Source organism: Onychomys torridus, chromosome 7, assembly GCF_903995425.1.
Source record: "Onychomys torridus chromosome 7, mOncTor1.1, whole genome shotgun sequence".
Lineage (NCBI taxonomy): Eukaryota > Metazoa > Chordata > Mammalia > Rodentia > Cricetidae > Onychomys > Onychomys torridus.
The window spans coordinates 4,661,110-4,805,288 of record NC_050449.1 but is presented as its reverse complement, the minus strand read 5'-3'; the positions used below and the strand labels follow the sequence as shown (position 1 = coordinate 4,805,288).

The 144,179-nt window shown below is 39.7% G+C and overlaps 2 protein-coding genes across 5 annotated transcripts; one reads left to right on the top strand and one right to left on the bottom strand.

Annotated features, from left to right (window-relative positions):
• Positions 1-43,678: 43,678 nt before the first annotated feature.
• Positions 43,679-54,508, bottom strand: Angptl5 (angiopoietin like 5). The gene is given in 7 exon segments (XM_036192362.1): positions 43,679-43,909; positions 45,873-45,973; positions 49,211-49,304; positions 50,061-50,164; positions 52,599-52,615; positions 52,617-52,741; positions 54,413-54,508. Coding segments are annotated over 7 exon segments (768 nt in total).
• Positions 54,509-63,573: 9,065 nt separating this feature from the next.
• On the top strand, positions 63,574-122,298 carry Cep126 (centrosomal protein 126). 4 transcript variants are annotated; one of them, XM_036192926.1, is made up of 11 exons: positions 63,574-63,945; positions 67,748-67,867; positions 78,439-78,584; positions 83,829-83,925; positions 93,029-93,227; positions 94,519-96,634; positions 103,828-103,940; positions 106,485-106,569; positions 111,711-111,917; positions 119,787-119,851; positions 121,798-122,298. In XM_036192926.1, the coding sequence occupies exons 1-11, from the start codon at positions 63,833-63,835 to the stop codon at positions 121,855-121,857; spliced, it is 3,321 nt and encodes a 1,106-aa protein (XP_036048819.1). In that variant the 5' UTR covers positions 63,574-63,832; the 3' UTR covers positions 121,858-122,298. The 4 variants fall into 4 exon arrangements, with proteins under 4 accessions (XP_036048819.1, XP_036048820.1, XP_036048821.1 ...); XM_036192927.1 differs by having other exon boundaries at positions 121,712-121,861; XM_036192928.1 differs by lacking the exon at positions 111,711-111,917.
• Positions 122,299-144,179: the final 21,881 nt, after the last annotated feature.

Genomic DNA, 144,179 nt, shown 5'->3' with positions numbered 1-144,179 from the left:
GTGTAAATAATTCTTTAGGAAAGAAATTGCTATTTAAAATCTAAAAAACTGGGCTTGGGGATTTAGCTCAATGGTAGAGCATTTGCCTAACAAGCACAAGGCCCTGGGTTTGGTCCTCAGCTCGGGGGGGGGGGGGGGGGGGGGGGGAGCGGGGAATAAATAAATAAATCCAAACAAAACACTCCAAAGGGATGGGTAAAAGTGAGGAGCAAGGGAGTGGCCAGGATGGATGGATGGAGTCTACATGAATTGGGGAGTTCTTTATGGAATATCTGTCTGACTTTGTGATCAAATGATGTAATATACAAATTGTATAAAAGGGAAGAATTGTCTGATATTGATCTGTCAATATTGTCTGATATTGATCTGCCAGGACTGTGTTGATATCCAAGGTACTTGTGGACATCAAAGAGTGGGTGGGTTCCAGGGTCTGAACCCCCACCTAGAGCTGTGTTGATGTTTGAGGACCACCCTGCAGCTGGAGTGATGCTGATCTGAATGGCCTGCACTGCCACCCAGGGTCATAGAAGCAGCTGGACCTGGACTGCTTCTGAGGACCATAACTGGGTCCTACCACAGCCAGGTTCTGTGTTGATGTCCATGGCCTGTGTCACCACTGAAGGCCATATGGATGCCTGTGGCCATGTTGGTGACTGAAGGACATGCTGTGGCCAGGGCTATAAAGATCTGAGTGGGCTGTACTGCCACCTGGGGCCATGGTGGTATCTGGGCCCAGGCTGCAGCCAGGGTCTGAGCTGATATCCATGGCTCCTAATGCCATTGAGGGACATATGGATGCATGAAGTCTGGGCTGCCACTTGGGGCCACCTTGCTCTGGGGCAATCCTGATCTGAGAGTTCCAGGTAGTTACCAAAGGCCAGAGTGACATCAGGGCTGAGAGGAGGCTGAGGACCATATCCGAGTCCATGGTTCTACTGCAGCTGAGATTTATGTTGATGCCCATGGCCCACATTCCCACCAAAGCCCACAAGGATGTCCACCTTACAGGTTGCCACATATGACCATGATGAGATCTGAGAGGCACACAGCTGCTGGGGCCATGTCAACCTGATCAGCCTGCACTGATACCTGTTCCATAGTCAGCCAGGCCTAAGCTGCTGCCAAGAGCCATATCTGCCACACCTACTTATGACCTGCCCCTGGGGCAGGGCCAAGATGGGAGCCCTTAAGACCTGAAATCCGGATGTGCTGGGTCTCTTGGTTCCTTGTGAACCTGGATGCTGGATGGTAGACCGAGCAGAATTCTCCAGAGAACACCACTGGACTGTACTTCACCTCTCCTGGATCCTGTAATCAACCCCTTTCCTGGCTGTAAGTTACCCCAAAATAAACCTTGTTTTTAACTACATGGAGTTGCCTTAATAAGTCTCCCAATATCTGGCACTCATGTGAGAAAAACTCCAAAGATCTGGGTGGCCTCTGCCCTCAGCCTCCTCTGTGGCTGCTGTGGCACACTTTCCACACTTACCATGCTTCCCTATCTCTTTTAAAATTCGCCCCCTCCTGGAGACCAAGTGCTTACTGTTCAGTTCATAACCACCTGGTACTGCTATTTCCCTTCCTTTCCTTCCTCCTCCCCGGCTCTCAGGCACCCAACACAAGGGAGCAGCTGAGTCTGGGCCCTGGTTCCCCCAACAAGCTTAGTCCCCACACAGGCAAGAGCCACTGTGATTGAACCCCGTCCCCCACCGACTCCTGCACGCAAGGCTTCCACCATCTCACCATCTCTCTGAGAAGCTGCTCAGAGGCTGCCTGATGAAATAGATGCTGCTGCTGCCCCCTGGCCAGCTCCCCAAGGGTGCTGCTCCTGTGGCTGCATAGAGCTGTGACTGCTGGCCAGAGCTCTTCATGCCCTGAGCTCAGGCCACTCAACCCCACACACCAGCCTTTAGACAGAGGGAGGGTGCTGAAAGGCCAGGCAGGCCATAAAAGCCAAGCTGGGCCCTGAAGCTCCAGGGAGTCTGCCTACGTCACCTTGCTGCTGCCTCCCGCAGCTCCTCCACTTGTGCACACAGGGCACTCTATTCCTACCTGCAGCTGCCATCAGCCAAAGCCTTCAGCAGGACCTGCTTTAGTGCTACACTAGCGACACCTGCTGGCCAAAATGTTCTACTACACCCCAAAACCATCACAAGCACAGGAAGACAAGCAAGCCAGTGTTTTATTTCAGGCAAGAGAACTTGATACTTTTACACCTTGAAGCTGATGAACAAATTTTGAATATTTCTTAAAATATAGCTGAAAACATTACTTCACAAGAATGTAAAAACTTTTTTGCCTGTATGATGAATGACATTTTCCTGGAAATATACGACCTTCCTAAGGCTGATCTGCCTTGTACCATGTTGGCATTTACCGTAATTATTTACACAGCATACAAATACTGGTTTAATAATAATAACAAAGATGAGTCATTATTGGGACAGATACAGGCTTTAAAAGACAACAGTGAAGGCTTACATAAAAAGATTTTTTTCCTCTGGAATCTGCTAACCAGGATTTACAAGACAGTAATAAAGATTTACAAAACAGGCTTCTTAGTTTGGAATCTGGTAACTTAATACAAGAATTTCAATCCATTAATAATAAATGTATGCCCAAATTTGATTTTATTGATAATAAATATGAATACTAGTAAATATGAACAACTCTCCAGAGTGAAGTTGTCACTACTCAGACACTTTATAAGGAAGAAAGATTATTGTTGACTGATAAAATAAGGTCTATAGAATCATGTGTTTGAGAAGAACATAAAAAGTTGCATGATTCCACGAGAAATCTGGGATCTCTTGCAAGAGAGGAGGTTCACTCCCTAGAATAGACCCTAAGTGCTTGTTTACAAGCCCTGAAAGAAACTCTCAGTGAACATGGCAAGGGACCTAATAAGCAGAAGGTCAAGACCATACAGGTTGTAACATCTCCAGATGGCTGTCATATAATGGCTTATCCTGTCATCATCCATGGGAGGCCAGCAGATGATAGACATCCTGAGCCATATGTGAAATATACATTACAACAAATTTCAGTGAGATATTTCTAAAAATATGAAGGAAGTGATAGTCTTGTATGGCATACACTCAACATATGTAAGACAGATGTTAAATATGTGGTCTACCTCACATAGAATCATTCCAGATGACTGGAATCAGTTCATTTCAGCTGTTCTAGAATAGAGCCAGCAGTTACAATGGAAAAGCTGGTTGAGAGAAGAGGCAAGAAATTTAGAGCAACAAGGTAAACTCAGAAGTTTTGAGATCTCCCAAGATCAAATTCTTGGTGAGGGACATTTCACTGATAGGAATGTACAAGCCACTTATGATGAGCATACAATATTCCTATGCCATACAGCAGCTCTAAATGTTTGGAAAAATTCCAGAACCAGAAAACCAACTGAGGTATACACAAAGATATTTTAGGGACTGCAAGAACCTTTAACTGATTTTTTACAAAGGCTGACCACAGCTAAAACAAAAGCTATGTCAGATAAACAATTAAGACAACTATAAACTGAGTCCTTGGCATTCAACAATGCTAATACAGAATGGAAAAGAATATTTATACCATTAAAGGTCAGATCAGCTCCTTTGGAAGAAAGGATTCAGTATACTAATGGTGTTGGATCTATTAACTATAGTAATGAGGCTTGGATAGGAGAGGCAATTCCCAGAGGTGGAAGAAGGCCCTGTGGTACCAAATGTTTTAAATGTGGTACACCAGGTCATACAAGTAAAATCTGTACATGGGGTGCTCCTAGAAATAATACTTCTTCTAGATTATGTAGAAGATGTGGCAAAGGTCAACATTGGACCAATGAGTGTAGATTAATAATAGATATATGAGGCAATGCTTTACTGGTGGGAAATGCCTCAGAGGGCCTCTTGCAGGCCCCCAAATTGAACATGATCTAAATATTTCCAGCCACTGTGGAGGGCACTCCTCTCCAGGACAACTGAATAATCCAGTGCTTAATGTAAAGAACAATACTGCACTGGATGATAGAACAGCCCTGATAGGTGGGAAAAAAGCTCCAAAGAACACCATAAAATGAATATTTTGGCAGTCATTCATAAATGAAAAAAAAAGACCAAAGCTTAGAATTCCAATTAATGGCATTGTTCTGGAGGGCATGGTAGACATGGGTACAGATGTGACTATAATATAATTACACCAAAATCATGGTAACCAAATTGGCCTCTTCAAAAAGTAGATGTCCAATTTCTAGGGATTGTAACCCTATCTCAGATAAAACAGAGTTTGAGATGGGTTGAATGCATAGGACCAGAAGGACATAGAGGAAGGCTGAAGCCATATGTGGCTAATGTAGCATTAAATCTTTGGGGCCAAGGCCTCTTACAGCAGTGGAATACTCAGATTAAAATTCCTACACTCTCAGAAAAAGAATATAGACCAATGCATGTTTCTAGGAATAATATCATAACATGCTATAAAAAAACAGTCACCAACCATTCAGGCTGTACACAAACAGAGTACAACTGCTGTTGAACTCTTGGAAAAACCAACTGCCTTACCTTTAAAATGGCTAACTAATAAACCTGTCTGGGTTGGACAGTGGCCTTTGACAAAAGAGAAGCTACAAGCTTTAGAGCAGCTTGTTCAGGAGCAGTTAAATGCTCAACACATTGAAGAATCTACCAGCCCTTGGAATTCTCCTGTATTTGGTTGTTTGTTTGTTTGTTTGTTTAAGTCTGGTAACTGGAAAATGCTGATAGATCTGAGAGCTATTAATAAAGCAATTCACCCTAAGGGCTCCCTACAGAATGGGATGTCCTTGCCCTCTCTGCTACCCAAAGAATGGCCATTAGTAGTTATTGACTTAAAAGATGGTTTCTTTAACATACTGTTACTAGAAAATGATAGATAAAAATTTGCCTTCATAGTACCTAATTATAACAATTCCCAGCCAGTTAAGAGATATCAATTGAAGGCCCTCCCAAAGGGAATGTTAAACAGCCCTACCCTGTGCATATATTTTCTGCAAAAACCATTGGAGATAATTCGTGTGAAGTTTCCACAACCCATAATTTATCATTATATAGTTGATATCTTATTGGCCGATCCAAAGTTAGATACCTTAGAAAGCATGTTTGAAGAAGTAAAGAAAGTTTTGCCTCACTGGGGACTGCAAATTTCTCCTGAAAAAATACAAAGAGGAGATGCTATTAATTATTTAGGATATAAGATAGAGCTACAAAAAATTAGACCCCAAAGGTACAACTAAGGAGAGATCAATTGAAGACTCTTAATGATTTTCAAAAGTTGTTAGGACGCATTTCCAACTTACTGGGTACCATGGGAATACCCAAAGATGGACTACAAAATTTGGCTAATATTCTAGAAGGGGACAAAGAATTAAATAGTCCAAGAGAATTATCAGCCAAAGCTGAGAAGGAATTGGCTCTAGTAAAAAAGATAATTCGAGAAGCACATGTGGATTGTGTGAATCCAGAATACATTCTTGTCATATTCCCCTCCAGACATTCTCCCACAGGTATTTTGATGCAGAGGGAAGATATTATATTGGAATGGATATTTCTACCATGTAAATCAAATAAGAAATTAAAGACTTATGTAGAAAAGATCTCTGAATTGATTCAAAAAGGTAAATCAAGACTTTGCCAGTTGACAGGAATGGACCCAGCAGAAACAGTACCTTTTACTAATGAGGAAATTTCCTCACTATGGAAAGATAATGAATACTGGCAAAGAGCCTGCAGTAACTTTTTGGGGAAGATTAACAACACTTATCCCAAAAGCACGAGAATAGAATTCATAAAAATGATTGAATGGGTCCATCCTCACATTGTACAACAAAAGCCAATTTCTGGAGTCCTTACATTCTATACTGATGCAAATAAATCAGGAAAAGCAGGATACAAATCAGGAGACTTAAGTAAAGTGGTTCAAAGTCCATACAACTCTGTACAAAAAGTTAGAATTGTATGCCATTCTTACTGTACTGGTGGACTTCACAGTACCCCTCAATATAATCACTGACCCTCAATATGCAGAGAGAGTTGTTTTACATATTGAAACTGCTGAATTTATTCCTGATAATACAGAATAAACTTCATTATTCATACAATTGCAGGAAATCGTCAGAAATAGGTAACAGCTTATATATATAAAACACATATCAGATCCCATACAGGTCTTCCAGGACCTGTAGCACAAGCTAATGATGAGATTGATCAGTTACTAATAGGTAATGTGCTAGAAGACTCAGAGTTTCATAAGAAACATCATGTAAATGGCAAAGGTTTGAAGAAGGATTTCTCCATCATTTGGCAACAAGACAAAGATATTTTTTTAAATGTCCTACTTGTTCCTTCTATAACCAAACTCCATTACCTACAGGAAGCAATCCAAAAGGTATACAATGAAATGAAATTTGGCAGATGTATATGTTTCACTTTGCAGAATTTGGAAAAATAAAGTATGTATGCCATACCATTGACACGCATTCAGGATTTCAGTGGGCAACTCTTATAAGTTCTGAAAAGGCTGATTCTGTGAGTACACACCTATTAGAAGGTATAGCCATCATAGAAATACAGACAGAAAATGTCCCAGCATATGTCTCCAATAAAATGAGACAGTTTTTTGCTTATTACAATATAAAGTATGTTACAGGTGTACCACAATCCCACAGGCCAAGCACTCATAGAAAGATCCAATTGAACTTTAAAGGATATGCTAAATAAACAGCAAAAGATAACAATGACTCCTAGAAATAGATTGCATAATGCTTTACTAACCATAAATTTTCTCAATGCTAATGAGAAAGGAACAACAGCTGAAGAGAGACATTGGACAACAGACAAAACTTCTGAGCTATATCAATATATTTCAAAGATGCATTGACCTCAGAATGGAAACCAGGATATGTCCTGCATTGGGGAAGGATTTTTGCTTTTGTTTCTGCAGAAGAAAAGCTATGGATAGCAACAAAATCCATAAAAATTTGATTCAAATAGGAGAAACCCCTTGATGAGGAGAAGTAAACGCTCATCCATCAATGTGACATCGCTACAAGTTGAAAGAGAAATTTAACAAACAAACGTTGGGTTAGGGTTCTGTTTTTGTCTTTACAGGATAATAGAAATACCCATCTTCCAGAAATCATAAGACCTTTGGATATCCAGATGTCTACAGCAGAAAGAAAGAATTTATTGGTACCAGTCTGCACAGGCCTAGAGTATCTCACTGCCTACCATCTATATCTCTTTAATTCTAGAAAAGCTGTGGTTCTGATTCAATTATATATCAAGCTGGCTTTGGAGTTGGAATTTACTCACTCCTTCTCTAAACCCAAGCATATTGCTAAAAGGAAAGGTTGAGAGATTCTGTCTCATATCTGAAGGACCATTTGGTGTGGCACAGAAGAAAACCAATAAAAAAGGACCATTGTCTTCAAGATTCCCTACATGCTTATTCTTGATTTCTCAGAATCCTTTCGTATATGTCATGTCATGTCATCTTTAAATCCAAACTTTCCACTTTAATATTTATAATGTTCAAGTTTTTCACAGTTAAAAAATATTTTTTTCCAATAGCAATCTCTGAAGTCTCCAGAAGGAAGATGTGGCCCCACCACAACAACTCTACCCAGTCCAGAATGATGCCATGATATTCACAAACATTACTCAATGATCAATCTTGGACTGAAAACTCTCCAAGATAATTTTATTATAAGATGGTTCATCATACTACACATCTAGACAGAATCTCAGACAACCTTACCCATTACTTTGAGACTGGCTGCAGAATCTATAGTTAGTGGAACTGAGATTTAACTAACTGAGCCCCACAGAGATACCATTGCCCCCCTGAACAGCAGGAAGCAATTCTAAGAAAATTATACCCCTTTTTATCAAAGATTTTATGTTTCTCGGAGTTATGGGTAATGGTTATAGGGTTAGGAGTGGAAGAAAACATTGGACTCTGTATTGCCCTTAAGAAAAAAAAAGGGGGGGAGTGGATAGGTATAGGGTATTAAGGTAGATTACTGTATTCACTAGTAAACTAATTTAGTAAAATATCACCCTTAGATAAATTGCACTGTTGTGGATTCTTGTATATTGATATAAATGTAAACTATTTTCATATTCTTATTCCAGATAATTTGTATATTAATAAAAATACAGAACCATATTTGTTGTGATGTACATATAGTCCTACTATTATTTGAAATGTTTTGTATATTGATACAAATGTAAAATTATATTTGTCATACTGTATGTATGAGCTACCTCTGCTTAGGGTATTTGGTATATTGATACATACTTAGGATTATTGGCATATTGCATATTGTACTATACGTTCCTACCTCTGCTTTAGCAATTTTGTGTATTGTCACAATTTTGAAGTCATTGTCCTTTTACTGTAAATTTGCTTACAGACTGTTTGCCTTGTTTACATGAATTCCTTAGGTTATCCAGGTAGATAAGACTTACAGATATAGTCACCTATGCTTGTCATCTCTAAAGTTGTGTTAGTTAGGTTCTCCAGACTTACAGAACATATGTCAGATGGATAGGTAATCTTCAAACACTTTATACCCCTGGAGAATATGGCATTTAAATGTTTTGATAACTTGAAATTCTGTTGACTTAAGACATGATTGCTCCTGGCAGCACTGATCTGATACTGAAAGAATGTTGGGCTACTGAGATTTCCATTTGGAAATTTGTCTTCACCTTGGCACAAAATGGCCTACTGGGTCAAAGAACTGCCTTTGCCTCAACAGTAAAATGGTCTGACAGATACTCTAGGCCTGTAGCCAATTTGAATGCACTAGCAATGCTGAGAAACATTAGGTGACTATCCAGGCTGCCAGTTGTCTCTGTATATGCTCAAAAGACTCCTGAAATTCGTTTGCATCCTTCTCCCATTTCTCGGGTATTATTATATTCCTTCTTAGGTCTTTGATGGGATTGAACACTAACAGTTATAGTTACAACTTTCTTGTATCTTAGCTAGAACATATTTTGTATTAAATGTAGGTTCTTCAGGATAGAACACCTTTTCGAATGATCTCTGTAACTTGCCATTTACCCATGCCCAGACTTCTCTGGATTTTAGTATGTGTCTCTTGTTTGATATTGTTTGTGTTGGTTGTATCTAGGTCATTACCCCTTATCCTCCTGGACAATAATTGATGATCATTCCTATTGTATATAGTTTTGTACTAGGTTAGAACTTTCTTATTTAGACAAAAGGGGGAGATGTAGTGGGTAGTTGTCCTAGCTTAGACCTGGAAGTACTGCCCCAGTGAGGCTTCTGGTAACTGCCATGCCTACCTATGACCTGCCCCTGGGGTGGGACCAAGATCACATCTTAAGACTCAAAATCCAGATGTGCAGGCATCTCTTGGTTCTTGTGATCCTGAGTGCTGGATGGTAGACTGAGCAGAGTTCTCCAGAGAACATCACTGGACTGTACTCCACCTCTCTCGGATCCTGTAACCAAGCCCTTTACTGGCTGTAAGTTACCCCCAAATAAACCTCCTTTTTAATTATGTGGAGTTGCCTTAATAAATCCCCCAATAGGAAGGAAGGGCAGGCATTTCCAAGGAGAATGATTGTGGGACCAAATCTGAGTTTGGTGGTAGGTGTGTTTTCCTTGAGTGAGGTAGAGAAATATGAGATCCAATGGCTTTTGATCTCTGGCATCCCAGAGAATAAATGAGGATCAATTCAAATGGCGTAAATTCCTCAATGGTTCGTCAGAGAGTGGGAGCCAGGGCAAAGCCTGAGGGATATGTGGTCACCTTGTACCAGGACTTACAAAAAGGGCCAAAAGGCAAGAAAACATGGTTGAGACAAGAGGAGCCCTCACTCATGGGAAAAGGCCAGAAGGAGCGCTTACTGATTATGGAGGTATTGGATGGAGTATTGAAGGTTCCAGGGATCCTAGTATATCTCAGACTGCCAGCAGGCAGGAGAAAACACCAGGAGGGTCTCTGCAGAGTCACATAGCACCAATGTTGTAAAACAGCAATATGGCCTTGGTGGGTCTGAGCCAAGGTGAAAAGACAGCCACACTATGTAGATGTGGCAGCAGCATGGCATGGTGAAAGTCACACCACACAGATATGGCATCCATATGGAAAGTTTTATTATTAAAGGGTAAGGAGAGAGGGAAATGAGAGAGATAGGAAGAGAGAAAAAAGAGAAAGAGAAAAGCAGAGTGTGTGCAACCTCAGGAAAGGAGAGAGAGGGAGAGGGTAAGGAAGAAAGAAGGGTTCTCTCTTATGGGGACTTTATATAAGATGATGTCAGGATGCTGAGTGGGTACCCAAAGGATAGGCCAGAATGCTAACAAGGGGGATGGTCCCAGTGGCCCAGACTGACCAACTCAGCAGCCACCCAGGTACACATTCAGGGCTTTGAGCTGGCACACTTCACCATCTACCCCATCTATGGCATGCTAGAATGCATGAATAGACAGGTCCTAAGGAGCCATGGCCACATGATCTGCATGACTCAGGACTCCTGGGAGTTTCTATGAAGGTCTAGTGTTGATGGTGTACCAGAAACCAGAGGCTTTGAACCTGACCAACAACACATTACAAAATGATCATTCACAAGGAAAGCTGTTTGGACAGAAGGGTCTGCTGCATGATACACCACAGCTCCCAGTGCCACTAGGACCAATGAAGAGGCAATAGAAAGGTAAAGACAGAGGAGTGAAAAAATTTTGTTTTGTTTTTGGGGTTTTTGTTGCTATTATTGTTGTTTCATTTTGTGTTTGTTGCTTATTTCTTTGGTTTGTTTTCTTAATTGAAATTGGCATTCTTATTTGTATTTTAATTATTTATTTATTACTTTTTATTTTTTACTTCTTTTCTTTATCTTATTTTTATTATTTCTTTTTTAGTTTTCTTTTTTATTTTTATTATTATTCTTTTTTAAGTTTTCAGTTGGGGGAGACACTACAAGAGTGAGGGGTAGGGGCAGAGGGACTGGGAAATGGGTCGGGTCACGGTGCATAATGTGAAAATCCCAAGGAATAAATTTTAAAAAGTTAAAAAATAAATAAAATATTTAAAAAATTAAAACTTCAAGTCATTGAAGAAGATATCAGAAGACAGAAAGATCTTACATGCTCATGGATTGGTAGGATTAATATAGCAAAAATGGTGATCCTATCAAAAGCAATCTACAAATTCAATGCAATCCCCATCAAAATTCCAACACAATTCTTCATAGATCTTAAAAGCACAGTTTTCAGTTTCATATTTTAAAAACAAAACAGGATAGCTAAAACAATCCAGCATAATAAAAGAATTTCTGGAGGTATCACTATCCCAGATTTTAAGTTGAACTGCAGAGCTGTAGTAATAAAAATCACATGCTATTGGCACAGAAAACAGACTTGTTGACCAATGGAATCAAATTGAAGACCCAGACATAAATCCACACACCTGTGGACATCTGCTGTTTTTATAAAGAAAAAAGAGATACACACAAGAAAAAGCATCTTCATCAAATGGTGCTGGTCTGGATGGGCTGCATGTAGAAGAATCCAGATAGATCCTTGTTTATCACCCTGCACAAAACTCAACTCCAAATGGATCAAAGACCTCAACATTAAACCAGATGCACTGAACCTGATAGAAGAAAAAGTGCGGAATAGCCTTGAACTCATTAGCACAGGAAAAGACTTTCTGAACTGTTTCTGTTAGCACAGAAACTAAGATCAACAATTAATAAATGGAATCTCATGAAACTGAAAAGCTTCTGCATGGCAACAGACACAATCATTTGGACAAAGTGGCAGCCTACAGAATGGGAAAAGATTTTTACTAATTACACATCTGATAGAGGGCTAATATCAAAAATATATAAAGAACTCAAAAAACTGAACATCAAGAAAACAAATAATCTAATTTTAAAAAATATATAGATATAAACAGACAATTCTCAACAAAGGAGTCTCAAATGACTGAGAAATACTTAAAGAATGTCCAAACATCCTTAGTCATTAGGGTAATACAAATCAAAACTACTTTGAGATTTCATCTTACAAAATCAATAAAACAAATGACCTTCATGCTGGTGAGGATGGTGGGAATGTAAACTCATACAGCCACTATGGAAAATGGTGTGATGGCTCCTCAGGAAGGTGGGAACTAATCTACCTCTAGATCTAGCTATACCATTCTTGGACATATACCCTATGCCCACTTCATCCACAGAGACACTTGTTCAACCATGTTCATTGCTGCTCTACTAATAGTAGATAGAAATTGGAAACAACCTAGATGACCCTCAGCAGATGAATGGATAAAGTAAATGTGGTACATTTGCATTATAGAATATTATTCAGATGTTTAAAAGGAATGAAATTCACAGGTACATGAAGAGTACTAGAAAAAAATCATGCTGAGTGAGGAATCCCAGACCCAGAAAGACAAATATATATATGGTGATATATTATGTACCCTAATAAAATTTGCCTGAAGATCAGAGAACAGAACAAGCCACTAGATTAAACATAGATGTCAGGTAGTGGTAGCACACATCTTTAATCCTAGCACTCAGGAGACAGAGATCCAACTGGATTTCTGTGAGTTCAAAGCCACCCTGGACCATATGAGATTGACTCAGTCTAGGAGACAAAAACAGAGCCAAACAGTGGTGGCACACACCTTTAATCCCAAGGCTTGGTAGTCACACACCATTAATCCCAGCACTAGGAAGGAATTTGATGGCTGGGCAGAGAAAGCTACATAAGGCATGAGGAAACAGGAACTAGAAGCCTTTTTAGGTTGAGGAGTCCTAGGGGTAAGATGTGGCAGTGACTTGTTCCTTTGTCTCTCTGATCTTTCAGCATTTATCCCAATATCTGGCTCTGGGTTTTTTATTATAAGACTATTTAGCATCTGTTTGGTGTTCTATAGGCTTCTTGTATCTTCATAGGCATTTCCTTCTTTAAGTTGGGAAAGTTTTCTTCTATGATCTGGTTAAATATATTTTCTGTGCCTTTGAGTTGGTATTCTTCTCTTTCCTCTATCCCTATTACTCATAGGTTTGGTCTTTTCATGGTGTCCCAAATTTCTTGGACATTTTGGGTCATGACTTTGTTGGTTTTAGTGTTTTCTTTGACTGATGAATCTATTTCTTCTACCGTATCTTCAACACCAGAGATCCTCTCTTCCATTTCTTGCATTCTGTTGGTTATACTTGCATCTGAAGTTCCTATTTGTTTACTCAGATTTTCTATTTCCAGCATTCCTTCTGCTAGTGTCTTCTTCATTTTTTCTATTTCCCTCTTCAGGTCTTGGACTGTTTCCCTTGCTTTTTCATGATTTTCTTTCAGGGACTTATTGTTTTCTTCTGCTTTAATTGTCCTTTCCTCTAGTTTTTTATAGCGTTCTTCCCATTTTTTGTTTGTCTGTTCCTCTACTTTATTTTTGATTTCTTCTATATAAGGCTCTAGCCTCTTCATGATGTTACTTTATAAGGTTGTGTTCTTCTTCTTCTTCCATTCCTTGATGTTCAGGTCTAGCTGTTGGAGAAGGGCTAGGTTCTGATGATGCTGTATTGCTCTTTATTTTGTTGTATGCACTTCTGCCTTGGCGTATGCCCATCTCCTTGTGGGTTCGTTCTTGGTCTTATCAGTGTACTTGGTCCAGACAGAGCTGACAGATTTAGGGAGCCTCTCTCTGGTCCAGATGGAAGCTCTGGGCCAGATGGGAGCTCTGGCCGGATAGGAGCTGAGGGGCTGGACTCTGAGTCTCAGGAAGTCCCTGGGATCTCCTTATCTTGTCCAGATGGGAGCTCCTCTGGTCCAGATGGGAGTTCCAGGGCAGATGGGAGCTGGGGGCTCTCTGGTCCAGATGGGAGATCCGGGACAGGATGGAATACTGGACACTGGTCTCTAAGTCTCCGGAAGTGGCTGGGGTCTCCAGCAGATGGGTGTGGGGGCAAGGTGTTGAGGTTGTAGTATCCACCAGAGGGTCTCTCTGGTCTCTGGTCCAGATGGGAGTTCCGGGGTGGATGGGAGCTGGGGGCCGGTCTCTGAGTCTCAGGAAGTGGCTGTGGTCTCGGGCAAATGGGTGTGGGGGCAGGGTGTGGAGACTGCAGGGTTTGCCTGCAGTCTTGGAAAAGGGGAGCCTTCCCACAGGGCCCGCCAATTGGTTGGAAACTGGGGCCAAGTTGGGCAGGTCCTCCCAGGATGGTGCCCAGGGGTGGGACCCAGGGGCGGTTCCCTCTCTGACTATAACCCCAGGTACTCACCTCTGGTCCAGATGGGAGTTCTGGGGTGGATGGGAGCTGGGGGCTGGTCTCTGAGTCTCAGGAAGTGGATGTGGTCTCAGGCAAATAGGTGTGGGGCATGGTATGTGCTCACTCATAGGAGGATACTAGATGTAAAACAAAGATGACTAGACTGCTACACAACTCCAGGGAGGCTACCTAGAAAACAGGACCCTAGGAAAGACACAGGGATCACGCAATGACTGAGAAATGGATGAGATCTACATGAACAACCTGGACGAGAGTGGGAGAAATGAAGGGCAAGGTTTGAGGGAAGGGAGGCTTGGGGGAGCAGGAGATCCCAGCTGGATCAGGAACAGAAAGGGAGAACAAGAAATGGTAGGCCATGATGGATGAGGACCACATGAGAACAGGAGTGGGCAGAGTGCTGGAGAGGTCCCCTGAGGTCCACAGTGATGCATCCTCTGTAGACTGCTGGCAGTGGTTGAAAGAAAGCCTGATCTGACTTAGTCTGGTGATCAGATGGCCAAACACCCTGATGGTCGGGCTGGAACTCTCATCCAGTGACTGATGGAAGTGGATGCAGAGATCCTCAGCCAGGCCCCAGGTGGAGCTCCATGTGTCCAGTTGTTGAGAAGGAGGAGGGACTGTGGGAGCATGAATTGTTGAGCCCAGGATTGGAAAAAGCACGGGGATGAAAGGCCAGATGAATGGAAGCACATGAATTGTGAACCAAAGACTGTAGAGCCCCCAGCTGGATCAGGCCCTCTGGATAAGTGAGACAGTTGAGTGGCTTGGACTGTTTGGGAGGCATCCAGGCTGTGAGATCAGGACCTGTCCTTAGTGCATGAGCTGGCTGTTTGGAACCTGGGGCTTACACAGGGACACTTTGCTCAGCCTGGAAGGAGGGGACTGGACATGCCTGTACTGAGTCCACCAAGTTTAAATGAATCCCCAGGGGAGTCTTGGCCCTGGAAGAGATGGGAATGGAGGGGAGGGGATGGGAGGAAGGTGGGGGTGGGGGTGGGAGGGGGAGGACAGGGGAACCCATGGCTGATGTGTAAAATTAAAACACAAATATAATTTTTAAAAAAAGACTATTTAGCAATTCATGTTACATATATGTATTCGCTTATATGTGGGAATTAACTGTTAAGTCAATGACAACCCAACTACAATCCATAGATCCACAGAGGCTAGGTACAGAGTAAGGAACTTGGGTGTGGGGAAAACAGATAGATCTCCCTAGGAAAGGAAAAGAGAATGGATATCTATGGGTAGATGAGGGGACTGGAATGGGAAGATCAAGAAGGGACAGGAGAAAGGAGAGGGAAGAAAGGGAGGGAATACAGGGAGAGACAGAAAAAAATTAAGGACCATTTGAGGGGTATTATAGAAACCTAATAACAGTAGAAGCTTCCTAAAAACATATACATATATGAAGGTGATCTAATGCTATCACCAAATAATGGAGAAGACAGAGCCCTAACTGGGCATCTCGTCACCAAGTGAACCTTCCAGTACTGGGATTGAGTTATTGGCCAGTAGGGTCCCACGGGAACCCTCAAATATCCCTGCTGCTGCCAAGACAACAAGTTGCTCTCCACAAACTGTTGGCAAAGCTCCATTGTCAAAGACAACACCTGCACAATTAACTGAACATGGAAGTTAAAGCTGGTGCCAACATAGAGCTTTCACCCCTAGATTCTAGCATCCTTGGTACAGGACTACACTCTACAGGCTACAAGGAGAAACATAAACACCAACCCAGCCACAAACCTTTAGAAGCACACTGGGAGATGTTCAAACACTCGTTCTGGAAAGGAACACCCTGGGCAAAGAGCTTCTGAAGCAGCCCTGGTAACTCTAAGAGACAGTTAGGTGGATGAATCAGTGCTCTCTAAGAAATGTCTAGGCTTCTGATACCTGTTCTGTAAATGAAGATGAATTCCTTGACGGTCTGGACCTACAGAGTTAAAGCAAACCTGGTTGAAGAAATTGTTTCACTAATTTCACTTTGTATTTATGCTCTCACACTTTGTAAGTGTATCTTTTTTTTTTTTTTTTTTTTTTTGAAGCTGGGGATCGAACCCAGGGCCTTGCGCTTGCTAGGCAAGCACTCTACTACTGAGCTAAATCCTCAACCCGTACGTGTATCTTATAGGAGGAGGCAACAGAACATAAATAATTTAAAATTTTATCAATGATGGAAGCTCTTCTAGTTAAACAACTGTCCAGTACTAAAGCTAGCAGCTACTTGCCCAAGTCCCTTGGAAAGTTTTAATTGACTGAACAAGGCACAGTTTTAGGATTTTACTAGTAAGTAATGTTCTGACAATTAAAAGAGTATTTGAAGTTTACAAATCAGTAATACTTACGGATAGACCACATCTAAATTGTCACATAGAATAAGCATATACAGTTTAGTTCAATTGTATTAAGTTTTATTCTAGTAATATGACATATTTTTAAGTTATTATTTTAATTTTAGTATGGGAAAGTCATATTAATAATTTAATCTATAGAGTTAACCATTTCCAGCTGGTGTAAATTATTTTGTTTCGTATTACCAGCAATATTTAAGACTATGTTGCCATCTGCTGGTAGATCTTCTAAGACTCTCATATAATGTGGTGTTTATTTTAAATTAAACTTTTTGCTACTAAGTTCAGTGATGCATCTTTCACTTTTTGGTTGGTTGGTTGGTTGGTTGGTTGGTTGGTTGGTTGTTACTTGCTTGGATGGTTGGCTGGCTGGTTGGTTTTTTAAACAGAGCTTCACACAGCCTAAGGAGGCCTCAAGGTCACTAAATTGCTGAAGATGTTCTGAATTCCTGATTCACCTGCCTCTGTCTCCCCACTGCTGTGACTAGAGTGCTGCAAGCACAGGAAAACGTAATGGAATCCAGCTACTGTCACAAAAGCTACTACTCGGAAAAGTCAAGGACTTCTCCAAAGGTCAAGCCATGGCTTAAGGAGTCTTGGTGATATTTTAGCTTTTGTATATATATTAGCTGGTTCCTAAAATGATTTTCTTGTGTGCTTCCAAAGAACTCCTAACAATGTATTTATCTAAAATGCCTATCAAGCATCCATGGCTGAACGAAACTGCACCTGTCTCCTAGGTCAGGCAGATAGCTTTATTTCTTGTGCAATTTAGGGTGAGACCCTCCTTTCTTACATAACCTTACTAATAGACCCATAACTTCTTACCTAACCACTTCTAGGAATGTAGACTGAGCACACAGATCCCCTTTTCACATACTAACTGGTCATTAGCACTCAGCTGACCTCCTCTTTTACCACTCCCATTTTGGGTTGTAAAAGAAAGCCTGGTGGTCACTGCCTGAGGAAAATTCTTAACTACCTTTATGACCCTGTAGAATTCAAGCCTGGTGACTTTGCTAGGCCAGAGGATTGCTATTGCTTGGGTTTATAACTGGATTCCAGAGAGACTTAGGACAGAGAAAATAAGGAGACGAAGAGGAGAAAAGAGAATGGAAGAAATAGATGGGTAAGAACTTGAGAGCCAAACTGAGATGGGGAAAACTAGATTGAAGGGATAGAAGAGAGTGCTAGAGGAATGGGATGGAAGATGAAGAAGAGCCAGATGAGGAAGAACAAGAAGAGAAAGAATGAGATAGAAAGAAGGAGGTGGGAGAGGAGCTAAGATGGGAAAGAACTAGATGGGTGAGAACCTGGATGGGGCAGAACTCAGATGAGAGAATTAAGATAGATCTTAGAAAGGACAGCAGACTGATGTAGGGAGAAATCAAGCAAGAAAGGAGCTAGACATGAGAGCAGAACAGAAGCTTGTAGAGAGAGAACTGACACAGAATAATAAAGTGTATGGACTAAGGAGTTTCGTGTACATAGATTCATTCCTTTTCATCAAAGATTAATTATCAGCTGGTTGTGGATTCTTGCCAGACCCTGGGAGGGGACTATCGAGGAGCTGGATCCCCATAGTCCTTGATACCTAGTGCCCAAACAGCTCTCCTTAAAAAATGTCTTTTTCTCTCTCTTTCCTCTTTTTGGGTTGACTTTTAAGTTCTTGGTAATTTATAAAAATCCTGGCCAAGTACAAGAACTTCAGTTAACCCATTTCAAAAAAAAAAAAAAAAAACAGGTCCTGGTTAGGGGACTCCCTACCACAACCTGTATGGATTCATCAGACCCCGAAGATGTTTGGGGGTTGGAATCCTAAACATCTGCCTTCTTCCCTCTACATCAGCTGTCTGCTATCTGCGTCTCAGCTCTCTTCGGCCTGTGTCTCCACCCTTCTCCTCCCCTTGCCATTCCAATCTGGCTTGATACAGACTGGACAAATAGGCTACAGCTGCTAAAAAAAAAAAAAAAAAAAAAAAAAGTTCTCCTCCACTTTAGTTTGGATTTTTTACTATGCTTATTTCATGATACACCTTAAAGGATTTATTAAATTGTTATTCTCCTTGTATACTATATTTTTGAATAAGAGTTCCTGTTTCTATATTAAAATAACTTCAGTACAAACTTAATATTTTTAAAGCTAAACCTGACTGGTATAAAACCTAAGTTCTAAGTTTATAAAGATAACTAACTTATAAATTGTTAACAAGTTTGCCTTAATTAAAGATAATTAAGAAATAAAACTTACTTATTGATTGGCCAACCTGAACTGTAAACTGTTAAGGATAAGTTGTACTTAAGCTATAAGCAAGTAGAGATAATTATTAGGACACAAATTAAAACTTGATCATCTTATGAATGATCAAATTCTCTAATGTATATAAAATCATATTTATGTACATGCTAAGTATGCTAAATTTCATATAATCAATTCATTACTTAGCCCCATAGTATTTAAAATGTTTAAGCTTTGGACAAAACTGCCATACCCCTTATTGCCAGGGTTTTGTCCAAACTATGCTTTGACATCATTTAGATTATATTTCCATTTACCAGTCCTAAAGATAATTTGTCTTACTATCCAATATCAAGTAAAAGATAGCTCACCTAACATATTTCAAAATGACCTTTTACTGTTCCTTTATTAAAAGAAATTCACTTTACTTTGGCTGTTCTTAGTAACCAATCACTCATTTTTCCTGATGAATTTAATACATAGATGCTTTTGGATATAAAGTTTTTATAGGGATATAAAGGTTTAGATATAGAAAATGTTTAGAAAGGTTAAAAAAACAACTTATATGAATTGCCATTTTTTTGGAATAGAGAAATATATGAACATCTAGATATGCTGTAAATGATACATGAATCTCAGTAAATAACCTAGAGATACTGAGAATGTATGCTTAAGTTAGAACTATGGATAAAGTTTTTATTGAGGTCTGAGATAGATATATCAGCTTTAAGAATGAACTTATGTATGCCTTAATACAGGAGTCTATGGACCTCCCCTAGAAGGGACACTGGGACTAATAATAGACCATAGCTCCTCTGCTGTACAAGGTATAAAAACTGTCCCAGGAAAGGTTGATCCTGACTTTACTAAAGAAATTAAGATTATTGTTCAACCCATCACAAAAACAATTCAGATTCATACAGGGCAGCACCTTAGGGAGCTGCCATTTTGGATTCTAGGGATATGGATTTCTAGGTTCAGAAATTAAATATTCCAGACCAACTAAACACTTAAAATACAGGGAAAGAAAATAATTGGATTGCTAGACAAAAGCACAGACATTCCTTATACTTCAGGAAAAGAGTGGTCAAATAATTAAAACAACTATTATTCCTTCATCTCTTATAGGCCTAGGTCAACCTAATATTATTGCTAGCAGCTCAAAAATATTAAGATGGTCAGATAGATAAAATTATGGCATATTCTGCCCATATGTCATCCTCCATACCTAACAACACTATGGAGAAGAGACATGCTGTAACTAATGGATGTACCATTAATCTCTGCTATGAACTAATATCAGCTCAAAGGCATTAGATGGGTTTTAAACTTAAAAGAACTTGGGTAAACAAACCCAAGGTATAACTGAGCCCATTATTCCAGAAATTATAAATAACAGACATGGTCTAAAGTACCAAAATTTATCCTAGGGGCCACTGTCCACTGTTGACCCCATTACATGTAAATCTGGTGGTGCACCTATCTGTGTTAAGCAATGACCTTTAAATGCTGAGAGAATTGTAATTGCTACCTGTCTGGTGGAGGAAAAACTTAAATACTGGGCATATAAAGCTCCCCACCAGCCCTTAAATCATCCCAATATCTTTTTATTTAGGAAAATCAGGCTTATAGACTGTTACAAGACCTTAAGAAATTAAATGAAACTTATTAAAGCCAAGGGGAATCTCACAACCTGGCTTGCCGTCTCCCTCGGCCATCCCTAGGAATCAAGATAACAATTATTGTAAATTTACAAGATTGCTTCTTTACCATACCTCTTCACCCTAAAGACTGTCAGCATCTCACTTTTAGCTCTCATTTTATGTATACAGATTAACTATCAGAACTGTCAATTATAGCTTCCTCATAGTCCTCCAACCTAATAATAATAAATATATATATGTATATATATATATATATATATATATATATATATATATGTGTGTGTGTGTGTGTGTGTGTGTGTGTATGTATATCCTATACATTATTCTATCTTATAATACATTTATTGAACAGATAATATTATATTTTATCAAACTATGAAACTTATGAGTCTATAGATGGGCAGATAGCTTTACAGGATATACTGGCACTTTTCTCATGTCTGTCCAACAATTACTAATTCTCTCCCTATGGAAGCTCATCCACGAGGCTTACGTCCTTATGACTTATGGTTATGAAATAAGAAGTAATGCACCATGTATTTCACTGCTTTTCAATTTTAGGAATGCCTAGAGCTCATATATAGACAATGGCCTTACATATACTTCAAGAGCTCTTAAGTGCTGGTACTTAACTCTTCATATCTCCCACTACAGGCAGTCCTTATTACCCCAGGCAATCCCACAAAGTTACACCTAAGCCTCTAGGACCTTCTCACTGGTGTTTGAAAAGGTCCTGATGTTTTAATAATTTCAGGAAGAAGATATGCTTACATGTCTTCAAAGGATATTAACCTGTCTTTAGGAATCCTAAATTGCCTGGTCACACCATATGACTAGGCCACTGTAGGACAAAGGCACTCTAAAGCTGCCAGTCTGAATACAGGCTGTTATTTACCTCTAGATTCTTAAATATTGAGCTTTAATATGAATAAATTGATACAATTTAAGATCCTTTTGATGAACTGTCCATCAATTATATCAAACCTTATGGAAATATGGTTAGAAGTAATAATTCTGTTCTAAATGTATTTTATTAATTTTGGCCAAAAGATAAATGAGACTTGAGATATACATAAATGACACATTTCACATTTTATTCTCTATCTACCCTGATGTTTTGTTGAGGCTCCAAAGATTCATAATTTTGCTCTGACAAAATTTACCACTGTTATATTGCTAACATATCTAAGATTTTGTCTTTTAAGAAGGTTCTTATAAGCTCTAGGAGATCACAATTTGGCAACGCTCACAAGTCAAGAAGAACTGAGAGGAATGCAATCTGACTGTAGTTTATATTCCCACTTACAAATTTTATTTTTCTTCTCTGGGGGTGGGGAGCCTTCTTTTCCCTGGCCTGGTATCCCCTTCTCTCATCTGCTAACCATGCATTTAATATTCCATAGGTACACCTAAGAGAAAGAGTTCCCTCTTTAAAACTACTCAACTCCATGTTCTACCATTAATACATATATTCTTTCCAACAGAAATTCTAATCATTTGTTTATAATAAGTTTTGGTTTTACTCAATCACTGGGCAAGCTTCAGTGAAACATTTCACTATTAAGATAAGAATTTGTACTGTATCAAGCTGATAATAGAAAAAAAATAAAATAAAATTTTAAATCTGCTAGGTAAAAGACATCAATTACAACACCAGCCAAGGAAGCAGGTAAGCTAACTGCAGATCTTCAAAATCTGCTGAAAATCCAATCCCCAATTTTCATGGCCAACTCTGTAACAGAACAACCATTGTGACCACTTCTTACAATCTACTCCTGTCCCCAGGAGACAAGGAAGATCATGGTAGATCATGCTTTCACACCTCCAGTGTACTCTCTCAGGGTACTCTCCCCATTCCTAAGTGTCAGCTCAATACCTAGAAACACCTTTTACCCAGAACTCCCAGTGGACACACCTAGCAGTATCCCACAGGAATCCCCTGTAAGGCAACACACAGCCACTACACTCTCCTGAGGACCAGACAGGGCAACAGGAATCAAAGAACAAAACACTCATCCAACAAAGACAAGACCAAATATCAGCACCTAAAATTAAAATCTTTCTGAACCCAGAATCCTAGATACTAGTGTAAAAACACAATCAATAACAGCCAAGACAATATGTCTCCACTAGAGGCCAGCATCCCACCACAGTAGGATGACATGAAGCATGTGACAAAGACCTTAAAGTAGCCTTTATGAATATGTCAGAGGTCCTCTAGAAGAACATGAATGAATCTCATAAAGAATCCATGAGAGAAATTTGCAGGCAAATGGATAGATCTAGAAAATATCATCTTGAGTGAGGTAACCCAGACTCAGAAGGACAAACATAGTATGTACTCATAAGTGGATACTAAATGGGAGGGAAGGGATGGCCAGAATGCAACCCACAACTCCAGAGAAGCTAGCTAACAGGAAAAGATGATCCTGTGAAGGAGAAGTAGATGACTGGGTGGGGGATGGCAGAGGGTGAGGAGTGGGGGATGAGAACATAGGGAAATGGGAGGGTCAAGCTGGAACAGGGACAGAGTGGGAGGGCAGGGAAGAAGATACCATGATATGAGGACATCATGGGAATAGGAAGAGGCAGGGTGCTGGGGAGGCTCTCAGGAATCCACAAGATTGACCCTACCTAGGTCTGCTGGCAGTGGTCCAGAGGGTGCCTAGACCGGTCTACTCTGGTGACCAGCCAAGCAAATAACCTAGCTGTCATCATAGAGCCTTTGTCCAGTGACAGATGGAGGCAGATACAGAGATCCACAGCCAGGCACTAAGCTGACCTCTGGGAATCCAATTGATGAGAGAGAAGAGAGATACTGCAAGAGAGGGACGTCGAGATCATGCAGAGATGTCCGGCCACACTAGTGGAAGCCCATGAACTGTGGACTGGCAGCTGTGGAGCCACCATGGGACTGTACTAGGCTCTCTCGATACAGAAGACAGTTATTTGGCTTGAACCATTTGGGGGCACCCGGGCAAGGGGATCGTGATCTGTCCCTGGTCTATGGGCAGGCTTCTGGAATCTGGTGCCTGTGGTGTGACACCTTGCACAGCCTTGGTGCAGTGGGAAGGGGCTTGGACCTGTCTAGGCTCAGTGTGCTGGGCTCTGCTGACTCCCCATGGGAGACCTCAATTTGGGGGATGTGGGGATGTGGGGTGGCTTGGGAAAGAGGGCTGGAGGTGGGAGGAGGGAGGAGGGGATCTGTGAATAGTATGTGGAGTGAGTAGAAAATTTCTTAATAAAGAAAAAGGAAAAAGAAAACAAAACAAAACAAAACAAAAAATCCATGAGAACAGAATCAAACAGGGGAAAGAAATTAACAAAAAAAACTGTTCAAGACTTGAAAGTAGAAACAGAATCAATGAAGAAATCCCAAACTGAGGGAAATTTGGAAATGAAAAATTTAAAAATTCAAACAGGAATCTCAGAGGCAAGCTTCACCAACAGAATACAAGAGATGGAAGAGATATTAAAGACACAATAGAAGAAATGGATGCCTTGGTCAAGGAAAATGTTAAATCTAAAACATTCCCGACACAAACCATCCAGGAAATCTAGAACACTAAGCAAAGACCAATCCTAAGAATAACAGGAGTAGAGGAAGGGGAACCCAGCTCAAAGCCCAGAAAGTATTATGAACAAAATCATAGAAGAAAATCTTACTAACCTAAAGAAAGAAATGCTTATAAAAGTACAAGAAGCTTACAGAACAACAAGCAGACTGGACCAAAAATGAAAGTCCCCTTATCTCATGATATTCAAAACACTAAATTTACAGTACAACAACAAAAAGAATATCAAACTCTGTAAGAGAGAAAGACAAAGTAACATATAAAGGCAGACCTATTAGAATTACACCCACCTTCTCAATGGAGACTTTAAAATCCAGAAGGGCCTGGACAGATGTGCTACAGACTGTAAGAGACCATAGATGCCAGCCCAGAGTACTATACCCAGAAAAACTTTCAATAACAATAAATGGAGAAAATAAGATTTTTTTCATGTTTAAACCAAACTTAAGCAGTATCTATCTACTAACTCAGTCCTACAGAAGACACAGAAGGAAAACTCCAACCTAAATAGGAAAACACAGTGAAAAAGTCCTAAACCAAATCAAGAGGGGAAACACACACACACACACACACACACACACACACACACACACACACACACATAACAGGAATTAACAAACACTGCTCACTGCTACTCTCAACATCAATGGTCTCAATTCTCCAATAAAAAGACCTAAACTAACAGAATGCATGTGAAAACAAGATTCATCCTTCTGCTGCATCCAAGAAATATAACTTAACATTAAGAACAGACTTCACCTCAGGGCAAAACGATGGAAAAAGATATTCAAAGCAAATAGACCTAAAAAGCAAGCTATGTATCTATTTTAATGTGACAAAATAGACTTCAAACCAAAAATAAAACACTACATACCCAGAAAAAAAATCTACCAAAAGAATGTTGCAATTCTTAACATCTGTCCCCCAAACACCAAGGCACCTAAGTTCATAGAAGAAAACACTACTACAGCTTAAATCACATATTGACCCTCACACACTGATAGTAGGCGACTTCAATACCCTACTCTCAACATCAGACAGGTCATCTAGACAAAAACTAAACAGAAAAATATTGGAGCTAACAGATGTTATAAACCAAATGGATTTAACAAATATTTACAGAACATTTCACCATAACATTAAAGAGTATACCTTCTTCTTAGCACCTCAAGGAACTTTCTCCAAAATTGACCACATACTCAGACACAAAGCAAGTCTCAACAAATACACAAAAGTTTAAATAACACCCTGTGTCCTATGTGACCACCACAGATTAAAACAGAAACAACAGAAAGCTCACAAACTCATGGGAATGGAACAATTCTCTACTGAATGAAAAATGGGTCATGACAGAAATTAAAGACCTTCTAGAACTGAATAAAAATAAACACACAACATACCCAAACTTGTGAAACACAATATAGGTAGTTCAAAGAGGCAAGTTCATAGCACTAAATGCCTATTTTCAATAATGGAGAGATTTCTTACTAGTAACTTAAAAGCATAGCTAAAAGCTTTAGAACAAAAAGAAGAAATCCCAAAAGCAGTAGACTGTAAGAAATAATGAGACTCTCATATTAAGAGACTGACACACTGCCTACTGCACTAAGGAGGCAAGTGAGAACAGGAAGAAGCAAAATGCTAGAGAGGTCCCCAGAAATCCATAATGATACCTCCACTGTAGACTACTGGCAATGGTCGAGAAAAAGCCCGAACTGACCTAGTCTGGTGATCGGATGGCCAAACACCCTAACTGTCGTGCTAGAACTCTCATCCGATAACTGATGGAAGTGGATACCAAGAGCCTCTGCCAGTTCCCCAGGTAGAGCTCTAGGAGTCCAATTGGCGAGAAAGAGAAGGGATTGTATGAGCAAGAATTGTTGAGACCAAGATTGGAAAAAGCACAGGGACAAATAGCCAAACTGATGGAAACACGTGAATTATGAACCAAAAGCTGTGGAGCCCCCAACTGGATCAGGCCTTCTGGATAAGTGAGACAATTGAATAGCTTGAACTATTTGGGAGACACTCAGGCAGTGGGACAGGGACCTGTCCTTAGTGCATGAGCTGGCTGTTTGGAATCTGGGGCTTATGTGGGGACACTTTGCTCAGCCTGGAAGGAGGGGGTCTGGACTTGCCTTTACTGAATCTACCAGGTTGAGCTGAATCCCCAGGGGAGTCTTTGCCCTGGAGGAGATGGGAATGGGGGGAAGGGGCTGGGAAGAAGGTGGGGGCGGGAGGGGAGAGTACAGGGGAACCCATGGCTGATATGTAAAATTAAAACACAAATATATGTATAAAAAAATAAAATTTGAAATAAAATTTTTTTAAAAGAAAAAGAAAAAGAAGACATTTAGAGGATGTTACATGATGATACTTGAAATTAAAATAACTTGGTCACCTTCAAAATAAAATTAACCATAAAATCAAAAAAAAAAAAAAAACAAAGAAAGAAAGAAAGGAATAATGAGACTCAGGGTTAAAACCAATAAAGTAGAAACAAAAAAAAAAATACAAAGAATCAATGAAGCAAAGGCTCGGCTCTTTGAAAAAAATCAAAAAGACTGACAAACCCTTATCCAAACTGGAAAATTTAAAAATGAATAATAATTTTCTCAATATATACAATTTACCAAGGTTAAATCAAGATCAGATGAACAACTTAAACTGCCTATAACCCCTAGTGAAATAGAAGAAATAATAAGAAGTCTCCTAATTAGGCCCAGGGCCAGATGGCTTAGTGCACCGTTCTACTAGACTTTCAAAGAAGAGTTACTGCCAATACTCCTCAAATTATCAACAAAGTAGAAAGAGAAGGAACATTCCAAAATTCATTTTATGAGGCCACTGTTACTCTGATACCAAAACCACATAAAAACCCAACAAAGAAGGAAAGTTACAGACCAATTATGAACATAGGTGCAAAAATTCTTAATCAAGTACTACAGATTGAACCCAAGAATGCATCAAAAAGATCCTCCACCATGATCAAGTAGGCTTCATCCCAGAGATGCAAGGATCTCTCAATATACCTAAATTGATAAATGTAATTAAACACATAAACAAACTGAAAGACAAAAAGAACAAGATCATCTCATTTGATGCAGAAAAGATCTTTGACAAAATACAACAACTCTTCATGATAAAAGACCTAGAGACATTAGGGATACAAGGGACATACCTTAACATAATAAAGACATTTTATAGTTAGCCTATTCCAACATTAACTTAAGTGGAGAGAAACTCAAAGCAATTCCACTAAAATTAGGAATAAGACAAGGTTGTTCAATCTCTCAATATTTATTCAATATAGTACGTGAAGTCTTAGTTAGAACAATAAGACAACTGAAGGAGATAAAGAAGATACAAATAGGAAGGGAATAAGTAAAGTATCTTGATTTGCAGATATGATAGTATATGTAAGTAACCCTGAAAATTGCTCCAGGTAATTCCAACAGCTGATGAACACTTCAGCAAAGTAACTAGACACAAAACTAACTCACAAAAATCAGTAATCTTCTCATATACAAATGGCATACAGATTGAGATATGAATCAGGAAAATAACACCTTTCAAAATAGACTCAAATGATATAAAATATCTTGGGGTAACTCTAACGAAGTATGTGAAAGACTTGTATAATAAAAACTTCAAGTCATTGAAGAAAGAAGTTGAAGAAGATATCAGAAGACAGAAAGATCTTACATGCTCATGGATTGGTAGGATTAATATAGTAAAAATGGCGATCCTATCAAAAGCAATCTACAGATTCAATGCAATCCCCATCAAAATTCCAACACAATTCTTCATAGATCTTAAAAGCACAGTTTTCAGTTTCATATTTAAAAAAAAACAAACAGGATAGCTAAAACAATCCAGTATAATAAAAGAATTTCTGGAGGTATCACTATCCCAGATTAAAATTTAAGTTGAACTGCAGAGCTATAGTAATAAAAATCACATGCTATTGGCACAGAAAACAGACTTGTTGATCAATGGAATCAAATTGAAGACCCAGACATAAATCCACACACCTGTGGACATCTGCTGTTTTTATAAAGAAAAAAGATACACACAAGAAAAAGCATCTTCATCAAATGGTGCTGGTCTGGATGGGCTGCATGTAGAAGAATCCAGATAGATCCTTCTTTATCACCCTGCATAAAACTCAACTCCAAGTGGATCAAAGACCTCAATATTAAACCAGATTACTGAACAGAATTACTGACAGAAGAAAAAGTGGGGAATAGTCTTGCTGTGGATATCTGTATGCTGTGTATGCTCTGATTGGTTAATGAATAAAGTGCTGATTGGCCAGTAGCCAGGAAGGAAGTATAGGTGGGACAAAAAGAGAGGAGAATTAAGGGAACAGGAAGTCTGAGTCAGGAGACGCTGCCAGCTGCTGCCATGAAAAGCAAGATGTAAAGCAGCGGTAAGCCACAAGCCACATGGCAACTTATAGATTAATAGAAATGGGTTAATGTAAGATATAAAAACTAGATAGCAAGAAGCCTGAGCCATTAGGCCAAACAGTTTAGATAATATAAGCATCTGTGTGTTTATTTGTGTCTGAGTGGCTACGGGCCCAGGCAGGACTAGAGAAAACTCCAGCTACATAGCCTTGAACTCATTAGCACAGGAAAAGACTTTCTGAACAGAACACCATTAGCACAGAACTAAGACCAACAATTAATAAATGGAATCTCATGAAACTGAAAAGCTTCTGCATGGCAACAGACACAATCGTTTGGACAAAGTGGCAGCCTACAAAATGGGAAAAGATTTTTACCAATTACACATCTGATAGATGGCTAATATCAAAAATCTATAAAGAACTCAAAAAAACTGGATATCGAGAACAAATAACCCAATTTAAAAATGTATAGATCTAAACAGACAATTCTCAACAGAGGAGTCTCAAATGGCTTAGAAACAGTTAAAGAATGTCCAAACATCGTTAGTCGTTAAGGAAATACAAATCAAAACTATTTTGAGATTTCATCTTACACCTTACAAGATCAATAAAAACAAATGACCTTCATGCTGGTGAGGATGGTGGGAATGTAAACTCATACAGCCACTATGGAAAATGGTGTGATGGCTCCTCAGGAAGATGGGAATTAATCTACCACTAGATCCAGCCATACCATTCCTGGACATATACCCAATGCCCACTTCATCCACAGAGACACTTGCACAACCATGCTCAATGCTGCTCTACTAATAATAGCCAGAAATTTAAAACAACCTAAATGACACTCAACAGATACATGGATAAAGAATATGAGGTACATTATACAATGGAATATTACTCAGTCATTAAAAAAATTAAATCACGAAATTTTCACTTAAATGGATGAAACTAGAAAAAAATCATCTTGGGTGAGGTAACTCTGACCCAGAAAGACAATTATGATGTATTTGCTTATATTTGGACATTAGCTTTTAAGTCAATGATATCAAGCTATAATCCATAAAACCATAGAAGTTAGATATACAGTAAGGGACAGGTGTGGGGGAGTGCAGGGGAGAGAAGAGATCAACCTCCCTAGGAAAGGGAAATGGAGAAGATAGCTATGGATAAATGAAGGGACTGGGATGGGAGTATCAAGTGGGGATGGGGAGGAAAGAGGAAAACAAGGGAGGGAAGGCTTTGAGAGACATCTAAAATTAAGGGTCATGTGAGAAGTAGTATAGAAACCTAATACAGCAGAAGCTTCCTAAAATATATACACATAGGGAAATGATCTAAATGAAATTGCAACTAGTAGGGGAAGACAGAGCCCCAACCGGCCATCTCTTGTTACCAAATGAAGTTTCCATTTATGGGTTACATCTAATTAAATTGTTGGTCAATGCAGTCCTATGGGAACATCCAAACAACCCAGGCTATTGTCAAGAGTATTGGTTGCTCACCACAAACTGACAGCAAGACCCTTTTGCTAAAGACAACACCTACATGACTCATTGAACATGGAGAAGTTGAGCTGGTGCCTACATAGAGCCTTCACCCTAAATTCTAGCATCTTTGGTACCAGAAGATAATCTGCACACTACCAAAGGAGTATGTAGACGTAACCGTCTTGTTAAATAAGAAATACAGATCCAATTGCAGAGCTAAAAGCCAAGAGGTCAGAGCAATAGCTGAGAGCTGAAAACCTTACCCTTCACTGCTTCTGCTGTCTTTCCTCTCCACAAAAGAGCTACTTCTGTGTGTTTTTTCTTTTTTATAGACTTTCTGTTCTGCCTTCTCATTGGTTGTAAACTCAGCCACATGACCTCCTCATCACTGCCTGTCTGTACAGACCTCCAGGTCTTCTATGGTTGGTATTGAGATTAAAGGCATGTGTCACCATGCTGGCTGTATCCTTGAACACACAGAGATCTGCCTAGCTCTGCCTCCCCAGTTCTGGGATTAAAGGCATGCACCACCACCGCCCAGCTTCTGCTATGGCTTGCTCTGACCCCAAGGCAACTTTATTAACATACAAATAAAATCACATTTCAATACAAATAAAATATCACTATATTTCCCCTTTTCTATTTTAATAAAAAGAAAGAGGGAAAAAGTTATAACTAATATACGAAAAACTATATACCATATACACAAGCAATAAATACCTAAACAATGTCTAGTCCATTTGCATTTGACAAATTCAGAGAAAATAATTCCATTATCTATCCTGTTTTGGTAAGTCCAAAATGTACCTGATTCACTTTCTATCCTAACTAATATTACTAACAGTACTGTCTTATAACATCTTTCAAATGTGTACACTTACACCTATAGTGACTTCCTTTTCTGAAATTCTTAACAAGGAAAACTATAACTAACTGATCTTCAACTCCCTCAGAGACCCAAGAAGGAAAAAATACTACCTAATAAAAAATAAAAAACGGAAGTGCATGCAAGCAGCTTCCAAAAAAAAAAAAAAAAGTGTGAGTTGACAGAAACAGCCAGCTGCTTGGACAGTCACCTGAGGTTTCTCCTCAGTGCCAGGACATCATCTTCAGCCTATAGGCTTAGCATATCTGACAGACTCATTTGTGAACTAGGGTGTATACAAGGTCAACAGTTCAACCTCACATATGGTGAGAGCAGTCCATGTACCAGAAACACCTGAATTCCATTAGTGTCATGTCATGATTCAGGATTTTAAATTCTGGAAATTGTTGTGGTTTTTTTTAAATTCAGCTATCCATTTTTCTTGGCTGTGTATATGTGGCTTCATCTCGGCACCCTGTTCTTCTCTACATCCCTCTATTAAATGCCAGTTTACCAATGGGAGGGGTGAGCTTAGTTATTCTTCAAGAATAACTGTTTCATCTGCTGTTCCATTGCACATCAGAAGCCATCGGCCCACTCCCTGTTCAGCTGCCTTTGAAGAAAAGGGCACGGTACCTTTTCCAGATTGCAAAGGCCACTCACTTCAGGGATGGTGCCATATTGTCCCAGCTTCAGAAGATGCCTTTTGTTAAAGCCACAACCACACTTGTTTTGGCAAGAATTGGTAGTCCTTGGTTTAATGTCCTGTCTGTCCTGTTTGTCAGCAGTTGATTCGAGGATACTTTGTTGTCCAGTGGCTAACTTTTGCCACGATGAAAGTTAACTCCATATGCAGTTTCTTCAATGCCCATATTTCCTCTGAAGTAGATTGGTACTGCCAGGAGCCGACATGTCTCATAGTCATAGCAAAAAAGAAAAATTCCTAAGTTATTAAAACATTTTAAATGCCATATTCTGTAGATCTCTGAAGGATTTGAAGATGACCTGTCTATCTAAAATATATCTGTTCGATCTTGAAAACACACCTAATATGACTACAAGTTCAATTGTAATGTCTACCTACTAACTTTCATTTCTATATATCCTAATAGTTGGTAATAATAACATTCAAGGATTAGCAAATTGCATTACATTGTTAAATGAATGGTGTAAGTACAATATCTTGAGCAAGATTAGAAATCTGTGTATGGCATATTTTAACAATCTCAATATATATATATATATAATTTGTATACAATATGAAACAATCCAATCCAATGTTAAGTATTTAAAACTAGTAATTGTCTTTTTCTTTTTTCTCTCTTTTTTTTTAAACAAGCACCTTAAATCTAATCTCCTTTCCCTAGCCCTTGTCCTAACCCTTAACAACAACTTGTAACCAACCCTCCTAAACAATGAAAACTATCCCAGAACCAAAACCCATTAAAAGGCCAAAAAACCACCCGCCCCAAACCAACCCTTTGGGAATGTGGGTGTTGTATTCTTAAAATTGCTTCCTGCTGGGTATGGGCGAAGGTATCTTTATTCTGAAAAGAAAAATTTTGGGTTAATTGTCAAATTCTAGAAAAGGTAACTATATTCTTTGTTATCCATAATGCCAAAGTTCAGGGTTTATCTCAAGTCCATATTCAAGTAGTCTTTGAAACTGGATCATCTCAGCAAGCCATCTCATAATTACTCTGAGCACTTTGTAGTCCAAAGCTGATCTGTAGATGATGTTTGTCAGCTTAGTGATATTACTATTGTCCATGTGGAATTGTCATTGTGGGGCCCCATCTTCTTCATGGAGATTTCAGTTGATGTTAGGCCTGGCCATGATTTCCTGCAAAAAACTGATAAGAGACTCGAACACAAAGACATGTATAGGCAGCTCATTGAAGCCTTTTTTCTAGAATTAATTAGTACTCTATATGACCATTATTATCTTAACAAAGTTTAAAATATATATATATATATACTAAATTTTGATATAAAATTCATACTTTAAGAAAGGTTTAAAGAATCAGAATAGAATCAAAGAATTGAGATTAGTAATAGAATAGTCCCGTAATTAATTTGGTTTCTCTGGGTTAGGGAGTTAGCTCAGTGGTAGAGCGCTTGCCTAGCAAGCGCAAGGCCCTGGGTTTGGTCCTCAGCTCTGGGGAAAAAAATTTTTTTGGTTTTTCTCCTGTCCCATGTCAGAAGATGGATCTTTCTTCTGGTATGATACAGAGAGTTTGCATTTTCCTTTTAATAACATGCTTGAGTTTAAAGAAGGAGAGAGACATTCTCCAACTCCAAAGTCAGCTTTAAATTTTAATTGAACTGGAACTACAAGAAGACCAATAGTGTTAATTTTTTTACAGAAGAGCAGAAACAAACATTTAGGAAGATTTATGAAATTTTTAGTATATATATATTATACCAATAGACCATTTTACTCTTTTTCCTGGGACAGATGATTTGTCCTTTTTCTTCAGTTGCCTCATTTGTCCAGTGTTATTCAGATTCCTTAGCCTTCATTCTCCTAAAAGACAAAAACAAAAACCCTTCCCCAAGACTAATTTTGGGGAGGTTCCCTTTTGGCAAGTTACATCTGATTAAATGAAAAGGCATGTATTAATGGTATAAGTGAGTATAAACTGGATGGTCATGTTGGTTGATGAACTATCACCTCCTCTAATTAAGAGGTCTCTCTTGTTCAAATCGAACCTTTATCAATTTTGATGGTACCCACAGCTTATCTTCTCCTGCAGAAAGAAAAGCAAAACCTCATCCCCAACGTAACACATATCCTGGTTTCCATTCTGAGGTCAGCACATCCTTGAAGTATATAGGCTGATTTAATTCTGTAGACTTTTCTATTCAGTGTCTCTCTGCAGCTGTTGTTCCTTTCTCCTTAGCATTGAGAAAATTCAAAGTTAATAGAGCATTGTGCAGTCTATTTCTGGGGGGTTTTGTTACCCCTTTCTGTTTATTTATCTTCTCTTTTAGAGTTCTGTTGGATCTTTCTATAACTGCTTGGCCTGTAGGATTATGGAGTATACCTGTAATATGCTTTATATTATAATAAGCAAAAAAGCTGTTTCATTTTAATAGAGACATATGCTGGAGCATTGTCAGTTTTAATTTGTGCAGGTATACCCATAATGGCTTCAACTTCTAGGGAATGAGTGGTTACAGAATCAACTTTTTCAGAACTCAAAGCAGTCGCCCATTGAAATCCTGAATATGTATCAATGGTATGGTGTACATATTTCAATTTTCCAAATTCTGCAAAGTGAAACACATCCACCTGCCAGATTTCATTCCTCTGAGTACCCTTTGGGTTACATCCTGCTGGTAATGGCGTCTGATTGAAGAAGGAAGGAGTAGGACATTCTTTACAATTTCCTTGGCTTGTTGCCAGGTTATGGAAAAATCCTTTTATAAACCTTTACTATTGACATGGTGTTTTTTAAGAACTTCTGAGGCCTCCAGCACATTTCCTATCAATATTTATCAATCTAATCATTACCTTGTGCTAGAGGGCCTGGCAGACCAGTATGGGATCAGATATGAGTTATATATAAAGGATGTCTCCTTTCCCTGATTGTTTCTTGTAATTGAATAAATAGTAAAGTTATTTCTGAAGCATCAGGGATAAATTCTGCAGTCTCAATATGTAATACCACTCTTTCAGCATACTGAGAGTCTGTAATTATGTTGAAAGGTTCTGAAAAATCCATTAATACCAACAGAATAGCATACAATTCTGATTTTTGAACTGAAGTGACTTTGAACCACTTTACTTAAATTTTCTGATTTGTAATCTGCCTTTCCTTGTTTGTTGGCATCTGTATAAAATGTGCAAACTCCAGATATGGGTTTTCCCCATACAATTAGAGGCAAGATCCAATCAGCTCTCTTTATAAGATCAATTCTATTGCTTTTGGGATATTTGCTGTTAATTTCTCCCAAAAAAATTACTGCAAGTTCTTTGCCAAGGTTCACTTTATGTCCATAATTTTTCAATGTCCTCTTTAGTTAAAGGTAGAACAATTTTTGCTGGGTCTATTCCTGCTAATTGACGAAGTCTCAATTTTCCTTTCAAAATTAAGTCAGAGATTTTTTTCCACATAAGTTTTTAATTTTTTATTTGGTTTATTTGGTAAAAATATCCATTCCAATATAATATCTTCTCTCTGCATTAATATTCCTGTAGGAGAATGCCTAGAAGGTAAAATAACCAAAATGCAATCCAGCTTTGGATCAATACAATCCACGTATCCTTCATGTACTTTCTTTTCTACCAAGGCCAATTCTTTCTCAGCTTTAAGTGATAATTCTCTTGGACTATTTAAGTCCTTGTCACCTTCTAAGGTTTTGAACAAATCATTCAGTTCATCGTTTTTTTACCCCAACAATAGTTCGTAGATGAGAAACGTCTCCAAATAATCTTTGAAAGTCATTAAGAGTCTGTAGTCAATCTCTTCTAATTTGCACCTTTTAAGGTCTAATTTTTTATAGCTCTATTTTATATCCTAAATAATTAATAGAATCTCCTCTTTGTATCTTCTCAGGAGCAATTTGTAATCCCCAGCAAGGCAATATTTTCTTTACTTCTTCAAACATTCTTTCTAAAGTATCTGCATTTGAGTCAGTGAGTAAAGTATCATCCATATAATGATAAATTATAGATTTAGGAAATTTTTTACGTTATCACTTCCAAGGGCTGTTGTACAAAATATTGGCACAGGGTTGGACTATTCAACATTCCCTGTGGGAGAACTCTCCATTGAAATCTTTTAACCAGTTGAGAATTATGGTAAGTAGGCACCATGAAAGCAAATCTTTCTCTGTCTTTTTCTTGTGAGGGTATTGAAAAGAAACAGTCTTTTAAATCAATAACTATGGAAGGCCATCCTTTAGGTAACAGAGTAGGCAAAGGAATTCCAGATTGTAGAGAGCCCATTGGCTGAATTACTTTGTTAATTGCTCTAAGGTCTGTTAACCATTCTCCATTTACCAGATTTCCTTTTAACAACAAAAACGGGAGAATTCCAAGGGCTGGTAGATTCTTCAATATGCTGAGCATTTAACTGTTCTTCTGCCAGCTCTTCTAAAGCCTGGAGCTTCTTTGTTGTTAAAGGCCATTGATGAACCCATACAGGCTTGTCTGTTAACCATTTTAAAGGTAGAGCTGTTGATGTCTTTGGAAGATCATCAGTTTTTGTGCCCTGTTGTTGTATAATATGGATGGCTGGTGACCACTCATTAGAATAATACCTTCTAATATTTCTCTCAGAAACATGTGCTAGTTTATGATTTATTTCTGAGGTTGGAGGGATGTTAATCTGAGTATTCCATTGTTGTAACAGGTCTCGACCCCACAGGTTCATGACTATGTTAGCCACATATGGTTTTAATCTGCCTCTCTGTCCTTCTGGGCCTATACATTCGAGCCATCTTGCACTCTGTTTGACTTGAGATAATGTTCCAATTCCTAACAGTTGAACATTTACCTCCTGAAGAGGCCAAGTTGGATGCCAAAATTCTGGTGCAATTATGGTAACATCAGCACCTGTGTCTACCAGACCAGACAACAAAACACCATTTATTTTTATTGTTAATTTTGGTCTTTGTTCATTTATAGATGTTTGCCAAAAAATTTTCTTTATGGTTTCTCCTGAATTTTCTATTCTCTCTGTCTCAGTTGTTCCATTACTCTGAGTAGCCTGGTTTATTCCAATAGGTATTTGGTTATTTAACTGCTCTGAGTAGGGGTCTCCTCTATGATTGCAGGAAAGGTCTGTACTGGATTCACTGTAGGGGCCTGCCTGAGGCCCCTCTGGGAGTTTCCCGAAGACTGAGGCAAAGTATTACCTTGTCTGTCCCTTGTTGATCTACATTAATTGGTCCAGTGTCTTCCCTTACCACACCTTCTACATACTCCTGAAGGAAGGGGCATTCTGTTGCCATTGTTCCTTGAAGAAACATTGTTTCTAGAAGTGCCCTGTTTACAGTCCCTTTTCAAATGTCCTTGCTTTCCACATCCAAAACATCTGACATTCCTCTATCCTCTTGAAATTGCTTCTCCTACCCACATATTATCATGATCATGAGCCTCAACATTAACCGTGTCTCTAATCCAATCTTCCAAGGGTGCAGATCTCGCCTTTAACGGCCTGATTATTCTCTTGCATGCTTCATTTGCGTTCTCAAAAGCCAAAGATTTAATTATTATCTGGCTAGCTTCTGCATTTGGGACCATTCTCTTTACTGCTGAAGTCAGTCTTTGTAAGAAACCTGTGAAAGATTCTTTTGGGCCCTGTATCACCTTTGTAAATGACTCAGTTTTCTTCCCTGGTTCCTCACCTCTGTCCCATGCATTCAAGGCTGCCATTCGACATAGAATTATAGTTTGGATATCATATAAACATTGTGTTTCTACTGCAGCATATTGGCCTTCTCCAACAAGCTGATCCTGGAAGATTTGTATACCTCTATCCCTACATTGTTTTGCTATGTTTTTAGCTTCCTCTTTGAACCACATTTGCCACTGGAGCTGCTGTCCGGGTTCCAGAACTGCCTGTGCCAGCTCCCGCCAGTCCTGTGGTATAATCCTATTATAAGTTGACCAGGAGTTTAACATTTGCTTTACATATGGAGAATGCATGCCATAAGATACTATTGCTTCCTTAAACCTTCGTAAGTCTAACATTTCAACTGGAGTCCAAATATTTTGTGTATTCACTTGACCAGGTTGCTGGTGTATGGTTACCGGATAAATTAAGGGTGATTGTGTGAAAACAGGCTTTCTTTCTGTAACCTTATAATCCAATCCTGAAACAACTTCACTCTTAATTTCTTCTGTCTGAATCTGAATTTCTCTATAATTCATTTTAACAGGTTTAACAGGTTTTTCTAAGATTTTTATCCTGGCACTTAAATTGACTATCTTTTTAAATTGTAAAATAAGGATAAGAAGAATAATAATGTACATAATTCGATCAAAATTAATCTTCTCATATAGTTGTTCCATTGTCAGACTGCCTAAAATTTCAAACAAAGCCCAATTTTCTTCCAATGTACACATAAAACCCATTTTTTTTTAATGTGGAAAAAAATCTCTTTTAAATAGTTTCCTTTAAAATATCTGATATAATTGACTTACCAATTCTGCATAGAACAGTAGAAATCTGAGGGAATTTCCAAACAGCTACCTATCGTCCGAGGTGGGAATCCAGAGAAAGAGAGAGAGAGAGAGAAAAAGCGCAGCCACATTCTGACTAAAAGCTTGAATCCAACCACATGTTCCCACTTGAGCTGAGTTGAGCCTGGGCTCTGGCTTCCTTAAGCTCTGACCAACCACGTGTGCACTGGCGTTTCAGCCAAAAGCAGCCTATCTGCAGTTGCGTGTAGCTACTGCAATTAGCTGTAGCTCCTGCAGTCCTGAGTTGTTGGTAGCACTGGCTTTTTAAGCAAGTAACTCCAGCTGCATCGGTAACTGCTTGTAGCTAAGGTAGGTTGGGCCTGAGCTAGGGAGCTGGGCCCACCCAGGTGGGAAGCCGGACCCACTGTCAAGTCAAGCGGTTTTTTAATGAATTCTTGCCCCACATTGGGTGCCAAATGTAGATATAACCATCTTGTTAAATAAGAAACACAGATCCAATTGCAGAGTTAAAAGCCAAGAGATCAGAGCAATAGCTGAGAGCTGAAAACGTTACTCTTCACTGCTTCTGCTGTCTTTCCTCTCCACAAGAGAGCTACTTCTGTGTGTTTTTTCTTTTTTATAGACTTTCTGTTCTGCCTTCTCATTGGTTGTAAATCCAGCCACATGACCTCCTCATCACTGCCTGTCTGTACACACCTCCAGGTCTTCTATGGTTGGTATTGAGATTATAGGCATGTGTCACTATGCTGGCTGTATCCTTGAACTCACAGAGATCTGCCTAGCTCTGCCTCCCAAGTGCTGGGATTAAAGGCGTGCACCACCACTGCCCAACTTCTGCTATGGCTTGCTCTGACCCCAAGGCAACTTTATTAGCATACAAATAAAATCACATTTCAATACAAATAAAATATCACTGTAGGAGTAAACACTAATGCAGCCACAAACCTTTTGATTTACAATGCTGCTCTGCCTGCAAGATATGCTAGTGCAATGGTGGCACAAAGCTTGTGGGATTAACCAACCACATTTCACTTAAGACCTACTCCACAACATGGAACCCATACCTGACCTTGCTTTAGGGACCAAAGACATGGAACTAGATATCTGTAGTAGGACAGGCCAATAGGGTCAAGAAAATTGATTCAAACCAGTTGCCAAGGCATGCACATAATGTACTTCCTTATGAGCCAACCTAGAGTCTGTCTGAGGGTCTAGAAACAGGGGTGACCATGCAATGTCACCAGATCCCTGTCAGAGTGCCTTATCATGCCCAGCCAATGAGGGACAACCACACAGTGTCACCAAATTAGGACACAGCCTGGGTACTGGGCGGAGGGTATATAAGGCCTTCCCCATTATTGAATAAATGAGTCTACTGTTTGCCTTTCATCTGACTCCTGGTGTCTTGTGTTGACACAGCACCTTCTCACCCCTCCACCAAGGGAGCTATTAGGACCCAGCAACAGATATCCCAGAGACCTAGGGCAAAACCAAATACAACTACTATTGTACTAAAAGAACATTGCAATACAATGACTCCTAATGACATTCTGCTATACTTAAGGACCAATGTCTTGCCCAGCTATCATCAGGGAAGTTTCCTCCTACAGTAGATGGGAAGAAATACAAAGATCCAAGCCAGACAATATGCAGAGAGAGAGACCTTGGAACACTGAGCCCTAAACCAAATGTCTCTATCAAATGTCTCTCCCCAGGGCTCAGGCAACCTTATAGAAAAAGAGGAGAAAAGAATATAAGAGCCAGAAGGGATGGAATACATGAAGGAAACAAAGCTTTTTAAATACCACAGGACTAATGCACATATGAGCTCACAGAGATGGAAGCCACATGCACAAGGTTTGCACAGGTCTTAACCAGATGGAGTCATAGATGTGAAAGGAGAAGTGGACACATGCCCCATCTCTAACCCACAACAAATGTGATGGCTGTTCTTGGTTATCAGCTTGACTATACATGGAATGAACTACAATCCAAAAATGGAGGGCACATGTCTGAGAATTTTCTGCTTGGATCCCCTTCTAGTCCAGACCTTAGAGGAGGGAAGACACAGGCTTTTAACCCAGGTCTCTTGTTTTGTTTGTGTTTTGTTGTAGGGGGTAGGGGGAGCACAAGAAGGGCAGTTTGAGACAGGGTTTCTCAGTGTAGGCTTGGCAGTCCTGGAACTTGTTCTGTAGACCAGGCTGGCCTCAAACTCCCAGAAATCTGCCTGCCTCTGCCTTCCAAGTGCTGGGATCAAAGGCATGCACCACCCGTGCACTGCCCAGCTTGATCTGGACCTTGAGGCAGGAAGACACACCTTTAATCTGGGTCACACCTTCTCTGGAAGCCTATATAAGGACATGGAAGAAAGAAGCACTTACTCTTGGCCTATTTGCCCTTGCCTTTGCCTTGCTAACACATGCATTCCTTATTAGCATTGGAGCCTACTTCTTCAGGATCCCAACATATATAGAAGACCAGCTGAGATACCCAGCCTTGTGGAGCCGAACAACTACTAGATTCTTGGACTTTCCATTCACAGCTAGCCTGTAAGTCATTCCAATAAATTCCCTTTTTATATATAGAGAGAGTCATTCCATTAAGTTCTGTGATTCTAGAGAACCCTGACTAATAGAACCTATCTCCTAGTGATAATCACTTGCAAATGAAAATTTAGTTTTCTCCAAGGGAGTCTCACTGGAGAAACAAATTACTCTTAAGGGTAGGCTGCATGCCCAGCAGTAGATGGCCAACAGAATCAAACTCAATGGCATCTTTGGAGGTACTTTGTCTCATAATGTTGAGTCTCATTGTTTGTTGTTTGTTGTTGTTGTTGTTTAAGTGTTTTTAATCTTATTTAATCTCTTTGCACAAATCAAGAAGAGTAGAGTATGTGCTTGCAAATTTCTAGGGCCTCTTGTGCGCCTGCTGTGTTATATCATTTGCTTTTAGTGAATACACTCTGTGAGGCTTTCTAAGTTTTTCAGTTATCCAACCTCATATGATTGTTTAATGAGTAATTTATTCCACACTGCAACCCCTTTCCACAACAGATAAATGAGCAGCAGATTCAAAAGTCCTATTCCAGCAAAACTCTCAAACCTCTGTATGTAAACACAAGCACAGTGTGATTCCATTTCTTGGTCATGCCAAAATTCCCAGAAGTTTTTCATGAAAAGAGATGCCAACACAGTGGCTGAAAAACAGAAGCAGCCCAGATTCCATCAACAGATGAATGGATAAAGAAAATGTATTACACATGCATGATGGGATTGTTCAGCCATAAAGAAAAATGAAGGCATGACTTTTACAAGACAATATATAGAATTGGAGATCATAAGGGAATAAGACAGACTTAGAAAGACAAATACATTTTTTTCTCACAGGTAGAATCTACTCTCTCTCTCTCTCTCTCTCTCTCTCTCTCTCTCTCTCTCTCTCTCTCTGTGTGTGTGTGTGTGTGTGTGTGTGTGTGTGTGTGTGTGTGTGTGAAGTGCCATAATGAAGATCATTACTTTACACACTAACTTAAGAGTAATTTTATGAATACAAAAGAAAAGTTCCTATGGGGAGAAAGTTGCCCACAGTCAAACCAAAACTAGTTGGTGGTCCAATCCAGAGAAGCAAGATGAGTGTTTTCCTCAGATACAATGCAGAAGTTGTGGGGGGAAAAATCTACATTGAGGAAGAAGTTCTTGACAAGAACCTGGAAGCAATGGAGACCCCAAAACCTTCCCATCCTAAATATTCACAGGTTTACTCAAGTGTACTAGCCCACCCTGCATCATCTAGACCCAACTTCTTAAACTCTGTGTCACCAGCCAATGTGGAGACCACATAAATGAATTAAAGGTAGCAAAAAAAATGTGGCAATAGAAGGCTTCTGAGTATGCAACAAAAATTATTTTAAAATCAAATTAATAATGAATTCAGGATGTTTCTGGCTAGCACTCACCTGTGTTGCATTTGCAGCCTTGGTTCTGAACATGTGCCCTGAGCACCACACTGCACAAACCAACACTCAGATGCAAGACTAGTGTACACTATGAACTATGTGGTGTTTTCTGCTCTTGAAGACACAGAATGGTTCAATTAAGAAAAAAAAGACTTTTTTATTTTTCTATTAGCATCCCTCACCATGTAAGTATCTAGACAATATAGCTTTCATTTTATTGTATTGGAATGCTTGATTTTTAAAATTGCTGTTTGAGATGATGGCTTGACTTTCATACACAGTCACTGAATGAATTCTGGAATGGGATTAGACAGAATTTCCAACAATTTCTGAAATGCTTCTAAACATACCACTGCCATTTTGTATTGTGTATTTATGCATACATAGCAGCATTCATGAGTCTGATGATTATGAAACTAAAATACTGATCAGCTCTGAGAATGGTTGAAGATGCTCTACAAATATTCAGCCAAGATTTGATTCTCTATGTAAAAATAAAGAGCACATCATCTCATTAGTATTCAACCAAAAAAAAAAAAAAAAAAAAACCAGCTGGGCAGTGTGGCACACGCCTTTAATCCCAGCACTTGGGAGGCAGAGGCAGGCGGATCTCTGTGAGTTTGAGGCCAGCCTGGGCTACCAAGTGAGTTCCAGGAAAGGCACAAAGCTACAAAGAGAAACCCTGTCTCAAAAAACCAAAAAAAAAAAAAGATAATGAAACAGATTATCAAAACTCAGAAAGCTATGACTAAGATATTAAGTTCTTTTCCATGGATATTTTAGCTACCACCCTGTTAGAACTAAAAAGAATAAGTACAACAAAACATGGGCACCTTGCAGGATGGGCTCCTATGGAGCTGTTAGTAACATGGGCACCTTGCAGGATGGGCTCCTATGGAGCTGTTAGTAACATGGGCACCTTGCAGGATGGGCTCCTATGGAGCTGTTAGTTTCATGGTCTCTACTTGTCTTCAGCCTCTTTCAGTTTTACGCCAACCTCATATTTAAGAGCTAACAGCAAATTTTATTAAACCCCAACATATTTTAATTGTACTAAATATAAAACGGTCTTAGTTTGAAAAAACAGTGCCTGCTTCTAGATCTTCTTAGTTAAAACACTCTTCAAATTTAGAAAATAGTAATGTACATCATAGTTTTATAAAATTACATTCAATTAAAATGGTTTGACTTTAATGGTCTTATGCCTTGGTTCTATCTATATTTCACTGTATTTTAAGTCTATGATAATCCTGCCTCCTTTTTTTCTTTCCTCATTCCACAAACAATTGGGAAGCACTTATCAAAGCTACTGGGTACAGATAACAAATATCCAACTGAGAATTTTCACTCAAATCACATTTCAATTCATCTCTAAAAAGTTGTAGATCTTTTTTAAAATGTGTGTTTATGTGTGTTTTGCACACATGTGTGTCTGTGCACCTTGTGTGTACCTGGGCAAATGAAAGCCAGAAGAAGAGTCTGGATCCCATGAACAGGAGTTACGGACAGTGTGACCTGCCATGTGGGAGCTGGGAATTGAACCCAGGTCCTCTTGAGGAACCAGGACTCTTATTTGCTAAGACATGTCTCCAGCCCAGATTTCTAGGACCTAACTGAAAACATTTTTAAAAATAATTTGACATATAAAAATAGGATTTAAATCATATTTTTATATTCACTTAGATTTGCCACTCTTACTGAAGATTTGACTAATGCTAGCACAGTTTAGACATAACACACCAGAAAGAAGGAGAAAAGGCAAAGCATCAACACATAACATTTGACATAAAAGGTCTCCAAATCTATCCAGGTAATCACACCATGGCCTCTGGAAGTCAACTGTCCCATCCATCCTTTTCTGAATCACTGTCCATCCTCCTCCTCTGAAATCCATGTCGCAAATTACCTAAAATGGGCCCAGAAAATGCCAATATAATACAACATTGTTTTCATTGTTTGACATTATAGAACTCACCCATGATCCTATAGAAAAATAAACACAAGAAAGTTTTCATTCCCATGAATGCATTCATATTTTAACTCCCTGGAAATACTACTGCTTAGGCAAACTCATAATTAATCTAACTGCAGCCTTGTGTGAGTGACTTTTTAAAAGACATAACTGTTTATATTATTTTAAGGTTATCATATAATTCCTCAACTCTAAACATTTTTCTCCAGTTCAGGAATAACAGCACTGACATGCTATGGCAGAGATGGATTGCTTTACAAATGACTTTGTTCTCTGAATTATAATGCTGGGGGTTTTTTAGTGTTAAATATGTTGTCTGCCTGCCTCTGGTTTCTCTTCCTCTCACAAATTGGTGTTCAGACTGACATTTCAAGACCAAAAAACATGAACTGCACCCACTCAGGAAGTGCTCAGAGGGGCCTCTGCTGAAACTGTGACATGCACCTGCCTCGGGCCCACAAAAACAACAGGGAAGAAATCAAAGTAATCCACTCTACCAGAGACTTCCCACACAGAGACAGGGAAAAAAGGCAATGTGGAGGAAGCTCAGGCACCAGCCCTTTCCACAGAAGAGGTAATTATGCAAACCCACTCCTGGAAGAGTTAGAAGCCTCCTCCTTCCACCACTGTTCATATCAGTTCTGAATGTGTGGGCAAAGAGACTCTGGTACTTTTAAATTATTCTCCACCTAAGTCCTAATTTTTTGACATCTTGTCAATAAATTTCAAGAGAAATTATGGTAAAAGTTCTAAGAACAGAAACTATGCATCCACTTAGAAAGAAAGGTTGTTGTTGTATAATATAGACTACTGATAAACTCTAAAGATCATAAATTTTTTAGACACTGAGAAAGTACCCAGAAAAAATATGTATATACATGTAGCTAGAGTTTTTCTTCTTCTTGCCTGACCCAGAGTCAGGACAAATCTCTCTCACCCACCAGTCCCACAGCTGCTCAGACCCAACCAAGTAAATACACAGAGACTTATATTGCTTACAAACTGTATGGTCGTGGCAGGCTTCTTGTTATCTACTTCTTCTATCTTAAATTAACCCATTTCTATTAATCTATAAGTTGCCACATGGCTCATGGCTTACCGGTACCTTACATCTCGCTTGTCATGGTGGAGGCTGGTGGTGTCTCTCTGCCTCAGCCTTCCACTTCCCAGAATTCTCTTCTTTCCTTGTCCCGCCTATACTTCCTGCCTGGCTACTGGCCAATCAGTGTTTTATTTATTAACCAATCAGAGCAACACATTTAACATACGGAACATCCCACAGCATATACACACATGTCTTCTCTGTCCATAAGCATTGTGTGCTGTAGGTACCTACTAGAAATACAAGCAAACAAGTACTAAGGATAGACAAAGCATAATTCTTATTATTCACATTAAGCATGGATCAGTTTATCAATCTTCTTTATGCCTAAGTAAAAGGCCTTTTCTATTAATTCCTTTTATAATTTTTGAAACAAATTCTCACACTGTAAAATAATGTATCACCAAAAGAAAGTACAGTTATAAGACAGAAGCACGGTAAAAGTTCTTTTGTAAGCTCCACATCACAGCCCATCATTGTTATCAAGTCTCCATTTTCTAATTAAAGCAAAGATTTATATTGTACAGCTCTGCCCCCACAATGGTAACATAAAGCCTTTCAACAACTGGATTTACTTTAAAAAGAGTAACTATAGAAACTCAGGACACTGAAATTCATGGTCTGAGCATAAGATGTCAAGGAAACCAAACTTTTCAAACTGCAAATTTTGCTAATTTATTTAAAATTTTCAAGACAAAAATATTTTAAAAGTAAATATTAAAATATTTATAATTTAAATATTAACAAAGTTAGCCTGATGTTTTCTTTATTCTGTATAATAAGGGAAAACTTTACCTCAAATGGATAGCTAGATCCCTCTGGAAAGATTATATATAAACCACTAGGGGTTTTGGTGACAGAGACAATTGAATCTTTAATATCAGTGCAATCCAAACCTAGGAAAATAAAATGAGTCACTTAGTGAACATTCAATTGTACCTAAGACAGTCAGTTAATAGCAGAGAATTGACAATGCTGTCTGAAATTGTTGCTACAGCTTCCTATTAGTGATACCATGCCTTTACCTTCTTACAAATGAAAATTACCACAATCTTAGAATTCAGGAGAAAATATATGAAAGAACAGGAATTAAAGAACTTGGGCTGCAGAAACCCCTCAAAAATAATACCCTTTTAGTGACTGGTTATTGTTTAAAGCTCTCATATTGTGGGGTTGGAGTGATGGCTTAACAATTAGAGCCCAACTGCTCTTGCAGAGGACCCAGGTTATGTTCCTAGCACCCAGATAGGGGCTCACAACAGTCTGTAACTTCAGTTCCAGGGGATCCAACACTCTCTGGTCCCCTGCATGCATGTGGTGCACATAAACTCACACAGGCTCTCACACATGCACATAAATAAAAATAAAATAAATCTTTAAAATCTCATTTGGGAGACTTATTGTATAATTATGCATTCTCTTTTCCAAGGAATCTAAGTTAACCCAAGTTTATGTTTAATATATAAAGGATGGGTAGCGAGGAGAAAACATAAGGAATAAGTAGGTTAACTGTGATTAACACATCCTTGACTACTTTATTCCAAACTTCAGACTCTAGTGTGTTGACATTACTGATGCAAATAACCAGGAGGGAAGAAGGCCAGCGAGGCCAGTGTGTGCTCTATCTACCAATGTTAAAGCTGTAGCCTCCCCTCTCCACCTCCAAAGCATTCAATTCCACAGAGGATTGTAAATATATGTATGTAATGCCAATATGCCAAGGAGTATGACATTCTATTTGAAGGTATTCTAGTGTACATGTTGTAAGTGTGATTAAATAACTCCAACCCTGTGATTCCAGTGACTTGGGAAACTGAGGCAGGAAAGCTTGTCCTGACTACATAGTTCAAAGCAACCTGAGCAACTTAATAAGACTCTTATTGGAGGTCGGGGGAACTTTCTGATAGATCACATGCCCACCATGCATGCAGCTCTGGGTTCAGTCACAAATACCACATCCGAAAACAAGTTTCAGAGCATCGCTTACTCGGGTGACTACTATTACTTCTTAGTCAGGAACCATTGATTAACCACTGGAAGCCTTAGAATGTTTACCTAACATAGGAATGACGACACTACTGTGTCGTAGTGTTTTTCTGGAGGTTTAAAAGACAAGCACTTATGGAGCTCCAGGTGTCCAACTGTCGAGAAAGAGGAGGGTCTGCAAGAGCGTAAATTGTTGAATCCAAGATTGCAAAAAGCACAGGGACAAATAGCCAAATGAATGGAAGCACATGAATTATGAACCAAAGGCTGTGGAGCCCCCAGCTGGATCAGGCCCTCTGGATAAGTGAGACAATTGAATAGCTTGATCTGTTTGGGAGGCACCCAGTCTGTGGGACCAGGATCTGTCCTTAGTGCATGAGCTGGCTGTTTGGAACCTTGGGCTTACACAGGGACACTTTGCTCAGCCTGGAAGGAGGGGATAGGGCCTGCCTGTACTGAATCCACCAGGTTTAAATGAGTCCCCAGGGGTGTCTTGGTCCTGGAGGAGATGGGAATGGAGGGGAGGGGCTGGGGGAAGGTGGGGGTGGACAGGGGAACCCATGGCTGATGTATAAAATTTAAAACACATAATAATAAAGAAAAAAATAAATAAATAAAAAAGAAGAAGAAAAGACAAGCATTTAGCACACAGCTTACCACACGTTGATCTGTAAAAGACAACTCAACAAAAAAAACTAGGTATAAAAAGTTGTCACCTTCCCTTTGCTTCTGGTTTGCCCAGTTGGATGTGAAGAAGCATTCCTATAATGGAGCTATGCTCAGAGGTGTGGGGGGAGCCACGGAGGAGGTCTGACCTACAGCGGAGCATGTGCTTTGCCATTGCCTTTCGATAGATGTGAGCAGACTTCTTGGTCTCCTGGGTTGTGTGTTCATCACCTGATCTGAGGGTATTAGAGCAAGTCTGTGCTGCTCTTACTGTGCATCACAGGGTATTTCAGAGCTTTTGGTGATTTACTCATCAACCCCTCACAGCAACTCTGGAAGACTTGTAAAGGTTAACATTCCCGGCCAACTTGTCTGGCTTTAGAATCACCTCAGACAAACACCTATGGTCATGCACGTGAGAAGGTCTCCAGAAAGGTTGGACTGCAAAGGGAAGATGTGACATGAATGTGGGTGACACCACGTTCATGGGCCAGGGTGCCAGAATGAATAAAAGGGAGAAAGTGAGCTCAGCCCCAGCACTCTCTCTGCTTCCTGACTGCAGACAGTGACCAGCTCCCTTGCATTCCTGATGTCATGCCTCCCTGCAGTAATAGAGTGGATGTTCAAACTGTGAGCCAAATGAATCTTGCCTTCTGTGAGTCGCTTTTTGTCTGGTATTGGAGACCACAGTGAGGAAAGGCAGATAAGGATTTCAACTTACTGATGAGGAAACTAATTCCGAGGAACTAGCAGCTTGGAGGTTAGGACCAGCCTGACACTGGATTTCATGCTACGCTGCAGATTGCACTACCACTGAGGTAGTGACAGAATGAGTCCTTTTAAAGTAACAGAGGACAGAGGCTGTCCTCATAAAGGAACAAGGAGGTGCTCGGTTCCTGTCTGTTCCCTCCCCCTTCTAAGAAACACTTAGGATCACATACTTGAGCTTCAGTAATAAATATTTTTGCTTAGAATTTTTATATGAATTCCTATTTGTAAGATTTACACAGCACTTTCTTAGAAGCACAAGCATGTAGGAATGTTACATTTTAGTGCAAAAAAGTTAACTTCGTATTTATTTCTGTATTAAATTTCTTTTTCCTTTAAAATGTTACATCCCACTTTGAAACATCTAAAAAAAACACACTTTTCACAGGTAGGAGAGACTCTGGAGCTTCTCTTCTGTGTGCAAAGTTATTATTCACAAATGCCAGGGCCTGGTGCTCAGAATATGGCACCTAAGGTTACTCAGTGTCCAACAGGTCCCTAATATTCTTTTACAGCTATGGCTTTCAAACAGTGGAAAAGTTCTTCAGCTTAGAAAGGGCACATTGTGTAAGTGGCCTAATAGCAGGTACTAGTCCTCCAGACTGTTAGGAAACAGTAAACAGTGCGTTCTAAAACTTCAGTGCACCAGGCTGTCCAGAAACTTTGAGTAATATAGCAGAACTGTGAAGAGGCTGAAATACCAGTACTCTCACCATGTGACTGAATGGGCCTGACAGGAAAGGGATCCAGCTGTTTTCTAAAAACCTCTGTAGTCAAAAGGAGAATTCAATTCATGAGCTCATTAACCTAAATACAGACACACGAGGCAAGGTTATACTTAGCTAAATTATGTAAACGCTGTCTCTCAGCCTCTCTGAACCAAAAGCATGCCTTTTCTTCTAGGCTGGATTCTTTCTGTTCTAACACCACAGAGGCCTAAGTAGTGATTGCTCCACCCAGCTCCTAAGAGCTAGTCCTGTCTGCCAGCACTCTGTGCCCTCTGTGCCTGTGGCTCTGCTCTCACTGTCCCACTGCACTGCTGCCTTCCTTGCTGCCTCCCTTTGCTCTGCCCTCTTCATCCTCCACACCAGCTGTTAAGGGGTGAAGACGTTTCCTTGCTCACATACTTCAGTGGCCCATGGTGTAGCGAGCTTTAGTTACTGATTCCTTTAGTCAGGTTTCCTTACACATTCCCAACCTCACCAGCCCTCCCACCCTGTACCAACTCCTCAGAACCCCCAAAGGGAATGCTGTCCCTTCCTTACCAACCTTGTGACATTTAAAGCATTTACTCTTCTCTCACTGCTGAGCTCACAGGCTCTCTCTTCTGCGAGACTTCCCATGTCATTCTGACAGCATTCAGCTTATTTCTATTTTTCCATGTTTGTTTTCTCATCACCAGGCTGCATCCCCCTTGAACAAAGGCCTGCTTGACTGCTTTGTGGTATAATGCTTCTCACATTGTAGGTATTATATTAACACATACAATAAAGTGACTGTACTTCCAGCCAGCTTTGCCATTGTGCACATGCAATGCAATGAAATGCCAAAAGAACTCTATACCTGGCTAGATAGATAATCCAAAGATGCTTGGTGCTCATCCATTATAGTTCTCAGTAGTTTTTTGGTACTTCTTGTATAAGAAACAATAGAATTTTACAGGTTTCCTTAATCAGAAAGAAAATGACATTCTTGTATAAAATAATTACAGTGAAAACAATAAATTTCACATGATTTGGAATAAAGAAGAGTCTCTCAATTTATTTGAACTTATAACTATATGTTTTAGTTAGTATATATTTGTTTTAAAATAGGATTGGCCAAAAAGCCATTGTTTCAACATTCTTAATGAAATTATGATTCCTGATAATATAGATTCCCTCAAATGATTTATTTAATTAAGAAACAACATTCTTAATGCCTACTCTCACTTTATGAGATAAGAAGTATAGGAAGTAGGGGACAGGGTCTCATGCAGCCCAGGCTGACTTTTTGACTCTTTCCTGATCCTCCTGCCTCCATCTCTCAAACTCTCAAATGCTAGGATTACATACATGTGACCTGTGCCAGCCTTCTTAGCCATTAATTACTATTACATGATAAAGTAAAATGCAATTGTAATTTACTTGCACACCAGGCCAGTTAATTTAAAAAAATACATCTTGGTTTTATTTTTTCTAATACTATGTAATTTAAAACTAAGTCAGTAGCATTCATAATAAATCTTACCCAAAGCCTGGGAGGCCACCAAAATAGTTCAGTGAGTAAAGCATTGGCCACCAAGCTTGAAAACCTGAGTTCAATTCCTGGGACTGACATGGTGGAAGGAAAGAACTGACTCCTGGAAATTGTCCTCTAACCTCCATATGTGTACCCTGGCATGTGGGAACACACACACACACACACACACACACACACACACACACACACACACACAAACAAATGTAAAAACATTAGGATTCCAGTTTGTTAGTTTCTGGCTGAACTTATACAATACATTTCCCTTTGATTTCATAGAAAATATTAAATATTCCTTATTTTTAAAAAGGCAGAAAGTATTCAATATTCCTTATTTTTAAAAGGGCTGTACAAACACTAAACATACTTTTAAGGCATTTGAGATCATGTTGCCATCATGTCTCATCATCTCTAATATTTTTAACACCAAAAAAAAAAAATCCTCATGGCCAACTATAACTCCAGTTCTAAGAGATCCAACCGCTTCTGGCCTCCTCAGGCACTGCATACATGTGGTGTACATACATACATGCATGCAGACAAAACATTCACACACATAAAATTAAAATAAAATATTTCAAAATAATATCAACTACCTCTGCTTCTCAGACTGAGAAAGTTTTACTTATGACAATGACATTCATCCTCTTCAGCAATAAAGACCCACATGTTATTTCATGAATACCTTTTAAATTGGTATTTATCTCTAAGTTTATTTCACCCTAACAGTAAAATGACATTAATAATTTCTAACAGTTTTGAATCTATTTCATCCATCATCATCTCTCATTTTTATTTTCAGTCTCTCACTTTTTCTTAGTTTTTTTCTCTGAATTTATACATCTGTCTTAATGGGACCAAAGCGAATCCATGGATTGAAGTTTGGGACACTTATGTTACGTAGTTGAAGTTTTCTCCAGTCCTGCCCAGCCCCACAGACCCCGCAACTGCTTTTAAAATAATCACTCAGAAGCTTATATTAATTAAAAGGCTCGGCCATTAGCTCAGGCCTATCACTGACTAGCTCTTACATTTAAACTCAGCCCATTTCTGTTAATCTATATGTCGCCACGTGTTCCATGGCTTTTCCTGTTGCCTTTACATGCTGCTTCCTGAATGGCAGGCTGGTGTCGCCTCCTCAACCTTTCTTTTCCCACAATTCTCTTCTCTGCTTATCCTACCTATACTTCCTGCCTGGCTATTGGACAATCAGCATTTTTTTTTTATACAGAGTGATATCCATAGCAATGTTACACAGAAATTAAGCAGATTTAAGTCAGCTTTTTGCACTCTAACCTGTAAATGACTACCCTAGAAGACCTGGGTCAAGTCATCAGCTCCACCCACACCAGGTTGCCATTCTTCACTGCACCCCATGTCTATAATAAATGATAGGAATTACTGTATTGTGGCTAAATCACTCTTACATTGAGACTAAAATTCTAATTGTGATCCTTTCCTACATTAAATGACTAGATTTGTATTGTATTTATTGCATTAGTTATTGTAGTTTTCAGTAACAATGTGTTTGATTTTAGAAACACCCTGGGAGAGGCCTAAGGTGAAATTTCCAGAGTGCTGACCTAGGAAATGAAACAGCCCCTCATAAATTAATGCATTTGCATTATCAGAGCCCTCTGGCTTGCCCTTCTTTCTATGGTCTATAGATAACACTGGACTCCCTGGAAGAAATATTGTATTGACTTAACAAATATCTATTAAGCAAATACTTACTAAGTGTCAAACACAGACAGCATCCAGCCTTGGGGGATAAGGTATATAAAATAACCCATATAAAATGAAGGATATTTTTCTGTGTCAAAGTTTGATTTCATTATCATTGTGGTAATTTTTAATGCTTACTGCATATATAATGTTTCTTCTCGAGTTACTTTGGTCTTAGCATCACATGACTCTTTACAGTCTTCCTTGTACACAGCAGGGTTACTTTGATTTTCATCTTTGAGAGTTAGCTTTATCTGCCACATGTTACCTACTAGAGAATCCTTCAAGTTGTAAAATAGAAATGAGAAAAATGCATGAAAATATGCTATCAGACCTTATAACGGTAAGAAGACTACAGAAAACAGACTGGAACTTGAAATACAAAGTGAAAATGATCACTTAAAATATATGATGATCTAACTAGTTTAAATTCCCACAAACACACCTTAAGGGTACAATTGGTTTTGGTCAGCAAGTATATGATAATTCAGTACTTGCTTTGTCTCTTTTTCTTCTCAAACTCCAAACAAAGTTGCTTAGGATTTGCTTTCACTCCTGTGATCCCATGGACTTGATCTTTACTTTCTACAAACTCACATTCAACAGGACATAACAACACCTTGAAAAGGACTAAGGACATTGCTTGGACATATCCCCAATACCTGTAGCCAAATGAACATTCTGCCACCAACTGTTTAAAATTATAGAAAAAAATGTGTAAGAAGATTTGCTTTTACATAAAATAATTAAAGAATTGAAAAGATAACTGCTCATAGATTTTAATGTTATCATTGGTAAAATTTTGAATTATGGGATGTTGATTTGCAAAAATCAGTAACAGATATCACTAAATGGATGATAACACCTGACATTAAAAAGTATCTCTAATTATCAGCCTGGTGGTGGTGGTGTCAGTGTCACGCACATCTTTGATTCCAGCACTTGGAAGGCAGAGGTAGGTATATCTCTGGGAATTCAAGGCCATGCTGGTCTACAGAACAAGTTCCAGGACAGGAACTTGTTGCACAGAGAAACCCTTCTCCAAAAACAAACAAACAAACAAACAAAGTATCTCTATCAGTTTGCATGTGATTAGTCTCTTCACTATCAAAACTTCCTTTGACTAATGTTGTCTATTTCACAGTCCTCCTGAAAGCTATGAGAGGTTTGTCCCATTGTCTAGAATCTGAAAGACTATATAGAACTAACTGTATTACGAAGATATTTGCCCTTGAAAGGCCTTGCACTTTGTTACTCAGACTATTTTAAATGTCTTGCTTTTTCTCTACACCACTATGATAACTGACATACTTGCAGTTGTATAAAAGTGTTATAGATATCCCTTTTTCAGTAAGGCTCTTAAACTTTAGTAAGCAGTGCTAAAGAATTAAATCATTAGGATCTGTGCATCTGTCTTGGAATTTTTTTCTTGTTTCAACCACAGAATCTTGGCATTTGGTTTAGATATAGTGGTACATTTTTAACATTTAAAAATTTAAACCAACACTTAAATATATGGGCATTCAAATCCTCAGCTATTCATAACATTGCATACCCCGTGCTAGCTATCACTCTGATGTTGTTTTAGATAAGATATTCTGGCATCCTAATTAACCTCCTACAGGCCTTTATTGGAATGTCATGGTTTAAAGACTAACTTTCATTTTAAAAAGTAATTTTTATTACCCATCAGATGTTTCATTATCAAATGTAATAGGAAAGCTGAGAATTAAAATATCTTTAAACAATTGAGAACTTTCTTTAAAAGTTGATCTTAAATTTATAGTTTTTATCTTAAAACATAACATTTAAGAAGTCTCAACTTCTTGAAACAAATATTTTAATTGTTACATAAATTATATTTGTTGTATAATTTACATTTTCAAGCTTCTAATACATCATGAAAGCTAAAATGGCTTTCTGAGCTAAAATAATATTGCTAAAATTCTTACTGTAGAATGATGAACACAGCTACCTTGTATAGCTTCTCCACAAATGAAAATACATACATTTAAGAACAAGAATGATGCTTGGGATAGATACATCATATTTTTCTTGAACTAATGAAAATACTTCTTCAAATATCAGCTCTCTGTGGAAAGAATGGTGCATAGAGTCATCTGTTAAAAATTTCTGGAAGTAGGGGTTGGGGATTTAGCTCAGTGGTAGAGCGCTTGCCTAGCAAGCACAAGGCCCTGGGTTTGGTCCTCAGCTCCAGCAAAAAAAAAAAAAAAAAAAAAAAATTCTGGAAGTTGTTCAGCACAAACACATGTGTTACTTCCTAGCTTCCATGCCCTCTCTGGAAGGTGTACAGCACAAATACAGGCCACTACTTACCAGCTCCGTGCCCTCATCTGAAACAACACCCTTCAGCGGAAAACAAGGCAGCGCCTAGCAACACTCACACCTCAACTGACACACATCCTTCCCATGCTTCTACCTACAGCACAAACCCATGTGTTTTATAAAGTCATCTAATTCTTATGAACCAGATTTTTTAGCTCAGAAAATTGTAAAATAGACTAAAGAAGTTGCTCAGTGATTAAGAGCACTGGCTGGTCCTCTACAGGACCGGGTTTGATCTCATCACCCACATGATGCTCCAGGGAATCTAATGCCCTCTTCTGGCCTCCTTGGGCAGCAAGTAAACATATGGCACACAGACATACATTCATACATGCAGGCAAAACACCCATACACATAAAATTAAAAAATTTAACTGTAAAATGGCTTTCATAAAAATATGAAGTAGAGACAGCTGGCAGAGCAGGCACACCAGTATGTTGACGTGATCTTTGAGTATTGAGATTCATTCAACATGGACATCCAAAGTTGATAACTAAACTTTTACAAAACTGTTTTATCCAGATTTAATCATCAATGGCCATATTAACCAGGTAAGTACCACATTTCTAGTACCAATTTATTGGTACAACTACATTAGTAAAACTTCAAAATTCCTGAACTGTTATTTACTTAAAATGGTCATTTTTTGGAAACAGTCATGTGACCCTCTGGGAATATATCCAACAGACTCCACGTCCTACTACAGAGATGCATGCACATGATCACTGTTGCTATATTCATAATAGCTAGGAAATGGAATTGGCTGAGATGTCCATCACCTGATAAACAGATAATGAAAATGTAGTACAGATACAAAGTGAAATTTTATATAATTTTAAAAGAATAAGATTTACAGAAAGATAGATGGAATTAGAATACATTATACTAATCAGGCAACCCAAGCCCTGAAAGACAAAAGCTGTTCTCTCTCTCTCTCTCTCTCTCTCTCTCTCTCTCTCTCTCTCTCTCTCTCATGTGTGGGTCCTAGCTCCAAACTGTTAGAATCGTGTGTTTAATTTGGTGTGTCTATAGAGGTCAGGAAGCTACAAAGGACCCATAATTCGGAAGAGGGGAAGGAAACATGGAACACAAGTGATGTCAAGCAGAGAAGGGGAATTGTGGAGTTAAAGGCTTAAGTTGGGGTGGGATTGGCAGGAGGAGGGGTAGGGAGGTAGTAGGGTTATCCAAAATTAACAATATATAAAAAGGGTTTTGGAAACCCACTAATTTTTAAGCAAATTAAAAAGAAAGAACAGGTGGATAAATATTTCACCCAGAAGACATAGGTTATTAAATGAAAATCTCAAGCTAGTCATGGTAGCCCCAGAAGCCACCAAAACAATGTAGGTTCGTGCTGTTGCTCTTTGTTTCTTATCAAAACTAGATGATAAAATCCTATTGGTAAACACACTTGGCTATAAGGCACAGAAAGCTCAAGTTGGAATTGACCTGGAAATGTCTCCCCTACTGGTTAGACTTCTTAGTACTGGAAGGTGCTATGCACTCCACTGGGGCTTCACTTACCCAGTGGTCACCCTGCATGCTACAACACTGACCTTCCAGGCAAGATGTGTCCACAACAGTGACATGACTGTTACAGAGTCGGACTGCAGGCCTGCTCCACAGAACATCCATACTTGGTGCTGTAAACCTGGTCAAAAAGCCCATATCTGGGGCAGGGGGAGCTCTTACTTTGGTTTTGCTAAGTGGACCTGTCAAACTGCCTTCAAAATATTTATGAGTATAGCCAAAGATTAATGCTGTTCTCAACTTTGGTCAGAGAAGCTTCTTGCAGTGAGCAATAGTCAATGGAGAGACTCATAACTGTCCAAAGTGCTGAGACTAAGTGACTGTTACGTGCTCAGCTCTAAATGGGACATCTATTTCAACACTCCCAAGGCTCAGAGAACAGCACGACATGGGGAGTAGAAGGTGTGGTAAGAGCCAGAGGATGCTGTGGATTGCTGTCCTATGAACAGAACATGGTCGATGCACTCGTGAATTCACAGCCAGTCAAAAACATCAGCATGGACAAGGGAGGGGCCCATCAGACTCCACCTATAGCTAAGATGTCAGCTACTGGCAATTACAATTTATAGGGAAGGGGAGTCATTTTTTTTTTTTCAGCGATATCACTGCAGGGAAGTTATCCATGTTCATGGAGACAGCAATAATTGAGCTTGGGGTTATTTTTTTTAAAGGATGTGAAGGTTCCCAGATGTTGGGGGAACACAGAAGGAATGGAATTGGTAAACTGGGAGTTAATCTGATCAAGATATATTGCATACATATGGGAAATTGGGTCAAAGAATGAATTTAAAATATTTTTAAATTAAAAGAAATCATTTTCTGAAAGATCCATATCTAACTTGAGTCTTAAATTTTTCCTTTACAGTGGCTTCTTTTCATCCTAGAAACATGCTTAATACTTCACTAATTTCAAAAATAAAGAAATGAAGTAAAGTGCCCTTGGGCCTGGCTTCTTATTCAAAATATGATCTTCTCCACCTCCTTTGAGAGTCAAAGCAGAGCCGTTGTTTGATGGTGGTGGTACAGTGGCTTGTCCACAGCAGATGCACAAACATTTACCTAATAAACACCTTACACCTAGTACCTCTTTTTGCTTTTACTTCCTCACTCCCAGCTGCAAACCCAAACACTTTTATCTATTATTTACTGAAACTACTTTCTCAGGGGTTCACCAGCAAAGCAATAGAAGAGGGTGCAAGTGTGGACTGCCTGGTTTGTATCTTGATTTCACCATTCCCTTACTCCTGAACCTCGGAGAAATTTTTCCAATATTGCCATAGTTCAATCACCTCTTTTATAGAACGTGAATCATTGAGTGGACTAAATTAGGTAAAATACACCCATACTTAACACACCACGAAGCAACAAGCAATCAAATATGATGCAGTGTCGCTTTTTTCTATTCGCTTCCTCTATATGCAGTTCCAGCACTACTGACAATATGAGTGACCTCAATAATACAGTAATAGATGAATAAGTACTTTTAATTTTAAGCTTCTAGCTAAATTATTACGAAACTGAATGAAGAAGAAACTATCTTCAGCATTCTAAGTCAGATAGAACTTAAAATACTTTGTTCTTTCACAGCTTTCCCAGAGATAAACTCAGGAAACCCATTTGTACAAGAAAGTACTTCTGCAGAAAATAGGAAAAAATATTTTCAGACAAGATCAAAGAGAAAGCACAAAGACTTGCCCATCCCAGGCTGCCACGTGACCTGCAAGTTTGTAACCGCTGTTAGATGAAATAAGCAGGAGTCATTGGTGAGTCTGACTCATACTCTGAGAATTCCTCTATTAGAAATACCATAACCTATCCTAAGAGTATATTTTTGGTAATTAGTACAGATTCCACTGAGATCATTTTATAACAATAAAATGGCTTTTAGTTTCTTTTGTAAGTAGAGCATTACTGAGTTATGAGGTAGTGTTAATGAAGTTGAAGCCCCTTGTTTCTTTCTTTAACCCTTCCTGATTTCCCTCCACAACAGCTGGGGCAGCTCCCACAGGACTGAGCTGCTCAGCATTCCAGCATGGATGGGGCTGAAAAGGCCCACCCCACTCCTACCGTTCTTTCCCATTTTAGTAAATCACAATGCTCATTATTCCAATTGGAAGTCATTTTAATTTTTTATATCAGTGGGTTGTAAAATAATTATTTTCAGGTGTGTTACTTCTGTTTATGTTGCATTTGTTTAACTCTGTTTAACACTGTGTTACTGTGCCTGTCTAAAACACCTGATGGTCTAATAAAGAGCTGAACAGCCAATAGTAAGGCAGGAAGAGAGAAGTAGTCAGGGCTGGCAGGCAGAGAGGATAGGAGAAATCTGGGATAAGGAAGTTGCCAGAGAAGGAGGAGGACATCAGAGGCCATCCACCCAGCCACACAGGCAGCCACAAAGTAAGAAATAATGAAAAGTATACAGAAATTGAGAAAGGTAAAAGTCCAGAGGTATAAGGTTGATGGGATAATTTAAGAAAGCTGGCAAGAAGCAAGCCACACTAAGGCCAAGCATTTATAAGTAAGAATAAGCCTCCATGTGTGATTTCTTTAGGAGCTGGGTGGTGGGCCCCCAAAAGAGTAAAAAACAACTAACAACACTATCAGTGTATGCATGTGCCCATGTGATGTGCTCTTGTATAGCTGTAAGTTTCTCTAGTACCCCCAGCCCTGTGGTCCTGTGTTTCTCCAGTTCTGCCTGGCCCTGCAATCCCTCAGCCACTTATAAAATATTCACTCACAAGCTTAATATTAATTACCAATTGTATGGCCTATGGCTTCAGCTTCTTGCTAGCTAGCTCTTATAACTTAACCCATTTCTATTCATCTGTAAGTTGGCACGTGGCCATGACATTACCATTCTGCTGGCATCTTGATGCTCTTTCAGCAGCAGCTGGTGCTTTTTCACTCTGCCCTTCTTCTGTCTCTCTACTTGGATTTCCCACCTGCCTCTAAGCTGCCTTGCCATAGGCCAATACAGCTTTATTTATCAACCAATCAGAGCAACACATATTCATGGCATGCAAAAAGATATTCCACAGCACCCTTGCAAACCTGTGGAGGCCAAAAGACAACTTTCAGGACCTTCCATTCAGGTCATCAGACATGGTAGCCAATGACTTTACCTGCTAAGCCATCACTCGTGTCCTGAAGGTCTCCTCACACTTGCTACAACCATCCATCAACACACCTTACTGGCTAAAGGTTCAGATTTTAAGCTCTTGTCATCTCTGTCACTGCAATCATAAACCTGTCTCTTGCTGACCTCCACTCAACGCCCTGTGACAACCTTCAGGCTATTCCTCTTTGTTTCTAGTCCTACCCTCTGTACTATGGTTTCCAGAGCGACTACAGTTGCTAGTTATGTTATACGGGTTATGTATTCCTTTACACTCATCACCCAGCTATCTGAGTCATCATCTCTTTCCTTTATTCAGACCCAGTTCCCCTTCTTTAGAGGATGTTAGAGCATTCTATCTTAAGTAGATCTGCAACAGCTCTCTTTCTCTCTCTCTCTCTCTCTCTCTCTCTCTCTCTCTCTCTCTCTCTTCACACACACACACACAACTACATTTTCTAAAGTAGTTTTTGGTACCTAATATATTCCACTGGAAAAGAGAATTCAATATAAACTTCAGACCGCAATATTTTGAAGGGTTTTTTATTTGTTTTTTACTTTTATACTTACGTGGATGTCTGTGTGGGTGCCTACAGAGGCCAGACACATCAGATCTCCCTTGAACTGGGGAAGTGAAGACAGGCAGATCCTTGCTTACCAGCTAGTCTAGCTGAAATAGCAAGCTTCAGGCTCAGTTAGGGACCCTTGTCTCAAAAGCTAAGGTGGAGAGTGCTGGAAGACAGCCCATGTCAACCTCTGACTTCCACAAACATTTGTGTGTATCTGTGGGCGTGCACTCATGTGAGCACACACAGACATACACACATAAAGAATAAAACTAAAACACCAATATTTTGTCATAAAAGACATCCTAATTAAATTTAATGCTTAATTATATTTCCTAACAATATGACTCATTTATTAAGGATGTACATCTCTCTCTCTCTCTCTCTCTCTCTCTCTCTCTCTCTCTCTCTCTCTCTCTCTCTCTCCCCCTATCAATCTATCGTTCACATTGCATCTACTACATGCCAACTACTTTCTAGTTGCTGGGGAGCCAGACCAGAGCCATCACCAGTTTCTAACTGCCCTGCAGGGGACCAGGCCTTAAGTTTGTTTTACTGGAACTGGCTAGAGCTGAGCAAACAGTTCTGGGAAAGACAACTCAGGAGCAACTGATCAGCAGGCACACCACAGCCTTCTTTCTGCTAGCTAAAGATAGCTTTCCCTACCCTGTACCTGGAAGGTCCCTAACCACTAGAGCCTCCCACCAATCAGGTCCCAGACTAACCCAGACTAATCTTTCCTCCACCAATCAGCACCAGATTAATTCCTCCTTCCTGGAATTCCCCTAACTCCACTTAAAGGGAGCTTGCGACCTCCCTTTGGGGGTCACTATTTGCCACCCCAGCTTGTTGGAAATAAACACTCTTGCTTAATTGCTTATGTGACTGTTGGTCTTTCTTGGGGGCTTCTCTCAGACCCTAACAGTAGACAACTAGTTTGATTCCCAGCATCCACACCTGGTGGTTTATAACTACAGAACACCGCACCTGGCTTTTTCTGTGGGTGCTAAGGATCTGAACACAGCCCCTTGTGTTTACAAGCATTTTACTCTCTGAGACCTCACAATCACTTTACTTGCAAAAGATAAACTTTATAAAAATCCTCAAATTATCAATTATCCAAGTAATTCACCTTTCATTTTATTGCCTCTCAACTCCTTGTTTTTTAGAAGCTAGGACTGAATCTCTTAAATAGAATATAGGAAAACCAGCTTAATATTTTGAAGAAAAAAAATTAGAAATCAACAAGCCTGTAGTGTTAAAAAATGGATAATAACCTTAAGTTAAATGTTTCTTTTACTTTTTATTACCTTTACAAAGCAACACTTAAGTGAAGAGTAATCACATGAGCAAGCACTTGTAGAGGATTGAGAAAACAGATCATAGCTTTTTTCTTTGTGGGCTTGTTAGATGGGCTCTCAAGCAGCACAGGTTCGTGTCAGATCCACACTGTGCAGCTAAGGATGATCTTGAATTACTGACCCTCCTGCCCCATCTTCCAGGTGCCAGGATTCGAGATTGACACCATGCTGATGCAAAATCATGCTTCTTAATATTAATTAATATACCACCAAAACAACAGTAATGTGGCTAGGGTTTTCCACGTACTAAATAAATACAGACTAAGCAAAACATTTCGGAAAGCTAAAATGCAAATATTGCAAATAGCAACCACAAATTTCTCACTTTTCTTTGCCTTTTGCAGTGCCCTACTTTGCTAAGGTTCAAACTAGTCCTGGAGAGACAGAGTGCTAATGATAGCACTGGGAACAGAATCAGGGCCAATGCTTGTGGCTAGGACATTCAAAAAGTTGCCAGTGTAGCTAACTGTCCTAGTATTCATATTTTCCTTCCTATGTTAGCGTTATATGTTTTGTCATTTTGCCATGATATTGAAGGAAACTTAAGAACTTTGCAGTTAAAATCGAACCTAGATTTGTGGCACCTTAAAAAGCTCAGTCCCCTGAACACATTTCAACTTGAATCAGTTATATCCATTCGGAAGGGAAAAAAGTCTGTATTAAATAGTTTCAGTTGAAAAAGTTTGTTATTTGAATTGTTAGAAGTGCCCAAAGGCAAAGATATTTGGATAGTGGGGAGTGATACATTCTGTTAAACAATCTGGGAGCTTTTATACACACAAAATATAAATTAAAATTTTTAAACATAATCAAAATTTATGCTTTTACATTGGACTCCAACAAAAAGGCCCAGCCTTGTTCCAAATTTTCACTTACATAGCCATTAACCTAGTGGCTCAAAACTGTTTAATTTCCCATACAGAAACCATTTCAATTCAATGATCTCTTCTGGCAAATCTTCCCAGGAGATTATTAAGCTAAATCTGGACTTCTTTTCAGGGCACTTTTGCCGTGATGGTCCATTTGCAGAATCTGGCAGCCAAGCAAGGACCAGAAGAATACTTTGAAGTGGAGTTGTTATAAGTAGAGCAGTAGAGAGGGGGTGCAGACTATCAAGGCATGGAGGATAGCATACTCGCCTTGGGAAAGAAATTTTCCACTTCGCAAGGCTGTTTTTCTTTTCTTTTTTAAAAGAGAACGTGATTTTCAAGAGAGTGATACCCAGGAAAGTCTCACGACCTAAACCTTCAACACAGGATTCCGTACCTAACAAATTACAAACCAAATACTTATTTTCAAGCTGCCAAGTAATATCTGTCCATATCTAGGGATTTTCCATGCCCTGTCTTTTATCTGTTAATACTCTCAAGAAAACACTATAAAAAGGGAGACCCGAATCAAGCTCTAAATCATAGTTCAGCTGAACTCTCTCACAACTGCGGTTCTCAGAAATAAATGGTCTGCCATCTGCCCAACTCTGTTGTGGGTCATTTGTACACTGTGAACCGATATTGCTGTGGTTGGTTTAATAAACAGCTGAACAGCCAATACCTAGGCAGGAGGTAGAGGTGGGATTTCCAGGCAGAAAGGTAGCAGGAGTAGATAACCTAGGCCTGCAAGATGTGAGGAGAAACAGGAGGTGCAAGATGGCAGAGAGGTGGGGTTGGGGATTTAGCACAGTGGTAGAGCACTTGTAAGCAGAAGGCCGTGAGTTCGGTCCTCAGCTCTGGGGAGGGGAGAGGAGGAGGTGATGCCACATGATAGATTGTAGATTACTATAAATGGATTAATTTAAGTTATAAGAGCTAGTCAGGAATAAGCCTAAGCTATAAGCCAAGCTTTCATAATTAATAAGAAGTCTCCGTGAAACTACCACACACAACTCAACCTTGCCTTAACTTGCCTCAGTTCACTCCAATTCTACCTCAGCTTGCTTCAGCTCACCCTAATTTAACCTCACCTCACCTTAGTTTACCTTAGATACCTCAACATACCTCAGCTTCCCTCAGTTTACCTCCGCTTGCCACCGCTTGCCTCAGTCTGCCCCAGCTGACCCAGCCGGCTTTGGGCCAGCCAGCCCGCGGCCCCGCCCCCAGACCGCGGCCCCGCCCCCAGACCGCGGCCCCGCCCCCAGACCGCGGCCCCGCCCCCAGACCGCGGCCCCGCCCCCAGACCGCGGCCCCGCCCCGCGGCCCGCCTGGTTTCCGTCGCGAAGGACGCGGCGTCGGTTGGTTGTCAAGATGGCTGCGGAGAGGTCCCAGCCGCCACCTCCGCCGTCGCCCCGCGAGGTCGCCGCCCTCACAGCTGCCATCGCCACAATCGCCGGGGCCGCGGAGCCAGGACTGCCGCGGCCGAGCCCGCGACGCCCGTGACGCGGGGCGGGACACGCGGCCCGCAGTGCCGGGAGAGGAGGGAGGTCGAGCGGCCATGCGGGCGGCGCTGGGGTGAAGGATGCTGGCGGGCAGGCCCGGAGCCCAGAGCGCAGGCGCGGGCCTGGGCGCCGGCCCCTCGGACTCGCTGGGCGCCCGGGACGGCAGCGGGCGGCCTCGACCCGGCGCTTACCTGTATCCTTCCCGCCGGCCCCACTCCCGGGTGACGCACGCAGGGGCATGGAAACTGGCAAGTCATTTTCAGTGCGGATATTCGCTTTAGCGCTGCCACCCCACCCCACCCCGACCTAAAGTTTTACATGGTGTTCTCCTACTCGGTGACCTCTTCCCTGCCACCCGGTCCTCCCACATCCATACTTGGACTTGGCTGTCACCTTTTTGTGAATTTTAAAATGCGTCGGCCCTGTATGGGATGGGCGAAGATTCACCTTTTCGAATTTTAGTGTAATACTCTTTACTTTTATAGACACTTGGTGCTTAGTCGAGTCTCTTAGAGAAATTGCACAGAATGAAATCTGGTGCTATTCTGTTTTAGTATTTGTCTGCTCCCCACCCCCAACTGCTGAGCCCAAGCACGTTCTCATTTTGTTTCCTGTCTCTGCTCATTCTGTTGTTAAACAGGAAAGGAAAAGCAGAGGACCCAAACTTTGACAATCTGGATTATTTCTGATTTTTCCCTAATTAATAGTTGAGCTCCCACTTGATGTTGGTAATATCATAGTGGAAACGTCCGTAAGCTTTCCTTTTAAAGTATGTAAAGAATTTTTATTCTTCCAGAGAACGTTATGGTAATTTGAATTTAGCCTTTGTATTCTCAACCAACTTAAGATGATGTTGTATGTGGTCATCTCTATTTTCCTCAGGGAATGGAATGTCTTCACTTGGGTTCCTTCCACCACCACCCTCTCACCATTTCCTTAGCTCCTTAAGTCCCAACTTCTTCTGGAATGTTTTTATACTCTTACAATTTTAACAGCAAATCATCAGTTTTCACTGAGGGTCTCCTCTTCTGCAGACCTTGCCTTGGGTTTTAAGGATGCAGATCTACTGGGGAAGGAAGATGGGTGTTAGGGCTCCATTAATGCCAAAACCCTCTCAGATGGCGCATCCCCAAGCTTCCTCCCTGGGACTTTCCTTTGTTCGCCTGTGCAGCAGCCTGCAATAGCAGCTGCTAGCTCTGGTCATCTTGTCCTTTGTCTTAATGCTGCCACAAACAGTCTTCTCAGAGATGTGAAGTAAATACTACTGTCTTATGAGTTTGACTCCTCATGCTTAACATTGTTGTTTTTGTTTTTTTGTTTTGTTTTGTTTTGATTTTCCTTTTCCGAGACAGGGCTTCTCTGTGTAGCTCTGGCTGTCCTGGAACTCAATGGTAGACCAGAATGGCCCCTGAACTCACAGAAATCTGCCTGCCTCTACCTCCCCAATACTGGGATTTGAAGGTTGTGCCACCACCACCCTGCCAACATTGTCTTATACACTGAACTAATCTTAGTATATTGATTGTCCCCAATTTGTCTCTAAATCAAATACAAGAAAATGGCTCATTGACAAGGCATGTATATCTTTTATTTTCATGAATGACATATCATTTTTATAATTTATGTAATAGGAATATTAAACCAAGCAAGAATGAACAAGGAGATGAATTTTTAAAATACTGATGTAGTTCAAGCTCTAAGGAATTTAGAGTAGGGAGATGGGTATAGCTTTAATAGATCTTGCCTGGCAAGGAAATGCATTGTATGACAGTCACTTGTGTTGATAACCTATTGGAGAAAAACTAAATGGGGAGGGGGTGAATGCCCATAATAGTCTTTGGTTTTTTTAATATTAACTATATAAAAATTACATCTTGGGGGTAGATTTTTAGGGGTAGTTTTACAATGATACTTAAATACTTAAAAATGTCAAACTTCAATATCATTTTTTAAATGATGGAAAGAGTAAGCAAGATCATACTGAACTATTATGTATGCTCTATGTAGTGTATACACTAATGTATGAACCAAATTTTATATGTAGTCAATTATCTGAATAAGTTTAGGAATATATAGGTTTCAAAACATTACATTTGTGATTTTTCTATATGTTCCTAGAATAAGATCTCAAACATATTGAGCAAAATTGTCCTTACCCAGTGGGTCATCCCCCATCCCTCTCATCTGGCCCAAAGTAACTTACCCTTGTCCCTACTGCAGTGTTCTCGTGAAAGAAGAAAGCTGTATTTTCCTCTGCTGCTGACTTTGAAAAGCTAACCATCTTCCTAAGGTCTGGTCCTAGTAAAGGATTCAGCCAGAGAAGAAAAGATAGAGCTAGACCTGTTTCTGTGCTGTTAGAAGCCAAATTCTTTTCCCTTTCATAACATTTTTACAAATCCTGTAGAAGACATCTTTTAAAATATTATATGTGTGTCTTTGAGTTTGTGTTAATGACAAAGTTTTAGTTAAAATGAAGACAATTAGTTCTAGCCTGCAAATGACAAAACAATTCAGACAAGTGAGCTCCTATTATAAAAGTCCAGATAAATATGATTACTGGGAAATATACAGTTTCTGTATAATATTGATGCCAAAGCACTGAAAGAGCCTGAAATTAACACATTTTGAATTAACAAATCATATATAACATAACATTGTTATATATATTTATTGTAGTCTACATTACCATCAGTAACCTCAGGTTTTTGGAAAAAGCTTTTAAACAGCTGTTCATTAGACAGGTGGTCATGCCGTATAATTTGTAGCTTTGCTGGAATCTCACTTATATCCAGATCTCATCATTGGGTGCTAACTAGCTAAGTCCACGGTTCTCAGCCTGTAGGTCACAATTTCTTTGTGGGGGTTGAATGACCTTTTCACAGGGGTTGCATATCAGATATCCTAACTATCAGATATTTACATTACAATTCATAACGGTAGCAAAATTACAGTTATGAAGTAGCAACAAAATAATTTTATGGTTGGGGGTTACCACAACATGAGGAACTGTATTAAAGAGTCACAGCATTAGGAAAATTGAGAACCACTGAGTTAAGTGGTAATGTGTTGACCATTTATTGAAATTCAAAATCATGAAAAATACAGAAATATTGTGATAAATTTGACAGTAGTCCAAATCCAAATAAGTTGGGAAAGCCAATTAACCACGTGAGTGCAGCTTAAGGAATGGTTAATGGTAAACTTCAAATTATTAGGATCACCAAAGTACTCAGTTTCCTCTAGAAAAAATGTATAAGCAGATGGTGACATATGACTGTCCCAGTGTCTTGTCTTTTCTTGTTTTTTTTTCTTTTTGTTTTTTTGTTTTGGTTTTGGTTTTTTGAGACAGGGTTACACAGAGAGGTACACAGAGAGGTGTAACAGCCCTGAAACTCACTTTGCAGACCAGCCTGGCCTTGAACTCACAGAGATCTGCCTTCCTCTGCATCCTGAGTGTACACCACCACTACCACCTGGCTGTCACAGTGTCTTTTCATAAGTCATCCACAGGGATCTTTGGGGAGAAAAGCTCTATTCACAAACATTGCAATTTTTTTAAATTTCATATTGTAGACTAAAGGATCCGTTGAAGCATTTAACTCATCTACTTCCTGTTACTAAAATCTTTCATTCCTTACATACACGCCCAAGAAGATACCTTAATAGTAACTATCCAAATATCTGATATGAATAAAAACATGCATTTTCATTATCTAAGGCCATGATTTCTAAAGGTAATTTATTTTCCCCTCAGGAAATTCTAGATAGATAGATAGATAGATAGATAGATAGATAGATAGATAGACAGATAGATATGATTTATAAATATATATATAATTTGCTAGTCATATACTTAACACTTATATGTACTCATATTAATTGTCCCATGAAAGCATTATACTGTCATTACCATAAGGCTCTAATTATATCAGACATTCTTGACACTCACTCAGTAAAGATGTAAACTGTTGTCCTTAACTAAATGGCATCACTAGAGATATGAAAATCCATCTTGAGAAAAATTTAGAAGAAGAGCGCCAGATTCTACTACAGCAACAAAAGATATGTCGGAATCGAGCACGTAAATATTTCATGGAGTCAAGCCGGAGAAGAAAGTAAGTCGTTGTATTTTATTCAGAAGCACAGAAATTCGAAGTTATTCTGAATTCATGGTTTCTCTCGTTGGAGGTGCCTCCTAGACTTGAGTCGTGATGGTGCTTTATTTCTAGAACAATGCTAAGGGTCTCATGATTCTGCCTGGAGGACCAAGTCAGTTTTCTAGCTATTGATCCGTGACTATCACGGTTTTTCTTGTTACAGAACAGTTTGTTACACTGACAGAGATGTTTATTAAAATGTCTATGAAATGTAGTAATGCCTTTTGGTTTTGTATCACATCATGATTAATTAAAAGGTCAACAGTTGTTTAACTTCAAATAGACTATCATTTGATTTTGTACTATTCAATTCATAGAATTTTTATGTGCTACCCTTCTCCGTTCAGTTACGAAAAGAGAGGAAAGATAAACACTGATAGAATGCTTTAAGTCAAATTTTATAAGTCATTGCCAAAAAAGCTCTCTGTGGAGACTATAAACTAGAAGGAAGTAAAATCAAAAGTATCTAACCATCTTATCACTTTTAGGATTTTAATTATTAAATTTGTTTTGTTTTGTGTTTTGAAGATAAGGTTACTCTGTGTAGTCCTGGCTGTCCTGGAACTGACTCTGTAAACTAGGCTGGCCTCAAACTCACAATTTGAGATTTGCCTGCCCCTCCCTCCAGAGTGCTGGCTGGGATTAAAGGTGTGTGCCACTACCACTGTCTTAAATTTTTAAAGATATAATTATTTTTATTTTAGATGTGTATGAGTATTTGCCCAAATGTATGTAAGTGCACCACATACATGCTTGGCACTCACAAAGACCAGAAGAAGCTGGCAGAGTCCCCGAAACTGAAGTTACAGATGGTTGTGGGTGCTCAGACCTGGACTCTTAAGTCCTCAGCTAGTGCTCTTAACTACTGAGCCATCTTTCCAGCACCTGATTATTAAAATTTTTATTAAACTTTTTAAGGCAAAGTGGTTATCCAATTTTTTTTATTTTTTTATTAATATTCCTGTAATCCATGGTAGTAGAAAATCCCTGGAGCTTATTAACTACATCATTGGGCGTATGCTGCAAATCCCATTTGGGGGTACAAAATTGTTCACGTGTATTTTTTCTGCCATTATATTCCTCTTGCATTTAATCCTTTCATTGTGCAGCAATGTTGAAATTATTTATTGAAGTTTATTTTTATTTTGTTTGTACGTTCCTGCTCTTCCATTACCTTTTGTCTCCTGAAGATCATACAAGGCATATAACAACTATCAGTAAAGATGATTATAGACTTTTATCTAGTTTATGTTGTCTACTGAAGTTGAAGTCAGAGAATTGTAGGTTTTTTTCGTATTTAGTATTTTCCCTTCAGATAAAGGAAAAACACCTGCCCTTTTTTTTAGTATCTTTGGAAGTAATCTTTAATTGTTTAAAATGTTATAGACTAAAATCTCTAAGATTTCATATTCTAGAAGATAAAAAGTAAAAGACATGATTCTTACCCCTCAAATAGTTAATAATGCAGTAATGAAACATGACAATCAATAAATACTGTGGTTAAATCTCCTATGAAGTAGAACAGAAGGAGAACATCTCACAGACTATAGGACAAGGAAGAGTCCCTGGAAGAATGGTTAGCCACACATTAGCCAAGGAACATTAAAGGAATCCTACTGTATGTATCGAGAAAAATGCAAGGAAAGTCTAATGTGATAAAATGTGACAGAAAATATATGTAGGTGTACATGGAAAGATGTAGGTGAGTACCAGATGACAGGAGATAATTTATGAAATAATATGTATACCAATCTAAAGAAATTAAAGAATTTGCCCTGTGCTAGATTATAAAACAATATCTTTAGATTATAATTAAGAAGCAAAATTAGAGGTATTCCATGATCAAATAAAATAAAATCTTAGTTCATTATACCAAAGAAGCCGCAGATGAAAAACAAAACAAACAAACAAAAACCAGACTAGAAACAAAAGTAGAGCAGAAAGCTGTTACACTATGTAGGCAAGTGAATGAGCATGGGTATGGATTTAGAACTGAGTAGATGATGTCAGGAGCCAAGAGTCAGTTATAAGTGGTCATAAAGAGAATTGTCCAAATTGTTACAGATCAGGAAAACTGTAATATTTTGATGTAAATCTTTCTAAAATAACTTCATATTTTAATGTTTTATGTATACTGATAAAGGTAGTTTGATCTTGGACCTTAGACTTATGGGTATAGCAAGCATGAAATTGCCTGTACTGTTATATTACTGTATTGTTCTTGAGCTACTCTGCTTTACTGTCCTCTTCTTGTCTTTAATTCTTTTAACTATTAACTGCTTGCACACTGATTTATTCACTGTTTTTTTCATATGCACATGCAGTATACAGATAACATTGGTGAATTCTTCTATTGAAGATTTTCTAACTTCTCCACTGTTTATAACTTTCTTGAAATTCAACTCGTTTTTTAAAAAAAACTGAAGTAATACAATTTTATCTTAAGTAATTTAAAATGCAGAAATTGGAAAGTAAGAATACTAAATACAACTTGTCCTCACCTATAACAATGATATAAAGTACTTAAAGATGTACTCAACACTTTCTCATGAAGTAATTGCCACTTTATTGGCAATTGTGAGTTTTCCATGTATCTTTGACCCCGTTTCCTCCAATGACAATGTTTTACAAAATTATAACGTGGTGTCAAAAACAGAATAATAGCCGGGCGGTGGTGGCGCACTCCTGTAATCCCAGCACTCGGGAGGCAGAGGCAGGAGGATTTCTGTGAGTTCGAGGCCAGCCTGATCTACAAAGTGAATTCCAGCACAGGCTCCAAAGCTACAGAGAAACCCTGTCTCGAAAAACCAAAAAAAAAAAAAAAAAAAACCAGAAGACCATTGACATGGCCAAGACACAGACTCCAGGGACTACAGAGTCCCTCGTGCCCTCCATAGTCACACCTTCTCATCCTACCCCGAGATGTCTTGTTCTCCATTTCTAGTTTGCTTTGTTTTGCTTTGGTTCATTTTCACACTGTTAAATAAATAAAATCATGTCATATGCAGCTTTTGGGGACTGATGTTTTTCCCTCTCAGAACAGTTCTGTGGTATTAATCCAGGTTGTTTTAGTCCTCAGTAGTTCTTTCATTTTCATTGCTGGGTAGTGTTCCGCATACACATGTACCAGAGATGTATTGGGTTCAAGTTGTTGAGAGTTAGGTGGTGGTGGTGGTGGTGGTGGTTTTGTTTGTTGCCATACTTCTACCACTGAGATACAGCCATAGCCCTGCAATAGAATTTTTTCAAGCTACTTACCCAATGATGGACATCTGAGTCATTTATGGTTGTAGGGTGGTAGTATTGTGTATAGAAGCTGTAAACATTCATATATAGTTTTCATATGAACATATGTTTTTATTTCTCTGGAATGAATGGCAAGGAGTACATTACTGACTCGGATGCATGATCTCTACATGTTTAGTCTTTTAAAAAGTCTGGCCTTTTTGCAGAGTGGCCCGCTGTGCCTGCAGCAGTATACCATCCAGATTTTCTGTGTAGCTCACTGTTGGCTGCCGTCACTATTTTTATGTTAGCCGTTCTCGGTGTATAGCAAGCTCTCCCTGCAGGTTATGTCTACAGCTCCCTAATGGTTGCTGGGATAGAGCAGTCTTCATGTGCTTGTTTGCCATCTGTCTGTCCTTTTTATGTCTTTTCTCTAATTCTTTAAGCCTTAACTGTTTGCACACTGATCTATTCCCTGTGGGTTTTTTCATACATGAATGCAGCTTGCAGTAGTCATGTCTAGCCCACTCTCTGTACTCTATCTCCTACCACCAGTCACATTTTCTACTCTGCCCACTGCACTCTGTCTTCTACCCCCACTCATGTCCCAGTCCCTGGTATTTCCTCTGACATTTTAAGGTCCTTTTTTGTTTTGTTTTAAGTTTCCATATATGAGAAAAAGAAAAGTCACCACTTGACTTTCTGTGTCTGGATTATTTGTGTAGCGGAGTATCCTCTACTTCCATGACAGGGTCTTATTTGTCCTTCTATATGAAGATACTTCTTGTGTATTTATATCATACTTTCTTTGTCCATTCATCTGCTGACAGGCACCTAAGCTGATTCTGTGAGTTGGCTTATGAGAATAGTGCTATAATAAACATGATAATGCAGATGGTTTGTGCTAACTTCATTTCTTTTGGCTATTTTGCAATGTATGGAGTAACTGGATCATAGGATATTTATGTTTCTAGTTATTTGAGAGACGTCCACACTGTTTCCATAGTGAATTGTTAACTGACATTCCCATAAAAAAAATTTTTTTTGAATCTGCACCCACATTAAACGTTCTACAAGACTGATGGATTTTATTATAATTTCAGTGAATGTGGAGAGATAGAAGACTGCAGGTCCAGAACCAAATTATCCTAGATACTCTTAGTTCTCTAAAGACCAATTTATTACCCATTTCTATGTTTGACCTAAAAGCCTATGGCTATTTGGTAAGTCCTTTCAAAATATATAAACAGACCTCTAGCTTCCACTAACTCAAAAGCTAAGAAGTCATTAGATAGAATCTAAGCATAATAGCAGCAATTTCCCTGCTTTGCTATAACCTGATGTGTAGGTGGAGTTTTCCTGTCCTACAGCTGCTCTCAAATAATCACTCAGAAGCTTCATATTAATTTCAAATGCCTGGTCAACAGCTCAGGCCTATTACTAGCAAACTCATATTAAAATTAACCCGTATTTCCTATCTATGTTTGCCACCTGGCTCAGGGCTTCTTAACCTCATTTTTTTACATGTCTTGCTTCCTCAGCAGCTGGCTCCTCTAACTCTACCCTCCTACATTACAATCATTCTCAGTTTGGCTTTCCCGCCTTTTCAGCTATTGGTCAGTTAGCTTGTTTATTAAACCAGTCATAGTGACATATATTCACACTGTATACCGAAGGATAATTCTACAGCACTGATGTTTCTACCAATATATTTTTAAAGTATCTTGATTTATTATTTTCTATTTTTCTGAAAACTTCATGAAACTGCTACCATATTGGAGCATGATATTTGGAGTAACTCAAATCTACATTGTCAGGCAATGGCCACATATATTTAGCTCTGACATTAATTATCTCTTATTCCCTTTGAGGTGAGAGTTGTATTTTTTGTGTCAATGGGATATACTCATTTTTATTCCTGCCAGCAACATTAAAGGGTCTTGTTTCTCCACATCACTATCAGTACTTTTTATAATTTATTATTCTAGTGGGGACAAGATGGCACTTCATTGCAACTTTGACCTGTGTTCTCCTGATGGCTAATAATATTGAGCATATTCTCATGTATTTATTGGATATTGTATTTCATGATTTGTGAAGTGTATAGTCAGATCATTTTCTGGTTTTGTTTTTGTTTGTTTGTTTGTTTGTTTTTACTTAATTGCTTGGGCTTTGTTAAGTTTTTAAGTTCTTTATTCTAGAACTTATCACCATATTATTCTTCAGGTCCCAAACTCCTAACCAACTTCTTCTTCATCTTTCAGATTCTATAAGGTAAATACATGGATGAATGGATAGATAGGTAGGTAGGAGATAGACAGACAGATAGACAGATAATTGTGTACCACTTAGCAGTAGCAGTGTGTCCTCAGAAGGTTTCCTTGGGTGATTTCACTGCTATGTGAGCATCAGTGCTTACTTAGCCTTATCTGCCCAGAGCCACCCTCCTCCCTGACGTTCCTATGTCTCTATGTGTGAATGCCATCGCCTTTTTTTTCTTTGCTATTTCTGATACATTATAATCCAGTTAGTAGAAGATTTGTGTTAGAACTGAGCCTAAAAGTAAATGTAAATAGGATTTAAGGATTTGTTTTGTTTTGTTTTTTGTTTTTCAAGACAGGGTTTCTCTGTATAGCTTTGGTGCCTGTCCTGGAACTCCCTCTGTAGACCAGGCTGGCCTCAAACTCACAGAGATCTGCCAGCTTCTGCCTTCTGAATGCTGGGACTAAAGGTGTGTACCACCAACTCCCAACGGATTTAAGGATCTTAATTTTAGGATTAAAAGTTATGAGCTTCAGTCCTCAGCTCTTGGGGAAAAAAAAAAGTTATGAGCTTTAGTTAATTGATGGTCACATCCTTATTTTGGTTGATATCACAGCCATCAGAGAAAGGCAGTACTTATCTTAATAATGTATCCTATACATTATTAATTCTATCTGATAATCAGAATGTGGGTATTCTGTATTTGGATATTTTCTTCACCAGTTTGTTTGTTCGTTTGTTTTTCTTGTCAAGTGAAAAATAATCCATTGAAAAAAATAGGAATTTCAATATAGATTTTGGGAACTTCAAATAATTTCGACCTTGACAAGGACAGGGCTAATAATGTGAAGCATGTGCCTCTTTGTCATATAGAAAACTCTGGGTATCTTCTTGACTTTGTCTCTTGCAGGCTGTTAGTATCATTTGATATATTTTATCCTTGAAAAATATTTCTTCCAATTGCATTTTCAATTCAAAAGGATACTCTGTCCCTAGTTTTTAATTTCTAATGCCTAAAAATGTGATTGAGTTTTAAAGTTAAGTATCATGAGTTTTAAAGTTAAGGTTGTAACTACCTCGATCTGAAATAGGTTTTTGTCCAGTAAAAAGAAAGCTATCACAGAAGGCAACCTCTCCAATTCCACACACCATCTCTTGGGGCCTTGGGTACTCCTAATGCTACTGTTTATTAGGTTGCTACAGAAAACTGTCACCATGGCACATTATTTGTTCCTAGGAATACTTCCAGCAGAAGTTGTAGACACTTGGGAAAGCAAAACAAACAGCTTGGCATATGGTTGTCATCTAATGAGGTCACTCACCTTGAGCCAAAATGTTGTCCATATTTCATTAAACAGAACTGCACAAGTTGAGCAGATCCTTCAGAAGTCACCAAGGCAGACTGTGTCTTCTGTGAAAAATGCTAAGCCCAATGCAATGTGGATGACTGCGTGGTTCTCCGAGTCTAACCTCTGTAGAGTAGGGAAGCACTCTTCACTTCCATTGCCTGTTTCTCCATCCCCATTGCTTATCTGAGTGCCTGAAACATCCCTGAATAAAAGAAACCCTGCAACTCCTGACTGAGGAAGGAAAGGATACACATTGCTCTACTTAATCCTTCAGACTCTGTCTTGGAGCATGTCACAGAGCTCAAGAGGAAAGGCATTGGCTTGCTGGCCACATTCTGTCAGTGCTTTAATTTGACACAACTTAGTACAGACTATATTCTGTAGTCTTGGAAAGTGAAATGTGAAATTCTTTTCTGGGCACATTTTAATGTTGAGCGTAGGACCACTGTGGAACAATATAAAGTAATAGAGATGAATGGTATTTTGCTATTAGAATAACTTTATAATTCTAGCAAAGAGGATACCACCTCTTTGCTTCAGAATCTGCCATTCCTTATTACTAAATTTGTTGTGTTTTCTCAGTTTAAATATTATGGAGGAGGTCTGTCTTGTCTCTTTCCCTAATTCTGAGCATTTGCTTGCCATTACTTCTGCTAGAGCACTTTTTTTCTCTGTAATTTTCATGACTCTCTCTTGTCTAGCTTAAATGTCATATCTCCAGAGAGAAATGAAATGTGTCTTTCTAATTAGTGCGTGTTTGTTTTAATCAGGATACCACATAGAACTAATGGGTGTGAGCTATCATTTTTAAATATACAAAGAAGTAAATAACACCAGGCATGGTGGCACATGCCTTTAATCCAGGCCTTTGTCAAAAGACAAAGGCAGGTACATCACTTTGAGTTCTAAGCCAGCCTGGTCACACATCGAGTTCCAGACGAGTCAGGATACATAATGAGAACTTGTCTCCCAAAGCAAAAACAAATGAAATATAAGTAGTAAATAATTTGTATTAAATATTTATCCCCGACTCCAATAAATAACAGCTGTATGATTTAAAAACTCTCAGCTTGGACTTATTATATGGATCATTTGCTGGTGTATAACAACCACCCTAAAACTTGGTAACCTAAAACAGTGTATGGTGATTGTCTGTGTTTCCTGATGCAGCTGGTTGATTCTCCCTTGGAAGTCTCATGTGCTTGTACTCATATTTCATCTATGATTCTCCTGTGGTGATCTAAAGGTCCTGCTGAGCTTGACCTCCATTATGCTTCTTCAGTCACATTCTTTGTGCTAGGGCTCGATTCACTAATATTGCTGGAAGCTAACCAGGCAGTTCTCTGCCTTTAGCTTCTTGTCCCTACAACTAGCCTGGGCTGCGTCTCAGCAGGGTGATCTCAAGGTCATCAGTAATAATATTTGCACCCTGGCATTTCCCAAATTGGGTGTTCTCAAACAGTAAATTAGTGCTGCAAAACCTCCATTGTAGCCTGAGAAGTCACATAGCACCACTGTCATATGTTGTAGCAGTCTATTGGTTATAGGAGAGTGACAGGTCCAGACTCATTAAAGAGGAACTACATAATCATAGTACAGGACAGATAGAATCTGTAAGTAGCTTTGAGTACTACTGACTTCTCAATAATCCACAAATATAAACGAGCTTTCCTTTGGAATTCTTTTATCTGTGTTTTGTAGTTTTGTTTTGTTTTGTTTTTAATTGACTTTATTATGTATTGTGTTCTATCTGCATGTATGCCTGCAGGCCAGAAGAGGGCACCAGATCTCATTGCAGATGGTTGTGAGCCACCATGCGGTTGCTGGGAATTGAATTTAGGACCTCTGGAAGAGCAGCCAATGCTCTTAACCACTGAGCCATCTTTCCAGCCTGTATTTTATAGTTTTCGATATATGTCATTGTTGCTTTTTAGTTGAGTTTATCCCTAATATATATGTGTATGTGTGTGTGTGTGTGTGTGTGTGTGTGTGTATACATATACATATATCTGTGTATATATATGTGTGTGTGTGTGTGTGTACTTGTACGTGTGTGTATGCGCATGCACATGCATGCATGAATGCACGTGTATGCATGAATATACATGCATACTCATGCATGCTACTGTAAATGAAAAGGTTTTCTTAATGTCTTTTCTAGATTGTTCATTATATAATGATGTACATAGAAATGCATTTTATTTTGTGTGTTGGTTTTGTATATCTAATGGATTCATGTATTAGTATAGGTTTATGTAGAATTTTTAGAATTTTCTGTACATAAAAGATCATGTACCTGAAAACAGATCATTTTACTTTTACAATATGGATGCCTTGCATTTTTTTCTTATTTTCCTGAGCCCTCTGGCTGGTAATCCAGCACTGTACTTAATCAAGCTGTGAGACTAGATCCTCTAAGTTATTTAGGGAGCTAAAGCCCTCTTCCCTTCCTGCGGTGCTACCCCCCACATCCTCCCCTTGAAAACCTAAAGCTCTGTTCCCCAGTACTATAGCCCTCTAGATGACCAGTTCTATAGACAGGACAGGCCTTTAACAGTGGTACACAGTAGCCTAGGACAGGAAGAAGTTAAAAGAGTTCATCCAGCTGTCACCACATTCACATGTGACCAAAGAGTGCCTCTGGGTACTTCCCTGCCAATGTCAGGCTGGCACTGTAGTCTCTTTTTTATCAAATATGTCTTGAGTAATACAAACATTTTACAAGAACAAAATTAACTGATTAAGGTAGTACAACTAAAACAGAGAAAATATAAAGTGCCTAGAGACAATTATAAATAAAGAGGAAAGTTAAGAACAGTGAAGATGTGGGGCAGACAAGATGGCTCAGTAGGTAAAGATGTTTGCCTTGTAAGCCTGACACCTGAGTTTTACCCCTAGAACCCCATAGAGATGAAGGAGAAAAACCAGTGCCACAAAGTTGGCCTCTGACCTCCACAAGTCACTATAGCACATGCACCCCACCACACACACATCATCATCGTCATCATAACAATAATAATAATAAATACTTTTTAAAACTTGACATTACAGGCAGATGTTTGTAACTTTGTCTACTGAAGAGTTCTGGGTTCCCTACTTACAAAAGAAGCTGAAAACCAACATTTCTATAAAAATTGTATTTTTAGCCGGGCAATGATGGCCCACGCCTTTAATCCCAGCACTTGGGAGGCAGAGCCAGGTGGATCTCTGTGAGTTCAAGGCCAGCCTGGTCTACAGAGTGAGATCCAGGACTGGCACGAAAACTACATAGAGAAACCCTGTCTCAAAAAAAATTATATTTTTAGCAAAGTTAAAACTTATTTGACAGCCAGTTTTAAACATTTCCTTGACTTCCCCATAATTTGCAAGGCTGCTTCTTTCAAATACCAGAAACAGCATGGCCCTTAGAAAAGGCTTTTCACCACAGCGGGCTGTGGAACTTGGGCCGGCCTGCCAGAAATCAGAAAGGAGCCTCACTGCAGAGCTTTCTCTAGTTAAAAAGATCTGAATGAGGATCTGAAGTTACCATTTTACAAGTATATTTCAATTCCTAGCCAATGGCCTGTTAAAAATCACAAATGTGCTGTCTCTAGAATGAAGATACTATTGTTTCCTAAGTGTGGTGTTCTCCAATCGTTCTGGTTCAGTCAGTTTCTTGTCTAGCTATCCTGTTTCCTTCTACCTTAAATCTAGAGCTTTCGAAGAGAAACGCAAAGAACAAGAAGAAAAAGAATATCAGATTAGAGAGCGCATCCTGCAGCAGAGGAAGCAGAAGTTTGAAGAAATTACTGAAAAATTCCAACGTGCCCACATTCCTCTCTCTCAGAGAAAGAGAGCAGGTACCTTCATTTCTGGAACAATTCTGAAACAAAAATTAAAGTTGTAACCAAATTTAAATTGAGTAAACAATAAAAATCACACATTTTTTAAAAAGTAGAAACCAAAACCACAACAGCCTGGTGTGCTGCTGAGTGACAGGCACCTTGACCAATGAAGAAAAGGAACTTGATTTAAAGTTCCTTTGGAAAATACTGTGTTGGTTGGCTCCATTGGTAAATTCTCTATTCACTCACAAGTTTCTTTCAACTTCACACTAATTCACAATGTTTTGTATTTTTAAAATCGATTTTTTTTTTTAAAGTAATTTAACAGAAAGAAAATTTAGCAACTGGGTTCAGGAAATTAGGGTTATATTCACTTGTGGTTCACTGCTATTTCACTTGTGGTTCACTTCAGATTCTTATTTGAGAGATTGGTAAAACACACTGTCTACAAAGTAATACAATCCAATAATATAATACCTGTGGCCAATTATGAATTGAAGTATAATTGGACCAAGGAGATGGCTTCATGTATAAAGCACTTGGGAAGCTTGAAGGCTGGGGTCTGCATCCCTAGAAGCATGCACAATCAGGCAGATGTGGCCACAGCCTGTACTCCAGCACTTGGGAAGCTTTAGGTCCAATTGAGAAACCCTGCCTGAATAAACGAAGTGGAGAGTAATTGAAACATACCACTGTCTACCTGCAGCCTTCATGCACACCCTCATGCGTCTGCATTCCACACATGTGAGCATGCTTATACACATGCACATATATTAAAAGGGAATTTAAGTATGACTATGATTGATGCTTTTCAATCATATCCACATTTTTAGACCTTAAATAGCGAGAAAGAACTAACAGTATATCAAAGGTTACTAAAGAGAAAGAGCTGGCAGTGCCATCTTGTACCTAGCCATCATGTACTATAGTGGGTGGTACTCTGTCCCCAGCTACCCTGAGCTACAGAGATATGTAATTGTTCTCTAACACTAAAAATCACAACTTATTTTGATAAGAATTTAAACAGTATTATTGGTACAATGATAGATGTGATAGAAGAATATGTAACTACTGTGAAAACACAGGAAATATCATTCTGTGTCAGGACGCTAGGTCATTGTTTCTAGAACAATGTCATGCATGACTCTTGAATCAGTATCTTGCCAGGCAAAGAGAAAAATAAAGACAAAATAGCTCAGACAAAAGGAACAGTTCATACAAGTGAACTGTGTATGTGTCTTTCAGTGTATCAGAAGCATAAGTTAGGGAGTAAGAAGACTGTGAAGTTGAAACTAGAAGTAAGGTGGGGCTAATTCCTGAAGAACTTTATATGTCATACTAGAAAGTTCATCTTGCCCGGTGGTGGTGGCACACGCCTTTAATCCCAGCACTTGCGAAGCAGAGCCAGGCGGATCTCTGTGAGTTCCAAGCCAACCTGGGCTACCAAGTGAGTTCCAGAAAAGGCGCAAAGCTACACAAGGAAACCCTGTCTCGGGGAAAAAAAAAAAAAAAAAAAAAAAAAAGTTCGTCTTTATGCAAAATGCCATTTTTGAACTAGAAAGCAAGCCATTTCTGTGTTAGTAAGGGATCTTAGGATGAATAGGTGCTTCAGAGAATACTGACACCATCAAAAGACACCAAAACATAGGAGGGTTTTCCTTTTCTCTGATAGGGGAAGTCCTGAGGTTGGGGTCAAGACCTGGTTCCATGGTTGTACAGACTTGAGCTGTCTACTAACTACTAGCTAACTACTTTCTGCAGTTTCTAGCTTTACTCATGTGGCTATGGTAGCCGCTAGGTCACCAACCATAAAATTGGTATTCTAGACAGAAAAGAAAGAAGACATAAAGGTTATGGCTCTGAACCCCCTTTAAATCATTTCCTTAGAGGCTTCCATTTATGTCATTTTTTTCTATTTGGCTCCATTTGTAAGGGAAACTGAAATTTTCTGAATGTTGGATATATTTCTATTCCTAACAGTATAAGCTCTGTTACTAAAAAAAGGAAACGGATATTAAAAGAGTCCTCTCATAATAAGATCTGTTTGAATAATTACAGTGACAACTTGGAATGTGGATGGAAGTAGAAACATACGGAAGTTGAAAGGCTAGGAGAAAAGCTCTGGGAAGAGATGTTAAGTTCCTCACTTGAGCAGTAACTGTATATAGACAGAAACGGTAATCTACTGAGATCCCACAATCGACAGGACTACTAAGTGTAGGGAAGAAAAGCTGTAAGGAGAACAGTGCCTTAGAAACTTGGCAGGGAGCATCACACCTAATATTCATTAATAGATGGCAATATTTTACTAGCATGTATTCATTCTATGTCATAAGTTTTATTTTGGTATTTTCATACATGTATATAATATTATTATCATATTCACCCTGTTATCCTTCCTTGTATCTGGAGTTCAAGTTTGAGCTAACTCCTGTGTAATAGTATACTGGCTTTGTTTAATCCCTTTGGAGAAAATTACAGACAGTAAGAATAGTGGGGAAGTACAGTGACATGAATATTTTAAAGTAAAAGTTTTTGGGGTTTTTTTTAATGTTAGGTTTTCACTAAGTGTTAGAGCTAGAAAATCATGTCCTCTACCCCCAGGCTTTGAATTATGTATAGAATTTGATGAGTGGAACAAAATGTTTCCATATACAAAGGCTGCAAGAGGCAGCATTCTTTCTTTTTTTTTTTTTTTCCTTATAAAGGAAAACATTCAATTGGGGCTGACTTACAGTTTCAGAGATTTAGTCCATTATCTTTATTAAGGGGCATGGCAGTGTGCAGGCAGACATGGTACTGGAGGAGTGGAGAATTCTACATCTTGATCAGCAGGCAGCAGAAGCAATTGTGTGTCACACTAGACATAGCTTGAGCATAGGAGACCTCAAAGTCCATCCCTTACAGCGACATACTTCCTTCAACAAGGCTATGCCTCAACCAACAAAGCCAGCCCTTCAAATAGTGTCACTCCCTAAGGGGACCATTTTCTTTCAGCTCACCACAGTCACCATATGAAGAGGCACAAAAGAAGGCCAACAAGGTTTTCTTCCAGTCCCAACCTATCTACCATGGCCTACAAACCCATAATCGTATTACACACACACACACACACACACACACACACACACACACACACACATGCGCAATAGAAATATTTTTTAAAAAATAAATCTCATTGCCCTAATTGGTTCTTTTTTGGTTTTTCGAGACAGGGTTTCTCTGTAGCTTTGGAGGCTGTCTTAGCCTAGCTCTGTAGACCAGGCTAGCCTCAAACTCACAGAGATCTACCTGCCTCTGCCTCCCGAGTGCTGGGATTACAGGCGTGTGCCACCACCATCTGGCTTTTTTTTTTTTTTTTTTAAGATTTATTTATTATGTATACAGTGTTCTGCCTGCATGTATGCCTGTACACCAGAAGAGGGCACCAGATCTTATTGTAGATGGTTGTGAGCCACCATGTGGTTGCTGGGAATTGAACTCAGAACCTATGGAAGAGCAGTCAGTGCTCTTAACCTCTGAGCCATCTCTCCAGCCCCACATTATCTAGAATTGTTATTGATGCTTGCAAGATTTTTTTCTCCACAATAAATAATTTTGTGTAATTAAATGTAAGTTTGTTGGCTAAAGATCTGAACAGATCCCTGATCGTCGTAGATTTCATTTCAGTATGAGTTCTTTAATATCCTCAAATCCCACTGTGACACACAAAGGCTTTAACAAATTCATTACACACTGCAGGGTTTATTCTTGGATAAATTCTTTCAGGGTTATAAAGATTAAGGTGATGGGCAAAGACTTTATAACCCTTATTACATTCATACGTTACTCTCCAATATGAATTCTTTCATGACTTTGCAGATAACTGTGACATGCAAAAGTTTTATTACATTGCTTGTATTCATAGGGTTTCTCTCCAGTATGAGTTTTTTTTTTAATTTAACATAATTTCTTTATCAAATCCTTAGGAATTTTTCATCATGCACCCCAATTCTGCTCAACTTCCACTCTATCCCTGCAGCATCCCCCACCAAAAGAAAATTATTTTTAAAAAATCAAAGCAAAACAAGCAAGCAAACAAAAAACAACAAAACAAACAACAAAAAACTTCTTTGCTTCCCCACCTTACCAACACCTCCCCATTCGTCCTGGTGGCATTGGGAGCCTTAGTGTGTCACACAGTAGACCCTTTTGTCCAATCAGCTTTACTTGCAAATGCTCATTGTAATGAGTCATTGGTTTGTTCAAGGCCTCTGGTTTCTGGTATAACATTATCACTGGATCCTCACTGAAACTCCTCTTGGATATCCTGCAGCTGCCCCAAGTCATGGAAATCCTGAGAGTATTGTTCCACAGGACCAATCCCTTCATGAGCTCCAGTAGGTCCTAAATGGAGTAAAATGTTAGAGTGGGCCTAGCTGTGGGTCTGAGTTGTTGAGCTGGTCAGTTCAGGCAACTGGGGCTTCCTCCCTTAGGCAAGTGGTGGGCAGAGCCAGCTCCCTTATGCCCAAGTCATCAGGGTAAATCCTCCCTCACCCATGGTGAGGGGTGAGGCCATCTCCCCAGAGTGCAGGGGCAGGGGCCAGCTCAACAGCTGTTTCTACCTGTATAACAGTAAAAGGAACATTAGAAGTAAGGGTAAAGAATATGTTGAGCACCAAAGTACATACTGGAAGACTTTGAAAATGACTGTGTACAGAAAACAAGGATGGATGAAAGGTCTAAAGAGCAGTGTGGGGTTAGGGTCCATGTAGCATATGGTCATGAGGACATCACTTGCCTTCTTCATAGACCTTAGCTTCCTTAGTTGTAAAATTCAAATAGCAGCTGTGCGGTGGCTAGATAAGCATACTAACGAAGCATTTAAAATAAGCACTGTGGCAGGAAATGCCCAAAGTTAGTTGATTTATTTTTCATTTTATTCAGAGGAATATGTAAAAATTTTTGTCATAAAATTTTGAGACCATGATATCAAATATAGAAGAGATTATATATAAGAAAAGCCTACACCTTTTTCAAATTTCCTTTTTTCCAAATATTATCATAAAATTGATGATGAAGCCATCAAAATGACAATTTCTTTTTTAGGACTTACAAAGCAAAGTTTAAATTTTTATTCTATTGTAAATATATTATACAAGAACCTGGAAATATATTATTGGCCAACTAAATTATATATCAATAAACCATTGGTGATAAAATGATCCTTTATTGTTTATGGTTTTTTTTTTTCTATTCCCTTACTTTTTCACAATCCAGTTCCCCCATTAGAAGAGGCCCTTAAACAAATTCAAGAATCCAACTTAAAATCAGAAGTAAACATTCCTCTTTCCCACAGACCAGCAACAACTTGGCGGTAAGCAATTTATTATTACTGTATTAATATAATTATACTGTTATCACTTAATGTATAATAACTATATGGCTTTCTGCTTGCTGAATTTGTAGTCTTTTTCATTGGTTACTTCTCTTTTTGGGGGGCATGGGGACTAGGAGAGGTTCAAGACATGGTTTCTCTGTGTAGCTCTGGCTGTCATAGAACTCACCCTGTAGAACAGGCTGGCCTCAAACTCATAGAGATCCACCTGCCTCTCTGCCTTCCAAGTGCTGGGATTAAGATGTGCACTGCCACCACCTGGCTCATTGGTTACTTTTTATCTCTGTTTTAGAATCTGTTCTTTTCACAAATTAATTAAGAATTAAGTCTACTGTAATTTGCTATCTTACAGTTACATTATTAACAATACAAATGCTGCCAATAGTGAATAATTTTCTATGAAAAATATAGAAACTATTTTAATATATTGATGTTTATTGTTGTCTTTACTGAATAGATAAAGTTGTTTAAATTGTATTGATACAAATTTAGTTGTAAAAAGTAATTTTATTGTTTGAGTGGTTTTTTTCCTCAGTCAGAATTTTTTGTTGTTACTGACTCAATAAAAACTACAATGTCTATCTTTTCCACTTTTTCCAACTATTTTTTGATGTAACTATATGCAGAGAACTAGATAAAGCATTGGAAAGCATTATGGAGTAGGCTGTTAAAAATACAGTCCCCAGGGGCTGGAGAGGTGGCTCAATGGTTAAGAGCACTGATGCTCTTCCATACATTTCATGTCTACATATGTATAATCCTCGTGTATAACTGTAGAGAGAGGTAAAATGATGCTTTGGAGGGGCTGGAGAGATGGCTCAGCAGTTAAAAGCACTGACTGTTCTTCCAGAGGACTCGGGTTCAATTCCCAGCGCCCACATGGCAGCTCGCAACTGTCTCGAACTCCAAGATCTGGTGCTCTCACACAGACACACATGCAGGCAAAATACCAATGCAAATGAAAGAAAAGTAACTAAATTACTTTTAAAAAATGATGCTTTGGAAAGCACCAGGACTGGGTTGTAGCTCAGTGGAAGAGTGCTTGCCTCACATGTGTGAGGCCTGAGATTGTTCCCCAGCACCACAAAACAATTGCATAGAATTACATCAAATGAGTACTAATCAGAACATTCACCTATAGGAAGTTATTAATAATGCAGGTTTTACCTATACAGAATATTATTCTGTTCTTAGAATTCCTCTGGTCAATGATTCTTTCGATTAGACCTAAAAACAAAATACTTCATCCTTTCAGTATTCCTGGAGTCTGGGAAAGAGCTGGACTCCTGGTTTAAAGCACTTCATTCAAGCAGCTCTGAAGGGCATATGAGGTTACCAGGACATAGTGATGAGCACATGCACAGTCCTCAGGGGATAAAGTGGGCAGGATGGAGTCAGGGGAAAGGGAGTTGAGTCAGCTGGTGTAGTTCAGTGGTAGCGTGCTTACTGAGCATGCACCAGACCCTGGGTTTGACTCTCATTCTACAGAGAGAAGGTGAGAGAGGAAAAAGAGGCAGAGACAGGCAAGAGAGAAAGAGAGACCCCATAATTAGAGACAGGATTGGAGATGCATGCCCAGAATCTCAGAGCTCATGATGTGGAATCAAGAAGATCAAGAGTTGAGGGCCCGCTTCAGCTACATGAGACCCATTCAAAACAACTACAACAATAATAATAGCATGGGTGAATCAGAGACTATAAATACTAAGCTTAACTAGATATGAGATTAGAAAGAGAGATACACCTATATGTTAAGAAATATAAACTTTGGGGCAATCGAGATGGCCACCAAGCTTGACTACCTAAATTTGATCCCCAGGACCCACATAGTCAAAAGAGAGAACCAACTAATGCACGCTGTCCTCTGATTTCTTCATGCATGCTGTGGCATAGATGTACACACCCATAGAAATACATTGAATAAATATAATTTTAAAAGAAGAAATGAAATATAAACTTACCCCTGAGATTTGTAAGAGATTTTTTTTTTTTTTTTTTTTTTTGAGACAGAGTTTCTTAGTGTAGTTTTGGTACCTGTCCTGGATCTCACTCTGTAGACCAGACTGGCCTCAAACTCACAGAGATCTGCCTGGCTGTGCCTCCCCAGTACTGGGATTAAAGGCGTGCACCACCACTGCCCGGCTTGTAGCAAAGTCATTTTTTAAACATACCATTACAGTCATTATAGACAATTGTGGATAATGGGAAGAGACAGTGAATAATGGAGAAAGGAAGAAAGGGAGGAACGACAAATATTTCATGAAAAGAAGAGATTATAAGTTTGGTATGATGATATAAAGAAAATTATAATACAAAAGGTAAATGTGAGAATTTGGTAAGTAAAAGTTTGGAGATTTCTCAAAAAAAAAAAAAAAAAAAAACTACCATATAACCCAGCTATTTCACTTCTGAGAATATACCCGGAGAACTCAACACCCTACCACAGAGATGTGTGGACCCTTGTTAGTTGTTGTTTTGTTCACAATAACACAGAATTGGGATCAGCTCTGCTGTCCATCAACAGATGAATGGATAATGAAAATTTGGTGTATGTATATACATATAGGAACACTAAGCTCTAAAGGAAAATGAAATTAAAAATGTGCAGGAAAGTGGATGGATATGTACAATATTAAGTGAGGTCACACCATCTCAGAAAGAGATAAACCACATGTTCTCTCTTGTATGTGGAATCTAGCCAATAATATATGTACATATGTCAACAAATGTACATGTGGTTACAGTATACAAGAAATGAACACTAGTAAAGCTAAATATAATTGAGATGATGAGAAAGGAGTGAATTCAGGGAATAGCCATGAATCATGAAAAAGGATATGAAACTAATTGTTTTTCTTTTTTGTGTTTTTTTTTTGGGGGGTGGGGTGGGGAGGTTGTTTTGTTTTGTTTTGTTTTGTTCTTTGAGACAAGGTTTTTCTGTGTAGCTTTGGACCCTGTCCTGGAACTCACTCTGTAGACCAGGCTGGCCTCAAACTCACAGGGATCTGCCTGCCTCTGCCTCCTAAGTACTGGGATTAAAGGCATGTGCCACCACCACCCAGCCTAATTGTTTTTCTAGTGCTAATTCTGTCATGGATTATTGTGGTTTGGTGGTGGATACATGCATAAAATATATTTAATACTAGACATGTAAAATTTAACATGAAGCTTCATAACTTACATTTTAAATGTCAATTCTTTTTTTTTTCCTTTGAGCTGAGGATCGAACCCAGGGCCTTGGGCTTGCTAGGCAAGCACTCTACCACTGAGCTAAATCCCCAACCCAACTTAAATGTCAATTCTAATGGGATGTAAGTTTGTTAAGTTGTATAGACTTTGGGTCTGGTTAATTTTGATGTGTAATGCTTTTATTTATTTGCAAGTTTTTTACAATATCATTTTAAAAGAGAATTTGGTGATAATTAAATTTTTATGTGAGCTTTTAATCAGAAGATGGGAGTACAGTTATAAATGTTAAAAAAAAAAATTTAACGGGGTTAGGGATTTAGCTCAGTGGTAGAGCGCTTGTCTAGCAAGCACAAGGCCCTGGATTCGATCCTCAGCCCTAGCAAAAAGGAGAAAAAAAATTTAACAAAGTTGAGATAAGAGGACTAGAAAGAAATATGAAGGTTGTGATTTTATTGTTACTCAGGTTTTTTTCTTAGTATTTTTGTTTCCCAAACCAGATTGCAATTTTGTTCAATATAATAGCTAGGTCTTACACATACATGTATTTCCTATAGTGCTATACATGTTGGAAGAATTCCAGAAATAAGGGGAAAATACCATAGATAAGTAAACATTCGAAGGATAGAAGTTGGCCGGAAGCTATAAAAATGAGAATATTCATCAGAGGCAAGCACTTCCTGCAATTTAATTAGTTTAATTTGGCTTACATGGACACTGAGGAGAGAGTTGTCGGTAGGAAAGTTACAAAGGAAGCCAAAAATTAAACCAGGAAGAGTGTGTTAAGTAATATGTTCTAGAAAAAGTTGATGAAAAAACTGAAGCAAGCTTCCAATAATATGTTTTGGAAGTTTTGCCAAATGAATAGGGGCAGACCAAATGTGGAAAAATCTGATAAACTGGTACTTCGGTCAACAAACTGATAACTTCTTCACAACTGCCAAGGAAGAAAATAGAAGAGGAAGAGTTAGGGATGGTTTCAGAGACAGGATTTGGTCAGCAAATGGATGGTGAGACAGTGAACCCATTTATCAAAACTTAAGGATGAGGTTAAGAAGGCAGGTCTCATGTTGAGCATTTTGCCACAATAGAAAAAAATATGACTGTGAAGGAATAATCAACAGGTCTAGGGAGAGAGTAGTTGAAAGGAAGATAGGGTAAGTTATAAGTTTGGAGTTCAGGGTATTCAGGAACCAGTTTCTCGAGATAAGAAGTCTAGGCCATGAATACAGATGTGATAGCCATCACAGATCAAAACAAAACAATGACTGGTGTCTGTCAGCAGTGGTCTTGAGTTAAGCCAACAGTCAGAATGCAATGTGGCGGGGGTTGGGGATTTAGCTCTGTGGTAGAGTGCTTGCCTAGCAAGCCCAAGGCCCTGGGTTCGATCCTCAGCTCAAGACAGAATCCTTGGATATGAGCATTTTTCATGTCAGGCCACAGAGCAGTTGAAAGCTAGTCTTGGATGAGTTCATACCTCCTACGAATGACGGCACCATTGTAAATGTGATCACAGAGATGAGCCACTTCCTAAGGAAGCAACTTAGAAAGGCACCCCAATGCTGAATTAGTCCAGTGAGAATGACGAGAGGGTAGTAACTTTGAAAGGCACTCAGATACAGAGAAGACCCCGTCAGTTTACACAAGACTCCATGCGGAGTTCTGGTGGAGTAAGAAAAGGTGGCCAAACTCAAAACTTCCAAAAAGCTGGCCTCAAATGTGAGCCCTAAAAGGAGCAACCAGAGAGGAAAAAGATAGTAGGAAATCTAAAGCCATTGAAGACAGTGGTCAAATTTCTACTTTTACAGTTAATGAGTTAAGTAGTTAATCATAAGCAAAGCAACACATTGAAGTGAAACAAGCTAGAAATATGTGTTAAAAACCTGAAGTTGGAGACATGAAGGCTGTATGATATTAGAATATTCTAGGAAAGCTTGTCTGGACAAGGATGGTACATAATGACCAAGGCAGGCAGGGCTCAGAGGGAGCTTTGGCTTTAAAACTTCTAAGCTGCTTAGCATTTTTGGACAGAGACCCTTCATTTTCCAGTTTCTTTTTCTGTGTATCAACTATTATTTTATGCTGATCAGATATTTTCCATTTTAAAAACACCTCTTTTGTACAATAAATGAAAGCATGGTGATTTTTCAGCAATGTGCAGTTGTTTAAAATCTTTGAAGGGTTAAACTGTCAGAATAACTTCAGTTCTTCTGAAGCAAAAAAATTGTTATCATTTTAGCAAATCTGTACTAAAATAACAAATATTATGTATTGTCATTATGAGAAATAACCTGTATTCTGTTAAAATGCCTAGTTTTCATAATATACTTTTGACTGTGACTTTGTGATATCTATGTGTATGTATGTATATACATGCCATATAAATATAAAATTTTAGACTATTAATGATCATTTATTGGTTTTATCAAAATAAATTTCTTGCAAGTGTTTATTCAAGGATTAATAAGCTATTGTCATGTTACAAATACATTTCAGTGAAATATAAACCTAAAGTAGGTTAAGAAATAAAATGATACCACAAAGCAGTTCCAGAGAAGCAGAGTATAGCAGCAGTACTTGTGCTAGGGACCGAGCAGGCCTCTGTACAGGCTCTACCATTAGCCACAGCCTCAGCCCAAGAGGTGGCTCTAACATAGAAAATGCTAATGATAATAAAAATATTTTAAGATGCTAATGTTATAATCTAAAATGAAAATTTGTTTGGAAAAGTGGAGGCTACTTCTTAAGCCTCATTAAAAATTGGCCAATAGGTTTTTAGGAGTATAGAAACCACTTCAGAAAGTTAATGGGATATAAAAATCTTAATAAGGTATTAACTTTTAAAATATCAGATATAATCAACCTTCCATCACAATCAAGTTCTTATCACAAAGCTGATCTGACATTTCTGGTGGAAATAGAGCAGAAGAGGACAGTCTCTCCTGGTTAAACTCTCTCTGACAGAACAGTTTTGTGAGATATCTATCTCCAATATCCATGTCCTTGTGATGAGATAGTCCATTGTGAACCACCCACTACCCCGAGATGTCTACATTCGCTATTCATACTAGTGGTTGAAACTAGATTTTCCTGCCTATATCTGTGCATCAGACTTTTGAAAAGAGAAGAAAGATGAATTTGAATCATCTGTGTACATGTTTCAGTCAGTCAGTGTGAGGGGAATCTGGCTGACCAATGGAAGATGAAGCATGGACCCCAAAGAACAAAATCAAAATCAGTCAAAATCCTACAGGCAGCCCAGTAATAGAGTTTTCAAATCTTAATGAGGTTCTTTCTACTTGCCTGTCCAAATACTTTCCCACCTATGCAGATCCATTCCTGCCTGTCCAGCTATCTCCAATCCTGATCCCTACTTACCTGGTCAGCTGTCTGCTTCACGGGCCCCATTGCTATCCCATCATCCCCAGATTCTTCCTAGCTACCCTGTTGTTTCTCCCAACCCCCAGACCTGTGTTCTTCCATCTGTCCCCTCTACTCTTCCAAAGACCTTTTTACCAGCCCCATTACTGTCTTATCCTATCAGATATCTCCCTCATCCTCCAGCCCCAGTTACGTCTAGCTCTTCTAGCAGTTTCCCTAGTCTACCAGCCCCTATTCCATCTGGGCCACCTGTCCTTCCACCTCAACCATCCCAGAGTTCTCCAATCATTCCTGATCCTGACTCACAGCACAGATTATTTTACAAAACTTTCAGACCCAAACATATACTTGCAGCACAGCATTCTACCCCAGCAACTCTAATGCCTGCCCTTATCCGTCGTTCCCTTCCAGCTCAACTGGTTGTTTCCCCAACCCCCTTGGAAGCTCTCCCTGTTTTGAAACCTTCTAGTTTATCCAGACATCCAACTCTACCAGCCCCACCCCTCTCTTGTATCACTCCTGTGCCTGAGCATTCTGCTAGGTTTGATGCTTGTCAGTCAGTTCAGAAATCTGTTCCCCAGGCCACAACACTGTCAGATCAGCCACAGGCCTTTGTAGACCATCTGCCTGCCTTGATTCTCCCCCACCCGCCTCCGTGCCTTTCTCCGTGCTCTCCTTTGCCTTCATCACCTTCTGCTTCCACATCCTCTTCACCTTTGGTAGCAGTTCCTTGCTCTTCATCCACACTTTCTTCTCCTTCACCATCTCCTTCAGCCTCCCCTGCCCTCCCTATCCCATCTGCCCCTCTTTTGCCCTCTCCTTTGCATTCATCTTCTCCATGTCTGCCTCCAACTTACCTAGCCTTCCCTTCTCCAGTGTCTCCTCCTTCCTCTTCTTTTGTGATTTCCTCTTCCTTTCCTCCCATGCTTCACTCTATCTCTGTTTCTACCTCCCCATCTCCTTTTATTCCTATCCATCCCTTCAATCCTCCTCACTGGGGGAAGAATGTAGAGAAGAGGAGAGAAGAAAGTGGAGTAGAGAAGAAAGGAATAGAGAAGAAAAAGTTGAGAGACGACAACTTTAAAGGTAAATCAATTGAGTTTATTAGACATTTTGTAGACTTAGTTCTATTTTGTTTGGGAAGGGTAACTAAAGGGGAAGGACTATGTAAGAGTAGAAAAGTATAAAAACAAAAATAGAATCATATCCTCACTGTTCAGGAATGTACTAAATGCCTTCTCACTAGCCATGCTCTCCTGTGATGACAAAGGAATAATTAGGAATGTAGCAATCACTGACCTTGATGATTCTGTCTGTCTAAATAAAGACATATATGGGTATTGGAGATAGTTATATGTCACATGTGGCAATCTGCCACCTTCTAAAATCCTTCTTTATCCTGATTTAATTGAAAATAATTTAACTGAGTTGGTAGTAAATGCCCTTCAGTCAGCTGTATCCTTCATCACCCACTTATCCTTGAAGGAATAGATTTTTCACTGTATATATATATATATATATATATATATATATATATATATATATATATGGAAATGTAACAAGTTATCAGCTTCCAGACAGCACAAAAATCTAATAGAAGAGATGTCCTAAGTTTCCAGACAGTACAACATTGTAAAGAATTTAAAAAATGATATTGTTCTGATTGGAAACACTAAAAGTAGACTGCATTGAAGACACCCTTTTTGTAGCATAAAAAATATGCTTAAATGGAGCTGGAGAGATGGCTTAGGGTTTAAAAGCACTGGCTGCTCTTCCAAAGGATCCAGGTCCAATTCCCATCACCCACATGGCAGTTCACAGCTTTCTGTTACTCCAGTTCCAGGGGATCTGACACACTCATACAGAGATATATGCAGAAAAAGCCCCAGTGTACATTAAATAAACAAATAAATCTTTTTTAAAAAAATACGCTTACATTTATGATTATATTCCTGAACCAAACTGAAAGCAAAGGTTTTTTATTCTTGGCTGAGTAAGAACCACACTCCCATAGCTAGTTCTGCAGGGAGGATCTTCATACCTGCCCTGACAAAGCAGCATTCTTAATTTCTGTGTGCTTGAATCTCAGCCAACGCTCTTAGGGATATAGGAATAGCCACTGGCCAAGACATCGACTAAGAACAAAGGTTAATAAATATTATTATCTGTATAAGAATGTATCTAGAGAAATGAAAACTGACAACGAATTCACAGCATTTCTGCTCCTGCCCAAGTGATAAAAGAATGAAATATAGTCATCAAAGTCGTGAACGAATAAGCGTCCCTTATTCATTCTTTATTGGCACTCTGGTCTCACAGTCATTTTTATTCTATTACTCATTGCCTTAAAGCTCTATTCTAATATATCTGTAGATTTCTCCAATATCCTTATGTGTAATTATCTGGACACGTGCACATAATATACAATTGTATCATTTATATGCTTATAAAAATAAGTTGATTTCAATTAAATTAACTTATTAATGTACTAAATCTTTTCATATCTGGTTCACAGAGCTATAGATTCTGCCTTGCCTTCAGCAGTGTCAAAAAATGATCATGAACATCAAAAATATCTTGTAAGCAGAATTAACTGCGATAAAGAAATGAAGGAGAACAACATAGCAAACGTAGCTACTAACAAAAACGTGCTCCAGCTTAAACTGGAGGAGACTCAGAAACTCCTAGAGAATCAACATTTAAACAGTTTGCAAGTATGAACTATAACTCTACTACTGGTGTTTTAATTTGTAGCAAAATTCTGTCCTACTTCCCAGTGTTCTCCACATAGCTAAAAGGGGGTCATAAAAATACTGTGTATGAGTCAGTGTAACTTCATCACAGATACTAATTTTTCTTTCTGATCTTCTTTTTGCATTTATTTTTTTAAAAATCAGGCTGTATGAATGTTATTTTCTGACAAATATAAAAGCTATTTGAAAGTATAATATAATATAACTTTTATATTAGGGATTATATTTTAAAAAGCAACCTAAATTTAGGATGCATATAGATGCTACTGAGCCATCTCTCCAAGCCCTAAAGTCACTGGACTTGAACCTGTATCCACAGAAATCGTAAAATCAGTGTGAGACTGCTACATGGGTCTCATGTGGGAAATAATCCAGCAGGGCCCAGACAGATTTTTGTCAGTATTTTGTTTGGACTCAGGATCTAATTTAGCCCAGGCTAGCCTCAAACTTACTATGTAGCCAAGACTATCCTTGAACTTCTGATCCTCCCTGGCATATTTATTTTTATGAAACTTTTTGACTCTTACATACAACCAGAGTTGAAAACTTTTCTCTAGACCTTTATAAAAGCGATATAATTCCTATCAATTGACAGTTCACATTAGGGTCACAGAACTTTATTTTCTTTTTTAAAATTCTCTTTATGTTTTGAGAACTTCATGCATGCATATGATGTATTTTGATCTAATCTTTCTATTTCCTACCCTAAAATTCCTGACCACCACCACTTTTTCTTCCCAACTTGATGTGCTTTGTTTTTTAAACCCACCGAGTTCACTTGGTACTGCCTGTAGGGTATGTGTGTAGAATTACCTATTGGACTACGGGTGCCTCCCCAGGATCATGCACAGTCTCCACATGGTGCTAATGGTAACTGATGGCTGCTGCATCACAGATCTGTCAACCATCTCTTTTCAGTCCAATGAAGGTTTCAGGAAGAAAATACAATTTATAAATAAGTATTTTTTAGAATTAATTTAGTATTATGAGACCTTGAAGAAATGCCATACCCTAAATGGAATACCAATTATTTCTAAGCTGTCATGGTAGCCAGAACAATTGAGCAGTTACTTTGGGAGTTGAAAGGAAAGGAAGCACATTTTTTAGGGTTTCCTGACTTTCTCTTTCCCATGAGGTCTGCTGCAGGGGTATAGCTTATACCTGTACTGTTTATAGTCACATTATTTTCTGTGTCAGCAACACTAGTGTGAGTCCACAGCATAAAACACTGTTCTTTTTTTTCCCCCCTCAGAAATTTTGTGATGAAGTTAATCAGATAACCAATTCTGAAACTCTCTCAAGTATAGACAGCCTTGAGGCTGGAGAGCATGAAGAAATATACATAACACTTAGTATGGCTCCTTCCACGTCGACCCAGCAGAACTCTGTTCCCCTCAGGTCAGCAAATCTGCAATCAGCTCATTTAAACTGCTTTGATGAAGATAAACTGTCTTTCTCTAAAACTCAGCATATAAACAGTTGGCTTACAAACTTAGACACACGAAGTACTCAGCCTGTCACATCTTTTTCAGATATCTTAAGCAAATCTAATGTTCTACCCTCGTGGGAATGTTTGATTAATAAAGAACAGAACGCGCCATCTTTGAGCAGAACTGTGGAAAGAACCACAAGAAGTACTAATGACCCCGTGCTCTTTGTCTGTAGCCCTTCTGTCGTTGCTCTAGATAGAAACGAAGAAAACGCCTCTGAGAGCAACACTGGGAGCACACGTGACCCCACTGAGGGAGCACTCCACAGGCAGAGGCTGCCAGGTGCCCAGAGCCCAACATTTAAAGTCAGTAGAGCCTGGACTGCTCCAGAATCTCTAACTCAGGAAGCAGCTTCATTTTCCATCCAAGACAGGCTCTCTGAGTTAACTCAAGACAGAACTGCTTCCATTCCTGCTTCATTTGTACCAGTTTTGGCACCTAACTCACAGTCAGGTAGGCTTTCATCAGAGAACAGCACATGCATAAAAGAAAGCGATCCGGTGCAGTGTTCTGATAAGGTAGATGAAATGAAAGATGTGAAATGTGAAAAGATAAACTATTTTAGCTGTAATAAAGAAAAGTCTGCATTTTCAGACAATTTTCAGGCCACCTATGCACCTCAAAATTCTAACTCAAAAGATAGAAAACAAAAAGCCAGTGGACCATCAGCACCACTGTGTAAAGTCACTCCTGACTGTGACTTGCCTACCCAGCACAGCAAGAGGCACAACATCCAGGAACAAAATGGGGTGAGGCTGCTCAAGAGCATATTAAAGAAAGAATCCAGGTACGATCATGATTCTCTCAAGGCACTAGTTATAAATCAGAGTTTTAAGTTTAGACATCAGAAGGCAGAAGCCATTAGAGATAGTATTGAGTTAACAAAACAGAGAGGGAAAGGTGCAGGAACCCCAAAGACTATTAAAAAGCTGCGGTGGCTAGACGAAAGTAATGCCTCAGAGAAGTGTGTAGATGACAGCCACCCAGTGAGGGACAGGGCAGGAGTGGCTCCACAGTGGTCACAGCACTGTCACACCGGCAGTGGCACCTGCAACCTCACAAACGCCCCTGATTGTACTGCACATTCTGCTTGTGGAATGAAGGCCAAAGCTGATTGTGGCTCTGAAAATGTTCCTGACTTAGGAAGCTATGAAATGGACAGTGTGCCTTTGAACTCCTCTGTACCTTCAGGCTATAGCCTTGCTAAACAAGCCTGGTCAGCCTTTGGAAGAGAAGGAAACAAAGCCCCTGCACATGCTGGTGATGCCAAGACTCAGAAGTCTAAGCCTCCAAGGGGGGCAAAGGTAATGAGAAGAACAGGGTCTGTAAAGGTCCAGACAGGCCTTGTACATGTGAACAGAAAAGCCACTGTCAGCCAGCCACCGTCTTCAAGAAAAGCCAGCACACTGGCCCAAACTCAGGGTAAACTAATTATACCTCATCCTCCGCCTAAACCACCGACAAATATTAAAAGTGGTAAAAATATGCAAATGTCTCCATGTCAGTTAGCCATACCTGAACATTCTCAAAACATCATGCTACAGAACTGTTTAAGTTCATGTGTGCTTCCAACAGAGTACCATTTGAACCAGTGGACTCAAGAAAGTAATCTCCCATTCTCTGATGCTTGTTCTGACTTACTCGCTGTGACCCCAGCTCTACCATCTCCTTACGCTTCGGAGTGCCAAACCTCAGCAAAAGTAAACTGTTCAAATGGCACTCACACAGGTCTCCAGCAAGAAGGGACGGTATATTGTACCCAAAGAAGTCCTGTTTGTGAAGAGAGCTACCAGTTGTCGACTCATAGGAATACCGAAGAAGAATCGATTCTCCCATGGAGAAGAAGGAGCAATGGGTGCCAAAATGAGAAGGCTACTGGTAAGGATCGAATTTATACCTTCTTGCGGGAAAAGTATACAACTTTTCAGAGTTGCGTGACATTTTCCATATTGTGTATGGCAATGTATACTGTATAGGTAGTGAGTTATAGTTTAGCCTTAGGAAGATAACTTAGCTCTCAATACTGTAACTTACTCTAGTAGCTGAAGTTCTTCAGAGAATTACCTAACCTGTACTCAGTAAAAGTTGGAAACTTTGGCTAGCTCTGTTTTTTCTATAACCTCCCTGATGTTGAAAAAGAAAAGACAGTGAATAACACCTGATCCTTATTCCGTGTGGTTCCATCATTGCTGTTGTAATTGGATTTTCTGTCACATGAACACCATGGGAAAAAGCCTTGTTTATTTACATAGATAAATGTCATGACATAGTTCTTTGTTTTGGTTTGTTTGACATAGAGTATAGCTCTGGCTGGCCTAGAACTCACTATGTAGACCAACTAGCCTCACATCCACTGATGTCCTCCTGCCTTTGATTCCCAAGTATTGGCATTAAAGGCATGTGTCACCATGCCTGGCTTATTTTAAAATTCTTAAATGAATTTCTAATACGCTGTCAAGGTGGCAAGCAGGTAAAGATGCTTTCAGCCAAACTTGACAACCTGAATTCAATCCTGAAACTTGCATGGTGGCTGGAGAGAACTGGCCCCTTTTAGGTGACCTCCAAACTCCACATAGGCACCCTGGCATGTATGTGCACATGCACACACAAGATCATAAATAAGGCAAAATGCCTGCAGTTTAACGAAAGGAATGTTTAAATATGTACACAGTCCTTCCATCCTTTCCAGGACACTGCAGTTCTGCTTCTGCCAGCTTTGTGTTTATGTGTTCATGTAGGAAAAGAATAGACACTATTGTTTAGAACAGTTTTGAGATTCATTTCTCCACTGAATATCATTAGCATACCATTAGCCCTATTATTCACTGCTTGTGAAGCCACTTTCCTCCTTTAAGGGAATGGACTACAAGCCATAAACTTCCTGCCAGTGGAAATCCATTCCCTACTAAAAAAGAGCAAGGACTGTTGATAGAGGGAGAGGAGAAGTACAGTAATAACAAGTAATAATGTGCTTAGAGAGTTTTCAAGTTCATACTCAGTGTTCTCTTTAATTCTTAGACCACGTGCTTTTAAAGAGCAAGGGTTTTCTGTGTACTATTGCACTGTGCTCCTGCGTCCAACAGGGCCTGACACTTGACAACCTGACTCTCCATCCTTTTGTTTGGCTTTTTTTTTTTGGTTTTTTTTTTTTTTATTTTTGTTTTGTGGGGTTTTTTTTTTGAGACTTGGGAGATTTGTTTTGTTTTGTCTTGTCTTGTCTTGTCGGCAGAATCTCACTGTAGCACTGACTGGCCTGGGGCTAAGTAAGTAGACCATGCTGTCCTTGAACTCAGACAGATCTACCTGCTTCTGCCTCATAAATGCCAGGATTTAAAGGTATGTAAAATCACACCTGACTTAATTTTTTAATTATTTTTTATTTATTTGTCAGTTGGTCTCTGTATATCTATGCCACATGTGGGGGGGGGGGGTACCTATGGAGGCCAAAAGAAGGTATCAGATCCCCATGAAATTTGAGTACAGATTCTTGTTAGCCACCTACCATAAGTGCCAGGAAACTCACATCTTCTGTAGTGGCAACAAAGGCTCTTAATAAATGAGCCATCTCTCCAGCCCTGAGACTTTTCATGAATTGGATGGAGACAAAGTACATGAGCAGATGGAAAATTGAATGCAAAGAATGTAACCTAAATCTCTCTACAAAAATCTAAGTTTTAAGAAGGTTAGAGAACTGAGGTTTTTAAAGAATGAAGAGAAACTAAGAGAAACACAAGTTATATGAGACCATATTCTAAAACACAGACTAATTCTTTACAGTGAAATAATTATGCTTATCCTCATCTGAAAATGAGCAAAAATGTATAATGAATAAGCCCACTTAGAAGGGGTTAAAATAAAGGTCAAATTAAACCTCTGGGAAAAGGGATGTCAAACCGAAGAAACTTGATGGGAAGAGACATTACCAGAGAAGGTGATGTTGCCTGCTGCTGATAGACACAGCATGCTTTCCTCCAGGGATGGGACAGGACTCCATACTAAATCCAGAACTGAGTGGCAATAGGCAGTGGAAACAAAGTTAGAACAATAATGGAAACCTTTTAGGATTTCAAAGGGACAGACCTAGATATTTTAATAATGACATCTTTTAAATAACATTAAAAATATAAGGGTTGGGGATTTAGCTCAGTGGTAGAGCACTCACCTAGCAAGCGCAAGGCCCTGGGTTCGATCCTCAGCTCCAAATATATATATATATATATATATATATATATATATATATATATATATATATATATATATATATATATACCTATGAGGAAAATTGAATGTAAAGATTTTAATAGCCTATAGAGAAAACTAAAAACACCATGAAGTGAATGAAAGAAGACTTAGGTGGAGAAGAAGGTGTGTACATGTTGAGGCCATGAAGTTCCAACAGGCTCTGTGAATATTGCCAGACTCTATGTTTAAATTATTAAATATGTAGACCAAGAATAGCTGTAGCATGAATCTTAAATGTTCTTATTAATAAAAACAAACCTGAGGGCAGTTATTGTGGTGAATGCTGGAAGATCAGAGACACAGAACAAGCAATAGCTACCTCACCTTGCTAGTTCCTCAGGTGATCCTGCCTGTTTCCTCAAGCTGGAAGCTTCTGAGTCCTCCACCACTTGAATCTCAGCTGAACTGTGTTGCTCCAAAGCCTGAACGCTTATCCAGCCAAATGCTTAACTAGCTAAATGCTTTTTCTCCTTTAATTCCTGGTCCTCACGCCTTATATGCTTTTCTCTTTCTGCCCCCACTCCTTGGGATTAAAGGTTGGGTTTCTGGGATTAAGGTGTGGGTCACCATGCTTAGCTGTTTCTAAAGTGGCCTTGAACTCAGAGATCCACCTGGCTCTGCCTCCCAAGTGCTGGGATTAAAGGTGTGTACCACCACTACCCAACTTCTGTTAGGACTTACTCTTCCCATTTTCTAGCAACTATTTTTGGCTTTGTTCTAGTGGCTGTCTGTTCTCTGACCCCAGATATGTTTATTTCAGGGAACACATAGTATTTCAGGGAACACAATACCCACCACAAATAGCTGAGACAATCTCAAGAACAAAGTTGAAAACGTAATTTTTAAAGCAGACAATGGTGGCACATACCTTTAATCCCAGCACTCAGGAGGCAGAGGCAGGTAGATCTCTGTGAGTCCAAGGCCAGCCTGGACAACCAAGGATACACAAAGAAACCCTGTCTTGAAACTTTCATTTCTACATAGTCTATCTAAATCTACAATAATTAGCACAGTGTGGCATCTACAGAATGATAATAGAATACAGGCCCACATAATTAATTGCTTGATTTTTAACAAAGGTAACAATGCATAGTTGGGTAACTATATATAGTCAGTAAGAGTGACCGTTCCTTCACTCATATACAAAAATCAATTCCATGTAAATTGTGGTTAAAATATGAAAAATAAAAAAAGCTCTAGAAGTAATATCATTTTAGAATAATCAGATTTCTTATACTCTATGTAAAAATATAAACTATTAAGAATGGTACTTATACAACAAAATTGGAGTTTTTTCCATACAAGAAAATTAACAGGTCAAAATGACACACCACTGAAGGGGAAAAGATATTTGTAAAGCTCTATACTAATCAAGACTCACAGGCAGAATGTATAAAAGACTACAATAAAAATAAAAATGTGCATCCTGAGGGCTAAGCCAGAGAAGCATACCGAGTAAAGAGGTATAAAGAGGTCTATTGCAAAGCATTGGTTTAAATCAATATGGGACTCAGCTAGGCAAATCTAATACTTGAAAGACAGGTTATAAAGAACAGGCTAAAAGACTGCAAAAAGGGCTAATGAACACCAGTATCTGTCGCGCCTGCCTCGACCAGCAAGGATGACGAGACACAGGGATCCTTCTTATTACAGTTTAATCAGACCTTTGATTAATTGTATTGTGTCTCTCTCGCTCTCTCTCGCTCTCTCTCGCTCTCTCTCTCCGGGCAAGCCTCTCCCAGCACCTAAGTAGGGCTGGGCAACCAACCCCAGGCAGCCACGTGGGCACTGTCCACAGGTTCACGCATATGCCAGCAGCACACGAATCCAGCCATAGCCAAATAAGGAGCTGTTTACCATAAAGAGTGTTTGCCATCGGAAAGGCAGAGGGTAGAAGCCAGCACCATCTTTAGGGTGCGGCTACACGCAGCTCTCTACAAGTATCCACAGAGATGGAATCAAATCCCACCATGATTATCTAAATTGTTTCCCTTAAAAAAAAAAAAAACAAAAAAAAAAAAAAAAAAAAAACCTGTATGAACAAAAAAATGTCACAGAATATTGATGTTGAATTGAACAACGGCAGACTACAGGTAACATCAAAAGGATCATCACTGGGCTAGGAAAATACCACATTCAATAAGAAGCTTGACTTGCAAACATGAGGACCTGAGTTCAGTCCCCAGAACTCATGTTAATAAAAATAAAGGTTCTTATAAAGGACCCAGGTTCAATTCCCAGCACCCACATAGTGGTTCACAACCACCTGGAACTCAAGTCCCAGGGGATTCAGTGGCTTCCTCTGATCTCCAAGTGCACAAGTGGTATATGTGAGTGTTACAACTCTGGGGGAGAAAGGTATCCTGACTGCTTGGGGAGTCTGGCTATACTTTGAGCTGCTAGGACAGCTCTGGTGGCTGGAGCTGCAATGGGACAGCTCTGCTCTGGAAGGAAAGGTATCCTGACTGCTCGGGAGTCGGGCTATACCTGGTGTGGTTGGGGGATGGTCTCCCCATGGGATATAGCAATCCTGCTCCTCTCCTGAAGAGCTGCTACAGCTGAGCTTTGCTCAGCCCCCAGTTAAGGGGCCTTCCTAGCAGAGCTCTGCTTCTTCTCCAGGCCAAGGGGTTGCTTCTTTGGCTTCACTCTGCTAAAGGAGAAACCCAGGCAGAAATGTAGCAATCTCCTCCTGTTCTGGTGAAAAGTTGTTATTTTCCGCACCACCTTGCTCAGTCCCCTAAGGGACGTCTTAGCAAGGTTCTTCTGTTCAGTTCTGCCTTGCTCAGTCCCCTAAAGGACCTCTCTGCAAGATTCTTCTGTTCAACTTTGCCATGCTCAGCCCCTTAAGGGAACATCTCTCCAAAGTTTTTTCTGCTCAGTCCCGGAAGGGACGTCGCTATTAGCAAGGTTCTTCTCTGCACCAGCAAATGAAGATCTTCACACCCAAGACTCTTTTGAGAAAGAGATTTATTTGGGAAGGAGGAGTCCAGGAGAGTGGCTGCCTCTATCAGAGTGGGAAAGAACAACCAACAGCTGAACAGGCAGGGTAGTTGATGTAGGGTTTCTTAGGGGCGGGGTTTCTTCAGGGAGAAGATTTTCTGTTCATGGATTGGTTGGTTTCCTCCTCTGGGATTGGTTAGTTTCATTGTTCAGGGGCAGAGGTGGCTCTGATTTCAGGGCCAAACTGTGTTTCTTTCACTGGCCTTTTTTGGCTCTAATTCTAAGGCCAAGGTATATTTCATTCACAGGCTCTGATTCTAGGGACAAAGAGTGTTTCTTTGGCACTGTTTTCAGAGTCAAGGCATGTTTCTTTGGTTCTGGGTTCAGGGATAAAGTGTTTCTTTCACTGGCTCAGGTTCCAGATCTAGGCTGTGTTTCTTTACTGGTTCTGGGCTGCAGGGTCAGGGTAGTTTCTTTAGGTGGCCCCTTTTCCCTACAGTACCCATACTTACATATAGGCAAAACACTCACTAGAAAATAAAATGAGTAAATCTAATTTTAAAATGTTTAATGCAATGAGTGTGATTGATATCATATGCTTTTAATCCTTATGGAGGTGTCCTCTGACCCCTACACACATGTACACATGTGTGTGCATACTACCACACACATATGCACCCTCCTATACATGAACAAGCAAATATACACACAAAATCACAAAGCAAAATACTAGAATAAGCTTTTCATAAATAAAAGCCATCAAATAGACAATAATCATGCAAATGTACTTTTAGATGCAACTACATACATCAGAGTAGCTAAAATTAAACACATCACCAATGGTCAGTAAAGTTTTGTATGGACTAAAAATTCTCATCTACAAAAGTTGAGCATATGTAGATTCTATGGCCCAGCAATTCTAGACCAACAAATTATGTATATATATTTACATACATAAACACCACAATATATTTCAAATAATTGTAAATATCTGATTTTGACCTTTATAACATGCTTTTGCTCTAATGTGATTGTTTCAATGCATAGTTTTCAACCATCTTACCAGTTATGAGGGCTTTGGTATGATATCATTACCTCACATTTCACAGAAAAACATACCTTTAAGGTAGGATTTAGTCTTCTAATTTTTTGTAATTTCTAAGTTTATGAAACTAAGTGTGAAGTGGACCCTGTGTTAGTGCAGTGCATGACTGGTGAGGAGACTATCAGGAATGAGGGTGTGTCCACTCTGCCTTGCTCTTACTCACCTGTTCTTCAATTATTTGTGTCATCTTTGGGGATTGACATAGTTAGAAGGAAGTCTTAGTTAAGTGGCCATACAAAAAACATAGGAAAGTTATGGGAGGAGCACCCATGTACCCAAAATGCTAGAACATCACATCTGAGAACTTGCTCAGATACTACTTGAGATTGAGATGAATAAATCCACTTCCCTGGGCATACTAGGACACTGTGAAAAGATGCAGAGTGCAGATGAAGGGTGGTACATCGCCAGGCTCTTGTCCTGGGGATTTCTTTCAGGAGAGTTGAATTTGCTGTACAGTATATTACCCTCTAACAAACACTTAGCACCACTTGTAAGTTTTTGATGATGTACATTGGAATCCTATGCTCTTCCTGTACACCAGTAATATGTCTTCTGTGTCTTCTTGGTATTCCCCATATTCTGTTCCATAGCAGGGACTATGTTGAATGCATCCTTGAAAATGTGCCATATATAGAACTTAGGGGGAAATTAATAGAGGTCTGCTGGCCAAATAGAGGAAATACATAGAACTTTCTGCACTGTTTGACAGTAGCTTGAAATTTTAAATGGATACATTTTACCTACTCAACTTTCACAATTTTTTATATTGACATTTGTTAAGATTCTACTGTTACAAGAAGAAAGCAAGTTGTTGAAAATAAGTGGAGAAACCTACTAGAGCAGAAAAGAAAAATCTCTGGATCTGTAGGAATGAAATACACCGAGCAAATGATTGTAAGTATGGTCTTAGCAACACTCTCTTTTAGCAGTAGAAAACTACCTGAAAGACAAATGCTTTTGTTATAAACTGTACCTCAACATCAATGTGAATAGACAATGTTGGAATCTTTTCCTAGTAGCTTATTGTACTTATTTGCTATATTTGAATGAGTCCATATGATCAGTTACCAGTGAAGGCTTTTAACTATCTTTAAGCAATTATTGCTAGGGCTAGAGAGATGTTAGGAGCACTGACTGCTCTTCCAGAAGACCCGGGATCAATTCCAAGTGCCTACATAGTGGCTCACAACCATCTGTAACTACAGTCTTGGGAGATCCAAAGCCTTCTTCTGGCCTATAAGGGTACCAGGCATACAAGTGGTACACACATACATTTAGGCAAAACACCCACATATGTAATATAGGATTTTTTTCTAAATCGGAAAAAAGCATTGTTTAACTTATTATTTATAGGTAATTCTGTAGAAAGGTCATTTGCAACAAAATTCCCCCAAGTTACTTAAATCTGCAATAAATGGGCAGGATGAAAGAAGGGGGAGTGAATATGGGATGGATGTTGGTAATTAATTGTAAAGTATTTTTTAAAAGACATTTTCCACCAAGGGACTTTTTATAAGAGACTTGGAATTACATAATGGTTTTGTCTTTAAGAACAGTCCACCAAAACCTAATATGGCTTTGGGGATAGAGGTCTTGGGTAAAAGCCAAAGGACAGTAACAATTTTAAATAATGTAGAAATTTTATGAGGGCTGAGTAAGTAAAGTCTAATATGACACTTTAGAGGAATTGATTTTAGAACATTGAGAAAGTGAGATGAGTAAGTAAAAAGCATTTACTTGGAGTTTCTCCTGTTAAGTATCACTTATAGAACGGATTAGGATGCCCTGTAAAGAATGTACATTTGAGGGAGAAGTTGAGGGCCTAACCATTCATATAGGGAGTATTTCACACACTTCTTCCCAGCTCTGGGGATCAAACCCAAAGCTTCTTACATGCAAAGTAAACACTGAGCCACACTCACATCCCAAGAAGCATTAATTTTTATAGGTATAAGGTTATTAATATAGATAACAACCATGATCTAATCTTATCAGCAAAGTGAACCATTTAGTTTGTGTTTGTAAAGTTATGGTCTCATTATCAGTATATTATTATAGCTTAGTAATAAACATGAATGTATCTTCCAGATTAAATATGTAGGAAATTCCTCTTTGAATTTCCATATTATTCCCACCAATCATATCAAAATCTATAAAGAGAATTCATTATCTTTTATTAAACTTGTATTAAGCTATATCAAATTTGCTAGGTGTATCACACACCTTTAATCCCAGCACTTGGGAGGCAGAGGTAAGTAGATCTCTATGAGTTCCAGGCTAGCCAGAGCTACATAGTAAGACCCTGCCCCCAACCAAAAAAGAAAAGAAAAAGATATCTCAAACTTAGAAGTAACATGTTGTTACAACCACAAAGAATGAACAGATTTTTTATGCCCGTGCTTAGAGTGTTTTTACTGTTCTGGATGCTGTTAGATTCCTTCTTGCTTTTTCCCTTTTACCTACTGTCTTTCAAGTTTTCTTTTTCTCCATTCTAGAAAGCTTTACTTCCTCTTTCACAGGTCTTTCACTTGCACATCTCCTTAGATACTGCACAAGATCTTGCTACTCTTAGACTACATGTGTGTTCTGGATCAAAATCAAATTTTGAAATTGAAAATTGTTATATTATTTTGTTTGGTTTTGTTCTTTATTCTAGGGGCTAATGAAGCATTCAGTTGCTACAGTAGTGATCCTTGTTACCATGTCTTAGGAAATGTGTTTTATCCTGCCATCTTTTGCCCAACTCTATGTGCAAAGAATATAAAACAGATAGAAGAAAAGTGAAAAGTCACACTTGACATTTTACAGCAGATTTTCAGGCCAAGATGTCTCAAGTGTAAAATGGACTCGGTCAGGGTTTGGGGAGGTGGTGTGCCATTGGTGGGGAGTGTTTGGCAGCACCTGGGCAGTTACTCCAGAGCAGCTTGATAGAGCTGTGGGTCCCCACCAGGCACTCGGCCAGGATGCATTCCAGAGAGGAGGCTGTTCCTGTCAGGTGTGGAATGGCACTCTTTCAGAGGACACCTTCCAATTCCCTGCAGCTTCTGCCTTCGGGCTTATAGAGACTTCCTGTTCCCAGTGTCAGCCACACTCAGAATGGGGCTAGTAGTCACTCGCAATTACAAAGCCATCTAAGTGTAAAATGTGATGGAATTTTTAACAGTTCTTTATTCCAAACAGTTGGCTGTCACCCAGCATACTTTGCTCTTCTTGCTATCCAAGAGAACACCGCAACCTGAAATTCTGTATTAGACGTAAGACATTTATAAATATTTATCCACCCATGAAAGGCTTTATTCTAGTAGTTCTTGATTTCTGCTCCAAAACAAAAGAGATAGGCAAGTTATACAAACAGTAACAACTAAAAATGCAGGCAACAGTTAAAGGTTCTTTAATTTTAAATGTGGAATTATATTCTTATTTAACCTATTTTTATAGCATTTTGGACAAAGTGTCTCACCAAGTACAAGTGAGCCAATACAAGCTACAAGAGATCCCAAGACTGAAGAAGGTACTTTTTACTGTAAGTTTCTTTTTTTTTCTTTTATTGTAAATAGATTTTTATTTCATAGTATATCCTGATTACAGTTCCTCTCCCTCTCCTCCTCCCAGTTCCTCCCCACCTCCTCTCCCATCTGAATCTATCTCCTTTCTGTCTCTCATTAGAAAATAAACAGAGTCTAAGGGATAATAATAAAATAAAATGTAACAAAATACAGTATAGTAAGACAAAACAAAAGCTAAAGCATTGGAATAGGACAAAACGAATAGGAGGGAAAGCCCAAGAGAAGCCCAGCAACAGAGACCTTCTCATTTGCACACTCAGGAATCCCAAAACTAGAAGCCGTAATAGACAGGCCAAAGACCTGTAGGTTAAAATGAGACATATAGAGACATATCTGTATATATTAAAAATAATAAGATAATTTTAATAATAGCAAAAGTCCTGCCACAATATTATAAGATAAGGAATCTCCAAAGATACCATTGAGTTTGTTTTTTGTTAGCCATCTACAGCTAGCCTACCCTTAAGAGTAGTTTGTTTCCACCAGACTATAGTGGCACACACCTTTAATCCCAGCACTCTGGAGGTAGAGGGAGGCAGATCTCTGAGTTTGAAGCCAGCCTGGTCTACAGAGTGAGTTCCAGGACAGCCAGGGCTACACAGAGAAACCTCTCATGGGGGCCATGAGGGGACATTAATTTGCTTCCCCAGAGACTCCCTTGAAGGAAACTAAATTTTCATTTTCAAGTGGTTATCAATTAAAGATAGCGTTGGTGTTAGGAGATGTGTGTCCACTTCTTTCAGCTCTAGGACCATGCAGACCCTGTGCACGCTGCCTCAATCTCTGCGAGCTGGTATGTGAGTCTATCCCATTGATTTAGATGACCTTTGTGTTCTGGTGTCTCCCATCCTCTCTGGCTCTTCCACCCTTCCTGCCTCCTCTTCTGCAGGGTCACCTGAGCCCTGAGTACAGAGATTTGATGAAGACATCCCACGTAGAGCTGAGTGTTCCAAGGTCTCTCACTCTCTAAATATTGTCTGTCTGTGTGGGGGTCTCTTTATTTGTTCCATCTGCTGCCGGAGGAAGCTTCTCTGATGGTTGAGCAAGACACAGACCTATGACTATAGCAAAATGTCATTGAGAGTCATCCCATTGCTACAGTTTTGTTTTGTTTTAGAACAGTAGTATTAGGTTTTACTGTGGGTCCCTGGGTAATCTAGTCTCAGGTTCTTGGTCACCCAAGCAGTGGGCAATTAGGCCTTAAGTCAAATCAGATATTGCTTGGTTACTCCAACAAGCTTTGTGCCACCACTGCACTAGCGTTTCTTGCATGCAGGACAGTTTTGTAGATCAAAGGGTTTGTAGCTGGGTTGGTGTTCACATTTCTCCTCTGGTGGTCCACATAGTACCTTCCTGTACCAAAGACACTAGCACTAGGGGAGAACTCTTGGTAGGCACCACTTGAATTTCTCCACGTTCAGGGAGTCCTGTGGGTTTTGTCTTCAGCAATGAGGCCTTGTATCAGTTTGTAGAGAGCAACCAATAGTCTTGCCAACAGCCTGGATTGTTTGGAGGTTCCCAAGGGACCCCCCTTGGACAACATCTCAATTTAGATAAAACCCAGTACTGAGAGGCTGGGGAGCCAGTGCAGAGCCATCACAGATTGATTTCTAACAGCCCTGCTGGGACCAGGCCTTAGTTTCAGTTTACTGGAACTGACTGGAGATGAGCAAGCAGCTCTGGGAAAGACCATTCATTACTCAGGGGCAACCAGTCAGCAGGTGTCCCACAGCTAAAGACAGCTTTCCCTGCCCTGCTGCTGGAAAGTGCCTAACCACTAGAACCTCCTGCCAACCCTATGAACTTGTTGTTGAAACCTACCCATCCGCTCCAGACTAATCTCTCCTCATGGAATTCCCTAACCCTGCTTCAAAGGAGCCTGGGAGCTTTTCTGGGGGTCGCCTTTTGCCACCCCAATGTGTTGTAAATTTTTAATAAATGCTTTTGTTGATTGCATACATGACTAGTGGTCTTTTGTGGGACTCCTCACAGACCCTAACAATACCAAGATGGTATTGGCAACAAAAGATGCCCAGTTAGGTCTCTGTCTGCCCCAGTGTTTGGCGATTTCATTTAGATCACCTTCATATATGTATATATTTTTAAAAGCTTCTACTGTTCTAGATTTCCATACTACCCCTCAAATGACCCTTAATTTTTACTGTCTCCCTAAATATTCATTCCCTCACCTTCCTATCCATCCCTCTCTCCACTTGATTCTCCCATTCCAGTCCACCCCCATCTATCTATAGCTATCTATTCTATTTCCCATTCTTAGGGAGATCTTCCCCTGCCCCAAGTCAGTTCCTTACTCTATGCCTAACATCTGTAGTTATAGTTTGGTTATCACTGACTAAACATCTAGTGTCCACATAAAAGCAAATACATACTATATTTTTCTTTCTGGATCTGGGTTACCTCATTCAAGATGATATTTTTCTAGTTCCTCCATTTACCTGTGAGTTTCATTATTTAATTTTTTAATGGATGAGTAATATTCCATGGTATAAATAAATATACCACATTTTCTTTATCCATTCATCTGTTATGGGACATCTAGGTTGTTTCCATGTTCTGGCTCTTATGAATTTATTAGCAATGAAAATAGTTGAGCCAAGTGTCTCTGAAGGAGGATGAAACATCCTTTGGGTATGTGCCAATGGTATAGCTGAATCTTGAGGTGGAAAGATTGCCAGTTTCCTGAGGAACCACTACACTGATTTCCATAGTGTTGTACAACTTTGCATTCCAGCCTTTATTCTACATCTTCACCTTCATGAGGCTGTCACTTAAATTATTGATCTTAGCCATTCTGACAGTTGTAAGATAAAATCTCAAAGTAGTTTTGACTTGTATTTACCTGATGACTAAGGATGCTGGACATCTCTTTTAAGTGTTTCTCAGCCATTTGAGTTTCTTCTTTTGAGAATTCTCTGTTTAAATCTGTGCCCTATTTTTTCATTGAGTTATTTGTTTTCTTAATATCTTGGGTTTTTTTTTAATTCTCTATATATTTTGGATATTAGCCCTCTATCAGATGTGTAGTTGGTAGAAATCTTTTCTCATTCTGTAGGCTATTGCTCTGTCCAAATTATGTTGTCCTTTGCCTTACAGAAGTCTGTCCTTGATGTTAACATGTGTTTCTTGGAAGCAACAGAAGTATGCATCCTGTCTTCGCATCCATTCTGTTAGCCTGTGTCTTTTCATTGGAGAATTGAAACTATTGATATTAAGAGATATCAATGACCAAATGCTTGTTGACTCCTGTAGGTGTTGGTAGTATGCATGTTTTTGTTTATTTGTTTGTTTGTTTGTTTTGTGTGTTTATGTATGTACCTTCTTTATACTTTTCTGGCCTGGGATTATTTCATCTGTTTTCTTGGATATAGTTAACCACATTAGGTTGAAGTTTACCTTCTAGCTCCTTCTGTAGGGCTGGATTCGTAGGTAGATATTGATTAAAATTGGTATTGTTTCTCCATCTATAGTACTTGTGTGACTTAGACCTGAACTCTCCTTATGAAAGCATATTCAGTTCATTCCCAGTTTGTTGTTGTTTTGAATAATAGTGTACTAATTAAGCATCTTTCTATAGCAAACTATCTCCTGAAGTGTTTCTATGTAGCTCTGACATCCTGAAACTCACAATGTAGACCAAGATGGCCTCAAACTCATAGAGATCTACCTGCCTTTGACTCCCAAGTGCTGGGATTAAAGGTGTGTGCCAATATTTTCTTAATTGGGGGTGGGAAAATATCAGATTTAGAGAATCCTGAAAATTAAAATGCACGCTGAGCTGGAGAGATGGCTCAGGGTTTAGGAATCCTGGCTGCTCTTTCAGACAACCCAGGTTCAATTACCAGCACTCATATGGAGGCTCACCGTTAGCTGTAACTCCAGTCTCAGGGGATCCACCACCCCCTCCTGGCCTCTCAGACACTGTATGCACATGGTATAAACATATACATACAGGCAAAACACTCATATAAATAAATAAATGTTACCCCAAGAATATGACTGCCTAAGACTTGAACAAGGACACCACCAACAGACATACTAACATGGAAGGGCAAAATCTCATGGGGTCCCACCCCTAAACAAAGAACAGGTAACTAAGAAATGCTGAGGGGGGAAATTAGTCTTCCCCAGGGACAAGCCCCTAGTTGGCTATCCAGAACCAAGTGGTCAGCCCTGAAAAAAAATATATGTGTGTGTGTGTGTATGTGTGTGTATGTGTGTGTGTGTGTGTGTGTGTGTGTAAATACAAGCAACACTAAATTAACTACCAGGGTGGGTGGGTGGGTGTGTGTGTGTGTGTGTGTGTGTAACAATAACAAAAAGAACTCGAGAGTCAGAGGCAGGCAAATCTCTGAATTCAAGGCCAGCCTGGTGTACAGAGCAAGTTCCAGAACAGCCAGGGCTACACAGAGAAACTCTGTCTTGAAAACCTACCCAAAAACAAAACAAAAATAAAAAGTGGCCCTGAATAGGGGGTAGGGGAGTATGGGAAGGACTGGGGGGAAGAAAGAGGAGGAAAATGATATAATTATGTTTGAATTTAAAAATAATTTTTTAATCACCCCCAAAAAACTTAAGAAAATTTTTAATACCCAGGATGCGGTGGTACAGGCCTTTAATCTTAGCACTTGGGAAGCAGAGGCAGGCAGATCTCTGAGTTCAAGGCCAGCCTGGTCTACAGAGAGAGTTCCAAGGCAGCCAGGGCTACACAGAGAAACCCTGTCTCAAAAAACCAAAAGAATGTAAAAAGAAAAAAGTAAGCCCAGGCGGTGGTGGCACATGACTTTAATCCCAGCACTTGGGAGGCAGAGCGAGGCAGATCTCTGTTGAGTTTGAGGTCAGCCTGGTCTACAAAATGAGTTCCAAGAAAGGCGCAAAGCTACACAGAGAAACCCTGTCTCAAAAAACAAAAAACAAAAAACAAAAAACAAAAAAAGTAAATGAAACAATAAAATATACAGAAGAATGTTTGCTGACTTCTGTTTGTGACTTGAGTACACACAGATATAATTTCAGTAAGTCAATATTAGGGCTGGTCCCAAGGACAAGTGTGACCCAAGAATCAATGTTGGTTCTGCAGTTTCAGGTACTTCTGAGTGCTTGGTGGCAGAAAACTTTGTTAATTCTTCAATGCCTGAGGATGAAACTCTGACTGCCACAAACAGCAGGCAGCCACAGAAACCACATCTATCCTTGAGTAAGACCCAGCCACCCAGCATCTGCGCCATGTCAGCTGAAGAGCAGAAGGTCTTGCAGTCCCTCCATCATCTCAATGAGAGACTGTACTGTAAGTGTGGGAGCGCAGCTTCTGTAAGAAAGGAACATGTGTTCTTAAGCTTATGTTAAATCTTCATTTCATTTAAAACTTTGAAGTAAAAATATAAAATATTTCTAGGCTATTACCATAATAAATCATCTAAAAATTGAGAATATTGTTAATATTTCAGATTAATGCAGATACACCATATCATTTATAATGATGCCAATTTCTATACTATTGTGTTTTAGAAGTATATGAACATAAGATGAGCGTGATGATGCATGCCTCTAATCCCAGCACTCAGGAGACAAAGGCAGGCAGATCTCTGAGTTCCAGGCCAGCCTGGTCTACCAAATGAGTTCCAGAAAAGGCAGAAAGCTACACAAAGAAACCCTGTCTCAAAAACCAAAAAAAGAAAAAAGAAAAGAAAAAGAAGTATATGAACATTTTACTTGTATTTTAACAATAAATAGACTACGTATCTATACTGACCATCATAAAAATAACTTTATCAAGTATTTTTAAAACCTCAACTTTGGATACACACACAGAGAATGCTTAAAGCTAAGTGCATGTGGGCATGGAGCAATGCCTGTAATATCCACACATGAGTGGCTTCAGCAGGAGCAGCAGTGCAAGCTGAGGGCCAGCCTGGGTGGCCTGTCAAGCCCCACGCCAGCTGGAGACATAAGATCCTGTCTTTAAGGAAAAACAAGGGAAAATACTTTTTAACTAGGAAAGTAAGAGCCGAGCCACAGCCACCTCTGAAGCCAAAGACACTTGACTGGTGGATAATTAAGGGACAGTACACAATGGTGTCACAAAGATGCTCTACCATTACGGTGGACCATCAAAAGAGCTACACTTTCCACCACAAAAAGTGGGGAGGTTTTTAAAAAACAAAAGTTTACACTTCTTCAACTTCAGTATTGAGCAGCTAAGAGAAGGGGGAAAACATCTCTGTTGCTATAGAAACGTAGCCTAGTGAGTACCTCACAGTAATTACACCGCATGTTCATACTGCCTGCATGGTCTATAAAGCCTGGAGCAAAGAACATAATTGAAAATGATCTCAAATTGCTAACACCCCAAAAATAATTAAGAAAATGTATATTGATATCCTTTTTGGAGATAGGGTTTATATTCCAATCTTCAAAGAATATCATAAATGAGATCTAAGGGAAATGAATAGTCAAAAATCATAAAAAACTAATCCATAAAGAAAAAAATCCATTAAAAAATTAAAAGAAAGCACAATTCATACTAAATAGAACCCAAGAAGATATTATATAATAAAATTATCAGACATAAAAACTATAAAATAACTATATATATGTGTGTGTGTGTATATATATATATTTTTTTAGATTTATTTATTTATTATGTATACAGAAGAGGGCACCAGATCTCATTACAGATGGTTGTGAACCACCATGTGGTTGCTGGGAATTGAACTCAGGACCTCTGGAAGAGCAGTTGGTGATCTTAACCTCTGAGCCATCTCTCCAGCCCTATATTTGTGTTTTAAATTTATACATCAGCCATGGGTTCCCCTGTCCTCCTCCCTCCCGCCCCCACCTCCACCTTCACCCCAGCCCCTCCCCTCCACACCCATCTCATCCAGGGCCAAGACTCCCCCTGGGATTCATTTAAACCTGGTGGATTCAGTACAGGCAGGTACAGTCCCCTCTTTCCAGGCTGAGCAAAGTGTCCCTGTGTAAGCCCAAGGTTCCAAACAGCCAGCTCATGCACTAAGGACAGGTCCAGGTCCCACAGCCTGGATGTCTCCCAAACAGTCCAAGCCACTCAACTGTCTCACCTATCCAGAGGGCCTGATCCAGCTGGGGGCTCCACAGCCCTTGGTTCACAATTCATGTGCCTCCATTCATTTGGCCATTTGTCCCTGTGCTTTTTCCATTCTTGGTCTCAACAATTCACACTCTTACAGTCCCTTTTTCTCAACAATTGGACACCTGGAGGTCCACCTGGGGCCTGGCTGAGGATCTCTGCATCCACTTCCATCAGTTATTGGATGAGAGAGTTCCAGCACGACAGTTAGGGTGTTTGGCTATCTGATCACCAGCCTAGGTCAGATCAGGCTTTCTCTCAACCATTGCCAGCAGTCTACAGAGGATGTATCATTGTGGATTTCAGGGGACCTCTCCAGCTCTCTGCCTATTCCTGTTCTCATGTGGTCTTCGTTTATCATGGTCTGTTATTCCTTGTTCTCCCTCTCTGTTCTTGATCCGGCTGGGATCTCCTGCTTCCCTAAGCTTTCTTTCCCTCAAAACTTGCCCTTCATTACTCCCACTCTCGTCCAGGTTGTTCATGTAGATCTCATCCATTTCTCTGTCATTGGGTGATCCCTGGGTCTTTCCTAGGGTCCTGTTTTCTAGGTAGCCTCCTTGGAGTTGTGTAGCAGTCTAGTCATCTTTGTTTTACATCTAGTATCCTCCTATGAGTGAGTACATACCATATTTGTCCTTCTGAGTCTGCGTTACCTCACTCAGGATGATTTTTTTCTAGATCCATCCATTTGCCTGCAAACCTCATGATGTCATTGTTTTTCTCTCCTGAATAGTATTCCATTGTGTATATGTACCATATTTTCTTTATCCATTCTTCAGTTGAAGGGCATCTAGGTTGTTTCCAGGTTCTGGCTATTACAAACAATGCTGATATGAACATAGCTGAGCAAATGCCCTTATGGTATGATTGAACATTCCTTGGGTATATGCCCAAGAGTGCTACAGCTGGGTCTTGGGGGAAATTGATTCCCAGTTTTCTAAGGAAGTGCCATATTGATTTCCACAGTGGCCATACAAGCTTGCATTCCCACCAGCAGTGGAGGAGAGTTCCCCTTGCTCCACATCCTCTCCAGCATAAGCTGTCTTCTGTGTTTTTGATCTTAGCCATTCTGACAGGTGTATGGTAGTATCTCAGAGTCGTTTTGATTTGCATTTCCTGGATAATTAGGGATGTTGAGCAATTCCTTAAATGTCTTTCGGCCATTTGAACTTCCTCTGTTGAGAATTCTCTGTTTAGTTCTATAGCCAATTTCTTAATTGGACTGTTGGGCATTTTGTTGTCTAATTTCTTGAGTTCTTTATATATTCTGGATGTCAGCCCTTTGTCTAATGTGGGTTTGGTGAAGACCTTTTCCCATTCTGTAGGCTGTCGCTTTGTCTTGTTGACCGTGTCCTATGCTCTACAAAAGCTTCTCAGTTTCAACATTGATTGATTGTTTCTCTCAGTGTCTGTGCTACTGGTGTTATATTTAGAAAGTGATCTCTAGTGCCAATGCGTTCAACAGTACTTCCTATTTTCTCTTCTATCAGGTTCAGAGAGGCTGGATTTATGTTGAGGTCTTTGATCCACTTGAACTTAAGTTTTGTGCACGGTGACAGATATGGATCTATTTGCAGCCTTCTACACATTGACATACAGTTATGCCAGCACCATTGGTTGAAGATGCTTTCTTTTTTCCATTGTACATTTTTGGCTTCTTTGTCAAAAATTATATGTTCATAGGTGTGCGGGTTAATGTCAGGGTCTTAAATTCCATTCCATTGGTCCACATGTCGGTTTTTATGCCAGTACCAAGCTTTTTTTATTACAGTAGCTCTATAGTAGAGCTTGAGGTCGGGGATCGTGATGCCTCCAGAGGTTGTTTTATTGTACAGGATTCTTTTGGCTATCCTGGGTTTTTTTGTTTTTCCATATGAAGTTGAGTATTATTCTTTCCAGGTCTGTGAAGAATTCTGTTGGTAATTTGATGGGGATTGTGTTGAATCTGTAGATTGCTTTTGGTAAGATCGCCATTTTTACTATGTTAATCCTGCCTATCCATGAGCATGGGAGATCTTTCCATTTTCTGACATCTTCAATTTCTTTTTTCAGGGTCTTAAAGTTCTTGTCATATAGGTCCTTCACATGCTTAGTTAGAGTAACCCCAAGGTATTTTATATCATTTGTGGCTATTGTAAAGGGTGATGTATCTCTGATTTCCTTCTCTGCCTGTTTGTCTATTGTATATAGGAGGGCTACTGATTTTTTTTAGTTGATCTTGTATCCTGCTATGTTGGTGAAGGTATTTATTAGCTGTATCAGTTCCTTGATTGAATTTTTGGGGTCACTCATGTATACTATCATGTCATCTGCAAATAGGGAAAGCTTGACTTCTTCCTTTCCAATTTGTATCCCCTTAATCTCCTTATGTTGTCTTATAGCTCTGGCTAGAACTTCAAGTACTATATTGAATAAGTATGGGGAGAGGGGACAGCCTTGCCTTGTTCCTGATTTTAGTGGTATTGCTTTGAGTTTCTCTCCATTTAATTTGATGTTGGCTATTGGCTTGCTGTAGATTGCCTTTATTATGTTTAGGTATGTTCCCTGTGTTCCTGATCGCTCCAAGACCTTTATCATGAAGGGGTGTTGGATTTTGTCAAATGCCTTTTCTGCATCTAGTGAGATGATCACGTGGTTTTTTTCTTTAAGTTTGTTTATATGGTGTATTACATTGACGGGCTTTCGTATGTTGAACCACCCTTGCATCCCTGGGATGAAGCCTACTTGATCATGGTGGATAATTGTTTTGATATGTTCTTGGGGTCTGTTTGCCAGTATTTTATTGAGTATTTTTGCATCAATGTTCATGAGGGAGATCGGTCTGTAGTTCTCTTTCTTTGTTGTATCTTTGTTTGGTTTAGGAATCAGGGTAATTGCAGCCTCATAGAAGGAGTTTGGTAATATACCTTCTGCTTCTATTGTGTGGAACATTTTAAAGAGTGTTGGTATTAAGTCGTCTTTGTAGATCTGGTAGAATTCTGCACTGAAAACATCTGGTCCTGGGCTTTTTTTGGTTGGGAGACTTTTAATGACTGATTCTATTTCCTTAGGGGTTATTGGACTATTTAAATGGTTTATCTGGTCTTGATTTAACTTAGGTATGTGGTACCTATCCAGAAAATTATCCATTTCTTTTAGATTTTCCAGTTTTGTGGAGTAGAGGTTTTTGAAGTATGACCTGATGATTCTCTGGATTTCCTCATTGTCTGTTGTTATGTCCCCCTTTTCATTTCTGATTTTGTTAATTTGGATGCTCTCTATCTTTTGGTTAGTTTGGATAAGGGCTTGTCTATCTTGTTGATCTTCTCAAAGAACCAACTGTTTCATTAATCCTTTGTATTGTTATCTTTATTTCTATTTTACTGATTTCAGCTCTCAATTTGATAATTTCCTGGTGTCTGTTCCTCCTGGGAGACTTTGCTTTCTTCCTGTTCAAGGGCTTTCAGGTGTGCTGTCAAGTCACTAGCGTGAGATTTCTCCAGCTTCTTTATGTGGGCATTCAGTGCTATGAATTTCCCTCTTAGCACTGCTTTCATAGTGTCCCATAAGTTTGGGTATGTGGTGTATTCATTTTCATTGATCTCTAGGAAGTCTTTAATTTCTTCCTTTATTTCTTCCTTAACCCATTGGTGATTCAGTTGAGCATTATTCAGTTTCCATGAGATTGTAGGATTTCTGTAGTTTTTTTCTGTTGTTGTTAAAATCTAACTTTAAACCATGGTGGTCCGATAGAACACAGGAGGTTATTTCAATTGTTTTGTATCTGTTGAGATTTGCTTTGTGGCCAAGTATGTGGTCGATTTTAGAGAAGGTTCCATAGGGTGCTGAGAAGAAGGTATATTCTTTTTTGTTATGTGGCAAGGGGACTTTTTTGGGGGGTCTAGTCTGTTTGGTGTTCTATAGGCTTCTTGTATCTTCATAGGCATTTCCTTCTTTAAATTGGGAAAGTTTTCTTCTATGATCTTGTTAAATATATTTTCTGTGCCTTTGAGTTGGTATTCTTCTCCTTCCTCTATCCCTATTATTCGTAGGTTTGGTCTTTTCATGGTGTCCCAAATTTCTTAGACATTTTGGGTCATGACTTTGTTGGTTTTAGTGTTTTCTTTGACTGATGAATCTATTTCTTCTAACGTATCTTCAACACCAGAGATCCTCTCATCCATCTCTTGCATTCTTTTGGTTATACTTGCATCTGAAGTTCCTGTTTCATTTACTCAGATTTTCTATTTCCAGCATTCCTTCTGCTAGTGTCTTCATTTTTTCTATTTCCCTTTTTAGGTCTTGGACTGTTTCCCTTGCTTTTTCATGATTTTCTTTCAGGGACTTATTGTTTCCTTCTGCTTTAATTGTCCTTTCCTCTAGTTTTTTATAGCGTTCTTCCCATTTTTTGTTTGTCTGTTCCTCCACTTTATTTTTGATTTCTTCTATATAAGGCTCTAGCCTCTTCATGATGGTACTTATAAGGTTGTTTTCTTCTTCTTCTTCCATTCTGTGATGTTCAGGTCTAGCTGTTGTAGAAGGTCGAGGTTCTGGTGATGCTGTATTGTTCTTTATTTTGTTGTATGTACTTCTGCCTTGACGTCTGCCCATCTCCTTGTGGGTTCGTTCTTGGTCTTAAAAGTGTACTTGTTCCAGACTGAGCTGACAGCTATAGGAAGCCTCTCTGGTGCAGATGGAAGCTCTTGGCTAGATGGGAGCTCTGGTCCAGATGAGAGTGCTGGCTGGATAAGAGCTGGGGGGCTGGACTCTGGGTCTCAGGAAGTCCCTGGGATCTCCTTATCTTGTCCAGATGGGAGCCCCTCTTGTCCAGATGGGAGTTCCGGGACAGGATGGAAGCTGGGGACTGGTTCCTAAGTCTCAGGAAGTGGCTGGGGTCTCGGGCAGATGGGTGTGGGGGCAGGGTGTGGAGACTACAGGGTCTGCCTGCAGTCTTAGAAAAGGAGAGCATTCGGCCGGAAACTGGGGCCAAGTTGGGCAGGTCCTCCTGGGATGGCTGGTGCCCAGGGGTGGGACCATATTTATATATTTTTAAATGATCAGAAATATCTTTCAAAATCCAGTAAGGAAATATGCAATGTAAAATGGCTTAGCCTATTTGGAAAATTACAAGACCTATGAATGGAAGATAGGAATAAATTTAAAATTCAGCTGATTATTTATAAACAACAGATGATGACATCTGAAGAGATAATGACCTAGAATATAAATCAGAAACGCCTACCCAGAACCAAGTACAGAGTGGTGAGAGATAGCAAACTAGGGCTAAAATGACAGAACTCTAGGACCTGAGGCTGTGGGATCACGGCTGCCAAGTTCTCCAATTTAATGAGTGCTACCAACAGAGAGTGGAAAGCCCATTCCAGAAGAAAGAAATGAAATTTTCGGGGACTAGGAGATGGCTCAGCAGTTAAGAGCACTGGCTGCTCTTCCAGAGGACCCAGGTTCAAGTCCCAGCACCCACATGGCAGCTCACACCTTTCTGTAACTCCAGTTCCAAGAGATATGACACCCTCATATGGACATACATGCTGACAACACGAGTGCACATAAAATTTAAAAAAAAAAAACGGAAAGAAAGATTCTCCTGTGAAAAAGGGGTCCTGAGTTCAAGCCCCAGCACAGGAAGTGGGGGAAGCTCATTGCAGAAGACTGGCTGGCTGGCCTAGAACTCACTATGTAGACCAGGCTAGCCTCAAACTCATAGAGATCCGCCTGCCTCTGCCTTCTTATTATTGTCATTCTACCACAACCACCAAAAGAAAAAGAATAAAACTAAAGGAAAATATAACATTTGAATGAAGATTGTTTTATAAAATCAAGATACTAGGAATTCCTTCATACCAGCTTCAGCTTTATATAATTGTTCGTAATCAACTTGCTTTCATGTTTGGACCTATTTACATGTAAGGACTATTTCCAGGGTCAATAGGAAAAGAGTCTCGTATTCAATTTTGAATATTTTGACACATCAGAATTTTGTTATTAATTCTTTAATGACACTCTATATAAGTAACTAATTATTTTTTGTGTCATGGTATGATTTTTCAGATGTGCAAGAAGCCATTTGCAAAAACCCATCCATCAAAAATACTTTACAGTTAATACCACTTCTGGTAAGTATTGGCTAAGTTCCTCCTTTGGTTGTTTTACATAGACATTACTAGAGGTAAAAACCTTTAGGGGCAGCTGGAGAGGTAGCTCAGCAGTTAAGAGCAGAGCACTTGTTTTTGCAAAGGACCAGACTGGTAGTTCACAATCATCCGCACTCTAGTTCCTGGGGACCAGATGCCCTCTTCTGACCTCACGAGAACCAGTCACACATACTGCACATACGTGTGTGCAGGCAAAACACTCATTCACACAGAATAAAATACATAAATCATTTTTAGTGTAAGAACCTTTGAGGTTTGAGGGAGAGTATAAAGACTGGGTGCCCTCGGTTCTGAAATCCTGACAAGACAGCATCCACATCTCTCAGTACCGTTTGTTCTGTGAAGCAGTATTTGCAGCATGCTTACCCTGACCTGCTTCTGACAGGAGAGGCAGTGGGGAGAGAAGGAGGCTGCACTGCCCGTCCACTCACTCTGCACCCCTAGGCACACAGCTATGGAGCATCCTTGTTGGCAAGCACTTGTTTCTCTATGTTGTTTTGTAATTACCTAATTTGATAATATTTCCAATGATAATTTTTCTTCCTAATAAGAATGTAGTAGATTCAAAATTTGAAATTTTTAAGTATCTTTACTTTGATTCATGCATTATGAGATATTGTTTAATTCAAATTTTAAGTACATTTTTTTTCCTCAAAGGACTTCAGAATCTATGGAGAAATGTCAATTAATGATCTAGAAAATCAAATCTCTGACCCGGATACTTAAGGCATTAGCATTTATCCAAGCATAATTTCATTGAGTTATGAAAACAGTTTTATCATGTGGATGTTAATCCACTGATGATGGGTAACCATCCAGCTATATTAGGTTCAAATGCTGACTTAGTGGATTTTGTTGTTGTTGTTGTTTTTCAAGACAAGGTTTCTCTGTGTAGCCTGGCTGTCCTGAAACTCACTTTGTAGACCATGCTGGCCTCGAACTCACAGAGATAGGAGCTTCTACCTCTCCCAAGTGCTAGGATTAAAGACATGCACTGCCACCACCCAGCTTAAAATAAAATAAATTTAATGAATTTTTAAGAAGCAACTTTATCTTTGGCCTAAAATATATGTTACACATTCCTAGGGCCTTACATATGCTTTGCTTAAAAAAGGAGAAGAGAGGGAGGAAGGGAGGGAGGGTGGGAGGGAGGGAATGAGAAAGGGAGGGTGGGAGGGAGAGAGAGGAAGGAAGGGAGAGAAAGAATGAATTATACTTGACTATTTACACACAGATAACAAACAGTTCCTCTGCATTGTGTTGTTTTTTTGAGACGGCATCATGTAGTTAGCCTTGAACTCTTGGTCCTCCTGCCTCTCACTCCCAAGTGCTGAGATTATAGAGATACACCACCATCCCTGGGTTTAGAAAGCTGCTCTTTAGGATCTGGAGAGCTGACTCTGAGTAAAGTGCTTGCTCTCAAGCGTGAAGACCTGAGTTCAGATCCTCAGTCCACATGAAAACAGGATAGACAGTCTGTGGCCCAGCCCTCAGGGCTCCACTGGCTAGCCAGTCAGCCAAAATGGTACTTTTCGAATTCAGTGAAAAAACCCTGTCTCAGAAAAGAAGTGATAAAATAAGTTGGGGAAGAGAAAAGGATGCCTAACATCATCCTCTTGCCTCCCAAGTGCACATAAGACACCTGCCCACCCACAACCACAACCATGCATGTGCTCTAAGGATGTTTCTTTGAAGCAAGTTACCAATAGTAAACTGTGAAAGTGTGAATTATTTCTGTCCATATGATGCCCTACAGAGAGCAGGGCATAGCATTGTTGAAACTGATATATGTACCATTTAAGAATTTTTATTTGAATTTAGTCTTCTTAAGCCATACTCTGAAAGGAGAATGACCTGTTACCATCTGCAGACCTGACAACAAGAGAACCCTCTGAACTCTCTTACAGAACAGCCAGCCAAGGGCCAGGCTCTCTCCTGATGTTGGATCCCGAGTGCAGAGAAAATAGTGATCAACTGTGACAGTCGCTACTTAGTGGATTCATTATTTTTGAGACTCCTGTAAATAAATTCTGTATTCTGCATTTATTAATGATTTAAAATACTAGACTTTTATGTTTATAAGAGCAAATCATAATGTAGGTAATGGAGATTAATTTACTAGCTTATATTTATGCTACAAATTATACTTTATTATGTATTTTCTTGATACATTTTTAATGAATGAAATATTTCATTGTTTTCAGTAAGCATGCTAATGGATAAAAATTTTCTCTATTTAAAAATAAAAGAGGCTATTTTATTATTCAAATTATGTATTAGGTATGATAGTGAAGCTTTGTTTTCTGACACTCCTAATTCTAATAAATTTTTGTACAAGTATCCAAGAGGATTATGATTAATAACATCCCCCATAAATAATAAAGCTATTTGTTTAAGACTTTGCAGGATCTCTGCCTTCTTATGTTACCAGGAGGTTGAGTTACTAGCTTGCATGCTCAGTAATTAATATTATCATTTTACTCAAGGGTCATTAGTCTCCAATAAAACTGACAACATTTTAAAAATTCAAAGTAAGGGCCAAGCTTGTCCCAGTGTCTGGTGTGCTGTAGTGGAGAGAAAGGAGCATGAGCTTAAGAAGGGGCCCAGGGAAAAGCTTTGGCAAGAATCAGCGAGCTCATGTTTGGGATCTGTTTAATAAAGGCAGTGGTAATAAGCAGGCAATGATGAATATATTTTTTGAATTCTTATTTTCTGATACATTGGTTATGAAGTACAGAGTGGAAAGGAGAAATCAAGGATGATTCCATTGGTTACTGTGGTCAGGTTGGCTCTGAGAAGGTGGAAATCCTGAGGTGGAGTATAGGACAGCCAAAAGGTAGGTATTTTAAAAAACACTTATTACATTTTGATTTTCCTGTCAGCTATCCCCATGGTGACATGGCTAATTATCCCCTTAGACACTTCTGGCTGGAGTTCAGGGACAAGGTCAGTGATAGCTGTGAGACTGGATAAGATGACCTGAAGGGAAAATATAGGGAGGGATTGACTGGATTGACTGGATTGACTGGGATTACAGACAAGCACTGCCACATGTGGCTTCTGATGATGTTTTCTTACGTAGAGAAACCCAAGCACCACCAAAAAACTAAAGAACCAATAGTAAGTTCAACAAATCTGTAAGATACAAAACAATATAAAAAATTAGTGATGTTAGTAAGTTATCTGAAACAGAAATGAAGCAACATCCCATTATAATAAATAAAACAATAAAAACCATTATAATAGGCATCAAAAAATAAATAAAATAGCTAGGGATACATTTAAACTAAAGAGGTAAAAGATTACAATGAAAATGAAAGGCATTAATGAAAGCTATGAAAGGGAACATAAATATCTTGAAAGATATCTTGTGTTCATGAATTGACCAGACTACCCAAAGCAATTTAGATATTCAATGCAGCCCCTATCAAAATACCAATGACATTCTGCATAGAACTAGAAAATAAACTCAAAATTTTGTTTGAAACTCCTCTAAAAATAAAAATAGCAAAAAACCATTAGCAATTAGCAAAAATTATAAAGCATGACTTCAAAATATACTACAACGCTTTAGTAATCAAAAGTCTGATGTGAGCACAAAGGCAGGCAGGCACAGGGCAGAATCTAAGGTGTGGTCCAGGCACTCAGCCCTAGGGCGACTCTTCCACAATGCTGCTGGGAACATTGCCTGAGACTGGACAATCTTCTCAACTAAAGTTTTTTAGAGTTACAATCCTCCTAAATATTTGTCCTAACTCATGTTTGGAAACAAGTAAAATTTAGCAGATCTCTGAGAATAATATACCTGAATAAAAATTCAGTACAAAATTAACTCCTAATAGGCTAAAGGAGCCAACTAGATAAAGGCACTTGCCACAGTCTGGCAACTTGAGTTTTACTCTAGGACCACGTGGAAAAAAAACAACCAAGCTGAAACACCACAGGTAGCTAACTGCCTTGTGGTGGCACAGCTATTGTCTCACCGAGTAATAGAACAACCTGCTTCACCGGTATGTCCCTAAGGCAATGTTCGACTAGTGAGTTCTCAAGTAAAATACATTGACAGTCTAACAGATTTAAATATAGCAATGTGGTGCCCATCAAGAGTTGTAAGTCATGCAAGCCATGTTAAAATGTTGGCTGAGTATTAATGTAATGTACTGCCCTCTAGGGGTGACAGAAAAATAAACATTCCTATCAGACAACACCGGTAGATTTGGTTCAATTGGATTTAGTTTGGTTTTACAGTTAAAGACACAAAGTTTTTATCTTTAACTTTTTTCCTTGTGTGCATTCATTGTACATGGCACCCGGGTACTTTGTTATAGAGGACATTTTCACATGAGCGTATACATTGAGCATATTGGCCCCCACACTTCCCATACCTTCCCTTCCCCCTCCTGCTCCCCTTAGACCTTTTCACTTGCCTACTTGGCTTTCCTTCTGGCTTTGCACCTTCACTTCGTAAATCAAGTGTCCTGAGGAAAACTTCCAGACACTAAGAGCAATTACAAATTCATTCTGGAGCTGTGAACACACTTAAATAGCATGCATACGGGTTTGATCCAACTAAAACCAAAATGTAAATAAAAACTCATTCTGTATTTATAAGAGTGAAGAAAGTAGACATCCTTGTTTCTCATTTAATAGTGCTTAAAGTCTCTTTGTTAGAGCCTGTCTCAAAATAAAACAAAAATAAAACAAAACAGAAAAATTCTAATCGGAAATTAGAAACAATTGGAGGTTTGTTTTGTTTTGTTTTGTTTTGAATAAAACTGCAACAAGGCAGGGTGTGGTGTTGCATGCCTTTAATCTCAGCACTTAGGAGGCAGAGTTTGAGGCCAACCTGGTCTACAGAGGTAGTTCCAGGACAGCCAAGGCTATATAGTGAGCTCCTGTCCCAAAATAAAACAAAGCAAGACTGCAACAATCCAACAATGCTGTGAATGTGTGGCTGGTCATGGTGGAATGTGCTAAGGAGCCTAGGGATCAGGAAGGTCATTCACCCAAATTCAGTGAGTTCAAGGCCAGCCTGAGCTACATGAGATCCTGTCTCAAAAAACTAAAAAGAAGGACATCAGGCCAGACGATGGTGGCACATGCCTTTAATCCCAGCACTCTGGAGGCAAAGGCAGACAGATCTCTATATGAGTTCAAAGCCAGCTTGGTCTACAGATGGAGTTCCAGGATAGCCAGGGCTACATAGAGAGATCCTGTCTCAAAACAAACAAGGAATAAAAGGACCTTAGGATTGCTGAGTGGGTAAGGACTCTTGCTGCTGAACCTGACAATATAATACACATGCTCACACAGACATTCAAACAGAATAAAGTGCAATACAATATTAACTAAAATAATAAAAGTAGACACTCAAGAAAATTGAACACTATCTACAGAAAAGGTTGATACAGATATTCATGGGGTATAAATCGTCATAGCTAACTCATAATTCATAAGTTTATAAATCAATGAGTACATAAATAAGATATGGGCCAGCAGGATGGTTGAGTGGCACTTGCCCCCAGGCCTGACAATCTGAATTCCATGCCTAGGACCCACATGATGGAAGGAGTGAACTGATTCCCACATGTTGTCCTCTGATCTCCACATATGTGCATACAAAATAAATGTAAACAAAATTTATCTAGTTTGTCTACACAGTGGAATATAGAAATAAAAAAGTGGATGAATCATTAAATTATTGTGATAAATGAAAGGAGTCAGACCTGAAAGGCCATATATTACATATTACATGAAGACATTCCATGTGAAAATGGATGGCAATTTTAAAGGCTAGATATTAAACCAGGCATGGTGGCACTTAACCTGTAATTCCAATACTTAGATGTTGGGGTGGGAGGATCCTGAACTACACAGTAAATCAGAGGTCAGCCTATACTGTGGACTGTGAGACTGTGTCAGAACAACCACACAAACACTAGAAGCAATAGCTTTTTTAAGACTATAGGTTAGAATTTAAAGCTATCAAAAAAAAAGTTATTTAGGGCTGGAGAGATGGCTCAGTGGTTAAAAGCACAGACTGCTCTTCCAGAGGTCCTGAGTTCAAATCGCAGCAACCACATGGTGGCTCACAACTACCTGTAATAAGATCTAGTGCCCTCTTCTGGCCTGCAAGGACACATGCAGACACAACACTATATGTATAAATAAATAAACCTTAAAGAACTCCCAGGTAAGTTCATCTTAAAAAAAATAAAAATAAATTTTTAAAAAGTTATTTAATGAACAGTGAAGTAAGGATATTTCTCTTTGGCTTGAGAAAAAAATAAATAAAAGGGATTTCTTTTTTTTAATTAAGAAATTTTCCATTCATCCTACATATCAGTCACAGATTCCCCTGTCCTCCCTCCTCCCACCCCCCAACGCACCCCCTATTCCCACCTCCTCAGAGGCAAGGTCTCACATGGGGAGTCAGCAAAGCCTGGCACAATCAGTTGAAGTAGGTCTAAGCCCCTCCTCCCTGCACCAAGGCTGCACAAAGTGTCTCACCATAGGCACTAGGCTCCAAAAAGCCAGCTCATGCACTAGGGACAGGTCTCAGTCCCACTGCCTGGGGGCCCCCTATACAGTTCAAACTAATCAACTGTCTCACTTATCCAGAGGGCCTAGTCTAGTCCCATGGGGGCTCCTCAGCTATTGGTCCACAGTTCATGTGTTTCTACTAGTTTGGCTATTTGTCCCTGTGCTTTTTCCAACCATGGTCATATAATCAATCCCTCCTCTCTCTCACCGATTAGACTCCTAGAGCTCCGCCTGGGACCCGGCCGTGGATCTCTGCATCTGATTCCATCAGTCACTAGATGAGGGTTCTATGATGACAGTTAGGGTATTCAGCCGTCTGATCACCAGAGTAGGTCAGCTCGGGTACCTTTTTTTTTTTTTTTTTTTTTTTTTTTTAAGAAACCATTGAAGCCACAGTCTTAGCAAGCAGATAAGCAGATATGGTACTCCTTGGAAAATCTAGTTGATCTCCCATAATGCAAACTATCTGTTATTTGTTCAGATTGCTTTCCAAACAGGCATACTATCTGAAGCAAGGGTTTGAAGTAGGTTCTCACCAAGTTGAGGGAAGTTGTGCCCAGCCAGGAAGCCAAGACAGGCCTAGGTGTAACCAGAAAGTTTCTCCAGTCCTGCCCGGCCCCTCAGTCCCACAGCAGCTTATAAAATAATCACTCAGAGGCTTAATGTTATTTATAAACTGTATGGCCTATGGCAGGCTTCTTGCTAGCTAACTCTTTTATCTTAAATTAACCCATTGCTATTTATGTTTTGCCACATGGCCATGGCCTTACCGGTCTGCTGACATCTTGCTTCTCCTTCAGCTTTGGCTGGAGTCCCTCCTCTCCTTTCTTCTCTCTGTATATCTGCTTGAATTTCCTGCCTGCCTCTAAGCTGCCTTGTCATAGGCAATGCAGCTTTATTTATCAACCAATCAGAGAAACACATATTCATAGCTCAGAAAGATATCCCCCAGCACCTAGGCCCAAGCAAAGCACCAGCCCAAAGTCTCATTTCCAAGGGTAAAGCTGCCTTGGTCCTTTCCAGTCCATTTCCACAGTGAATCAGCTAGAAACTACAGATTTTATTGAAGATGTTATTTCTAAAATCATTTTTTAATCAACTTTGTAAGTCAGATGGAGCGAGAAGTTAATCCTCTTGGAAGACCTCCCAGTCTTTGCCCTTCACAGAGCCTTCCCCGACAGTCTGTCAGAGCAATTTTAAATCTTCTTGGAAGTTTACTTTTTGTAAAGTTGGTTTTCTTTCTTAATTATGTGAGTTTTTGTGTCTTTGCACATGAGTACAGGTATCCCCAGAGGGATGAGAGTGTCAGAACCTCTGGTACTGTGACAGGTGGTTGTGAACCACCAGATGTGGCCATGTGCTAGGGACATGTCCTTAACTCTGAGCCAGCTCTTCAACCTCTTGTAATTTCCTCTTACAGCATAGGTACCAAAACTACCAAATGAAACACCTGAATTTTTTTTCTTCTTACATATTCATTTAATGTCTATTAGCATCTTAAATTTTCTGCAATTTTTAAGAGAAATACCAGTTATTTCTTAATCAAAATAACTCAATCCAAAATTTCTAACTGATTCCCTCAATCAATTTTTCCTTAATAAAGCTTGTATTACCAACCTAAGGAAAATAATTAAGAGTAGTTTGCATTCTAGCTTGACATTTTCTTATTTATAGTGTTGTAATAATTTTTAAGAAAATAAAAACCACATACGTGTAGTACGCCTCACTGGAGACTGAGGCAGAAGCATCCAGAGCCCAAGCTTAGCTTTGAGAACCAAAGGGGTCAGAGGCTAGCTCAGACTAAGTAAGACCCCGTCTCACAATCTGATGGGGGATGAGGGGACAGGTATGAGGAAGTGGCTCAGTGGGTAAGAGCATTTGCTTCACAAGTGTGAAGATGAGATCTAATTCCCAACACTCATGCAAAAATGACTATGCATGTCTATAACCCCAGCACTGGGGGAAGGCGTGGCACTGGTGGATTCTCAGAGCTCATTGGCTAGCCTAGCCAGAGCAGTGAGTTTTTGGTTCAGTGTGAAAGCCGGTCCCAAAGTAATAAAATGAAGAGAGCTAGAGGAAGACACCAATGCTCTGCTCTGGCATCTGCAAGCAGGTATTCACACACTCACCTGCATGCACAGGCACACGTGCACACGCACACACACGTTTAATAAATAAATGTTCATAAATTATTGAAAAGAGGGAGGGAAGAAAGTGATGAAAGAAGGAGGGAGAGAAGGAAGGAGAGAAGGAGGGAGGGAGGAAGGAAGGAAGGAAAAGAAGTTAGTTGCATTTCTGACTAGTCCTTGCTCATGCTTGGAAATCTGAACTCTATACTTTTACTAAGAAATTCTTTTTTCCCAGTAGATTTTTAAAATTTTTATTTTACTCTGTGTGAGACAGACAGACAGAGGAGTGGGGAGAGAATGCAAGTGTACATGTCTGGTGGTGTTCGTGGGAAAGTGAAAGGATGACTTTGAGGAGTTGGTTCTCACCTTCTACCCACTGAGGCAGGGTCTCTCCAGTTTCTTCTGCTACTTCTCCACAGGCAAGCTAGCCCAAGAGCTCCAGCTGTCGAGCCCTCTCCACCTGCCATCACACTCTGGGATCTGCATCTGCCTTCTTCCCTGGGTGCAGGAATGGAACTTTGGTTGTCAGACTTCTACTCTCAAGTGTTTTACCCACAGCACTGTCTTAGTGGACTGCTGAATCCTGCTAATAGCTTTATCTGCACTCTCTACAAATAGACACTCAGCTTCCAACTCTACATGAGCCGTGAATCCTGAACAAAATTGTTTGACATGCGCTATTTTCTGAGTCTTTCCAGATGAAAGAGATGCCCCAAATTAGTCATTTTGAAACAGAGCTGGAGGCCAGGATCTAAGCCATATATTCTCTATCCAAGTTTATAAGCCAATCTCTTCATCCTTATATAGTTGCAGACTTGCAGAAATTTATCAGTCTAGGGTTCTCTTTGTGCCACTTTTACTGAGACAGCAGTTTCATGACTATCTGAGGTCATTATTTGCTTATATATTGTGATCCAGCACAAAGTCCTTGGGCCTGAGCCTGACTACTCTTTTTATATTGTCAAGAAAAGGCAATTAGAAGATGATGCATGAGGCAGTTTGAGATGAATTTTTATTGCACATATCCACTTGTGTGTTGGAACAAAGGGGAAAGGGTGTGAGCCCAGCACAGCACACAGTCAGAAGACAGTTTGCAGGAGTGGTCCTCTCCTTCTGTCATGCAGGTCCTGGGACAGCTCAGGTCAGCTTGCAGCCAGTTTTCAGCCCCATGGAGAGTGGCTCAGGACTGCCTGTACCTCCAGCCCCAAGGGTCTGTGCCATCTCTTGCCTCCACAGGTGCACACAGACACACACGTATACAAATATTTGATTAAACACATAAAAAGGATTTTCATGACCTCTGTAGATCTGACATTGTCTTTATCCTGGATCTGGACTGGAACATTCCCATTTCAAAGTGCCATGGTGTCTCCATGCATCCACCCCAGCTGCTGGCCTGGATTGGCCATGGAAGAGGTGCACACAAGGAATGCCAGGTGCCAGGTGCCAGTGATGACAATGAAGATGGTCATATAACAATAGTTCATATCTCTAAGCATATACTATTTTACCATTCTAAACATTTCGGGAAGTTTTCCATTTAGTTCTTAAAAAAAAAAAAAAAAAAAAAAAAAAAAAAAACCTTTTGTAGATACAAAGCCTAAAGATGCTCTTCCTGGGCACACTGTGTGTGTGTGTGTGTCTGTCTGTCTGTCTGTCTGTCTGTGTATAGTATGTATGTATGTATGTATCTGTGTGTGTATGTATGTGTGTGTCTCTGTGTATGTATTATGTTATGTATGCAGTATATGTATGTGTGTATATTTGTGTGTGTTTTTGCGTATGTGTATGTGTCTGTGTGTATGTATGTAGATGTAATTCTAAATGGTCTTATTAAATAAGAAACACAGACGCAAATAAAGAGTTAAAAGCCCAGAGATTGAGCAGTAGCCAAGAGCTAAGACCACCTTATCTTACCACTCGCTGCTGTCCTCCCCCTGAGAGAGAGACCTTGTTCCTGTGTCCTGTCTCTTTATTGCCTTGTTCTACCTTCTCATTGGTTCTAAACCCAACCACATGACTTTCTTGTCACTACTGTCTATACAGACCTCCAGGTCTCTATGGTTCATACTGAGATTAAAGGTTCGGGTCACCATGTGATAGGATTAAAGGTGTGTGCCACCACCACCAGACTTCTGCTAAATGGCTTGCTCTTAGCTCTTGATCCCCAGGCAACTTTTTTTATTAACATACAAATAAAATCACATTTCAGCACAAATAAAATGTCACCATATTTCCCCCTTCTATTCTATTCTAATAAAAAAAAGGAAAAAGTTATAACTAATATAAGAAAAACTATATACAATAAGTATAATAAATATATACAAGCAATAAATACCTAAACGATGTCTAGTCCATTTGCATTTGACAAACTCAGAGAAAATAATTCCAAAATGTACCTGATTCACCTTCTATCCTAACTTATATTACTAACAGAACTATCTTATAATGTCTTTCAAATTCATACACTTACACCTCTTTAGTGAGTTTCTTTTCTGAAATTCTTAACAAGGAAAACCATAACTATAACTATCTAATCTTTAACTATAACTATAACTATCTAATCTTCAACTCCCTCAGAGACCTCTAAAAAGGAAATAATATTACCTAAAAAAATAAAAACAGGAAGTGCACGCAAGCAGCTTCCAATAAAGTTGTGAGTTGACAGAAACAACCAGCTGCCTGGACAATCATCCAAGATCTCTCTGCAGCATTGGAGCATCATCTTCAGCCTATAGGCTTAGTGAATCTGACAGACTCATTTGTGAAGTAGGATGTACACAAGATCAACAGTTCAACCTCACATTTGGTGAGAGCAGTCCATGTTCCAGAAACACCTGAATTCCACTAGTATCCTGTCATGATTCAGGATTTTAAATTCTGGAAATTGTTGATTTTTCTTTTAATTCAGCTGTCTTCTCCACATCCCATTCTTCTTAGCTTGGGGTGGCTTCATCTCTTTTATTAAATGCCTGTCTACAATTGAGAGGTTAGACTCCATCAGCTTAGTTACTCTCTCAAGAATAACTGTTTCAGCTGTTGTTCCACTGCACATCAAAAGCCATTGGTACACTGCCAGTTCAGCTGCCTTCAGATTGTACCTTTTTGAGATTGCAAAGGCCAATCCAGGGATGGTGCCATATTGTCCTGGCCTCAGAAGATGCCTTTTGTTAAAGCCACAACCACATTTGTCTTGGCAAGAATAGGTAGTCCTTTGTCTCGTGTCCTGTCTGTCCATTTTGTCCTGTTTGTCAGCAGTGGATTTGAGGATACTTTGTTGTCCAGTGGCTAACTTTTGCTACAATGAAAGTTAACTCCATATGCAGTTTCTTCAATGCCCATATTTTCTCCAAAGTAGATTGGTACTGCCAGGAGTCAACATGTCTCAGTCATAACAAAAAAGAAAAATTCCTAAGTTATTAAAACATTTTAAATGCCATATTCTGTAGATCTCTGAAGGGTTTGAAGATTACCTATCTAAAGTATATCTGCTTGATCTACTTACCTAATATGACTACAAGTTCAATTGTAATGTCTAACTAACTTTCATTTCTTTATATCCTAATAGTTGGTAATAATAACATCCAAGGATCAGCAAATTGCATTACATTGTTAAATGAACTGTATAAGTACAATATCTTGAGCAAGAAATATACATATAGCATTTTCTAACAATCTCAATATATATATATATATATATATGTGTGTGTGTATATATATATATATAATTTGTATACAATATACAAAAATCCAATCCAATGTAAAGTATTTAAAACTAGTAACTGTCTTTTAAAATTTGATTCAATAATCTTTCTTTTTATCTATATCATATCTATATCTTCTCTTTACTTTTCAGAGTAGAGTAAATAATCTGCCCTCTATTCTATCATATATATGTGTATAATTTTTTAAAAACAAGAAGCTTAAATCTAATCTCCTTTGCTTAGCCTTTTTCCTAACCCTTAACAGCAACTTGTAACCAACCCTCCTAAACAATGAAAATTATCCCAGACCCAAAACCCATTAAAAGACCAAAAACTACCCACTCCACACCACCTCCTTGAGAATGTGGGTGTCATGTTCTTAAAATTGCTTCCTGCTGGATATGGGTGAAGGTATCATAACCTTTATTATGAAAAGAAAAATTTGGGGTTAATTGTCAAATTCTAGGAAAGGTAGCTATATCCTTTGTTGTCCAGTATGTGCATAATGCCGAAGTTCAGGGCTTATTTCAAGTCCTTATTCAAGTAGTCTGTGAAACTGGATCATCTCAGCTAGCCATCTCAGAATTGCTCTGAGCACTTTGTAGTCCAAATCTGATCTGTAGATGATGCTTATCAGCTTAGTGGTATTATTATTGTCCATGTGGAATTGTTGTTGTTATGGGGCCCCATCTTCTTCCTGGAGACTTCAGTTGATATTAGGCCTGGCCATGATTTCCTGTGGAAAACTGATAGAGACTTGAACACAAAGACATGCATAGGTAGCTAATTGAAGCCTTTTTTTCTAGAATTAGTTAATACTCTATATGACCATTAATTTCTTAACAAAGTTTAAAATATATATATATATAAATCTTGTAAATTTTGATATAAAATTCATACTTTAAGAAAAGTTTAAAGAATCAGAATAAAAATCAAAGAATTGAGAATATAATAGTCCCTTAAATTTTTTTTGTTTTTTGATTTTTGTTTTTTCTCCTGTCCCATATCAGAAGATGGCTCTTTCTTCTGGCATGATACAGGGAGTCTGCATTTTCCTTTTAACAACATGCTTGTGTTTAAAGAATGAGAGAGCCATTCTCCAACTCCAAAGCTAGCTTTAATTTTTAATTGAACTGGGTCTACAAGAAGACCATTAGTGTTAAATGTCTTTAGAAAAGAGCAGAAACAAACATTTAGGAAGACTCAATGAAATTTTATAGATGATATACCAATAGGCCATTTTACTCTTTTTCCTGGGACAGATGATTTGTCCTTTTTCTTCAGTTGTCTCATTTGTCCAGTGTTCTTAAGATTCCTTAGCCTTCATTCTCCTAAAAGACAAAACCAAAAACCTTTCCCCAAGACTAACTTTGAGAAGGTTCCTTTTTGGCAAGTTATACCTGATTAAATGAAAATGCATGTGTTAATGGTATAAGTTAGTTTAAATTGGATGGTCATGCTGGTTGATGAACTATCTATCACCTCTTCTAATTAAGAGGTCTTTCTTGTTCAAATTGAACCTTTATCAATTTTGATGGTATCCACAGCTTATCTTCTTGTGTAGAAACAAAAGCAAAACCTTGCCCCCAACGTAACACATATCCTGGTTTCCATTCCGAGGTCAGTACATCCTTAAAGTATATAGGCTGATTTAATTCTGTAGTTTTTTTCTATTATCCAATGTCTCTCTGCAACTGTTGTTCCTTTTCATTAGCATTGAGAAAATTCAAAGTTAAGAGAACATTATGCAGTCTATTTCCGGGGGGGTTTGTTACCCCTTTCTGTTTATTTAGCATATGTATGTGTGTATCTGTGTGTCTCTGTATATATAGAGTGTATATGTATGTATGTGTATGTGTATGTGTCTGTGTGTATGTAGTGTGTGTGTATGTGTATATAGTGTGTATGTGTGTATGTCTGTGTGTGTCTCTGTGTATGTAGTGTGTATATGTGTCTGTGTGTCTCTATATGTAGTGTGTGTATGTGTGTGTGTGTGTGTGTGTGTGTGTGTGTGTGTGTGTGTGTGTTGGCCTACATTTTCCTCTACACCATTGTGGAGATTAGAGGACAATTTGTTGAGTTCATTCTCTCCTTCCACCTTTTTGTGAGCTCCAGCAAATGAGCTCAGGCTTGTGCGACAAACACTGTCCTCTTTGTGGGACTCACTAGCCCTAGGGTGTTCACACTGTAACTGCTCTACTGCTCCCACACTCTTTTCTCTTTACTTCATTTGGGAAGCTGAAAATCTGCCCTCAACCCCACATTCATATCTAGCTTTACTTATCTGAGATGGCTCGTGGATTGCCAAGCAGAGAAGCGCTGCGTTCTCTGTGATGCCCACATTGGTTCAGATCTTAATGAATTTGGAAGGGTGCCTGGAGATGAAAGCAGATCTGTGTATCTGCAGTCACTTCAAGACCTGCCCAGAACCTAACAATTTCCCATTGGATCAACCAGGAAAAGAACTGTGTCTATTCAACTCTGGATTTTTAACTTAGGCACTTTATTCAAGCAAAATAAAAAGTAAGTTCAGATTCAGACCATTGCTTGTGATGGTTTTGGTTTTTTGTGTGTGTGTTTGTTTGGAAAATTGTCATTTACCTAGCCAAGGCCTCTTCCCTGTCTGTCTACCAGGGAGTCTGTTGAACTCCTAGTCTTTCCTTCTGCCCTCTCAGAGGTCACCCTAATTGCTCTGAGGTCTTGTCTGCTTTGAACTGATAGAGAAACAGCAGTCAGGGTGCCTCAGAGGGTCTCTCTAAGGAGCCACAATAAAACTTAAGTGATAACAGTGATCCACAGCATAAGACAGCCATTTGATAATGGTATGCATCTCTGCAGCTTATCATACGAGTAGCATCTCTATGAGTCAGTGGTCCTCAAAAGAAATCCCAAGACAAGATCCCAAATTGATAACATCTTCAGAAGAAACCCAAGAAGAGCCTCTGAAATGACACAGTCCAGGGATCTTGCTTGAGATTATTCTCTCTACCAGTTAAAGAATTAAAAGGCCAGAAAAGTCTGGAGTACAGGAGATGGAAGCAGAGAAATCTCAGCCACCACAGACAGCAGCCAATAGGATCCGCCATTAAAGAAAGGTGTTTGTGGGGTGAGGCATGAAGAGGAGAAGACCCTCCACAGCAGAGGGACACTCACAGCAGAGATGGCCGGGCCCTATGGTTTTTGCATTATTAGTTTCAATTCCTAGTGATGACAGTAATATCTACTTCTAGACCTTTTAATTTGGAGAACTGGCTTCTGGAAGTTCAGTTCCTATTCTTTTGATTTTGGCATTCCTGTGCTCTGGTAAGAAAATCATCACTGCATTGTAATGGTGGTGGTGGGCAGGGAATTCGTTCCTGAGAAGCAAACTGTGCAAGAAGGGAGGTGAGCTAGTTTGGGAGCTTGAAGTTCTTGTATTAATTCTTGTTGAGTTAACATATAAGTCTTGAATGTGTTGACTCCTTCAAGAGTCTGTTCCGCACTCAAGGTCTCACAAGGATAAATTACTGTGGAAAACTATCAACATTTATATTATTTTACTTTTATGTATATGAGTGTTTCGTCTGCATATGTGTGTATGTACCACGTGGATGCCTACTACCCAAAGAGGCCAGAAACGGCTGTTAGATCCCCTGGAACTGGAGTAACAGGTAGTTGTGAGCCATCATGTGGGTGCTGGGAACTAAATGAATCTGGGTCCTCTGCAAGAACAGCCAGTACTCTTAGCCACAGAGCTGTCTCTCCAGCCCCAACATTACTAGGCAAGTCTTCTACTAACCTAGAAAACACAAGACTATGCTCAATCCTCAGCACCAAACAAAATTGGATATAATGCACAAGCCAGTAACCCTGGCACTAGGGAGAGGGAGGCAGGAGGATCATAAGTTCAAGGCCATCCTCAGCTACATAATGTTTGAAGCCAGCTTGTGCTACATGAGGGTCTGTCTATAAATGAATAATTCCCCCAGTGTTTGCCCCTGAACTGCTTTTGGTTCACTGCTTCCCTGTGGTAGATGCCATTCCATGTGTGTTAACTTCAAGTTCACTGTGGCTCACAGTTTGGAGGTGTCAGACCATGTCTGCAGACACATGTTGCATGAGGCCTCTGGTGGCAGGTAAGCAGCAAACAACAAAGCCATGCATCTCGTGGTCAGGGTCTGAAAGAGAGGAAGAGGGGAGCTGGAACATGCTCCCAGTAACTAACTGGAAGGCTTCCCACTAGGCACTGCTTCCTAAAGGTCCTCCCACCTCCCAGAAGCACCAAGCTAGTGAATAAACCTTTAGCACATGGACCCCTGGGGAATATTCTACAAAGAGCAAACTGCTTTTTGTTTGGTTCCATAGGCAAACCTTCTTCAATATCATACAAGTTCATTGATGAAAATGTTGAGAGGGATAGAACTTAATGAAAAGTCCCCGGGAGAGCTGGGGAGAGGGTACAGTGTCTTATTTGGGTTTCTGTTGCTATGATGAAACACCATGATCAAAACAACTTGGGGAGTCTTAGGTTCCAAACCTGGGACAAACAGGTGAGATGCCTATTTAACATGCCCCAGTGAACAATGGCCGCCAGGTTCTCCCTGCACCCTCAATCCCTGGCTGTTAACAGGACCCTCCTGGCTACATACCCCACCCCTACTCTGAACTCTGCAGCCCAGGGGCTGGATTGCTCTTCCCCTAGCTGCCCTTCCCTATATAATCCAACCATTTTGGCTCTGTGTCTGCTTGATGTGGGCCTGGCTGCTGTGTCTGGTATAGTCCATGCACCACTCCCAAACTCCACCCCACTCCACCTCACCCCACTTCACCCCACCTCACCCCTGGCCTCCTTGCTTGGCTTGGAGTCCTTATCTGCCCTGGACACTCCCAGATGTCCCTGCCTCTGGCTATGCTCTCCCACATATCTATAATAAATTTTTTCCTCCACCATACCTAGGAGTAGCCATGTCCTTTCCTTTTTATTTCTTTTTTTTCCATTCAAGGGGAGGAAAGGGTTTATTTGGCTTACACTTCCACATCTCTGCTCATCATCTGAGGAAGCAGAACAGGAACCCAAACAATACAGGAACCTGGAGGCAGTAGCAGAGGCAGAGGCCATGGAGGGGTGCTGCTTACTGACTTGCTCCTCATGGATTGCTCAGCCTGGTTTTTTTTGTTTATAGAATCAGGAGTACTAGCTCAGGATGACCCCACCCTCAATGGGCTGGTCCCTTCCCCATGAATTACTAATTAAGAAATTGCTCCACAGGATTATATACAGCCTGATCTGGTGGAGGCATTTTCTTTATTGAGGTTCCCTCCTCTCAGATGACTCTAGCTTGTGTCAAGTTGACATAAAACTAGCCAGTAAACTCAGTTCATAGGGTGTTTGCCTTACAAGCATGAGAACCTGAATTTGAATCCCCAGCACCCACACAGAAAGCTGTACATGGTGGCATGTGCCTGTAACCCCAACACTGGGAAGGCAGAGACAGGAAGTCCTGGATTGACCAGAAGCCAGCCTAGCCAAATAAGTGAACCAGGAGGAGGGCTAAGATGTCTCAGTGGGTTGCTGTGGAATAATCCTTTTATACACTGTGAAGATGTGTTGCTGTCACTGTTAATAAAGAGCTGACTGGCCAATAGCTAGGCAAGAAGAGGGTATGCAGGAGATCTAAACTGAGAGAATGGCTGGGAAGAAGAGGGGGCAGAGTCACCAGCCAAATGCAGAGGAAACAGGAGATGACCATGCATCCTGAAAAAAGGTACCAACACATGGTAGAGTATAGATAAGAAATACGGGTTAATTTAAGTTGTAAGAGCTAGCTAATAACGAGCATAAACTCTCAGCTGAGTATTTATAATTAGTAATAAGTCTCCATGCTGTTTATTGGGGAGCTGGCAGTGACAAAGATAAACCCCACCTGCTGTAGGGTGTCTTTCTGTTTGCTGTGAATATATGTGTTGCTCCCATTGGCTAATAAATAAAGCAGCTTTGGCCTATGACAATACAGCTTAGAGGCAGGCAGGAAATCCAAGTACAGATAGAGAGAGAAGGGTGGAGTCAGAAGACAGCAGCCCACGTCCAAATAGCAACATGTAACGGGACACAGGTAAAGCCATGGAAGATGTGGTGATTAATGAAAATGGGTTGAGTTAAATTATAAGAGCTCGCTAGCAAGAAGCTTGAGCCATAGGCCATACAGTTTGTAATTAATATCAAGCCTCTGAGTAATTATTTTATGGGCTGTGGGACCAAGGGTGGGAGAGATTCATCCAGGCCTCAGGGCCAGGTGGGACTGGAGAAACTTCCAGCTACACCTACCTACAAATGGTGCCACAAATCTGGCCATATATATCCACATAAGACCTGAGAAAGCTTAAGAAAAGGTTCCAAATACACAGAAATGAAGCCAAATGTGGCTTCCTAGTCTCACAGTCTTATGCCAGCCACAATACAGAGATGCATCTCCCAGCAGCTGTGTGCAGGATGGAGTCAGCCACCAGCCACCATGCACTAGCACTATGCACTAAGCTGACCATGCCAGCAGATAACATAGCAATTTAAGATTCATCTCATGCAATCAAAGAACACTTCAGATGCTCAATAAAGACAGACCCATACAAAAGAAACCTCTAAACAGGTTACAGTTTGTTTAAAAATGTAAATAGGCTTGAGAAGAAAAGGAGAAAGGATATAGACAGTCATAAAAAAAATAGTTTTTAAAAGTCCTTTAATAAGAAATAAAGTAATATAAAAGAAAGAAGTCATGTAAAGATGGAAAATACACAGGAGTCTGGATCCTATATGTTATTATGTGGTCTTTGAAGTTTTTGAATGCTGATGAACAAACAATAGCTGCTGAGAGACATTGGATTGTAAAGTTGCTGGATTAAATCAATGTATATTTTTAAAATGTCTTGACTTCACAATGGAAGTCAAAAGATATGTTGCTTTGGGGAAGAGGTTGTGCTTTTGTTCCCACAGAAAATGGAAGGCTGAGGATTCATTTAAGGTTGATAAAGATTAAGTTTGATTGAGGAAGACCCCTCTGAAAATCCTGGCTACAGACATAAAGAAATAAACCTAAAAAAACTACAAGTATATGATGTATATTTTACCTGCTCAAACATAAAATGAAAAACTCATTTATTGCTGGCTTTAGTACAACACACAGTCTATACTTATATTAATGCAGATACGTATATTTCCTTTAAAAGTTTATGTATTTACAGAACAAGAGTCCAAATACCAATGAAAACAAATGGCCCAGGTGACCCAGCATCTTAAAACGCCTCTGTTACAATTTCCTTGGAGTTCTCCATCCAGAACAGCTTCAAGGCTGCTGGCTGAAATGGTCCAGCCTCACAGACTACTCCAGCCAGGACTTAACCATTATCCTGAATTTTTGCAGGGTCCCCCAAAGATGCCAACACTCCCAGACAACAGGAAGTACTCTAGAAAAAACAATGCCCATATTCCGAAAAGATGATTTATGGATTTTGGACATCATTTGGGATGGGGGTTGGTTACAAACTATAATTGGTCATAGTCAAGGAAAAGGCTAAACCAAGGAGTTAAATTCAAAGATCTCTTTCTAAAGGAAAAAGGGGGATCTAATATAGAAATGATGAAATAAAAGGCTTTATTATGGAATCTACTTTAATCCAAAAAACAACTATTAATCTCAAAATATTTTTTATTGGTATGTGTTGGTTAAAGTGGCACTACTTGTGGCTGGCCACCGCCTGTGATGGCCATGCTGACGGAGGAGCATGCTGGTGGAAGAATCATGAGCCATGGTTACCTTTCTAGAGCTTTATTGGGAGAGAGGGAGAGAGAGAGAGAGACAGAGAGACAGAGAGGAAGAGATGCAGAGAGAGAGGAAGAGAGACAGAGAGACCCTACAGAGGGCGGAAAGAGAGAAGGGGGAGTACAGAGGGCCCGCCCGCTTTTTAGGCTGGCCTGCATCCCATGATGATGATGTAATTAAGGGCAAAACCCTTACATCCCAGACTTTCACTTATTATTTTAAAAAAGCAGGTAGATGGGAATAGGGGCATTGTTCCTCTCAAAAACTGCTCCAGCTGATTTTTTGGGTGTTGGTTGGCTCTTGGGGGAATGGAGAAGGGGAGTCTTCCGAGGTAGACAGGCGTTGTGGGATGCTGTCTGTCGTCCATTTGTTCTGGAGGCATGTATCCCTCTTGGCTGTGGCTGGGAACCTTCTGTCTGACAAGATGCTGGTGACATAGAAAAAAGCTTAGAGAGAAAACAATCATTATTATTTTATGTTGGTAGATCTGGCCTGTCCAGATGGATTTTGAAACATGTTAAGCTTTATCAAAGACAGATTATTTTAAAGCACCTGTTTCCTTTACTAGTTCGGCATCCAGGAGACAGGTGATCAATTGTTAAAAGCATCTCACAGTAATAGATGTTTACATTAAAGTCTTTTTGTAGCACCCAGACACTTTTGAGTCTGGGGGTGTAAATACCTTTTAGTTGTTACAGTTTCTTACTTGATGATCTTTGGACTCAGGTTCTGTGGTGGTCCTGTATCATTGGCTAAACAGTAACTTAGAACAGGGAACTGGGAAGAGAAAAGTTTGTGGTGCATGAGAACTTTTTTTTTTCCCCAAATTAGGAACAAGGCAAAGATCATGGCCCTGTCTGTATGCACATGAGAAACACAGGCAGTAACTTTGAAGTGAGACAATGAGCTCTTATCTTAGTTGGAAATCTTCTTCATTCAGTAACTCTGAAAGTGCAATTAAATCTGGTAAAGTAAGTAAGGCTGTCCTCTGTACCCGACAATAGAAAGGAGAAGTGACATCCTAAAATTCCCGGGACTGAGTCAGTGGCTCTGGTGTCCAAAAGGAATGAAACAGATCGCTTCCCTGTTGCATTCTGGGTTGCCTACCATGTCTATACCCAAGCCTGGATTTGTTGGAGGTCTTAGCTTGGGGTACCCATGTGTCTTGGTGCCTGGGGGCAGTCAGCTGACTGGTTGTCTTTCTAGGTGACACTTTTAACAAGGCTGTTGATGGCCTGGCAGGGCATTTGCTAGCCTGTGGTCTTTTTCTCACTTAAAACAGGGACACAACAGTTTTCGGGAGTCAGCGAGTGCCAGCACTTGGCAATTTTGTTTTTGGGCTTTTATCTCTTCCCTGGCACACCTTAAATGCCACAGGTGACTCTTTTGCCGGTGGGGTCAGGAGCCTTGCTTAAGTTTTAGTCAGGAGGTCTGGGGAACAAGAGACAGATTTTATTCAGTGTCCTGAATTTTTTTTTTCCTGATGATTGGTGGCTAAAGGACAGCTTTTGGAAGATCTGCCAGTAGGCAGACTGTAAACCAATCCTTTTGGAAGACTTGTCTGAGGCTATAAGCTGATTTTTTGGCTTAGGAGCCATCCTGACTACTGTAAACTTAATCGTTTGGATCTCAGCCGCTTTCAGATCCGTCTGTGCTTCTCAAAGCAGTTTGAGAATGAGTGGATGGAGTTAAGGTGAGTTAGGGCGAGAGTCTTAGAAGCCGCCCAAGCCACCCATTTGAGCCCGCCCACTGTTACCAGAAGTCAGACAGAAAAGGTTGCATGTGGCTGACGCAGAAGTGGGGAAGGAGAAGGGTTTAGAGCTTTTAGCAGAAAGCTTGGAGATAAAGTAACTCTTATTTGCCCATTCATTTGCTGGCAGAATTTCCCGCAACTTTGTTATGCGGCTAGATTTACCGGTACCCGCCCCATCCACCAATGTAAGTGGGTGGTATTCACCCCTTTGTCCCATAGCTTTTGACCATTTGCTGGCAGAAGTTCCTGCAATTCTGTTAAGTGTCCAGATTTATTGGTACCCGCCCCATCCGCCAATGTAAGTGGGTGATATTTTGTCCTTTTGTCCCATGTCTGTAGCAGAGAGAAAAAATAAAAATTAAAATAACAAATTGGGACCAGACTTCAACTCAGGCGTCCCCGAGAATGAAGAAAGATCTAAAAATCCGCTCTAGTTCCTGTCCTCTTCATCAAGGGATGGGAAGGACTGTGGCTGTGCTGCTGTTGGTCCACCCGGTAGACCCAAGACGACATTTTTCTCCTCGTCAGGAGCAAAAATGTGCCTGCTGTTGCCAGCACAGCCCAAGGACAACCCTCAGGGTGACCTTCTCAAAGAATATAGCTCAGACTACAGCCATTGAGAATGGCAGACTCACTGTGAAAAATTGTGGCAGTATCAGTAGTGGTAGATGTATAGGGGTCCTGCTGAGGTGAGAGACGTGAACATGCTCTTGGTCTCACTGGACAGGGGATGAGGTGGCAAGTGGCAGCAGTCAGTAGGTCCTCAGTTGGTGTATCCAAGTCATGGCACCAAATGTTGGTTAAATCAGCATTGCTCGTGGCTGGCCACCACCTGCAACGGCCATGCCGACCGAGGGGTGTGCTGGTTGGCAGAAGAATCACGAGCCATAGTTACCTTTCTAGAGCTTTATTGAAAGAGAGGGGGAGAAAGGGGAAGAGAGACAGACAGACAGACAGACAGACAGAGAGACTGCGCAGAGGGAAGAGAGAAAAGGGGGAACACAGAATGCTGCACTGGTGGCTGGCTGTTGGCAGAGAGTGCTGGACAGAAGAGTCAGTGCAACATAGTTACCTTTTAGAGCTTTATTGAGAGAGAGGGGGAGAGAGAAAAACAGAGAGAGAGAGAGAGGAAGAGAGACAGAGAGACCTCACAGAGGGAAGATAGAATAGGGGGGGCACAGAGGGCCCACCTGCTTTTTAGGCTGGCCCATAATGACATAATTAAGGACAAAACCCTTACAGTATGGATTTTGGTTTATTGATACAAATTTAAAGTTAATTTTGTTATATGTTTCTACTCTTGTTTGGGGCATTGTGTTTATGCAGCTCATTTTTTTTTTAATTAAGGAATTTCCTACTAACCCTACATACCACCCACAGATCCCACCTCCTCCCTCCTCCCACCCCACAGCCCTCCCTCCCAAGCTATACCCACATCCCCCCAAGTCAAGGTCTCCCATAGGAGTCAGCAAAACCCAGCACATGGAGCTGAGGCAGGTCCAAGGCCCTCCCCGCCGCACCAAGGCTGCACAAGTTGCCACACTGCAGGCACTGGGCTCCCAAAAGCCTGCCCATAGAACAGGGACAAATCCTGATCCCCCTGCCCAGGTGTCCCCCAAACAGTTCAAGCTAAATAACTGTCTCTCGTTTCCAGAGGACCTAATCCAGTCCCATGGGGGCTCCACAGCCACTAGTCCACAGTTCATGGGTCTCCACCAGTGTGGCCAGCCATCTCTGCATGTATTCCCATCATGACCTTGATGTCCCCTGCCCACAGAATCCCTCCTCTCTCCCATAGACTGGAGCTTAGCCTCTGCATCTGCCTCCATCAGTCACTGGGTAAAGGCTCTATGATGACAGTTAGGGTATTCACTAGACTGGTCACCAGAGTAGACCAGTCCAGGCACCCCCTAGATCACTGCCAGCAGTCCAAGGTGTGGTCATCCCTGTGGATTCCTGAGAGCTTCCCCAGCACCCTGCCTCTTCCCACTCCCATAATGTCTTCATCTATCACGGTATTTCCTTCCCTGCTCTCCCACTCAGTCCCCATTCAAGCTCAACCCTCCCATTTCCCATGTTCTCACCCCCCATTTCTTGCCCTCCATCACCTCTTCCCACCCCTATGCAGCTCATTTTAAAATATAATTTATAATTAAAAATACAGATTAATAGCCATCTATGATAAACTTATAGTTGTATTAGGTACCTTTTCAAAGTTAAACAGATATATTTAGAAGGATAGATGGTCTTCAAACACTTCAAAGACCTACATAATATGGCATTAAAGATGTTTAATAACCTGAGGCTTTTCATGACACATGACAGTGAGACATATCTGCTCCTGACAGCACCCATCTACTTCAGAGA

What these genes read in the sequence shown, in the direction of transcription:
- Cep126 (XM_036192926.1), top strand. Translation starts at nt 63,833, where the DNA reads ATGCTGGCGGGCAGGCCCGGAGCCCAGAGCGCAGGCGCGGGCCTGGGC. An exon ending in GAGTCAAGCCGGAGAAGAAA is followed by an intron (nt 67,868 to 78,438) that starts GTAAGTCGTTGT and finishes CCTTAAATCTAG; the next exon opens with AGCTTTCGAAGAGAAACGCA. An exon ending in TGAAGAAGGTACTTTTTACT is followed by an intron (nt 106,570 to 111,710) that starts GTAAGTTTCTTT and finishes TTGGTTCTGCAG; the next exon opens with TTTCAGGTACTTCTGAGTGC.